Here is a 142,325-nt window from a genome sequence, read left to right on the forward strand (position 1 = left end):
TAGTTTCACTATTATCATATACAAAAATTTTTCTTTAATATTTTTTCATTTTAAATATATTCCTTTTAAATATAATGGAAATTAATTGGTAAATCATTCTTTTGATTCGTCAATCCAAAATCTTGCTTCAGCAAACTAAACAGACTGCTTCAGAATTTTAGAATCAACATCTTTAAAGTTTGTTTTTAGGCATCATTTTTCTATACTATACTATTTAATATACTATACTATACATATACTATACTATACTATTTAATAAATTTTAACAAAAGTAAAAATAGTGATTAAAAGTGTCCTTTTAAGATATTGAAACCAAATCAAAAAACGCCCATATTTATTCTCAGAAGCAGTCACAATACAAAATATGTTGTTTTGTATATAAATCACAGTAATAATAATAATTTATTTATAACCCACTTTTATACAAAACAAGCGGAGTAAAGTACACTAAAAAGGAAAAAAAAATCAAATACACAGAAACAAAGATAACTTAAACCTTAATCACTGACAAAAACACACGGATAATATTATGGTCGGGGCCAAGGGACACAAAGGCATTTCTTGTCAAATTATTACTAAGCAATATAAATGATATAAATCACAATATAAAATATGTTGTTTTGCAGGGTGAGGCTGAAGCCATTGTAGTTCCTTTAGAATGTAGAAGTATTTTTTTTTTTTTTTTATTAAAGTTATTTCGTCATTTTCTGTTTCGTTTAACTTTTAATATGTCAAAGTATGATTGCTAGCTCATTTATAAAAGGAGTTTGGATTTATTGTCTTTTGAGATTTATTTTCCGTTTTGTGAAATAACTTATTTTTTTAGAGTAAATTCTATGAATAAAACCTTCAAGGTATCTTATCTGCAAAGTTTATTTTTACTGAAAATATAATTTGTGTTTATTTAATTATAAGATGGGGATAAAATTTGGCCCGTCTTTTCTCAAAACGAATTTTGATGTTGAAAGAAAATCGCAGTGATTCCAGTAATATATATAAAAAAACGCCTTTGTCGTATCCGGGGGTAGGGAGAATTGAGTGGCTGTAAACCCCCTTTATGACCCTAATTATTTACTACAATTATAAGGACATATGAAATATTGTGAGGCACAATATTTCGCCATCTATGTTATATACAGAGTTATTGTAGCTGAGTTTGCATCTTTGCCCTTAATGGGATAAAGCTTCTGCATTGCTTTGATGTTATTTCCATACTGATTTCTACACTCTAATTATAGATTTTTAGTTGAGTAGTATTTGAGGGACCTTCTAAAATTCTTAGTATAGGTCTTTGTCTCTGAGTATTCTCACCAACACCATCTTCTTTTTTCATATAGATTGGCACACTATCTATTGTGCTATTTTTATATAGCACCATCTTTGTTGCCACCGGTGTATCTGTTTCTTCTGAATAAGCGAAGTCACGTAGTTGCCAAATCCAGCATAGTTGCCAGATTTAGACAGTATATTTTGGTACAACAACAGATCACATTGATTCAGCCGTTTTTCGCGCATTCTCGGCGATATAATTCGGGCTACATTTTTCGGAGATAGCCTGTGCAGAAGTGAGCAACAACGAACATTCAAGAGGCCGTACAGTACTAACGGTATTATTTATCCTTAAACTGCTGGGATAAGGTGATTCGTGTGTTGCACTTCCCATGGGTCTTATCTACCTCTAAATCTTCAAAGCTTGTAACGCCGGTGTTGCCAAATTGAACTGAAGGTTAGCTGACAAAATATTTGCCAAAATAAATAACATAAATATGGTAGAACTCTGCCCACGTTGCAAGAAAAATGTAACAAGAGCTCAAGGAGGAATTCAGTGCCGAGACTGCCAAAAATGGCTCCACTTTGGTTGCGCAGGTCTTGCGTATAATAAGGAAGCTGCTGACAAACTCCGAGGACAATGGCAATGCTATAGGAGCAAATCTTCTAGCAATGACCAATATAAAGCTACTCCTCCACCAAAAGCACAAAATACTAGAGGGGCTCCGAGAGAAGAATCCACCAAAAGCCAAGGTCCATCGGTAAGCCAGCCTACGAAGCCCAAAAAGATTCCTTTGAGCACTAATTTCCCAGATAACAACACAGAATGAGGCTACTGTCACAAAGATGTCGATATTGCCACCTCTTTCCTCTGCTTTTTCTGCAACGAGTGGGAGCATGCCTCTTGCCGAGGTATAAATGCCGATCTCGTGCTGGTCATGAAGAGAGAAGACAACGAGTGTCTCCTGTTTAAATACGAATGCATCTCCTGCTCCAAGCCAAAAGTAGCATTTCTACAGCTTCAAGTGCGACAGCTAACAGAAGCTCAACCTCACAGACCTCATGAGGCAACGCCTTCGAATCATAGTGAAAAACCCTCACCTCACGACATCCAGCCGACAATAAATGCAATTATTCAGGTAGAAGCAGAAAAGGAATTAAGAGAACGGAATAAGATGAATTTTGTAGTTTTGGGGCTACCTGAGTCTACTGCTGTCAATGACACTAAACAGGTTGTCAAATTGACTCAAGAAAACGAGCTCGGGGCAAATACCACTGAAGGGGAGATACTAGAAACTGCCCGGATTGGAAGACCAAAAGAAGATGGTATTCCACGCACTTGGTTAGTTAAGCTAAAAAAAATCAGAAGAGCTTGAGATGAAAAGGCAAACAATCCTGAGGACAGCTCCAAATCTAAGAAAATCATCAAATGAAGAAACTCGTACAAAAGTATATTTAAACCCAGATCTCACGCCTATGCAGAGACAAATGCTATCCGCGAAGAGACAACAGAAGAGAAATGCCCGCACCCAGTGTGATCGTCAAATGGAAATGCAGAGCCATTGGAGGCGAGGTAAAGACTCCAACGAAGAGCAACGGCAAATATGAAGTAGAATAACCAAAGCCAAACAAATGCAACCATCCTTCAAGCCTAACAAAAAAGCTACTAAAGTAAAATTACTAAAGATACTATATTTCAATGCTGATTCACTACCAAACAAATTATCAGAATTAAAAATAGAAATTGCAGCAAAGAACCCAGACATAGTAGCAGTGGTCGAAGCAAAGCCTAAACACTGTCGATATCTCCCAACTTTACCAGAGTTGGCCATCAACGGCTACAAAAGCCACACCTTGAACATAGATCAAGAAGAAGGTCGGGGAATTATTTGCTACGTCTTAGACAATTTATCAGTCCAGTAAGTATCATCAAGAATCCAACAACAATCCGAGGAAGCGACAAGCCAATACTACTGGACCTAGTCCTATGCTATAATATGGAACTAATAAAAGAACTTACTATAGGTCCTCCCGTTGGAAAATCGGACAACGCTGCAATTTACTGAGAGGTGATAATAAGTTGCGAAACTATGAGAAAAAAAAAGAGGTGGATGTATTCAAAAGGTGATTACAATACCATGCGAACGGAGCTAGAAGTTTTCAACTAGATTGAAATGCTAAATAACACAGATCTAGTAAGTAGCATGTACAGAAAGTTTGCATCCGTAGTCATAGACCTCACAAAGAAGTATGTACCAATAGTCAAAATATTTAAACGACCACCTCTAAAACGAGAGATCCTTGACCTAATAAATACAAGCGGCAAGCCTGGGAGACGCTCAAGCAGACTGATACCGCAAGTTTTCGTAGAAATTATCGCAGAATCGCCAGCAAAGTCAGGAAAGCCACTAGACAAGAAGCAAGTGAAAAGGAGAGGAAAGTAGCCGAAAACTCAAAGATCAACCCCAAGGCGTTTTGGAACTTCGTAAACTCAAAAAGAAAAGAACAGCCGGTTATTTCCCGATCTTAGAAACTCAGCAACAAATTTAACAATCAGTGACCCAATAGCTAAGGCCAACCTACTAAATCAGCAGTTTTTTATAGTTTTCACAACAGAGAGGGACAAAGATGAAAGTCAAGAGGAACATCAGCCACTAATCACAGGCAAATTTGAAGAAATAGAACTGACAATACAAATGGTCTACAAAAAACTAAAAAATCTAGACCTTTACAAATCAGAAGGTCCAGATGGCCTACATCCTAGAGTACTCAAAGAGCTGGCACAAAGTCGCTACAAACAGAAAACCTGCCTGATGCATGGAAGCAAGCAACGGTGATACCTCTCTTCAAAAAAAAGCAAATCATATCCAAGTAACTACAGACCTATCAGTTTAACCTGTATCACATGCAAAATGCTAGAATCTTTACTCCAGGATAATATATTACAGTACCGACTCGAAAGAAGCCTCATTTCACCCACACAGTTTGGATTTCTCGAGAAAAGATCAGCAGAAAGCCAGCTACTTGTCGCTACAAACGCCTGGAGAAAATATATAGATAGTGGGATGCAGGTAGATATTTTATACTTAGATCTCAGGAAATCTTCTTCTTTCTCTTCTATTTAACAGCAGGCGGGCTTTTCAGTAAAACTATTTAGCCCTTTTCGTTTTGCTTCACTCTGTGGGCTACAGAGCTACTGGCTTGATTGCCTCATATTTATTATATATATTCAGATATCTTTCAGCAGATCTTTCGACTCTAGGAGTTCAAATATAATATGATAGATGTCAATTCCTATGCTCTGTGTTCAGGTAGAGTTGGCTAGTCTCTTGGCTGATAGTGGGATTTTGTGGTGTTTGAAGTATTTTAACAGTTTACAAAGCAAGGTATGTTGTGCAGACGTCAGCATATTACATTCAAATAGGCAATGGTCAATTGTTTCATTATTCATATTACAATGTCTGCAAAGAGGGGACAGGGGAATTGAACCACTTGAATTAGAAAGCTTATATGAGAATGCAAGGAAATTTAGTCCATTTGTTCCAGAACGAATTCTATAATAAATTTTAGAAAGATACTTATTGGGGAAGGGGGAAAGGATAGGATTAGTCTTATTAAAATTAATATCTGATAGCCTCCATCGGTAAATATATCTAATTGGGATTGGTCTCCCACTTGGCTGGTCAATATTTATAGCATTTTTTGCTATTTCATCAACCTGATGATTACTACTTATGCCAGAGTGGCTAGGAAAGTGCTGAAAGTAAGTTTTTATGCCACTTGAAGCAAGATTATCAATAATACTGTGACAATGATAAGTGTCAATGTCCAACTTATATTGAGGAGCTGAGGCCAGCAACTCAAGGCTTGATAAAAAGTCAGAATAGATGATAATATTATTCGAATTTTCAATCAAAGGTTGGTTTTGCTTAAGGTGTTCTAATGCCATGATTATGGCATTTAACTCAGCAGACATTATAGATAAATTATTAAATAATCTCTCGCCCATTGCAATTTTCAGGTGAGGAAGGAAAACACCACTTGCAACCTTCTCATTCATTTTTGACCCATCAACAAATATTTGGAAGTGATTTTTTATAGGTAATTGTATAAAATTCTGCAAATTTTTTTCTGGACAAAAGCAATGGGGGTTAAATCTTTATTCCATTTTGAAAATTCAGTATTTATTATGGGAAATGACCAATTCCATGGGGGGGATTGGGGGAAAGTAGGTGCAATAGACTTTGCTGGTACAGGGAACTTCTTTTGAATATTGGCATACTCATCTGCAATACCTCTATACATGGCTGGATTTCTTAACCAATTATGTAATGTGTGTGAGCTATTTGATTCAATTTTTGTAAGATGTTTTATCAAGAGAAAGCTACGTCTCTCCCTTATTGTTGTTAATCCACGCTCCATAAGCAGAAACTTGGTGCTTGTGGGTTTCCTAAGACCAAATATGAGACGTATTATATCATTTTGTGTTGTTTCAATTTTTTGCATCTGGGTCTTTGCACATGCACCATAGACAAAGAGCCCATAGTCAATATGGGGTCTTATATGTGATTTATAAGACTGGAGTAAGGTTTTCTCCTTACAACCCCAGCGTGTGGAAAGAAGTCTTTTTAGTATATTTGCTTTTCTATAACATTTTTTTATTGTGTTTGAAATGTGGAGGTGGAAATTAAGTTTTTGGTCAAGCATGAGACCTAGGTAATTAATATTATTATCTTCTGGAATAGTTGTTTTATTTAGATTTAGTTTTGCATTAACTTGGTTTTGCTTCCGGTGAAATTGGATTATTTTTGACTTGGTGGGTGCAATGGGTAAATCTGAATGTTGAGAGAATTTTTCAAACTGGAAAAGTGACTTTTGCAGATTCGACTGTGCTATCTGAAAGGTGTTGCCAGATGACAATAGCACCAGATCATCAGCATATTGTAGATTCGTGTGGGGGTAGGTTCATGTCCCAGAGATATAGGGCAAAAAGGAGGCAACTGAGGACTGCTCCCTGAGGTATGCCTTTGGATATTGTCTTTTGGGGTGAAGAGGCTGAACCAACACAAACAATGAAACTTCGCACTTCTATGAAGGATTTAATAAAGGATACTAGCTTAGGAGGTACTCCAAGGTTTGCAAGTTTATTTAAAAGGATTTGGTGGTTCACATTGTCATAAGCTCCTTCAAAATCTAGGAAAGCTGCTACTAGGATATTATTATTTGAGAAAGATTCATTTATTGCATTTGTTAGCAAAATGAAAGCATATGTTGAGGAGTGGTATTTCCTGAATCCAGTTTGAGTGTGTAGGATCATGTTATTTTTCTCAACAAACCAGAGGAGTCTGTGATAAATCATTTTCTCCATTATTTTCCCCCTCACAGGTGTAATCATTATGGGCCTATAAGACTCAGGGTTATCTTTTGGTTTATTTTTCTTTAGGATTGGTAGGGACGAACATTTCCAAATATTGGGGAACCTAGAAGATGCCCAAGCGTGATTATAACAATTTAGCAGTTCTTGTTTGTATGAAGGTGTGAGATTCTTTATCCATGTAGGGTGTATATTGTCATAGCTACTGCTAGTTTTGGACCTAATATGATGTATTGCATTATTAAATTCCTGGATTGAAAATGGATTAGTTATGTACTTGGATCCTGGGCGTTGTTGGTAACAAGGGTTCATAGGAATTGTGGACAGTTTGCTTTGATTATTTGATGTTAGCTTATTAACAAAAAGAGTTGCAAATAGGTTAGCCTTTTCATTATTATTGTGATAATGGGTATTATTATGTATAAGTTCATACAGGAGTGGGTTGGGAGAAGTATTTTTCCCACATATGTGGCTTATGATTATATGTATAATTGGCTCCTTTGTTTCTCTGGAGGGATTATTTGCAAAATTATTCCAGTATTTATATTTAGCATCTATTATAGTCCTTTTTAGATTAGATTCTGCTTGTAATTTTTTTAAATATGTAGTAGGTGTTGGTTTTTGTATGAAGTCTGTCATAGCTGCCTTTTTTATCCTCCATTTATTTAGGCACTCATTTGTCCACCATGCTTTAGGAATTTGTTTAGGGAATGTTTTCTTAGGTGTTGTCCTGGGGATAGCATGATTAGCTGTATTTATTAGTAAAGATGTCAACGCTTCAGCATGTGTGTCAACTGTTGTGTTAGAAATGCATGAATATTGGGTGAAACTTGTAATTTCATCATTTAGCTTATTTTGGAAAATAGACCAATTTGCTTTAGGGATGTATGAGATAAAGTTTCAACAGGTTCATTTAGGGAGCAAACTATAGCAAAGTGGTCTGTACATAGACTATCAATTTTATTTATGTAAATTTTGTTCAAAAAATTTAAAGCACAATTTGTAGGTCAATTGTGGAGAAATTGCCACTTTTGGGGTTGAAATAAGTAATCAGGTTTGGAGGAGTAGCAGCAGGTAATTCATTATTATTTGAAGTCATATGCTCAATAAATTTACCAGCTTTATTTGCTGGTTTATTCCCCCACAAAAGGCTGTGGGCATTGAAATCACCACAAATAATGATATTTTTTAACATATTAGAATTCTTTATATAATTAAAGAAATCCTTGGCATCTGTAGTTTGGCCATTAGGGTTATAAAAGCTTAATATATAGGTTTTTAAATTATTCAGCCAAACACTTATACCAATTACATCAATATCATTTTCAGAATCTGGAAAATTGATGCCACAAAATTTTATATTATTATTAACTAATAAAGCTACACCACCTCCTTTTCTCTCTGAAGATCTATCCTTTCTCAGGATAGTATATCCCAGAGATTTAATTTGTTGATTTTGGGTTAAATGAGTTTCCTGGAGGCAAGCAATATTAATGGAATTATTATTCATAAATGATATTAGTTCATTTAGCTTATTTTCTATGAGTGATCTTACATTCCATTGGAGTATTGATAAATGTTGTGTTGTTGATTTATTTTTCATATGACTGTGTATCAATGTTCAGCTTTGTTAAAAGTAAAGCAAGATCTTTTTTTGCTTGAATGAGCATATCATCTGGGATGTAGATTTTTGCCAATTCTGCAATAATTTTTGTTTTCTGTAGTTGATGTATGTTCATGGCCTGAACTGCATTACAGTTTAGAATGAATAAGCATATATTTGGGGATTGCATTTTTGGTAGTGCATCCTGTTTGTTTGTTAAGGGATTGATTCCTGGTAGTGAGTCTGGTTTGTTTCTTCTTGGGAGGGAGGGCCAGGCTGGCCTCATCTCACCGGACAAGGAGGCTTGTTAGCTTGGTGATTCCTTCTGATAGGGATTTGAGCTAGGGGGCTTAGAAGATGGTGTTTTATATGGGGTGCTTGATGCATAGGGGGCATTTGACTTGGGGGTTTTGGTTGGTTTCATTACAGGCTTTATTTGGTATTGTTGGGCAGCATTTGCTTCCATTGCTGCAAAGGGGTATGGGATAGCCTTCTCTGTTGATATTTGAAGTGTCAGAGCTCTTTTCTTGTATGCAGGGCATAATGATTTATTTGTAGATTCATGTGGGCCTTTGCAATTGATGCATGTAGGCTGAGTGTTGTTGCAAGTTGTCAGCTCTTTAGGATGGAAGGATTTACAATTACTACACTCTTGGAGAATTTCATTGCATTTGTTTGTCTTGTGTCTCAGTTTGAAACACTTCTGACACTGAATAGGCTTAGGTTTGTATTCCTTGTGTGGTTTGATTTGCCCAAATAGGAATAATTTTTCTGGGATATCAATTTTATCCTTCAGTGTTAATAAGAAGAGTCTACTAGTTTTTAGGCCATTAGAGTTAGGTTTTTCAAGTTGGGTAACATCCTCAACTGGGATTGTGTTTCCAGCCCTATCTGAAAGGCCTTCTTTTAACTTCTGAGTAGATATCTCTGGGGGAACATTATAGACTACTATTTTTGTTGGTGATTGTTTTGGGTTCCAATTAGATGCAATAATTGGGGTATTCAGAAGGGATTTAAGTTTAATTATTGTATCTTCTGATTTCTGATCTTCTACAGCTATTAGAAGAGATCCATCACGGTTTATGTTAAGAGAGAACATGGATTTTAGCAATTTAAAAATTGCAACTCTTATTGCAGTGATCATTTTTATTTCAAAGGGGGTAGTGGAAGTAATTTTAAGGTAAATTCCTAAGTTTTTGGAGGGAGGATCTTGGGCAGGGAGAGGGGAAATGCTTTTAATTGGGGAGATTTTTTTCTTTTTTTAGAACTTCTAGAGAGGACCTCTTGAAACCCATTATCATCATTTATGGTTACATTAGCCCCTACACTTATCATTGTCCTATTCTCCGAATTGGAGCTATCACTATAACTTTGAGATAGGGTGCTTGACCAGCCAGGATGGGTATCTTTCACTATGACACTTTCACTGGAATTTGATTTGGGATCTGGGGGGACTTTTTTTTGGAGGACTTCTAATCATTGCCTATTGGAAAAAGCTTTAAACACAAAAATAAAACTAAAACAAGAAGTGAAAAATAGATGATATCAAACCGTCTGCACTATACTACGGGGAGTATAAACACCACAGTATAGCCCTGAGGATGACTTGAGCAGAATTGGTTTAGTACAACTGCAGATTAGAAGAGATAATAATCACAAGAAAATATATTTCGATTTTCTTATAAGGTTGCTGTTGTGTTGTGAAAAGGAAAAGAAAAACCTTTGATAAAGTCTTACAAAGTCAACTTCTTTGAAAAATGCAGTCTATTAGAGTTCTTGATTATAATCTAAAGTGGGTTCTTAACATCCTGAGGGGATGATCTCCGCAAGCGAGACTGAAGTGATACCTTAGCAGCAACGAGACAAAAGTCACAAGTGAAGAAGTTTAAAGTAGTTTTCTGAGGCTTTCACTCTTTAATAATTACATAAATTACTTCCTAAAAAACATAGATTCAGAGATACTGCTTTATGTAGATGACACAAAAATCTTTTTCGCAATAACAAGCTTTTAAGATACAGAAATACTTCAGCAAGACTTAAACAAAATAGCAGAATGGATGACAAAATGGAGCATGGAAGTGAATACAGCAAAAAGTTGTCACGTTCGGCTAGGCCCAAAACACATTTCTCGGCACTACTGCTTTGAAGGACAAAAGATACCTATACAAGAAGAAGCGCGAGACTTGGGAGTGACAATAGGCAGTGACATGACTTTCACCAAGCACTACGAATCAATCATATCTAAGTCATCATAAGTCTTGGGAATTATTCGAAGAAATTTCTCTCTTACTGACTCAACACTGTTTTCTATACTCTTTAAATCGTTGGTGAGACCAATGATCGAATACGGTCACACAACAACCAGACCATTTTTTCAAAAAGACAATAATGCAATAGAAAAAAATCCAAATGAGGGCTACTATATTTGTTCCATCACTTAGAGACTTATCATACCAAGACCGTTTGAAAAAAAACTGTCGCTCCCAAGCCTCTCATACCGATTTTTGAGAGGAGATCTTATTGAAGTATACAAAATATGCAACAGATACTATGACAACATCCCTCCAGAAGAGATAATAACATTCAAGAATAATAACCTAAGAGGTCACGAGTTTAAACTAAGCGAAGAACTTTTGATAAGAGATGTTTGTAGATGGGCATTCAGCAATCTCATTGTCTCCGAGTGGGACTCACTACCGTCAGACTCTGGCAACTCAGATTCAGTCAATGCATTTAAGAACAAGATTGACAATCATTATAGTGATAAAGCATTTGTTTTTTTAAATTTTTGTATATAGAGGCGCAAGCCTGTTTTCGCAAAATATTATTATATGTTCACAAGATTAGACATAGGCTACCGGGGGTGCGAGAAAGAGAATCCGACCAGCCATTGGGGGTAGGATATAGCGTGATGGAAAAAATGTTGGGATTTTGAAACTCTTTTGATTGATCCGCCTCAGGTTGTGAGATTGTTAGGTTTTGTGGTAGCTTCCTCGGGAAGTGACTGAACAATAAAAAGCGATGAGATTCACTTGAAATTTGATGGACAGGTAGCTATAGCCCAGAAAATTTTGTCATAGAAATATTAGAATTTGATCTTTACGGTCTAGGCACTAGCATGCCTCAAAGTTCCGTAATCTATGGAATGCCTGGCGAGTGAATAATTTGAAGCCTGCTAGTGCCTCGACCGAAAAAAAACATTGGTCCATAATTTCTTAGAAGAGGTATCCTTGACCATCAAGTGGATTCTTTTACTTTTCCACCGAATGTAAGTGGGACTTGAAAGGGACTTCAGCCTCTGAAAGTCTGTCCTCCTTTACCAAAGGTTAGTTTTCTGCCAGGTTCAAGTGAATATGAACACTTTCATCTAAGGTCGACAAAGGATGCACGCCTCCAAAGAATATGTTTATTTCTCATAGACCCAATGACTTCGCTAGATAATTTTCAGTCCGATCATGCAGAAAGTAAACATACCTGCCTTTCTACTGAAATATTGGGGGGTGAAGATAGTGTTAAAAGGGCTCCCAGTACAGGCATCCAATCCTAACAATTATAAGTTCTTGTATGATTCTGGTTCAAACCAGGTACGACATTCTTTCTTTTCACTTAAAAGTTGAAAGGTCAAGGGTCACTTTCTTCCTCAAATTATACAGATTGAAGATCTCTGTAAGGTTTTGGTTCAAATAAGGAGAAACCTGCCCTCCTTTCTGATAAAAAAAAAAGAACTAGCAATGTAGGAAGGGGGCTGAGATTAGCTAAATTTTGTTCTCCATTCGTACAGATTGAAAATAAATACTGGATCCCAGTTCAAACAAAATTCAACATGTCTGCCTTTTTAAAAAGGTGATAGTGAATGGGAGAATAATGCAGATTGAAATATATTTTGTTTTCCGGTTCAAACATGGGGCTACTGTATTTTTTTCTAAAAAATACAGGCATTGAGGGAGAACTGAGTTTAGCTTGGACTTTTTTTTAACCGACCCAGGACTTAGCTCTCTTACATAAAATCAGGACGTACTTAGTTATGGGACTGAATCAGGATTCAGCTCGTGTTTGAGCCACATCAGGATTCAGGCGCCAGTCTGCAGTTTTGGCTTATTATGCTTTTGCATCTAGTCGGGAATGAGCTTCTTTTTATGCTGAGGTAGAACTTAGCCATTGTTTGTATAGACAACATTTGTTTTTGCTTGATTTAGGTTTAAACAATATGTAACGCGGCCGTTTTTCTGCTAAAGTTCTGGCAGAGGGGGAGGCCCTAGATGGATGGCCTAAAAAAACGATCTTTGACAATCTGTCATCCCTCATCAGCAAAATGTTTCCTAGCCATTTTAATCCTTCTCTCATTATATTCTTACAAAGTGGGATAGAACCACGTTTTTTGGACAGCTTACTGTTTGAAACACGGCCAGTCAAACGGGTACCTAAAACAATTCATAGATGATTCCTCTAGAAGAAATCTAACAAATCATCCTCTGTCTTCCAAAGCACACGCGTTTCAGGACTATTTTTATCACTATAGCTTCCAATATTCTAAGTTTGGTTCGCAGACTTACCTTCCTATTCTTCCAAACTTTTTTTCTACTATAAAAAAACACCTTAGCCCTAGCTATTCTGCTTTTAACATTGTCACTGCACTCACCATTTTTGCTAATAATACTACTCCAGTAAGAGAAGCTTAATACTTGATCGATCTCCTTGTTATTCAATACTACCTCTTATCCTTGATTTATTCTTATTCAAATCGACATAGTCCTCTTAAAATTTATTTTCAAACCTATTGTATTATTCCGAACCCTCAAACCCCAAAATGTCATTAATCTTGCTGATATTTTCATATAGGGCTTTAAAACTACACGCATAATCTAAGTTAGGGCACTTTTACCTTCCCATCTGATTCCATGCTTTTCCATAGCCTTTGTCGTTCTCCTCAGGACAAAGTCCGTCAAAATATAAAAATGGGGATAGAACTCAAACCTGCTGAAATCGTGATTCAATACGAAACCAGCTATTAGCCTCATTTCCCACCTTAACCACAACATTGTTGTTTTCGCACATAGCACTAATCACTGTAATGTACTTATGTGGTATACTATACAAGGCTAGAACCTTCACTAAAGCCCTTCGACCCACTGAATAAAACGCTAGTTCTTAGTCTTTAAAGCTTAGTCTAAAGGGATATGATGACTTTTAATTATTTTTCAGAAAGTGAAAATTTGGTCTATGCATCATCCCCCCTTCTTATTACCACACTGTTCTTTTTAAAACTTTATCGATAGCATCTCTAAATCTAGAAAGTATCATCATAATAAGTACTTTGTTTCCTACAGAAACCAAGTTAATGCCTCTATAGTTACCCCTCTCACTCATATCATCTTTTTTCATAAAGGAGCTTCATTAAAGTTTTTCTAATAAATCATAGTCATAATAGTTATTTTTCTTATTATTTACAGTCACTTATATTATGAGATATCTTTTATCAAGTATTATCAAAAGAATTCGCAAAGTTGGTAGGAGTAGGATTTGTTTTGTTTTCTAAACTAATGTCAATTTCGACTTTATAAGTCCTGTTTTCATTTGGGCGTTTGCTGACACAACAGAGAACCAATAGACGAATGAAAATGCAATAAAATGGATTTTACAGCACAGTATTGGAGAAAAAACATTCCTCTTGATGTTTTTCGAATAAACTGGCAGACAAAAACATGACATTTCAAGCTTTTCGTACTTTTCGTCTGTGCCTGTGTAATAATTTTCTTTTCATCTAGTTTTGTAGAGACTGAATTAAACGCTCTCTATTATGCTCTTTGAAATTCTAAGAAAAGAATGCGTGTCAAACCCATGCATCTGTGGCACAAGTTTTAAAGAAAAGAACAAACTTTGCCGTGGGTATCTCTAGGCTAGTTTGTGATTGACAAACTCTTATAAAGATAAAATTCTGCTTAATGAACTGACAATATTGAAGTTAATATAACAAAAAGTAAATATTTTTTTAATTCTAGTTGATAGATATTCTATTAGGCCATGGAAAGTAGGCTAATTGAGTTAGGCCCCTATTGCACTTTCAGGAATGGATATAGGCCTAGGTTAGCATAGGCCTTGGCAAATTTTTCGATAGAATATTAGGTAAAATTCTGGTCAATATATACCAAATCATATTATTGAGTTAGGACTAAAGTGAATACACAATTTGATGCCTTTTTTTATGCTGATTACAAATATAATAAGCATTTCTATTGGAAATGAATTTCAGCCCCCCCCCTATATATGTCAATTCCGGGTTAGGTTGGGTTGGGTTAGGTATAGCCTATATAGGGGGGGGGGCTGAAATTCATTTCCAATAGAAATGCTTATTATATTTGTAATCAGCATAAAAAAAGGCATCAAATGGTGTATTCACTTTATTCCTAACTCAATAATATGATTTGGTAGATATTGACCAAAATTCTAGTTCAGCTACTTTTTGCTAACTTGGAAAGGGGTTAGGTGAGGAAAATATAACTTTCAGAGTGATAAGTCTACAGACTAGGCTAAGTAGCTGGTAAATCTTTGTTGTTCATATTATTGGCTTATATTTAAAGTAAACATACCACTTAATGCCTTTTTTATGCTCTTTCCAAATATAATAATCATTTTTGTTGGAAATGAATTTTACATACCCTGAATTGTATATAGGGGTGGGGGTAAAATTCATTTCTGAAAAAAAAAAATATTATATTTGGAAAGAGCATAAAAAAGTTTGTTTATGACTCTCCTTTGGAATGTGTTAAGGAAGTAACCACCAGCTCCAGTGAAGTGAACAAACAGGGGCCTCCTTGAAACGGGTTAGCAGAAACAAGAGAAGTTGAACTAGCTAAAGAAATGGGTAGCAAAAAAACGGAAATTTCCGTTGCTGGCAGAGTGGTGTCTGAAAGTTCTGAGAGTGATAGTCAAGCCAAGAGTGATATCAAGACAATGATTGAATTTAATATACATGATCCAAAACCAAATTTCTTGAAAGGGGCTCTGCGTCCTGTCCAGAATTCTCCAATAGCTGTGAAAAATACTGAAAAGCAAAAAGCCTGGGAGGCCATAAGCCCAGATGACCAAAATTGTATTGATGCCCATAATGTTGCAAGAAAGGACTCTAGATCTGGCGGCAGAAGAGCTAACTACAGAGGTCAGTTGAGGAGAACCAGAGCTGCATCATCAAAAGATTATTATAGACTTTCATACTTACCTGATGAGTCAGAAATGCCCTTTGTCCTGCTGACACATGACCAGCTTGTTCTAAGTGAATAGGGACAGTGTGGCAATGTTCACCCTATGTGAGCAATCATATGGAATGTCCAGGGTGTGAGAAATAAGGTTGAACAAGTACTGAGGGACCTAGGTGGTGTTGATATTATTGCTCTTGAGGAGTTGTGGCATAGTGATGATACAGTGCCTTATTTTGAAGGATACTGGGTAGAAAATGTGGTGCATAAACCAGCAAAGAATATGAGATATTATGGAGGTATTTTGTTGTTAATTAAGCAAGGTTGTTTCCGTAAACATTCTTGAATTTCTAGTGTATTGGAGAATATTATTTGGGTTTGGATTCATCTTGTTAGTGGTAAAAGTTTGATTTTAGGTGCCGTGTATATTGCCCCCCAGAATAGTTTGTGTGTAGTAGAAGTGACATGGGATTTATTAGAGGAGGAGCTTAGGCAATTGCAATCACGTTTTGATAAGGATTATTTTTTGATGATGGGGGACTTAAATGCTTATATGGGAATATGTAAGGAGATTAATCAAGTTTCATTTGTTGATATGCCAGACCTGATACCTGATATTTATAAGACATCTAGAAGCAGCAAAGATATTGAAAGAACGGTTAATTGTTGGGGTAAAAGGCTTCTGGAACTGTGTTCAGATAATGCATTAGTGATTAGAAATGGAAGACTTGGGAAGGATGGGGAGGAGGGTGAGTTTACCTGTCTGTCGGGGACAAACCCTAGTGTAATTGATTATGTTTTGGTTGGTATTGAACTTGTGGCCCTGACAGTTGATGTTGAGGTTCTTAGGGTCATAGGCTCTAACCACTTACCTGTTGAGATTAAGCTTTGCCTTGGAAGAGGAGTTCTAAGGAATAAAAAAGGTGATAGTCCTACTAGGAGGGTTACAAAGATCTTTGTTTTTCAGGGAAGTTCTTAAAGAGTGGATGGAGTAAAGAGGAGCTGGAGTTGATGAAAGAGGAGTTTTTGAGGCCTGAAATAATTGAGAAAGTTGAGAGTCTGCATGATGAAACAAGAGATATAGATGAAAGTTTGGAAGATTTGGGTTTTGTGATTTATGAGTGTGCTCGTGTGTCAGAGAAACCAAATATGAAAAGGAAAAATAGTTTTTTTGATGATGAATGTAGTTCTTTAAAAAAGAGTTGGAGGAGTTATTAGATTTGGTAAATGCTTGCTTTGTAGAGGAAGAAAGGCAGAGCTTGTTTTTACGGTTTAAGGAAAGAAGAAGGGAATATAATAGGCTTAAACGGAGGAAAAAACGGGAGAAAATTAAAGAGGAACAGAAAGAGATAGAGAAGGCTTATATGGTAGGGGATACCAAGCAATTTTGGTCAGGAATAACGCAGGAGAATAGACAACGAAAAGGCCAATTACAAATCCCTGAAGCTGATATTTCGCCTAGTTTTCTTGAGAGTATAGATGAAGATTCTAGTGGCCTTGATAGTGAAGAATCAAGGGCTGCTCTGCAGTTTCTGATGAAAGAAAAAGATTATGAGTTGGTGAAGGAGGTAACCTCAGATGAAGTTAGGAAAGTAGTTAAGAAGATGAAGGGAGGATCAGGGCCTGGAATAGATGGTATACCAGCAGTTTTGTTAAAAAGGTTTCTTGATGTTTTTTTGCTAGTTTTAGTGAATATTTTTAATAGAATTGTATGTAGTGGTGTATGGCCTACCCTATGGAAAGTATCAATTATTACATTACCTTAAATCACACTTGCTAGCAATAGGACAAATCCTGTGTCCACCAGCTTCAGTGATGATAGTTAATCATCATCTGTGGCGTCCTAAATGGTGCACCACGGTTTGTTGAGTCACTCCCTATCCACTGATGACTTGAATACATTCACGCTGGCAGATGTTACTGTTTTTTCGCTAAGGGAGTTTCACAAGCTGACAACTCTATTTGAGAATAACTTGCTCCTTAGTCTGGTGTTGGCTTGTTTTCGGAAAAGCTTTTGAGAATGACCACAAGTTCTGTTTGAATGAACAGTTCTGTTTGGTGAACCTCTATTTAAGAAAGGTAGTCCTAGTGATCATGATAGCTATAGGTTGATAGCATTAGCGCCTGCACTTAGTAAAACTTTAGAAAAGATTTTGGACAATCGGTTGAATGAATGGTTAGAGGGTTATGGGGTAATTAAAGAGGATCAGGGGGGTTTCAGGAAAGGGTATAGCACGCCGGATAGAGCATTTGTGTTAAGTGCACTGATAGAGAAGTATGGATCAGGTAGAAAAAGGCTGTATGTTGCGTTTCTAGACTTAAGAAAGCCATTTGACAATGTAGATAGAGCTCTCCTTGAATAGTGTTTAAGAAAGGAGTGAAGCAGGGCAGCGCCATGTCCCCGAGACTGTTTGGTTTGTTTTTGAATGATATGGTGGAGTTTCTGGAAGAAAAATGGGCTCCAAAGCTGTGTCTTGGAAAAATTAATTTTTTGATGTTATTATTTGCAGATGACACTGCATTGGTGGTGAAGTTGGCAAGGGAGCTTCAGATGTTACTGGATTTAATTGAGGAGTACTTACAAATGAAAAAGTTACCGCTGAATGTTATGAAAACTAAAGTGGTTGTTTTCAGTAAAAGGAATGAAAAAATAGATAATATATTTGTATTTGGAGGACAACAAATAGATGTATTTGAAAATATTAAGTATTTGGGTTATATTTTCCAAAGTAATGGGGGATTGAACTTTTTTACTGAAAAAGTGTTGAACAGAGGAAAAACTGCTAGATTTTCGCTTTTCAGGAATAAAATTAGTGGAATAAAGAATTTGTCTTTGCATAAGAGGTTTTTTTTTATCTAAGATTATGCTGATTCTCCATTACGGGGCCGAGATCTGGGGACATGAGAATGCTGCCCAGTTAGAAAGCGTTCAGCTAGGTTATTTTAAGAGATTGTACGGGTTGCATAGAATGACCCATTCCCAGTTTCTTAAAGGAGACCTTGGACTTTGGTCTCTTAAAAGTTATAGGACAGTCCAAATGATAAAATTTTGGCTAAGGGTTGTACAGTTACCCAGTGATTGGTTACTGAAGGCTGCATATGATGAGTTAATTCAGCTACATAAGAAAAGATCTTGGCCTTTTAAAGTTAAAGAGGTATTGGATAAGACAGGTTTTTCTTTCACATGGAATGATGGCCTTGGACCAACTAGTCAACAATTACAGTTGGACAAAGAAATTAAGCAGGTGCTGAAGGACCAGACAATACCGAAATGGGGTGAGGAGATTAAGAATTTGGAAACTTTAAGATATTATAATGAGGTTAAGATAATTTATGGTCAGGAATTTTACTTTAAGTTAAATTTACTGTCTAGATACCTTACATATTGGATGCAAATACGATCTAATTGCCTTCCGATTTGTTTGAGATTGAAAGTTTTTGAGAGGAGTAAAAGTGTCCCGAACAGCAGGTTTGCTTGCCCTCTTTGCCAAGAAGAGGAGGAGAATTTGGAGCATTGTCTGAGTTGTTGTCAAGGTCTTTTGGGGTAAGGGAAAATTTATTTGGGAATGATGGAGTGCTGCTTCCTGATGCCTTGAAAAGTATGTCGTCATAATTTATTTGTCTAGTGGGAAGATATCTTGATGAGTATTTTGCAAAAAGAAGAGAGTAGTTTTTATTTTATTTTTATTTTTTCTTTATTATTGTGTCAAGTGCTGTAATTTGTTAATCTTGTATGTTATTTGTGTACATGGCCACATTTTGGCTTGAAATAAACGTTATCTTATCTAAAAAAGGGCATTGAGGGGTATATTCACTATTTGTAAGTCAATAATATGATTTGGTAAAAATTTACCCCTACCTCCACTCTTTCTCCCTTGAGAGAGCAGTGATCATTGACTAACTTTAAAAATCTTTGGGTAAAATTCTACTTTAGCTACTTTTGGCTATCTTCATAAAGGATTAGGTTAGGAAAATGAGACTTTCACAGGTGGGTCTACAGGCCAAAATATGGGTAGGCCTACTTATCAGCTATATGATAAACACTCAAAATTTTAATTGTGAATTATACAAACATGACACAAGAAACTAGCCAAGCAACTATTTTATACCAGAGAATTAACTTTGGCTAGGTTGGAAAATAAATTGTAGCTATATTTTGTTGAAGTATTTAGTTGGTATTTTGATTAGGTTAGCTTACAATAGGTTTGTTTAGGTTATGTATTTAACATATCCTATGCCTTACTCCCATTCCCCTATCATGTAAATATATAGCCCAAATTTGTTTCTAAACTATTATATTTTCATTGTAATTTTGTTTGATTTCATTAGCATTAACCAAACTTCACTTTTGAGTGTTTATTACTGTATATAACTGATAAGTACCAAAGTATGCCCAGGAAGGTATTTTGAAGTACTACCTCCACTTCTTTTCCCTCTAGAGGGTCCTGGCCTTTGATACCTTGAAACATTGCAAAATAAATCTTCAGCTTAAATGAAGTACAACAAAATTGTTTTCAGCTTCACAACTTTGCTCAATCCCAATTTATAAAGGTGTAAAGATATGTAAATACATTTTCTAAAATTTGAAAAAAAACATAGATATGGCTTAAAATTCTACTCAAATAACAGGAATTGCATTTTCAGAACTAAAGTCAGAGAAAAAGAAACTGATAACTGAAAATTATGGTAAAATGTTTTTTTGTCAAAATCTCAATAGGTAATGTAAGCAAATTTCAGGACCCTCTTGAGAGAGAAGGAGCAGATGTAGGTACTTCAAAATACCTTCCCAGGTCATACTTAAGCCTGTAGACCCATCCCTGAAAGTTTCATTTTCCTAACCTAACCACTTTCCAAGATAGCCAAAAGTAGCTAAAGTAGAATTTTACTGAACATGCTTTATAAGGTATACAAACTAAAAATTAGGAAAATTCACAATTTCCTCCTGGTCTACAGGGCTAGGTTAACTGGCAAATTAGCCTATTTTATTTTTCAGAAGCTCACATTTTCACTTGAGTTCAGACATGTGTTGAAGTGTAATAATGAGGATTAAATAGCCAATATAATACTTATTAATAGATAACTTTAGCTTCCTTACTTTGTTAAAATCTGTGAGTTATGAAAGTTAAACCATACAAAACAGATCTTATGCTTAAATAAAGTAAAAGAAAACTGTTCTCAGCTTCACTACTTTGCTTAATCCTAATTCATGAGGTTTCAAAGGTCTACAAATTCATTTCCTAAATTTAGAAAAAAAACAAAACAAAAAAAAACAGTGATATGGCTTAAAATTCTACTCAAATAACAGGAATTGTATTTTCAGAGCTAAAGCCAGTGGAAAAGGAACTGATAACTGAAAATTAAGGTAAAGTGTTGTCTTTTCAAAATTTCCATTGGTATAGACCTGTTAAGTAGGCAAATTTCTAAGACTTAGAAATCAGAAGAGGGTTAACATGGAAGCTTGGCAGTATCTTCCCAGAGTACGTTTTTGACCCTGGAAACAATACTAAATTTGTCATTTTCCTAACCTAACCCCCTCCAAGATAGCAAAAAGTAGCTGAACTAGGATTCTACTTTTGATTTCTTTGAGTCTTGACTGGAGCTACCCATTATGCAATGCATCAAGCAATGAAAATAACAACATAGAAATATATTATTAAGGCAATATAGCCTATAGGACCATTAAGAACAGGGGATTGTATTGTCAGGATAACAACTAGGCCTACTATATTGAAAAGGAGCATAGTAAGTTCATCAAACCTTTGAATAATTTATCACCTGAAAATATTTTTCCATTTCCAATAGCTCATGCTAATTAAGGCTATTAATGCCACTAAATTTAATCTTTGTCATGTAATTTAGCTAGTAAGATCATTTAAAAACTAATATTTATGTCTAATTGGTTATCACTTTATATCATAGTCTAAAACTACAGACAAGGCAATAAATTACCCTTTGGGGTCCCATTGATGGGTCAAGAGAACCTGTCCCATAAGCTATTAATATATTTGGAAAGTGCATAAAAATGCTTTGATTGATTTATTCACTTTTTCCATTGCAATATTTGGTAAAATTCTACTTTAGCTACTTTTGGCTATCTTAAAAAGGGGTTAGGTTGAGAAAATAAAACTATCAGGGATGGGTCTACAGGCTAAAACATGCCCTGGGAAGGTATTTTGAGTACCTACATCCACTCCTCTCTCTAGAGGGTCCTGAAATTTGCTTACATTACCTATTGAGATTTTGACAAAAAAACATTTTACTATAATTTTCAGTTATCAGTTTCTCTTTCTCTGATTTTAGTTCTGAAAATGCAATTCCTGTTATTTGAGTAAAACTTTAAGCTATATCAATATTTATTTTCCGAAATTTAGGAAATATATTTGCATATCTTTAAAACCTTATAAATTGGGATTGACCAAAGTTGTGAAGCTGAAAACAATTTTGTTGTACTTCATTTAACTTACTTACTTTGACTTATGTCTCCTGCCTGTGCTGCTTGGCGTAGAGAGTGACGTCTGCCTCCTCCACCACTTCGGTCCATGGCAAGCGTTTGTATATCGCTCAACCCGATATTTGCCATCGTCAGGAACTCGGACAGGCTGTCAGACCATCGTTTTTTTGGTCAGCCGCGAGGTCGCTTCCAACCGGCTTTCACAGGGTCGAAGTCATGGATCGTTTTCGCAGGTATGTGTGGAGGCATTCGAAGTAGGTGTCCGAACCATCGTAATGTTTGCTCGGCTGCTTGGGTCAAAAACCGAGACTGCTTGGTGAGCTGCAGCAGCTTCTCATTGCTGACAAAGTCAAGCCATCGTAGACCTTTGATCCTCCTCAGGCTCTTCAACTGAAAGACATCAATTGCCTTGAGGGTTGCAGCTGAAGCTTGCCACGTTTCAGCTCCATAGAGTATCACAGAGCCGACGAGGGCGTTGAAAATCCGCAGCTTTGTTGTACAACTGATGTTTGGTTTTCGCCAGAGGTGACGGTTCAGTCTGCCCATGGCAGAAGACGCTTTGGATATTCTTGCTTGTAGTTCAGAAAGAAGCAAGCCATCTGAAGAAATTATGGAGCACAGGTAGGTGAACCTTTGGACAACTTTGATACTAGTGGTGCTATCCAGGCTAACTGAAGGATTGGCAGCAGGGGAGAATGGGTCTATGGCTGTAATTTTCGTTTTAGTCCAGTTTATCTGCAGTCCTACTTTTGCAGCCTCTTCTTGTAGGATTCAAAGCGCTTCCAGCAACTGCTCCATGGAGTCTGCCAGAATGGCCAAGTCATCGGCAAAATTGGCAGGAAATTTATTTGCAAGGTTTCACTTTTATAACACACAGATTTTTAAATGTCATCAGTAGTGTATTGAACAGCAGGATCTGAAAGACTGTTCCATAGTGACATGGAGCAAACAGCATATAAGTTCTGATGCTCATGCTGCTGACTTCTGGGAACCCATTGTTTCTGGCCAGGTCCCCTAGTGGCACTGGAGAGGGGCGGATATGAAATTGAACTTAAACTTGGTGCTTAAGCAACCTGCAAGTCATTATGACATCTCCCATTTTTCTTTTTGTATACCAATGTTGTGAGTTTTAGGGATTGAAGATGCTCTTCATAAGGCTTTTCATCCAGGTAATGTACCAGCTTGGTGGTTTTGTCCTGAAAATTCTCTATTGCCTTTGCATATGTCTTATACTTACAAGACACACCAATATCATACCAAACTCTAAGTGTGGACTGACTAGGCCTTATAGAGTTTCCTTATCACACACAGCTTCCTGGTAGTAAAAGTTCTCTTGATGAGTCCAAGGGCCCAGTTTGCTCTTGCAGCTAAAGCTGGTGTGTGGCTATGGAACTTAAGTCTTTTCCTTCAGTTACCACCTTGAATTGGTCATTCCCAATTGTGTATGATTGGTTGGGGTTATTTTGGCTAGGATCAAGAACCTCATATTCAGATGTATTGAACTGCAGGACCCAGTCTTCAGACCTTGAAAAGCTCATTGAGGTCTTCCTGAACTGTTGAGGGTTCTTTGTTGCATCTGGCCTTCCCTAGCATCTTATAGTTGTCTGCATTGGATATCTATGAGTTCTTCAGGTTTATTGATAAGTTCTTGACACACATACTTAACAGTACAGGCCCCAAGATAGTTTCCTGCATGGCACCACTGAGAAGTATGGCTGGCTTGGAGAAGATGGTTATCATTTTTGGTATTTGTGGGGACCCTGTGTGTTCTATTTGATAAGGAAGTCTCTTATCAACTTTATAACCTTGATGTGGACTTATCCTGCTGCACAGGTGTAACTTGCCTAAGATTACTGCTGAGATCACCCAGGTGACACTTTCCAGAGGGTGGCATGGAGAGAAGTGAAAAGAGACCAAAAAGACGTGAGGGTCACTTCTAGACAATATTGTAACCACAGAAAATGAAGCTTAGATTTCTGAAGACATCAAAACAACCATTAGAAATCTTGCTGTAGAGTGCAGTCTGGAAGCTGAAATTATTGGTATCAAAGCTGAATGTGCTACCCTGGAATCCTCAAGCGTTCCTGACCAAGCTTTTTTGCTAAAAATTTTCGTTGAAGAATTAAAACCACTTACTACTCCCAATACAACTCCAGAGCTGAAAGTTGAAGGAAGCAAAGGACCTGAAGAATGTTAGGGAATGGCCCATAAATATCTCAACAGTGATCAGGGGCGTCCCAAGACTCATCTCATTGGGGGGGGGGCGATTTTCGTAAATTTTACTATATTGCTACCTGATTTATACCAAATTTTCTGCAGAAATAAAGAATTTGGCTAAATTTCGTGCAATTTTGTAAAGTTTTTCCCAAAATTTTTGTCTTCAGCAAAAATTTTACCAAATGCCAAAAACGTTGGAGGGGCGGCGGCCCCGTCCCCCCCTCGGGACGCCCCTGGCAGTGATAGAGCAAGCTCAGGTTAACAAACTTTGCCACATACTTAATGACCACCTACACTTCAAATCCCACACTATTTGATACACCAATTCATAAACCCCCAACCCAACTAAAAATACCCACATCCCAAACACTGCTCAAGCATCAATCCTTTTTACTCTGTGCTATATTGATCCCTCAAATTCCAAATATCAAGAGAGAAGAAGACACCAGTAGCAGCCAAGGCTGACAATAGAGAATGCACCTCCAAAACTGCAGTCCCCCACACTAGTGACTCACAAACCTGGATTTCACAGTATTAATTTATTTTTGTCTGAGAGCACCATCGACATAATCCTATCATTTATTATGCTTTATTATTCTTGAAAGTCATTTTTCCACTCTGTTGTAGCATATTCACAAAAAAATCTCTATGGTCGAATAGTGTTAACGTTATGACCATCCTTTCTCTAAAATGGTCTGTTTTGAGGCATGCAAGGGGGTGGTTGTTCTTTAGACTCAGAAAGGGGCAGCACTCTTAGAGTCTGCCCTGGGCAGCATCCATACTAGTTACTGCACTGTTCCCTGCTGTACCTCCTTAAATTCATAATTTTCCCTTCTTATTACCTACCCCCCTTACAAAATTCAGCTCTTTGCCCCACCCCTTTCAACAAACCAATTTTCCCATAGAGCTGAATCATTATTCCCATCATGGCAGTCAAAAGATAACTGTTGTTGAAAATATTACTGCTATTCCTTGTCAAGTTAACTTTATCACAGAGAACAGGTTACTCCCAGTTCCCATCCCTCTACTTCAAGATATGCCCTGCCTGTAACCTTCCTTAACACTCCAAATCAAAGCCCCTTTCAAGAATTACTTAAGCCCAGTGACTGCTAGGTTTCTCATCAGTTTGGATTTTTTGAATTATGTTACTAATACTGAAACTCCACATTCTTGACAGCCTAGCCAAATCTGGAAAATAAGCCAAATATATGTTGTAGCTGTTACAGAAGGACTCTAATGACCAAGACTCCCTCATTTTTTCAAGTTGCTCACATTTTATTAAGCTCCACTACACAGATCACACATTTGGGAAAAGAACATGTTCTGCTTTTCACAAAAAGTAGTCTTTATTATTTCCATCCCTAGTCTATCTTGCTATGATGAAATCCTTTAGCTAAGCATTAAGCTGAAAGCACTCCCTTGACCTTATGATATTATTGCTCCGGCTGTCTTTTATTAATTGCCAAATGAAGGACTATAGAAAACAGTTTTATTCAGCAATTGAAGATCAGTCCTGATTTGTTACTTCTAAGTGTCTTAATGCTAGACTTTTTTCGTGAATGATGGTTAAGACTTTCAGATGGATTCAATCTACTCTCCTCTCAATGTTTAGCAAATCTTTGACATACCAGGAGTAAGGGGAACACCTCTCAATTTTATATTAATCAATAAGAAGGATTTTTACATTCTGACCTTGTTCATTATTTTTGTCTTGTTCACCAATGATTTCTACTTTCCACCTTGTTCACAATTCTAGCCTTCTTTAAATTGGTACTTGTCTGAATACTGAAGGTTGGCCAGATATCTACAGTTTTTCAAATCTTGAAAAAAAAATTGCTGTTTTCTTTTAGAAGCTAAATGATAGATGTTTAGTTTCTGTTTCAATTTACTGGGAATAATATTACTATAGGCCTATTTATAGTGTTTTAGATAAAATACTAAAGTTTATTTCAACTGCAATGATTAAAATTTGATATTCATCATAGCCTATTAAAATCATTCATTTTATTGTGTTAAACATTATTTAATTTTAATTATCACTGCTTATAATCATTTTTATTATTAATAATTAATTATTATTGATTTCCAGTGCATGGTTATCAATGTGCTATTCACTGTAGCTTATCAATTTGTTCATTTGATTGTGTTAATTATTTTTAAAATTTACTTTATTGTGGTTATGTTATTGTACAGTATTTATTTTATCTGTTTATTCAATTATTTATTTGTTGCGTTTATTTATTAAGTTCGTTTAATTAACTTTTAAATTCTTTCAGTTTAGACATTTGTCTGAAGCATCTGGAAAATAGAAAAATATGGGAGTTCCAGCATTTTTTAGGTAATGTGGTCTGCTATTTATTTATGGTGATATATGACTGGTTATTAGTATTTCAAAAACCCTCTGAATATTGTGCTCATTGGCGCGGATATAAAATAAGATCTGTAAGGTCCAGGCTGCCATCAAGAGACTAACAATAACCAAGGAACCATTTGCAAAAGTCAAAAAATTTTGACAAAAATAAATATTAAATAATGATAGCATATGTGCTTTTGGGGGGTTATGTTTAATATATGTGCTTTATATGTTTTATATGTGCTGGTTCTAAGCATAGAAATAAAATTTCAAGATCTTGGCAAAAATCAGAAGGAAACTATCCCCTTTCCTAATAAATGAATTTTACATTCTAATTACATTTTTATTCTGATTTAAAGCTTCCCTATATGGGATTATCCTATTCTAGAAGGGGCTGAGTAACCCCTTCTAGAATTGGCTCTATCTAAGTCTCCTAGTACCACAAGTGATTGTGTTTTTGATCAAACTTAGTCTTCTCATTATATTTCAACTTGATATCTCAACATTGTATACATATAAATGTCTCAACTCAGACGCTTTGAACTGGACTTATTATTGGTTTCAGAAATTCACATCCTAGATGTAGGAAACATGAAATTACGTGATGCAGAATTAATTTACTCAAGCATTAAGGAGGGGGTGCAAAGTTAAATTATTTGGATACAAGATGTCTCATATGTGGGGGTAATTATTTTAGGGCTGTAAAGGTCTCAAATTTGTCTTAGTTTATATCCTTACATATATCTTCAAGTTCTGAATTGCTAGGTAGTAGACAAGTGTGCAAGATTTTTTTTCAGAGGTGGGATAATAATTACTTTATTTCGTAATTTGAATAAGAAGTTCTCAAAAACTTGGATACAATTTTGGGGCAAACTGAGCTCTGAGCCCTCTCCCATTCCTGCTCCTGCGTTTGTCCCTGCTAGGGAGCTATTTTGGGCTGAAATTCTAGAATATAACAACATGGGTTGTGAAAAAACGTGACTGCTCTAAGGACAAGCCTTTACTAAGAATGGTAAAGATCCCTGCTGGAAAATGTACAAGATTGATGTCAGAAACTTATTTCTTGGGTATTTGAGATGCCTCCCTCTGGGAAATCCTCAAATATGTCTTCCTCCTAAAATTTTTGGTTGTTTGCACTTAGAAAAAAACGAAAAAAAGATCGTCACTTTAAATATTTTCTTTTTGGAAATCGAAATGTTTGTTTTATTAAATCTAGAACTACCAATTAACCAAAAAAGGAAAAAAAATCAGTGTAAGAAAGTTTAATTTAAATGGGTATTTAGTGTTTATTATAAATATGTTTTCATGGATGCTTTGTATTATGAGGTCCTTCCTGATGTTGATGTTCCCTGAGATTGATTTTGGTACTTTTATGATAAACCCCCTAGTGCTCAAGTTGTTCATTCATTGACACATTATAGAACCGTGTTTTTTTTTCTTTAGTTTTTTTCAGGTTAGCGTGAGACAAGACAAAGAGAAGTTACAGAATAGATGAAAAATATGATTCTGGGTGTTTATCCCCCCCCCCCCCGGTGGTTATCCCCCTCGGTGATTACCCCCTCCCGGGAAATACGTCCCCATGGAAAATAAGGCTTTCCAAATTGGAGAATTTTATTAGTTTTATTTCTTTAATTTCCATAGGTGGAAGGAATTTTGGTACTTGTATAGTATGCACCACTCACTCAAGTTTACACTGTGTAAAATTCGAGAACACACCGGTTTTTTGTTAGTTTGTTCGTTACTTTAGAAATAAATTTGGGCTATAGATTTGCACATTGGGGGTGGGGGTAAAGTGTAGCGGGTCTGTATGCAAAATGTGTTTGGTACAAATTATTCTGCATATTAGATAGATAGATAAACAAGTGTGTTTTAAGGCCGTAAATATATGGCCATGAACACAATAACAATAACATAAATGAATATAGTGAACGGGGGGGGGGTGTTTTACCCCCCGGAAAATACCCCAACGCAGAAAATGTCCCCCCCCCCCACGGAAAGTAACTCCCACTGAAAATACCCCCTGCTTGGAAAATACCCTCCCCTCCTGTGGAAAATAAGGTTTCTAAATTTGAAACTTATTTGAGTTTTTTTTAGTTTCATTGAAAAGTGCTAAGATAACCGGGAAAAAAGGAATTTACACACCAGAAGTATCTTAAAAACTCCTGTAATTTTTGGCAGCAGCAGGTGTCAAATTAAAAAAAAATGGAGAAGAAAAAAAAATATAGGTGAACAATCATCAAAATTAAACTAAAACATATGGCACCACGCCGGCCACCCGGAAAATATATAATTTGGGCTATATACTTGCACATTAGGGGGTGGGATGGGAGTGAAGTATTTGGACAGTGTTAAGTTAGAAAATAATTCGAAGTATTTGGACAGTGTTAAGTTAGAAAACAGTTCAAAGTATTTGGACAGTGTTAAGCTAGAAAAAAATTCTTACTACATAATATGCAGAATGATTATATCTAACATATTAGGCATGCAGACCCACTATACTTTAACCTGCACTATACTTTAACCTATTACTTTAACATGCAGACCACAGTTATTTGTTATCCAATGAAATTAACAAAATTGTATTTTTTATTTTATGTATGTTTTGCTCAAAATCCATGAGTAATTTTCTCCAAATTTGTTTTGGATTGTCATAGAACAACAATTATTAGTAGGATTGTCATAGAACAACAATTATTAGTAGGATTGTCACTAATTTTTGTTTTAGTCTGCTGAAGCAGTAAAGGAACCAAATTGGCCACTAACGGTCCTTAGAAACGTGTATTTTTGGTGGAAAACTGTACAATTCCATCTTCAAATGTAAAAACATTTAAAAGAGCAATTGTATGTATTCAAATTCAATAGAAAACTGCGAAACATAAATCATCCACAGTTATTTGTTATTCCATGAAATTAACAAAAATATATTTTTTTATATATGTATGTTTTGCTCAAAATCCATGAGTAATTTTTTCCAAATTCATTTTGGATTGTCAGAGAACAACAATTACTAGTAGAATCGTTAATTTTTTTTAGCCTGCTGAAGCAGTAAAGGAACAAAATTATCCAGTAACAATCCTTAGAAACGTGTATTTTTGGCGGAAAACTATACAATTCAATCTTCAAATGTAAAAAGATTTAAAACAGCATTTCAAACATCAAAACAAGTATATAACTCCAATAGACTACAAAGCTGTCAAACATGAGTTGTCCTAATTTTTTTTTTAATTCATTAAAAAAAACTTTCCGAAAAAGAAGTTTTTCAAAGAAAAGTAAATGCCATATTAAACCTAAGATCAGCAGATACAAATACCTTTTAAAATTCAAACTCAAAACGGCCAGAAATTACTATTAAAGAACAAATGAAATCCAAAACGAACAGAAGTTAAATAAACGATCATTGCAAAAAAAAAACACAACAAGTACTAATATAAATGAATAAATAAATCTTCAAACGAATAATGCTTAAATTGAATATGCTAATAAAGCTTAAAACAAAAGGAAAAAAAAATATTTGGCTATTGAAGTACAAATGAAACCCAAAACCAACAGAATTTAAATATACAGTCAATGCAAACAAACTCAATAGATACTAATATAAATAAATAAATAAATCTTAAAATGAGTGAAACTTAAATTAAATTTGCAAATCAAGTTTGAAACGAACAAAAAACACTACAAACAAGAGTTTGGGTATAACCTCCTTCTCTCACTGTAAAAAATCTAAAGGCTACTACATAATTGGCGCTTTACTGAAAACTATATGTGTCTTGAATAGCCTTTGAAAGTACAAATCAAATCAGACTGAATATTTGATATACAATGATATTAATTGTTGAAAGGTCATCAGTTAAAGATTTTTTTTCACTGTAATTTTTATTTTCATTTTCAATGCTATAAAAACTGAAAAAGAAAATATTTCTAATATAATTCGTTTTCAGTGAAGCGCCAATGACGCAGTAGGCTTTAGGTTTTTACAGATAAGGAAGGGGGCAGTATCCACACTCTTGTTTGTAGTGAAACTATATTTGTCTTGAACAGTCTTGAAAACTAACCAGTAAAATTAAAGTGAATATTTGATGTATAATGATATTAATTTGAACTCATCAGTTCAAAGTTTTACTGTAATTTTAATGTTTATTTTCAGTATTAAGTACAAATGAAAATGTTTGTAATATAATTCGTTTTCAGTAAAGTGCCAATGAGGAGTAGGTTTTAGACTTTTACAATGAGAGAAGGAGGCGATACCCAAACTCTTGTTTGTACTGATTATTGGGAGGTCGGGTTTGATGCTAGCGGTTGGACGGGGATGGCTGTGCACAACCTTCCATCGGTGGTCCTGTTTTCCCTAATCTTGGTGCACAGCTAGCAGCGCATCCAGGAGATCGAGAATCAACCATGCCCTCTTTTCTTAATAAATAACCTGAAAAAAGGAAACTAGAACTTTCAATTTCCAATCATTTGAGTTCCTTCTGAAGTGTACGCAACCACCTAATCGATAAAACCTTTTCCCCCCATGGGCATAACTTAAAACCCTTCTCCCCGGGCTTGGGTGGGGGTATATTGAACCCGAGTAGTTTGTCATTTGATCGTTGGACTTTTTCAAACATAATGGCTATCTAAAAGTTTTGATCGGATTCATTTGGGGAAAAGGGCTTGGGGGGGATAGTTGCCCTCTGATCACTTTTGACTCTTACTAAGGGTACTAGAGCTTCCGTTTTACAATCGAATGAGCCCCCTCCGAAGTTTGTACGACCATCCCTTCCTTTGAAACCTTATATGCCCCTGGGCCATAATTTACAACACTTGCCCCCAGGGTCTGGGGGGATGTGTTATCCCTGACGTTTTTTGTTGTATGATCTTTGGTCTATTTTGGAGAAAATTACTGTATAAAAAATTTGATCGGACGTATTTGGGGAAAAGAGGGTTGGGTGGGGGGATGGGGGCTAGTTGCCATTGGATCACTTTTGACTGTTAAAACAAAATTATAACTTTCAATTTCTAATCATTTCATAATCACTTCAATTTCTTATCAAATCATTGTCTAAACCGAAGTGTTTGTTATCTGATTTTTGGACTATTTCAAACAAACTGGCTATCTCAAAATTTTGATCAGATGCATTTGGGGAAAAGAGGGTGTGTGGGGGGGGGGATAGATGCCCTCCGATCACTTTGACTCATAAAAAGATAAATATAACTTTCAATTTTCAATCAAATGAACCCGGTTTTAAGTTTATACGGCCACCCCTTCAAGCACGGATCCAGAGCCTTAATTTGGGGGGGGGGGTGCCAAGACGAGAAAGTGTAACATCATTCCTCCCCTACTATTTTGTTTAAAATAATTGAATCAAAGCCGGGTTTGCTATCCACGTAACGCAACGGAAGATTAACAGGCTCACTTTGTCACTTGCGGAAGGCATTGGGAAACTCAGTCGAGGACGTGATTGCCACTGAACATCGATATCCGTTGGCCAATCAGAGGCCACCCCAGTCAAAGGGAAGGTTACGCGCTCGTTGCAACGCATTGCTCTTTGATACCATCACGGTGCTGTAAATTTGCAATATAAGATGAATGGATAATCTAAGCGTCTGGACACCAACGTGAAAGGCTCCTATAGAAATAGGACAAACAATTTATAGAAAAATCCTCTCTCAAAATCCAATGTTCGAGAACGCACCCATTGTTAAATGACAATGTTTGAGGATAAAGGGGGTTATTTCTAAGGTTGTTACCGCTACTTTTGGCTAAGGTGCTCAAAAGCAAAGAAAAGGAGCAAGGAATAAGAAAAGGCCTAGTCAGTTGCCTGGGGAAAAAGACAAGATTTGCTGATGCTGCAAAACTTATCCTAATCAAGGCGAAAAGCAGACGCGTCAAAAGATAAACAGTGCGTTTTCATGCAGTGGACAACAAACTATTGAGCCAGTTTTTTTCCCCAAAATTTTCCTCTATGAGACTAGAAGAGAACTTAATCAAGTTCAGAATATGATACCGAGAAAAAAACAGACACATGAGTAAAGGGGGTGATAAATGTTGGTAGTATACCTAGCCCTAGCAGCAGGAAATGCATCTTCCAAAGAATATTACTGCTCAAAGGACCTTGTTGATGTACTCCAGAAAGGATAGTTACCCTTATGGTGCCCTGCAATGGGTTCCACATATGAGAAAAAATAAGTATAACCAGGTCTCATGTCAAGGGAGATATGACATATATTCATTTAACTATTGATATAGACTTGGTGGAAGAAATTGAGGAGCGAAATTTCCAACTCCTGATTGGTATGAGGCGACACATGATTCTTAAATCTCTTTACAGTAGGATGCAAAGCCGTTCGAAATACAACCTTGAAAAAGGAAGGTACAACCTCGACCCTTATAATAGATGGAAAGCCGGTATCTCCATCACAACTGAGGCAGACATAAGATTGCTGGCAGACGAATTGGCACCATTGTCAGGGTACTTCATATAATGTTGTGTGGCTGCTAGCAATGAGGCAAACATTTATAGCGTTGGTGAAGAACTCTTGACTTCTGTTAAGTTCAGTGATGAAAATGAAATTATTCCATTTGGACGTATATGTTACGTACATTTGATTTGTGTCTCCGTCTCCGGGGAACAGTGATATAAGTGATGCCAACCTTTGCATGCTTATACAAGCCACAGCACTGTCACTGTCCAACCTTCTTGTCTTGGGTCTGCGCTTCCTTGGGCTCTCTCTAACAGCACAGAAACATTTCAGTCTTGCGTTTATAACACATTCCGTCTTTGAACAATTTTAGTGCATTGATATGTTTCGTTGTTTTTATTTCAGAAAACGTTTTATTTTCAGTCCTTATTTGGTGTATATAGTACTAAATAGTATGATTTAGGAAGGGTTCTTAAAAGATTCGTTGGGGGGGGGGGCCGCTCCCATCGCCTCCCCCTTGTATACGTGCTTACACCCCTTACATAAAAACGTATATGCCCCCAGGGCGTAACTTAAAACACTTGCCGAAGGGCTATGGGGGGTTGTGTTGACCCCAGAGTTTTTGTTATCTGACATTTGAAATATTTTTAACAAAAAGGCTATCTCAAAATTTTCATTGGATGGGTTTGGGGAAAGGGGGAGCGGTTTCCCTTTCATCTCTTTATCCTTAAAATAGTGAACTAGAATTTTTAATTTCTAATTAAATGAGCCCCCTCTGAAGTTTATACAAGCATCCTCTCCATAAGAACCATATATGCTCCCAGGGCATAACCTACAATGCCTGGCCCCAGGCCCTGGGTGGTTGTGTCGACACCAGAGTTTTTTTTTTTACCTGACCTTGGAACTATTTTTAACAAAAGGGCTATCCCAAAATTTTATCTAATGCATTTCGGGGAAAAAGGGCATGGGTGGGGGCTAGTTGCCCTCCAATCACTTTTGACTCTTAAAAGGGGCATTAGAACCTCCTATTTCCAATTGAACGGCCCTATCCGAAGTTTATACGACCATACAAAGGAAGACATCTCCCAACAGACATACGAAGAAAGTGCCTTCGTATGGAAGGCACTTCCACACAAAGTGCCTCTGGAAAAAAAAAAAAAAAAAAAAAAAAAACATCAGAGCTGTATGGTCTTTACTATAGGCAACACTATAGCGTTGTCCCTGACAAAGAAATTCGCAAATGTTATTTTAATTTTATGAGTTTTTTTTGCTCACAATCCATCGATAATATCTGTCCAACTTCATTTTAAACTATTGTTACTAAAATTGTTGCATTGAGTTTTTCGTTAGGATAGTGGAAATATGACTATTATATTTCAAATTCCCGGGCTGTCAACCTTGATCTGTTTTCTCGGATTTTAGGTTCGTTTGAAGCCCCATCTTTCTCTGGTTGGTTCAACCCCCCCCCCCTGGAATATGGGCGCCTGTGGGGCCAATTCCCATTAATGGAAGATTTTTGATAAGGATTTTTCAGGGTATTATTAACGATGATTAAGTTATATTTTCTGATCTATGGCTGTCCTATCGCTGCCAAAATATTATAGACGCCTGTCTAGTATCTACGAGAGATGTTGGGTTTGAGAACAGCTTATTTTTTAACGTTGATTGGATTCTTTGTAAACCCTCCCCCTCCCCCTCTTCTACCCCAGCTAGCCCAGTTTTCGGAGTTCCAGTAAATTTTATGGTTAAGTTGATTATTTAAGTTCTTAGAACTAAGAACATCAAAATAATTTCTTTTTTGGCGCCCTTTACCCACTTGGGTCTATTCATACCGGAAAACCGCAGTTTCCTGAGATTTTGTTTGGTTGTTTCAAAATTATGAAGTTATTAGGCCACTACCACATTTTTGTCAGTGTTTGCCCCGTCAAATCTTAGGCAAAATTAGTTAGTTAAATTTGGCCACACTTTTTGTCCGTACAATTTCAAAAACTAACAATCTTTTAATTCCCGAAGACGATTATATTTTCAAAGGAAACCTACAACTTATTAAGCTATTTGGTGCTATTTATTTGTAGCTTATTTTTTCTGATCTTTCATCCATGTTTCTTTTTTTAATTTGGCTCCTCCTACTACCCAAACTGCATAACTGGAAATGGATTTGTACCCACTGCATAGTGTTTGTAATTAAAACATGAACTCTTGATTTTTTCTAAGATGTATGCATGACTGCATAAGTTTTCTGTTAACCGAGTCAAACAATAAGGTTTACATTTTATCGTTTTTTTTTGTATTTTGATTTATTTTTGCATTTTCAAAAGAAAATGTATGTAAGTGTATATAGTAAACTTGAATTATATTTTTCCATTATTTGTGACTGATTGTTCTTTTGTTTATAGATGGCTGTGTCGGAAGTATCCCTTAGTTGTTACGGATTGTGTAGAGCAGTCTGTGAGTAGACCCCATTCTTTTTCTTTCTAAGTCAAAAACAAACAAACTTGTGAATATGTAGTCCATAGAATATGGGTAACTTATAAAAATGGAAACTGACGCTAGTGTCAGAAAGGTCACCGACGCCATCTAACATAATTTAGATGTAAGAAAAATCACAACGCCATCTAACAGTTGGACCTTCTTGACATTTTTTAGTTTAATAATAAGACAAAATTATTCTAGTAACAAGTGTCTGATCTCAGTTTCTGACATTGTCATTTATCTATTGACTCCTTGCAAGAGGGGGGGGGGGGGGATTGAACCACAGTCCCGAAAGTTTCCAGGTGGGGCTTTATCCAATACACTCTTACAAGGTCTTAGTTTCTGAAAGAAACACAATTACGGAGTTTGAAAAGAATTAACAAGAAACGCCAAGTGCTAGATTGCGTTAGTAATTGTTTTTGGACATTAGCGCCAGTTTCCATCCTTATAAGCTGCGCCTACTCTTTGGGGTCTTCCTTGTTAAAAAAAGCGACACCAAATAAAAGAAATCTAGAGAAATCAAGTTCCTTGTGTTTTCTTAATCTCAAGGAACCTCCCTTGACATTCAATGTTATAATATAGTGCTGTTGAGCAATTAGTGAGTAGAAAACTTTTTTTTGTAGTTTTCTCTGTTTGCTAACGATTCTCTGTTTGACCATTTTGTGTAAGTGTAATCCCAGTTTTAAGCAACACGACGTTTATATGGCTTTCTAATCTCATTGACCAATTCAATGACCTTTCTTAATATTTTTTATTTTTTAAAATATAATACTTTGCTGAGATTTAGTGAGCAGGAACCCATTTCTTTTGGCTTTTCTTTGTAAGTTACTGGAAGACCAGTTTGTGAATATGCAATTCCTGTTGTAAGAAAACAATACTAATAAAGTAATCCAGACAATTTGAACTCCTTTTAATTCGATTGTTTTGTAAATCTACAATATTACGGTACCTAAGACTCAATATTAATAATTTTCTGGGAGGGGGGGGGGATTTTCAGTGAAGATGGAATAATCTGGGGGAATTTCCTTGGGGTTGTATTTTACGCGGGAGGAGATATTCATGGTATAATTCTACGAGGGGGGGGGGGGGTCCGTGGAAGGGGAGAAGAATTTCCCGGCATTATTTTAAAAAATATTAGAATTAAATAAATAAAAAAAAGTTCAATCACCTGAAAGAAAGGAGCATCATTAAAACTTAAAACAAACATAAATTATTCCGTATATGAGGGGGGGGGGCTTCTTCAATACCCCGCCGTTTGCACTAAAGTTTCATTTTGTCTCAATTCTTTAAAAACAACCCCTGGGCCATTAAATTAGAATCAGAAACATTTTTAGAAGAGCCAAAAACCTTTAGCGTGAAGAACGAGGTATGAAGGAGGGGACAACCCCCTCATATACGGAATAATTTCTGTTCGTTTTAAGTTTCAATGTCGCTCCTTACGTTCAGTTGAAAAAGTTCTTTGTTTTTGTTTAATTTCACAAGAAGCTACCCTGATAAGATGACCTTTTCGTTGTTAAAGGAAATATCCTTTATAAGTATGAAATTTTACATTTTTCATCAATGATACCTGAAGTTAAATTTCAGGAAAACGCCTCAATGTAGTATAATTTCTTCTTGAGTCACTGATAGATCAGCTTGTGAGTATGCATTCCCATTTGTAAATAAAAGCAAAACAATAAAAGTAATCTGGAAAATTGGATTGCATCTAATTTTGAATGTTTTGTATACGTCCTTGGACAATTTCTTAACACCCATTGCTAATAATACCCTTCTGCAACCTGAACTTATCACAATAAGCCACCCTGATACGATAACCGCTACATGATTAAAATAAAATAAAATTTTTATAGATTAAAAGTAAATAATAAAATTTAATAAAAACATAAATTAATATTTTAAATTTTACATTTGATTACCTTTGATGTCTGAATTTGATCCATTGTGATTAACGTCTCAACGTGTATAATTTCCAAAACTCTTATGTGAGGAGGAGATACAGATAGAATTGAAAGAATTGAAAAACAACATTTTCTCTTTTTCATGGGAGGCTCTTTTTCAAAGAGCCTCCCATGCCTGATTAATACTGGAATCCCTATTTCTAATCACCATTTTTAATTTTGAAATCCTAAGACGATCCATGATATTCTAATATGATGATTATGATAGTTTATGGATTTTTACATGGTGTATGGATATGTTCTATGGGTGGTTTTATGGATTTATGGCCTAGTGTGGAAGTACTTGCTAAAATGTGAAACTTGATACTTAACTTGACTTAACCTAACCAATTTGCATATAAAATTGTATATCTGGCGGGATAGCCACTTTGCTGTATGGTAAGTCGTTTTTATAAGGTGTAAGGTTGTTTTACTCAGCTTGATCCAAGTTAAGAAACACTGGAAAGGTATCATTGTGTGCCACCATGTAAATAAAATAATGTTAGTTTGGAAATTATCGCAGCAGTAACTTAGTATTACAGTTACAATTGCTTTACAAATAGGTATGGTAAGTCGTTTTTATAAGGTGCAATGTGGTTTTACTCCGCTCGATCCAAGTTAAGAAACACTGGAAAGGCATCATTGTGTGCCACCATGTAAATAAAATAATGTTAGTTTGGAAATTATCGTAACAGTAACTTAGTATTACAGTTACAATTGCTTTACAAATAGGGCAGTTTTTCCAGTAAAAATGTAAGTAGGCCTAACACTGTTTATAAATATACCGACTCCAACCCCGACTCCATTTAGCAAAGATTTACTAAAACTCCGACTCCACAGCCATGTATAACACTGACAGCTTCATTACATTTATGATACTACAGCTTTATAACAATGTTAACAGTTCTTATAATAGAATTTCTGATAGAATTCCTAAGGTTTTTGTTCTTCCAAGTGCTTCGACATTCGCGGAGTTTATTTCGTTTTGCAGAATATCTATTGCTTTGGCGAAATTTTTCTCTGAAGGGATGAAAAATTTTTCATTGACAATTGAGAGACCTAGGGGTTTTATGAGTTTAAGGAGCTTTTCAAGATTTTTGAAAATCAGAAAATCCAGTTAGAGCAACAGCAATGACAATTACCAGTGGCAATGATTTAAATACTCCCTCAAAAGGTGCAGCTTTACTAGAATCCCATCGTTTTTTTTTTCAAGTTTCTTTTTCCTAAGGAGACGTTTGTTAACCATCCTAGTGATTTCTGATTTATGATAAATGTTTAATCTAAAAAGAAGGAAGTAATAATAATAAATTTCACTAAACAGTATTTTGTTTAGTGACTGAAGCTTTTCTTATTTACTAGGATAATTTTGGGTTTGACGTACTTGAAGTTAGAGATGATGGAGCAGGAATTCGCCCTATTGATCTTCAAATAGAACAGGAAAGGCGTATGGCGCTTTTTCGCGGTAGTTAAAAGTTTAGAGGAATAGGAAGATAAGTCTTAGAACTAAATTTAAGATACTAAAAGCTATAGAAATGACGGTATTCAAGCATGGCTTTGCAACGTGGGTACTTCGAAAGGTACGGGAAGACTTACCTGACGTTTTTGAGAGGAATTGCCTACGGATGGTTTCAGGTAGCCTACTTGTTTGGACCCAAACGGTAAAACGGTAAATGCCAAAAAGTAAATTCAGCAAAAGTGAGGTTTTACTCAAGTTTAAATGGCTGTTCTAGAAGAAATGTTGCCTTTTATAAATCAAGGATATTACGTTGACAGATATTTTTTTCTTTTGGCTATCCTCCTGGGTTGAAACGACAATCAATTTTAGGGTTATAATTCTATGTTATTAAAGGGAATTTCTTCGAAATTTTTTCTATAGGAGACCCCCCCCCCCCCCATTGACCATATACTAAACAATAAATTTAGCAAAAGTATTGTTGGCACTAAGGCTAAGCAATAATCAGCAAAAGTTTGGCTTAATTGGGAAGAGGTAATCAGTAAAGAATTCAAGCTTGTAGGAACTTCATGGGAGGGAGTAAATTCCTCTGATTTGAATTTAGCCAAGGGGGATCGTGCATGGGTATGATGGCATTAGGTGTCTTGGTGCTGCAGTGACTTGGCAGTAGATGTAGTAATAGCTATTAGTAGTAATTGTTGTGTTTTAGCTAAATTAAACTTAGTATCTACTTGCCAGGATGAATACCTTATAATATTCCTGGATTACTATGTAGCTGTGGTGACGGCCTAGACAGGGCCAAAGCTGGTTGATTGATCTGGTTTTTATCATTTCACTTTGATAAAGACGAAACAGTTTTGTTTTGCTTATGGAAGAACTAGGGCCTGAAAAATCTGACGTTTAAGGAACGTAACTTTCATGTTATTATTTATATAAGACATTGTCAAAAATTGGTCACATACAATTAATATGAAATATCGAAAATAAACAAAAATGTCACATTGTTTCTGTAAGCTTTGTGTAGTTTTCTTATAAATCGGTCGTGGAGAAGTTGGCACTGCTGGCAGTTGACGCTCTTCCTTGTTGCAATCGCTGAAAGAGTTCTGTCTGTGGTACCACGGCATATGGAATTTTTTTCTCTATAGATTCTTGTCGTTTTACTGAAGGGAACCGACCAGATGTATAAGTAACTGACTTGGGCTAAAAATGTAGAAAGAAAATGGATTATATTTAATGCCAAAGTGGGACTTGTACGTAATTTATTTCCCCTAAACGGAACTAGAGGAGATCAAAGCCGCTTTCAGATTGGCTCTACTTACATGACTCTACTCTACTTACAGATGTCCGTGCTAAATTGGACTTGTTTCCATAGTTTTCTAGTGAAATTCTGATTTGGCAGCCGAAATCCCCGTAATTTGCCCTACGGCCAAAGTGAACAAGTTTGAAACAATGTTTTGACCAGGTCAATTTCTTGAAAATTCAGCAACCGACTTGAATAGCATAGATTATTTTTGTTCGTGACACACGAAGACGATAAACATGTTTTTATGTTTTTTTTTTTTAAAGCAAAATGTTCATAAAAAATGTGGCTATTTTTAGACGGAATTACGTTTCATAGTTCGCGTTCGGGTACGTTTTTATATTTAAACAAAAATAGTCAGACACTATTTGTATATAGAAACTTGATAAATATTAGTAGTAATTACACAAAAAAGCCAACTAACAAGACTTCATAATTAGTCTGGTACTTACCTCGCCATCAGTTGCATAAGTACTTTGGCCCGAAACTGAGCTGTAGCGTGAATAGACAGAGCCATCTTTTGTTGGGTCGAATATTACGTCGTCATCATCTTCTACCTGAAATTGTATAAAAGCCAATAGACTCATTCCTGAAATCATCAGTTCAATGCTGTCATTTTCGAAACTCAGATCATTAAGAGTGTGGTGTACAATTAACAGAAAACTAAAAGGTTTCTTAAACTCTGCCTATCAAATTGTTTGCTGAGCATTTTTTTTTATAGTTATTTCTGGCGTTTACTAAGGAATAAAAATTATTGGATTGGACGCCATCTATTTTTGGATTTCTCGTGAGTTTTGCAATTGTTTTGAGTTTGGAAACAAGTTCCCCTGGTATAATTTTGGGTCTAGATCCATTCCTCAAGTTTCATATTTAGTCGCCCTCTCTCTTAGAAGTCAATCTTAGAAGCTTACAGGCTTTTATCACATCCACTCCTATGTTTAGTATCTTTTATATTTTTTTTCTGGTCTGAAACTAATCGTGTTTATGCAAGTAGTTGATTAATTGCTTTCCCCAAAATCTCTCCTTTTTTTAAGTCATAGAAAATATGTTTCAGACATCAATTTAAAATTCCCGATAAAAAAAAAAAAACGCTTACTTTGGAAGATAAAAGAAAAGTAATATTGAAGCATTTGGGGGAGTTTTTGTTTTTTAAAGGCTGAGTAAATTTCGCTATTTATGCTGAATTCATACTAGATCCTCTGTTGATGTGTAGCAGTGGTAATCTGTTAATCGAAATACATTGACACTCGAAATAATCCTGCTACTCAGGATTGTACGCAGGAGAGGGAAGAGTGAGGTCTCTTGACATATACTCCACCTCCTCGAAATCTTTGGTTTTACGCAGGTTTGAACACTGCTCATATTTTGCCATTGAAATACAAATTTTTAGTACTTTTAGAAGGTTTACCCCCCTCCCCGAAACAGAATCCTGAATGCGTGCTTGACTCGCTTTACGGGATACTTTGAGGTGTCTGGTGCATTACGCCACTCGATTGTAGAACAGCTTGTGTTTACAGACATAGCCAATTGTTACATAAGAATTAACGTGACCAAAGACAAGCCTTACATTTAAAACATAAACAATAGATGGCTCTTTAAAGAACTATTTATTATCTTTTCATGATGTGTTGTAAACTTTCAAGTATTTACAAATTCTGATGACGGTAAAGAAATGTGGGGACTTCCCAAACTAATCAGGGCTGCCCCCTTGGGAGCAACCTATTGAAGAACGAATCATAGCCCATAGCAACCGAAAATTTAAAAATGTGTTTGGGGGAAAAACTATCAAGTGAGGAAAAATTGTCATTTGAAGCGATTCGAGAAAAAGCCGCATCTTCATATACAAGACGATGTAACGGACGTATCTTTTGATATGATAATATAACACATGTATCTTTTGAACAGTTGCTTCTCTGGGTTATGATGTCATATTTGAGTGATGCCTGAGTCCCTGTGATTGGTTCTTTGCTATTCCAACTAGGAAAAAACGGAAGGCTTTTTCTGTGACCACTAGTAGGGGCGAACCCATCTAGGAAGTCTTGGTCAACGGTTGAAAAAAGAACAAAACAAACTAACCTGAAATAAACAAAACCCATAAAGAATAGGGAAATGAAAAACACGGACGCTATACAAAAGAAAAAACTTACATCTTAAAAACGTCCAGTATTATACTTTTTGCATATCACAAATTTCAGCTTGTTCTTGTTATAGCAGCTTTCTTTTCATTTTCTCCTTTTCTTTACATGTTTTGTCTAGTTAAGGTTGGTTTGTATTGTTCTCTTCGTTTTCCTTTTTTTTTCCTTTTTTCCCGTTGATAAAGGCTTTCGGATGTGAAGCGGGAATATTCGGACCCTTATTATTTTTGAAGGTCTTTTTCGTCCCAGCAAAAAAACGTTTTTCCTATATTTCTTCTATCCTATTGAAAATTTATACCCGTTTTTCTATAGTTTGGTTCCGTTTTAATTGTTATAAACCAAATGAAATAATTGGTCTGCCTTTCTGCTTCAAGTATCAAAGAAGCACTTCAGAATATGAGACTTCACAGAAGTAACGCTTACGTAATTACTTTTACGTTTTTAATTCTTCTATGATTGGTATTTTTTCTGACATTAGACATTTAAAAAATGAAAGATCAGTAAAGAATGAACCTAAATCAAACAGAAATTAAAGAAGAAGCTCTTTCTCGCAGCTTTTTAGGCCATGTTTAGTAAAAAAAACTTAAAAATTGAAATCATTATTTTAAGTTAACTGGTCGTCCTAAGAAACTTGAAAAATTATATCACTATTTTAGTTAACTGATAGTCTTAACTAATTTTCCGAGTATAAAATTTTTTTAAAGTTGAATTTAATTTAACTAGATACAAAAGTTTACTTAATTGTAATATTTAAATAAAAATAAACTTTCCGGAAGATAGCACGAGCTTACCAGCGCAAACTGAGGGGTCACCCACTCACTACCGCCTGGTGTTTACGTCTTGGGGAGCCATATGTGCCATACAATCCCTGCAAAGCTCGGCGCATTTTTACCACGCTTAATTCGCCCCACTTGGTGTATTGTGATTCCCCTTAATTTAAACTTCTGCTTGTGTATGACATTGGCCTGAATTGGCTATTGCTTAAGTTTGAAGTTTATTTTGCAGAGAAGCTTACTTACCGCTTCAAAAGCTTCGTTCAGCTCCCCAGCTTTCTTAGCAGTCCAATTGCTTTCTTTTCGATCATCTGACGACGCTTCTTGGTATTGACGCGTTGAACTTTTGATTTGTTTTCTATAATAATAAGCAGCCGTTCCTCTCCAAATGGCCAGTATTGCCACAACAATTGCAGCTAAACTTATCACGGCTATTGGAACAGCTATAATATTGTAAAAATCAAACATTTCTTCGGGGAAGTAAATGCTGTACTTTGACTTCTTCCGACATTCATAATCACCCAAGGCTAGTTTTAATTCATTCATTTTTAAAGTGTTTGATGCCACCTGTGCTTGGGTACAGTTTTCAAAGTCCACTGTCCAAGAATGTAAACAAGTTGCTATATTCCTTAGAAATATATTATACTGATCAACTTTTGACTTTTCTAAACATGTATTACTGGAACAATAGCATTGCACAATGGTTTCTATGTTTTCCTTGACTTCCTCTGCAACTGTATCGTTTAATTGATGTGATAGTTCCCATCCGAGTATTACGATGTTTATATATTCAAGTTCTGGTGGTGGTCTCAGTGTTGTTGTGGTTGGTAATGGAGGTACGGTGGTTACTGGGTCATCATACATGAATGTTGCTTTAAAGCTGATGTTTAAGGGCTTTATATGCCTCCCTGTTTCTAGGGTTACTTGTGTGGTTTGTTGTCGGAATTGAATAGTAACATTATCAGCTTTATATGGCATAACAATCGTTTCAGAAGCAAAAGGTATGTCCTCACTTACGAGTAAAATATCTCCAGCAGTGGTGGACAGATTAATACTTTCGAAATTGGCCGTTAGGTGTTTTTCACTGCTGTTAAAATTGTTGTCCAGTTTCCATGTGTATTCTGCATTTCTTTGAAGAGACTGCGTCTCAATTCCAGTTGCATCTGCTACATTCTGAAATAGTTGTTTTGGAACTGATGTTGCTTGTATAATTATGGTTGGGGAAAACTCTTTAGATACAACAAAGTCTATTGCAATCCAGAAGTTTTCTTCATTGGTAAAGACTAAGGCATCTTCTGAAGAAATAGAGCTATAAATAGCGTTTTGATTGCTTACTTTACCGTCTCCCATCTTTAAGTTACTTTCAGAACTAGGCATCGTTATGTTCTTGACTGTTATTTCGTGGAATGTTTTTTCTCTTGAACATGATACTAATAATTCCACAGAAAATCTATCATTGGGGAAGAAACCCTCGCTCAATAGCTCTTTATTTGTAAAAGTTATTTCATTCTCTTCTTCTTGTCCTGGGCATTTTAAACTTTCTGTGATTGAGCAAAATGAATTTCCTTGTTGTATATCTGTGGCACAGAGGTTTGCAATGTCAATAGTTTTACCATGTACACAAACATTGATCAGAATACAAATTTGCCATAGAAATAATTTGACTCTTACCAAATCCATGTTGTACCTGTAAGATAAATTTTGAAAGGTTGAAAGACTAGAATTTGTAAAAAAGGGAGAAAGAATAAAAAAGCAAGGGTGAATCGTGGGGGACGAGGGAGGATCTACCACTGTTGCCTTCTTTGAAAATGTATTACAAAATCAATAAAAACCTCTTAATTCGATTAATTTTTATAAAAATGAGTTCTCGAATAGTGGCTTTCTGTTAACTCAGGAAGCTGTTATGCTACTTTAACGTATCTACTCAAACTGCTTAAGAAGATTTTATTTTCGAACCACTAAGTTAACCACTACTATATTTCCAAGACCTGGGCGATTTTATGAATACAGATTGTATATTGACCTCATTTTGGTTCTTTTGGACTGTAGTTGTCTAACCATAGTTGTTGAGTCTAAGCCAATAATAACTATTGTTCAGATTCAATAGCATAATAATTTTGAGTTTGAAACCAAATTTTTGAGAATTTTGGAAAAAAGCCTGAAACTCCGCCCAGATTACATCAAATGGAATAAAAAGTCCAAATGAAGATACTCGTCGTTGAATACCCTAAACTTAATGTTTGCAGCCTCTATCTTAAAAAACTAAGTAAGGAAAATCACTTTTGGCATAAGAGCAGCAAATATCTGTGAAACTAGACTTGAGAATCCGAACTTCCAAAGAAAGGCTAAATAGTCTAGAAATGGTTGTTCACGAAAAAATCAGCCACTGAGGATTAAATATTTGATAAAATCTCTAAAAAGTCGCGAATCCTCAACATTTTTTCGCTGACTTTTACCAATTTATGAGATTTTCATGAAAAAGGCTCCTCTGTCAGCATTTTTGTGGCTAAAACTAAAACTGAATTATGAATTATGTGGTTGAAACATTTCTGTGTGGCAAAAACTGAAGTATCCTGTGTAACTATTCGCGTCTTACTCTTCTGCTCTCAGCGCTGTTAGTATATCAACGGAAGACGACAGTTTTGCTGTTATTCCAAAGCTGAGGTTCAGTTCAGTCAGACAAGAAGAGCGCAGGAGGTGGAGAGGTGGTAGCACCCCTCATTTACAGGTTAATTGTTGCACATTCTTTGTTGTTTTTTTTTTATCACAGTTTACTTCTATTTAAAAGAATATTCCTCGTTTGCTTCTTGTGGACTATAGTTGTCAAATCATACTATTTGAGTCAGAACCAATTGTTTTTTCTTCTAAGTCATGGTCTATTTCATAAAATCTTTATAACCTTGCCGATAATGGAGAGGGGTTTATCTTGCCGGTCGTTCAGTGTATTTGGTGGAATTTTATTCTCCCACTTGAAACATTCTAGACTAAGATGACACTTAAATCTAATGGTAAAAGGGATGAGATAAGAAGCTGCAAACACCTTCAGAGACCCTAATTTTGCTACTATATCAATTCTTGAGAGTTCTGTTCACGTAGTACAGCAGCTGAGGTAGATGGATTATATAGAACAAACTTATATATCAGAATCAAATTACCTAAGTTCTCGAGAAAAAAATTTTCTTGCAAAAAGCTTACTTTGGCTCTCTTTCAACATAATGTAAACGTAACATAGTGTAAGGTTTTGTGCACGGCAGTATGGTATAAGTTTGTCCAAAGAGGATGGGAGGAGATTGACTTCATCCCGCTCGAAGAATGATAGTTATTTTAACAAAGTGCAACATATTATAATCAGGTATGGAACAAGTTCCAAAGCTACCAGTAACAGAATTCGACAGACTTCTAAAATCTGCCAAACCTGCCAACAAATTTCAGAGGGCCATGAAATCTGCCAAGTAGCATTGCTACTATGCTTAACCCACTTTTTCCACTGCGGATTCTAATATTCGGAAAGTTTACAACGTTCTTTCTTAAGCTTTTAAACCTTATGAATGCAATATTCATTTTGTTATTTATTGAGGGTATACTTTCCCAGTTTTTTGTTAAGTTTTTGAGAATAGTATAGTAAAATAGGTTACTAAATTGTTTAGTTCCAAACCTATTTTATGACTAAAATTGTTGAAAATCTACCATAAAAAATTATGAATTATGCTGCTCCTGCATGGCTTATGATGAAAGTCGCAAAACAATACAAATGGTCTTTTACCTTAATTTCGTCTTAGCTATGTTCTGTCACTGAAATATGTCATTTAACTGATAACAAATTGTATGCTTTTGTCTTATCATTCTTTTATCTATAATGATTACATTTTTAAAAATTTTATTACATTCAACTGCGTGGATTCTTAATGTTCGCATTTCTAGTTTTTTTTTTGCCAATTTGTCATTTTAGTTTTGTTTTTACATTTTCCTCTGTTAGTCATTTCGTTTTGCTTCTATCATTTTTTTTTTCTACTGATTTTTATTCTGATTGATGCTCAAAACACCTACCTACTCACATCAAAATGTGCTGAGGACCAAATTATAGCAAAAGAAAAAAAAAGTTACATGGGGGGGGGGGCAAAATAGACAGGGAAAATATTGAATCTACATTTTCTTTCAAGATTGCCTCGTTTGAAATTTTAATATTTGCCCCTTCAACTGATTAATTTCATCAGCTAAAATATGTATTTCTTCCTCAAGGCTTGTATAAAAAAGAGAAAATATTGTGATGGTCAGTCAGTGATGCATCCAGGATTTTTGTTTGGGGGGGGGGGTACATAAAAAAAACGACATTCCCTAAAAGTAGTCCAAAATAGATGTAGTAGCAGTTGCAAGAGGTCGCATTCATAGTTGCAAATTGTCGTAGTTGAAAATAGTCACAATTGCAGTCACAGCCAGTCTCATTTGCAGCCGCAATAGTAGCAATAGTAGTAGGAGCCCTGAAAGTGATTTCTTCCTAAGAACTTTGATACATATAGTTTCTTTTTACTTAGTTCAACATACCCCTCAGCATTTCTAAAATTTGTGCCTCAATACCCTTAGCTTTTTTGGACACATTAAGGATCAAAAATTCGCTTTCCAAACATTCCTTTCCTAATAATAAATTTAGCATGTGAAAAATCAACAGACTGCATAATTTATATTCCTTGCCCGGGAGCTTCGGGGGCATGTATTCCCAGAGGCATTAGACATTGTAATTGGTTTGAATAAAATAGCTTTTCAAGATCCTAATCAGTGTTAAGGAGATAATCCAAAACGGCAAGAGGGGGGAGGGGCGGCTGCTCTTCGTTCCTTTTTCAGCATCCCTCCGAACTTGCCTTTAAAGTTTCAACTTAACACCCTTAACCGTTCCTTGGATATTGCTGTTCTGTCCTTTTGAAAACTCTCCTCCTTACAGTGTACTTCGATTTTGTTCGACATCCCCCTCAACGTTTTCTAAAACTTTTACCTCAATATTCTTAGCCTTTTTGTAGACTCAGGATCAAATATGCCACCTTTCCCCAATAGCCAGCGTTCTATATAACCTACTACTACCACTAGTAACTCACCGCAGCACCAAGCCGTCTGAGGCCAACTCAGCTGCGCACGCTCCTCCTCCATCCCAATCTATTCAAAGCCCCCCTTTTTACACCCTCCCAGAAAGTTCCCATTTCGTTTAAATCTTTCTTTATGACGTCTTCCAACCCCAGACGAGGACGACCTTTTTTCCGTTTAGCCCTAGACGGGTGGCTGAAAAGGACAGTCTTCGGCAATGTGTCATCCTTCATCCGCACAACGTGTCCTGGTCACCTCAACCTTTCTTTCATTACAGCCCTAGAAAGCGGTATTGAACCATATTTTTCGTACAGCCTACTGTTTGAAATACGGTCAGTCAGCCGCGTACCCAGTATAATCCGTAAGCAATTTCTCTGGAAAACATCTACCAAATCTTAATTCGCTTTTCGGAGCGCCCATGCTTCAGAGCTATATTTGACTACTGTCATCACTGTAGCTTCTAATATTCCAATCTTGGTTTGCAGAGTTATCTTCATATTCTTCCATACTTTTTTTTAACTGTGAAAGAATACCCTGTCCCTTGGCTATTCTACTTTTAGCATCTTCACTGTTCCCACTGTCTTTACTAATAATACTACCAAGGTAAGTGAAGCTGCCCTCTTGATCAATCTTTTCATTGCCCAACGTTCATTTCATTTTGCTCACACTCATCTAGGATGTGTCATATCATCAGCATAATCTAAGTCCTGGAGACTTTTTCCTCCCCATTTTATTTCGTGGTCTCCCATTGCCTTTCCTGTGCTCCTTAAGACAAATCCATCAAAATAATCCATATAAAGGGGGTTAGAACACGACCCTGCTTAACTCCCGATTTAATACAAGACCAGCTGCTAACCTCATTTCCTACCTTAATCGCAGCAGTGTTATTCTCGTACTTAGCACTAATCACTTGAATGTATTTGTCTGGTATACCATACAAGGATAAGACCTTTGCTAAACGTCTTTTATCAACAGAATCGAACGCTTGCTCATAATCTATAAAACTGAGGACCAAAGGTGCTAGACAACTCAGGCACTTCTCAATTATTAATCTAACAGTGAAAATTTTGTCGACACATCCTCTATCTATTCTAAAACCGCACTGTTCTTCTCTTGAAACTTTGTCTACAGCATCTCTCAGTGTAAAAAGTATCAAATTACTGAGTAATCTCCTACCTCTAGAGACCAGATTAATGCATTGATAATTACCACACTCACTCTTATCACCTTTCTTATACAGTGGTTTAATTAAGGTTTTCTTAAAATCGTTAGGTACTTCTCCTTTTTCAAAAATCATATTCACAATCTTCAGTAACTTATTTCTAACCTCAGAGCCGCCATATTTAAGAAACTAATTTACCACACTATCAGCACCTGGAGCCTAATTTTTTTTTTAATTATTTTAGTACTGTCGCTAATTCTTCCTCACTCTTTACAAATCTTCCTTCACATCCAAGGTATCACCAACTTTTTCATTTTCCTCTGTGTCTTTTCCTGTAACTCTATCTCGGTTTAACAAAGTCTCAAAATGTTTTGCCCATCCTTCTTTAACTCTTTCCTTATCACTAATTGTGGCCCTTTTCCTATCTTTAACTGGGACAAGTCCTGATTGACTACTCCCTCTCAATTTTGGGCATCTTTTATAACTTACAGCAATTCTCCCAGAGGCTGTTGGGCTTAATCATCCCCGGAGATGCAATTGTTTGGCTTCATCGAATAGTTTGAACTAGATGCCCGTTCCAAAATTTTGATCATGTATCTTTGGAGGGAGGGTAGCTAAAAAGAAAATTAGAGTGGAACTGGTTGCCAACCGACCACTTTTTAACATCTTCTTCAGCATCCTTTGAAAGTTCTTAATACCGTCTGCTGCTCTTGGGATTTTGCAGATACACCTTTTTGAATAAACAGGATGCACATAATCTTTAGATTTAGTTTAACTATATTAGTTTAATTTAGTTTAGAGGTTGGTTAACCTCCGATTGCTCTTCAACATCCCCTGAAATTTTCAACTTAATATATATCCTCAGCCGATCCTTAGATATTGATAATACGTTCTTCTGACAATCAGCACACACAGTGTGTTTTTCTATGTTCAGCATCCCTCTCCAAAGCTGTTGGGGGTTATGTCATCCCCATTGGCATAGTTATTTGAGCTTTCGACGATTTTTAACAAGATATCTTTTTCAAAATTTTGATCCAATATTTTTGGAGGGATTGTAATTAAAAAGGCATGGGAGGTAGCTAGTACCCTCAATCAATTTTCAACATCCCCCCAACATATCCTGAAATTTTCACCTCAATACCCTCAGCTGTTCTTAAAATATTGCGGACCCTCCTTTTTAATAAACTTTTCCCTCATCATTCTCCAAGGTTTCGCCCTCATGCCCTAAGTTTTTTCAGATACACCCAGTATGTAAGCAATGGGGAAATTGCATAATTTACAATCCTTGCCCTGGGGCTATGGGGGTATGACATTTCTGGAACTATAGCTATTTGACCTTGACTAGTTTGAACAAAATGACAACTCCAAAAGTTTGATCAGTTGAGGAAAGGGGGCACCTAAAAAGAGCAAGGAGGGGTAGGGGCTGGTTGCCCAAAAATTTCTTAAAGATCTCCTCAACATAACTTGAAATTGTGAACTTAATACTCTCAGTCGTTCTTTAGATATTGCTGATACTCCCTTTTCACAACCAGGAACCTCACATATTGTTTTGATTGTGTTTGGCATCCCTATTAGTATTTCCTAAAAGTTTCACCTTAATACCGTTGGCCTTTTTGAAGACCCAGGATCAAACATGTCCTACTTTCCAGTAAAAGTCCTTATATTTTAACAATGGGCAAATTGCATAATATGTAGTCCTTGTCCAGAAGCTAGAGGAGGTGTCAACCCCGAAGGCATAATTACTTGATCTTTGAACTATTCTGATTAAAGTGGCTGTCACTAAATTTTGATCTGAAGCATTCGGAGAAAAAAGGGTGTGGGAAGGCATCTTGCGCTTTGATGTCTTTTGACTCTTAACAAGGGCACTAAACCTCTGAATTTTCCGATCAGAGTTTATGCGATCACACTTTCCATAAAAACCATATGTTGGCATATGTTTTCATATGTTAACAATAAACAACTTGCATAATATATAGCCCTTGCCCTGGAGGCTGAGGGGGTTCAACCTCAGAAGCATAGATATTCGACCTTTAGACTATTTACAAAAATTTCATTGTGGAGGGGGGCTATAGGGTTTTACTAACTTTGGAGGGGGTGTTTCAATTTCCCTACGAATGAACCCCCTTCAAAATTTGTACAACCACCCCTTCCATAAAAACCTTATATGTTAAACAACGGGCAACTGCCATAAATTTTAGCCCTTGCCCTGGGTGTGGGAAGGCTGTCAGCCCTGGGGACACAGTTATTTTGCCTTTAAATATTTTGAACAAAATGGTTATCTCAAAATCATGATTGGATCCATTTGGGGAACAGGGTGCAAGGAGAGTGGGACAGGTTGCCGTCTGATCACTTTTGGTTCTAAATTAGGGACCTAAAACTGTCAACTTCGAGTCAAAGTAGCCTCCTCCAAAGTTCGTACAACCACCCATTCCCTAAAAAACGTTGTATGTTAACAATGGGCAACTAGTATAACCTATAGCCTATTTTACAGAATTTAAGAGAGAAAAATCGGGTATAATTTAAATAAAGCAGTAAAAAAAAAACTTTAAATAATAAAAATCCGAATATTTTGACTGCACGTCCCGGTGCCTTTATAAGCGGGAAAAAACTAACGTTAAATTAAATTAAGCACTACATATTAAGAAAAAGACAAAAAAAAACAATCAAATAAATAAAACTCACAACTTAATAACCTCCAAAATACTGCAATCACTGTAAAGGTCTGATTAAGCACACAAAACTGACAAATGATTGTCTCTGGTACACCAAATGGTCTGGTACACGAGACACAAATCTTCTCAAGATTTTGATCGGGTCCATTTGGGGGAAAAAAAGTAAGGGGGAAGAACTGGTTACCCTCCGGTCACCTTTGACTCTTAAAAATGGAACTAGAACTTCCAATTTCCAATCAAATGAGCTGCCTCCAAAGTTTATACGACCACCCCTTCCATAAAAACCTTGTATGCCCCCGGGTATACCTTACAACCCTTGTCCTCGGACTCTGGGGGTTGTGTCAACCCCGTAGGCATTGTTATATGATGTTTGGACTATTTGGACAAAATGACTATCTCAAAATTTTGATCGGATGCATTTGTAGAAAAGAGAGCTTGGGGGGGGGGGTGGACTAGTTGCCTTTCGACTACTTTTGACTCTTAAAAAAGGCAATAGAACTTCTGATTTCCGATCGAACGAGAACCTCCGAAGTTTATATGACCCCTCTTCCATATTAAATGCCTCTGGGAAAAATAATAATAAAAGTAATTAAACATTGAAGCCTTATGGCCTTTACTATAGGCGATCCTATAATGTTGCCTCTGACCTACTCAGAAAAATCAAACTGAACACATTTATTCGCCAAAACTGTGCACAAATGCCAATTTTCACTTTTGCTCGGAAAAAGTGGAAATACAAAACGACTCTGAAGTAAGTAAATGCCAAAAAAGAATGCCTAAATTAATAAAGTTCTAAATCAGTGCGGCGAACGTGGTGCAGAAGTACATGTTCATTTAAAAAACGGAACACTAAAGTATTGCGTTTTTGAGACAATGTTCTTGCTCAATCCACATGCACATGTATGATGATTATTAGAAATTATACCAGAAGTGCCATGTTCGAACCAGCAGGATCGTGAAATGGTCTTTGACTGGATGAAAGGGATCGCATGACATCACTTTTAACTAATGAGAGGCCTTTCCGCTTGCAAACCTACAGAAGTAACGCGGGCAAAGCTATTGAAAATGAGAGTGGTATTTAAGCCTTTGGTCAAAGCGCCACTGACAGCCAATGAAAACCACTCTTTGTCGAGTAAATTCAGAATTTACTATATTTCTGGTTCAAATTTGGTACTTCCGGTACAGTTTCTAATACCTGCCATTTGTGCGCATGCGCATTGACAGCACGCAAACACACTTGTTCAAAGTATGGATACTTACGTGTTACGCAAACTGGACTTGTTGACCACGTTCGCCAACCTGGAAAAAAAAATTATTTCAATTGCTGTATGACTTCGTAAAAAAAGGAAACACAAATTACTATTTAAATGCGTTATTCAAGTAAATTGTTTAGATTTTCAAATATCATGTGGTACCATTTCTTCTGATTCAGCGCAAGAGTTTATATTGTTTAAACTCTTTGACGAAATCTCTGAGTAGCCTACTCAAAAAATCTAACGGAAGACATTTATTGGCCAAAAGTCTCCACAAGTGATAATTTTTGCTTTTTCTGAGAAAAATTGGGAGTTCGGCTGGTTTCTCTGAGTGAAAGTGAAATTTTCTGAAGGAATTTCCTCGAAAAAAAAAAAGGCTCGAATACCTATCAAAAAGAATGTTCATATCATGTTTTTATTTCTTTATTTAAATACAACTAAAATAGACTCTTACGAAATTTAAACACAAATGTCATTTATTTTAAACACAGTCGGGGGTCTGAGATAAGACGTCTTTTCTTCGGGTAACGTGAAGTCAGGGTGCATCCCCGATTTGTGATGACTATCAAGCCTAGCTGAAATATAATGATTCAAAAATTGCAGGGATCTCTATATTGTAATGATAGAATAAAAAGTATATCAACCTCATTTTTTTCCTTGTTTTTTTGTGCTTCTTTTCAAAATAAATTTGTTTAACATGCAATGTTTTTTATCCAAGACATTTATTGAAAATGAATTTACTGAACACAAAATAGTTTTAATTAAAAAAAAAAAAAAAAAAAAAAAAAAAAAAAAAAAAGAAAAAATATGCTCAAACCCTCTTTCTTTTACGAAAAATTGGGTAAAACGATTTGACCATGAAAAGATACAGAAGGCCCAAATAAAACTGCCATGTAAAGTGATCGAAAGGTATCTTCAAATGAATGGCCGATGAAGCTTGCTTTTAGAACTAATTTTTTTTCTTAAGGGGGGGGGGGGGTCCTTGGGAGCAATCTTCTGGGGCATTTCTCCAGCCTATGTGTTGGTATAAATGTCTGACTTTACACTCAAGACGTACATTCTTTGCCCTTGGCTTTTTGTATGAATTTTTAATTGTACTATTTGAGCATTATTTTTTTTTAGCCCCGTAATGGCGAAAAGGTTGATTCAAGTGCATCAAATCCAAATGGCATCGAATTTGATAATTTATATCTAGACATGAATGGTATCATTCACCCTTGTACTCATCCTGAAGATAGGTAAGATTTTTAATTTTATGCTGGATTCAAGAAGCCTTCCTAGAAAATTTGCCTTAATTTCGAAAAAAGGGGGAAACACTCTCTAGAAGTCATAAAATCTTAATGAAAATCACAGCATCAGATTCAGCGTATCAGAGAACTCTACTGTAGAGGTTTGAAGCTCCTATCTGCAAAAATGAGGGATTTTGTATTTTTTGCGATTAAGAAAGATCATGGATGTGTGTTTATGTTTTTTTTTCTTCTCAGGGGTGATCGTATCGACCCAGTGGTCCTAGAATATCGCGAAACGACTCATTCAAACCGAAATTGAAAATTCTAGTGTCCTTTTTAAGTGACCAAACGAATTGGAGGGCAACTAGGCCCTCTCCCGCGCTCATTTTTTTCCAAAAGTCGCCCGATTGAAATTTTTGGTTCAGCATAGTCGAAAATTTAATAACTATGTCTTTAAGGATAACTTAATCCCCCACAGTCCCCGGGGTACAGGCTACAAGCTATGAACTTTGCCCATTGTTTACGTATAGTATTGGTTATTATACATACGTTTTCAGGTTTTTTTTCTGGTGGGGGGGGGGGGGGGTTGAGCGAGGGGGTTATGTGCGAGGATCTTTCCACGGAGGAATTTTTCACGGGGGAAGGGAATTTTCTATGAAAAGGGAGCCGGATTTTCCGGCAATATTTAAAAACAATCAGAAATTAAAAACAAACAAAAAACAAGTTGTTTCAACTGAAAGTAAGGAGCAACATTAAAACCTAAAACAAACAGAAATTATTACATATATGAGGGGGTTTGCCTCCTAGTCAATACCTCACTCTGTACGCTAAAGTCTTTTTAGTACTTTCAAAAAAGTTATTTATTGTAATTAAACGGCCTTTGTGATTAAGGGGTCATTCTTAAAGAATTGGAACAAAAATCGACTTTAGCGTAAAGAGCGAGGTATTGACTAGGGCGCGAACCCTCTCATATACATAATAATTTTTGCTCGTTTTAAGTTTCAATGTTACTTCTTACTTTCAGTTGAAAAACTTGTTTTTATATTGTAAAGGAAAGAATGTTCGTAAGGCTAGGTGTCAAAAAAGAACGTAGTTAAAAACCTCTACAATTCTTTTTTGTTTGCTTATGTGTTTTAGTACTGGCAATCTTTTTAATTATACTATCATGGATTTTATTAAATTGACTGGATTTTTTTTGCTTTCTGTCTGTGTGTTTTTTATTTTTTTTTATTTATTAAATATATATTTATATTTTAAAGAATAGATTTATGATTATGCACCGTTAACACCCAATAAAGCACTTCGGGCCGAAAAAAAAAAAAAAAAAAAATGAAAAGCGAAGTTAACTGACTTTGTGTTTCAGACCTCCATATTCCTGTTTGTTATGCCTGGAGTTTGAAATATATGCCAATTCCCAAAGGGGGAAATACCATCGATGGACATTGAGTTCTTTTATGGTTTTGAATGCTATCGCTTTTCGATTTGTTTCCTTAATAAAATTGTTTTGCTTTTTCAATGGAACTGGTCAATGGCATGGTGTAAAAGTTTGAAACTTTTCCCAAAGGAAAAATTGTGTATTTTATGTTGACATACTAATGGATTACGGTTCCTGGTAAATTAATGAAATTTAATCAATTAATAGAATATCAAGGTATTAATTAATTAATAAATAAAGAATTACTTAATAAACGAATTAAAAAAATTAATGCACCAAAAATTAGATTAATCAATTAACATCAAGCGCAAGATAAATTTGAGTTTCTCATTTAATAAATTTTGTGAGGGATGGCCCGAGTGAACAAAACTCAGTCTCCTAGCCCCTCTTGTCAAGACGAGATTTTTGCAATATGTAATGTATATATTTTTCTAGACCAGCCCCCAAAAATGAAGATGAAATGATGGTTGCCATATTTGAAGCTATTGACAGGCTATTCAATATAGTTCGTCCAAGGAAGGTTTTATATATGGCTATAGATGGTGTTGTGAGTATTATAGAATTCCTAATTTTTTTCCATTTGGTACCCACTGAGTCACCTAATAAGTGTCACTCATTCGATGCCTTCAGAAAAGCTGTAAAAACATTTATTTCTGGATATTTTTTGTTTTTTATTTATGTTTACTTTGTATTATTGATCTTGTGCGGTTGATGTATCTGAGCCAAGTTAGAAATACATGTTTTTATTCTTTGTTGCACATGGCACTTAGCTTTGGCTCGGTATTCCGAGAGCCAGTGGTGGCTGATTGCGTTTCATTTTCTTTTTTGTGGTTCGTCTTTCTTTTGTGTTTTATTTTATTTATTTTTTCTCCTTGCATTCCTGGTCGGGAAGGCTTACGGGGAGGGGGGTATATCTTTCAAGTTCTTTATTAATCAATAAAAAAAAAAAAAATTTTTTTGACAAAACTATCAAATTAATTACCCACAGTGAGAATAACTCGTGTGTGGGTTTATATACACTCAACAAAAAATAACTAATACTATCTCCAGATACCGTAATAAAAAGATTGCTCTTCAACTCTCCGTACGGTAACAACAAACAAAGTCCGCAAAAAATCAAAGAAACCAAATAAATAAAATGAAATGAGGAGCATCCACCCCAAAAAATAAATCAAATTAATAATTACTAATTAAATGATTCATTAATCTAATTTTATCATTAACCAATGAATTATTCAAATCTATAAAACTATGAAATTTATTCCAAATATATATGATATTATGCCTTGGTGAAAAACGGGACCTTTCAGATTTTATTAAAGCCTGACGGACAACAGAACTGCCATGGGTCCAATATGTATGCAAAACCTGATTATCATCCTGAGAAAAATTATTATGCAAATAAAAACACTCAGGCAAAAGACCTTGAACGTATTTAATCATATAAAGAACAGAATAGAAAGAAGAGAAAAGATCCAGTGGAAGAATATTTAAAATTTGATACATACTTTGTGTTGACGATTTACCAGAGTAAGAAAACGGGCTAGGCAGGAAATTTTTCAATAGACGCAGAGCTTTATTTTTTTGCCTCTGAAGATGAAGAATATGAGTTTTAGAAGTATTCAAAAAAAATAATGGGACAGTAATTTATATATGAATGCACTAGAGAATGATGAAGAGATTTCAGGGCAAAAAAAGGCAGAATAAATTTCAGATGATTCATCATTCCAATATTTCTTGCCAGTTTCCTTCGAAGATAAATTGCATGTCTTTTAAATGATAAACTTGAATCCAGTATTATCCCGAGATATTTAATATCATCAACTCTTTCAATTTCAATGGGTAGGCCCTGAATATTAATCATCATAATTTCCGGTGCCGTTTTCCCAGTACGAGAAAAGATGATGAATTTTGTCTTAGAACAATTAATAGTCAATTTATTTCTCGAAAACCATAAGATAAGCCTCGACAGTGCCGATTCCAACCTAAGTTTCAAAGATCTAGTGCTGGGGCTGCTGACATTGCATGTCGTGTCATCGGCGAATAATATGTTAATGCCAATATCATTGATGCTATTACTGATATCATTAACATAGATAAGAAATAGGAATGGACCCAAAATAGAGCCTTTTGGGACTCCGACTGACTGAGATTGAGATACTGATGAGGAAGAAGTATCACTTCCGTCTACATACTGATTTGGGTTTTTTAGGTGTGACATTACTAAGTCATTAACTGGGCCTCTTATGCCGCAGTTATTAAGTTTAGTATGCAGTATTTTATGGGAAATCGCATCAAATGCCTTTTTAATGTCAATAAAAATTGTAGCAGGAATATCACCTTTGTCAATGGTGTCATGAACAAACTGAGACATTGCCATAATAGCTTACTCAGTAGCGTGAGACTTCCGGAACCCAAATTGGATCGGACTAAAAAATTTAGATCTTATTAGAAAGCTGACTATACGGTTATATAGGCACTTTTCAAGCAACTTCCCAAAAGTAGACAGGATCGAAATCGGCCGATAGTTTGTTGGGTTCTTCGGGTCTCCTCCTTTATACAAAGAGATAATTCTTGCAGACTTGAAACAAGAAGGAAATCTTCCGGTTTTAAAACAGAGGTTGAACACATGGGAAAGCGGGTTTACAATATTTGGTGCTATGCACTTAATCAGATTAGTCAATTACCCATCGGTCCCTTGCGAAGATCCATTCTTAAAAAGGTTTGTTGTAAGTAAAAGTTCATCTGGGGTTTCAGGAGTAAGAAAAATGGAGCAATTGAGAGATGGGGGTAGATATGATTGAAAGTCCTCTCCAGTTTCATTATCCAGATGATGGGCCAGGTTGTTCCCAGCAGTTGACGCGGTTTCCTCGCCAATTTTTTCAAAGTGTATATTTAATGCATTGATAACTTCCACTTTCCCTGTAGCCAGTTTAGCTCCATCTTCGGCTATTAATTCCTCATGAAGATCATGGGTCTTATGTTTTCCTAAGCACTTATTAATTATTTCTCATGTCTTCTTGGGGGACCCTTCTGCTTCAACAAATGCTTCGGCGAAGTAATGACTTTTTGCTGATCTTAAACTTGTTGTTAAATAGTTTTTGTGTCTGCGAAATTTAGCTAATTTACCTTCAGATGGATGCATTAAGTATGCCTTCTATAACAGATTCTTATTTTTTATTGATACCAGAAATCCAGGAGACATCCAAGGCTTAATCGGCTTTATACTATTTCTTCTTGATATTTGATAGAGAGGGAAAGCATTATTAAAACAACCTTTAAACTGATTCACAAAACATTCAGCAGCAAAATCAGGGTCTGATGACTCTAAACAAGAAGAAAAGTCACTTGAAGAAAGCAATACTTTAAGTTTACTTAAGGAGTTTCTATTAGGCATTCTCATTTTTCTTTTAGTAGGCCTATTAAACTCTGTAATCAAGTGAAAGTCGGTCACAAGCATCAAATGGTCTGAGAAATCTTCAATAACCACATCACTAGACTTTAGTTCCAGATTCGTAAACAAATTATCAATAAGGGAAGCAGAATCTTTCGTTATTCTTGTTGGGACTCCATAAGCTGGTAAGAGATCACCGGATAAGCAAACTGATAACAAGTCAGCCCCGTCAGAAGATATTCCGTGGAAATTACCACTTGAATTATTAGATTTATATAAATCAATATTAAAGTCACCCATAAAAACTATTTTTTGATAATTTTTCGAGGCAATAAGCACAAAATCATCAAGAAGTTCCATGAATCTTGACGCAGGAGAATTTGGAGGCCGGTCAAAAACACAACACACAATTTTCATACCATTGACATTTATTTTAACTGCCAAAAACTCAAAACACCATTTCAAGATATAAGTGATCACATTCACTCACCAGATCTGACTGAAATGTTGATTTAATGAAAAAACCTAACCCTCCCTGTTTTTTATTAATCCGATTCTTATGAAAAAAATTATAATCCTGTTTATTAATAAATGTCTTTGGCGAATCATTTAAAAATGTTTCACAAGAGGCGAACACATCTATATTACGATGAGAAATAAACAGGGATATTTGATCAAAAATATTTAGTAACCCCCGACAGTTCAAAAATGCCATTCTAAAATTAGAGCCTTTATTTAAAACATGGGTGGGGAGTAGATATTTATTTTTTGGGATAGAATGAACCATCACATCAAAAACATCATCATCATTGCATAAATTCTCAAATATTTTACCTAAATCAAGGGGGTGCTCCTCAAAATTACGAATTCTATTATCCATTATCTCGATGCTGGTTATACTTATTGACAAAAAGTGACTTACCAACCATACGGAGAGTTAAAAGAGATACAATTGTAACCAGAACTTCATCTGAAAGAGACAAACATAAACAAAAAACTATAACTTTATAACATTAAAACCTTATATAAGAAAAATCAGTAATCGTGTGGCAAAAATTAAAGAAATTAAATATAACAGTTTTGATAACAAAAAAAAACAAAGTAAGAAAAAAACACATCATACTCATTATGATACTTTTGCGAACGGGCCTCCGAAAATAAGATAATCATGATCCTCAAACGATCATAAATTATCAAATAACTTTACAACCAGACCACTAAACACAAAATAACAAAATACTCCACAAAATCATATAAATCAACACTCAGATTACTACTATCCAATTCAGTTATTAATCAGCTCTCTCCCATATCACCGAACCTTTTTTTTTTATCTCAAGCCATACGTGGGTTCCTTTATTTTTAACCCGAGAAGCAACAATCATTCCAGACTCCTTCATCTCTTTTGCTTTAGTGAGGAATCCTGTGCGTAAAGTGTTAAGTGCTGGAGGAAGGTCCGTGCAAATTCTTATTCCAGAGCCCTTAAGCTTGGATACGTTTTGCATAACTAAATACGCTTCAGCTTCATTCTTGAGCCTAATTAGCACTGGATTAACTGCCGGTTTACGTGTCTGACTTTGATTACGGCGTCTATTCGTTATATTAACAGTTTTTCCACCTAAGCGGTAACATTTGTTAATTGACAAAGATGACTCAATTTTTAAGGTATTTTTAAGTAGATCTTTCACGTGAGCTTCAAGGGATTGATTCGGATTAATATCTGTAGGTAAGCCGTGTATGATCAAGTTCGAACTTCTTTTTTTTACTTCAATTAGTAGCATTTGACGCTCGAGCAACAAGTTCTTCTGCTTTTGCTCTTCAAGTGACCTTTCTAATTCGGCTATTTTTCTATCTCTTTCTAAAGCCTCATTCTTTAACTCCTGTATTTCAGAAGACAAATTGTTAACTGCAGTTATTAAATCACCCTGCTTACTAAGTACTCGGTCTAATTTTTCGTTTTGGAGCTCATTAGCTTGGTCGAACTTGACTTGAGATACTGGAATATTCATTATATAATTTGGCGATATGCCCGAACACAATTTTTTTTTTTTTTTTAAAACATCATTAAACGAGACTTCCTCGCAAGGGGGGTGATTGACTACCCCCCGAAAAATCCAAAGAACGTGTTGTTGAAAGAAAAATTCTGTTGAATCAACTACAGTTCAGGTATCCAGTAATTGCGCAATTTTAATCCTTTCAGTCACTCAAATGTTTTTCATTTAGGATAGCTATCTATTTCATATTTTGGTCTTCACAGTACAGGAGCTAGATTCATACTAGATTATCATAATGTATTTGTCTTTTTTGTTTAAATTTATTGTTGAATTGTTTGATAAATCTACTTATGGACAGGATTTACAGTGCTTGTAAGTTTATAATATTATAATTAAATTTGCTTGTTGATTTAAAATATATATCAGCATTAGGAGGCAAATAAATGTTTTTCTCGATAAAAATGAAATAAGTACTTTTTAAGCTAACAAGTTTTGTTTTTAAGTGTTTGAATATTTCAATAGCCACTAGACAAGAAGTTATCATTTGTAAGCAGCCACATATGCAGGGATTCATTTCAATGAGAGAGGGGAGAGGGGTATTTTTTCTAATATAGCTAAGAATGGGCAGACCATCCGCAAGATATGGAAGAACATTATGCAAATCACAAATATCTAGAAGTTTGTTTTGGGGGGTCATGGAACTAAACTGATACACTCGTTTGTGCAACCAAAATTATATCCCTTCTTCCCCCTCTTCTGGTTAAATAGTTGGTTTTCAGTATACAATGTATGGACCGTAGTTTGTGCTTCGATTTCCCATAATAAGATTTTAATTGATTGTTTAGGGTAGAGATTCTCGATCTTTTTCAGGCGTCAACTCGTCCAATCCCAAATTTAGAAATGAGATAAATAAATAAGAAATGAAATTAATAAATTAAAAATGAAATAAAGACCTAAAAATGATGCAATGGATACCTCTCACAGTGACTATTTGTCTTGGCTTTACCACTTTGACCAAAGCTGGCTTAGTTTTTTTTTATAAATTGTATAAAATGAAAATTGTCACTTCTTCGTGATATTCCATCATCCTAGGGCCCAACTAAGGCAGTTTAGACAACAAGTACGTCTTCTACGGCAACTCTTTGACTTAGGAAATATTGCAGAGTAATGCAGAAGCTTAGCGTTGTTGCTGCCAACTTATTAAGTTTAGGATTTTAAGAATTCATCAAAACTGAATTGTTCTATTGCTAGGGCTATACAACTACAAATTGAATTTAAGTCCAGTGAAGTTAAGAAGTGATTTTACGGATTGTTTATTTTCATCCCACTAGACAAAATTGTAAAAAAAAGGAGAATTAACTAAAGAAGACAATCAAGCAATACTGCAAGAATTGCCGCAAAAGAGAAAGACTTATGAAAGTAGAAAGTAAAACAACTCTAATAACAGCTGTGTAATAGACCTGATAAGACTATTTGCAAGGCCCTAAAGTTAAAAAAAGTGCTTAGACAGAGTTAGACATAGTTACTGAAGCGACATAGAAATGTCAATAGCTCCAAATGTTGTATTATATTTCCTGTATTGATCACATTGGAGTAAGTAAATGAGGGCCCGCAAATATTTTTATTATGTTCAAATTATTCATTAAAAAAGAGAGCTGGAAATGCTGACAAGTCTCTCTTTTTTTGGTTTGGTTTTCCAGCATTAATAGGGCACTAAATTATCGTATAGAGCAGTTTGAGGTCATTTGAAAGCTAATATTTACATTTATGTGTTCTTTATAATTTCCTCATGACAACACTGTCATAAATCGCCATTTTCGTAAAGTTAAAAAATGCTTAGAAAGCTGATAGCCACTGAAACGACATAGAAATCTCAGTAGTTCCAAAATTGGCATTAAATGTCCTGTTTTGATAACGTCGAAGTAAGTAGATGAGGCAACAAAAATATTTCCATTATGTTCAAAATATTCATTATTTTCAATATCATCGATTTGTTTTATCTTTATGATTTCTTTTATTAGCTTCTCTGAATCAATTTTCCTTCCTTATTTAAAAAATTGCTTTCTAGGCGTGCACTAAGGGCTTTTCATACGCAGTGTTTTACTAGCTAAAATGGCCGTATTTTCGACATGAGTAATTTTTGACACGTGTAATCACGTAGCACGTAATAACAAGTAATTTTTGACACATATTTTCGACACAATATATGTTTTTTTACGCCAGCTTTTGACTTAGGAATTTGTTCTAATATTTAGTGTTGTTATGCTGACTCTTAAATTTTGGAATTTGGGACATGACTTAATTTTAATAGATCTAGTATTGGATTTTTGGAAATACTTTCTGTAAAGGTTTTAGCTTTCCCAATCTTACTTGATATTCTTATTGAGAAAGCCTAATAATTTTTTCTTTGAGCGTCCATGTTTGACAAGTTTAAAATATTTGCCATGAAAATGCTGTTTTTTTTTCCTGCAAAAGTAAGGCTATTGTTAGTACATGCATGGTCTTAAAACACTGGAAGAAAACACCACGTCAGTCTAGCTATGTAGTTTCACTTCACTCGTTATTTTAGGCACCTAGGGCGAAGATGAATCAGCAAAGGTCTCGTCGTTTTCGTGCCTCTAAAGAAACTGCAGAAAAGCAAAAAGAGATAGCGCGAATTCGCGAAGAGCTGTTGTCACAAGGTTGTGAGCTTCCGCCATTGAAGGAAGGACATGAGCATTTTGATTCAAATTGTATTACGCCTGGAACACCTTTCATGGCACGGCTGAGTGACTGCCTTCATTATTATATACATGAGCGACTTTCAAACAATCCCGGATGGTTTGGGATTAAAGTTATTTTGTCCGATGCCAGTGTACCCGGCGAAGGAGAGCATAAGATTCAAGATTATATTAGGAAACAAAGAGGTAAATATTGGTATTTTTGGAATATGTGCGTATGTTGCTGAAATCTTTTAAGTCAAACATACAACGAGATCTGACAGGCTGAAGGCTCCTGTCATCTGAGCACTTTGTGTCACTAACTCGTAAAAAATGCTACACATATATAAAAGTTTGCTCTTTTACAACTTTTTGGCTGTCTTGACTAAAGTAATTTTGAAAAACTTGTAATGTTTCTTGCCCTTATATTTTTTCAATGTCTTGGACAACAATGGATGGTGAGACTTTTCCGTGTAACATGACGGGCCTCTGCACAGTAAAGGGACCTGTACAACACTACCCCCGCCCCCCTCACACACACATACACACACAATCGAGTTTGAATTTTAAGGGTTTTTTCCTATGTGTCTAGATTTTCTTGTGTAATTAGTTAGAATAGTGATACACAACATGAGTTTTATAATAATGAAGAATTTAGACCAACACGTTTCTCTGTATGGGCGGGGGAGGGGGATAAAACTAAGCCCTGGTGGAATTTCTTGGCACGTCCAAAATTCTTCATATTGATAAGATGAGTAGACATCGCTGCCATATCATATTTTAAACTGTTTATCGCAGTCGTAAAAGTCCTAGGCCTATATAAAATTAATTTTCCTTATGGGTATTATACAAATAGGAAACTCTAGGCTGTATAATCTAGGATAATTGTTATGTAATAATGTTGAATTACAGGTTTGTTTTATACATCCATCATTTGGAATAAAAATTCTTCAGATCTACGGAACTTCATTATTAGGATACGAGAAAAAGTTAAAAGATTCGTGGAGAGATAAGGTTTAATGGTAAAGAGACATAGAGACCCCTCTTGGTTAAGAGGTGAAACATATAAATGTAATTTCTTCTATACATTATATAATATCGCGCTTGAGAGGGCCTAAGAACTCTGAAGGAAAACTCATGTTACTCATTCTAAATATGGACTCTGCAGAAGCTCGAGCAATATCTAAGTATAGATGGTGTCTAGATAACGTTTTTTAAAAGTCAGAAAAATAAAAAATGTACTGCCATCTATGTTTGTTAAATTTGTGTTTATACACATACAGATGGCATTGAAAAATATATATCATGGCAATAGCGTCAAATATATTATGCATCTCCCATAAGTAAAAGATTGATTGTTAACTTTATATGTAGTTCTGTCTGAAACAACTATCTGAGCTCGTCTTAGTCTAGGAAAATTGTGAAAAAGAAGGGGTAAATTTCAAACAAAACACTATACAAATAATTCTTTCACTGTTAGACTAAAAAACATGTGATGATTCCAAATCAAAAAAGTTTACCGCTCTAGCTCTTTCACAAATTTGAGTTTCTTTAGGTTGAAGTTGAGGATGAATTTTTTACTGTAAAGAATGTCGTCCTGAAAAGACAATTCCGGATTTAGGAAGTGGCATAGGGGTTTTATTTAACATCCCCAGTACATTAGAATATTACAGGAACTTCAAGTGAGGATTGAAAGGGCGAGGTAGTCTCTGGAGCCCATCTGAGCTACATGAAAGTCTGACTTTTTTGGAAATCGTCCAGGAGTTTCGAAGGATCTTCACGTCTCCGATTCTTGCTCTGACTATTCTACTTTCTAACTGATGCTGATAAATGTTTGCGGTAGATACAGAGGTAGATTTGAAGTACAAGAATGAAATCTGATTTGCCAATTGAAACTAGAATAATTCCTGAAAATTTTTGCAGAATCGCTAAAGTTATTATGTAAACTGCAAAAATATTTATGCTGTCTGAGAGATAATTTTAATTTTTAATTCAAAATAAAAAAAATACCTGAAAATTTTAAAATTAATTTGGTTTTCCTTTCGCTTAAAGTGACTCGTTACGTCATTTTATGGAATGTAATTCTAGTCTAGAGTGATGATTTGTTTAATCTGTAAGAAAGAAATGCTCGAAACGGGCGAGAAAGTTGTTGCGACTGAAGTAGGAGCGAGGAGCATAAACGAATCAAGTAAAAAGCGAAAACGAAATGATGTAACGGCTGTTGTGCGGGATTGTTTTCACAAGTCATGCCGAAGTTCTTCGCAAATGCACGGGCCATTGACCAGCACTTGCGATTCTTAGTCAAGCAAAATGAGTCTCACAGGAGGAGTTCAAATTGCCTGATAGAACAATTCGATTTCAAAACCAATTGTTTATTTCAAGGAGCTAGAGCAGCAGCCGTCCATTCACGCGTTTGCAAGCAAGCTCAAGTCCCTCAAAGCGTTACTGTCGTGGGCATCACTGACTTCGAAGCTCTGGATTAATGTTTATATGAATGCTGTTGATTTACCGAAGTCTTCAATTGTGGCTGAAAGAACAACCTCCTACTCCAAACTGGTGAACATATGCTTCGGTTCTTTGCATCTTCCAACCATCACTTGTACGCTAAGTCCTACATAATTTATTTCCAGAAAATGGCCAACCTTAAGGAAACAAATCATCATGTATTCAACGAACTTGAAGACGGCAATTTTGTGATACAGCGCTCCGACAGATTTTGGGCTGTTCTTTCCCCTGACCTGGTCAAGGAACAAGTATTAATGCGCTCTCCAAAAACTAGTGGAGGTATAACACGTAGACACGTTATGATTGAGCTGCAGCGGCTAACATGGCTTTTATCCGCTCCTGTGCGGGATGCTGTTAATTTGTTTTAATTAGAGGAATTAGCAAATGGATTCAGAGACAAATTTCTTTCTAGTGGATGTACCTATTATTTGTGCCTAATATGCATTTTAACAGTTTTTGAAGGCAACATGCAGTATTTTTATGTTGAGGGGCTCAATTCTCTTGCTAGTAGTTGTTTTTGTTATTTGCTTTCTGACTCTTTTAAGGGTACGAAAAATCTGTTTTCGTTCTCAGGACGGACAGGGAGGTACAAGTTAAAATAGGTATTTTAGCGCACTGTCATGTTCTTGGTTTAGGAGTTAGGAGTTAAGGAGTAGGAAAAAGTTGTCTTTTGTAAAGTTGTCTGTCCAAAACACTTAACTGCCACTTAAGAATAGTTTACTCAAAGTGAATATCAAGTCTTCAAATGAGATTCTCACACTGTGGAAATCTGTATCAACTGTGTTAGTTGCCTTCTTTTAATTTGTAAGCTTAGCAAAAAAATAAGTTCCAAGTATTCTGACTAAGTATACAAGGCTATGTAACTGAGCAGCACTTTGATAACCTGGTTTTTTAATTGCTAGTTGGCAAAAAATTCTTTGGAACCGGTATTAGTGTCGTATCCTACAAGTCTTCTGAGAAACCTTAAGTATAATGATTAGAAAAGGAGTGCACAAAGGATCCATCCTTGCGCAGCTTCCGTTTCTAACACGCTGTTTGAGGTAAAATATTTGTTAGAAGTTAGCTGTAATTTTTTTTTCTTTTTAGCTCAACCAGGTCACGATCCGAACACGCAACATGTCCTTTGTGGTGCAGACGCAGATCTTATCATGTTAGGATTGGCTACCCATGAACCAAACTTTACCATAATCAGAGAAGATATTAGAGGAGACAATCCACCAAGACCATGCGATATGTGTGGTCAAATAGGTAAGTTACAATGAAACTGGGGCTTAATGATCTTTAATAAACTGATTTATGGTAACCTTGAACTATAATATAGGCTGTAATAACTTGGTATCAAAATAAGTAATCTATATAGATCCAATAATTAAATTAGTTTTTCATTTGGAGATCAAAGGTACTCTGCTCGTTTGGCTGATGATTATTAATTAAAGAGGGGGGCCTTAATTAATTATTAAACATAAATTTGTGCAAAAGGTGATTTCCTTGAACAAAAAAAGTATAAGCTCTATTAATTGGTGTCGAAATAATTTTTTTTAATCAAGTTTGATCGAATAAATGATTTTTTGATGTCCAAGATCAAGAGTGCGTTCTTCGTCACCTAATAATCTTCAGTTTAGAATGGAGAGGCGGGAAGGCTTAATGACCAATCAAGATTAATTTGTGTCTATTCTGGCTGTTTTGAAAACTAATATAATCTTCATCAGTATGTCAAAATGAAGCTTAGTTTTAAATTTGCTTTAACACAGCATTGCTTTAACATAACTTGCTTTAGCAGAACATTGTTAACTTTCTTTTAACATAAAACTTGCTTTAACACAGCATTATAACTTGCTTTAATACAGCATTGTTAACTTGCTTTAACATTTAAACTTGGTTTAATACAGCTTTAAGGCAGCATTATAACTTGCTTTAGCACAACACAGCTATAATGCAGTATTATAACTTGCTGTAACACAACATTGTTAACTTGCTTTATCACTTAAAACTTGCTTCATCACAGCATTATACTTCTGACAAAATCCAGTTATTAGTTTTACAAGAATCAATAACCGAATAACCGATAACCGAATTTTGCTCAAGAAGTTGACCTTTAAAACCCAACAGGAACAAAACAGTAGAGGAAATAAAATAGGAAAAAATAAAACGAGTCTTTATGACAAAACAGAAAAAATAAGAATAATCTATCGTGTTTAAGAACAATTTAGTGTAGTGTAAAAAATAATAGTAATGATGACAACAATATTAATATGTAGTAAACTCGAGAGTGGGATGTTTAATTTTGACGGACTCTTGATTCGTTTTCCAATCATCTTATATTTTTTTTATTTATTTTTAAATTATTTTTAAATATTCATAATTTAATTATAAGTATTTAAATATTAAATAAAATATATAAATATTTAATTATTTTTAAGTATTTATATATTTGAATATTTTAAATATTTTATATTTTTTAATAATAATTTTTTTTATTTTTTTTAAATATTTTTTTTAATAGGAAAAAATGTACTGAATCCCATACCCCCCTTCCCCCCTATAAAAGTATCGTCATAAAAATAATCGTTATAAACATGCAAATAAATAGCATTAAGAAACTTATAAACATATGAAAACAAATCTTAGAAACAAAAATAGAAAAGTCTTGAAGAGAAAAAACTGAAGAACAGGTAAAGATGGAAAACATGACTGTAAATAAAATTTACAAAGGAAAAAGAAATTAAGTTCTGACGAGATACTTGAATTTCAATCTTGTTTCATTGTCGCCAGGAAATTTATTCTAAGCTCATTAAATAAAAATCAAAGACTATTAAAATAAGTAGCCCTACAATTAAAAAGATTAGAAGAACGTTTAAAGATCACATTCCTTTAACAACTACGAAACAATAGGACAAAAGTTCAAAACGACGGCAAGGAAATAATCTGACCTGACAAGTGTTTGTAGAAAAAAAAAAACAGGATTAAGGGACTGAAATAATTAGCAGTTCTTAAAGAAGAAAATAACAATGGAATCGAAAAAGAATTCAAATTTGATATTTTTGTAAACAAAATAAAAAGGTCAAAACAAGAACTTTGACGACAATAATCCACCCTTATGTAAAAGATGACGGGTGTAAAAAGAAATAAATATAGAATTACTTTCCGAGACACGTATCTTCTGATCAATTGAAGACGCCTCGTCATCTAATGAAGGTTTATACGGGATTTAAAACATACGATAGGCATTAATGGAGGTTAGAAATGTCTAGCGAGAGACAAACGCCTAACTAAAACGGATGAGCTTTATGATAACATGTGGAATGGTACCACGTTTTTTTTTCTTTTTCGAAGTCTTAATATTTTTATTTGTAATAGTTTTGAATGATTTGAAATGAATAACAAAGCCCGTTGCGACGGGGTCTAGATTATTTTGTGTGACTGAAAACTTCTTGACGATTATTAAAGCTGGGAAGTTAGTAGCAAAATATTAACAAATTGAATTGACGGAAATGCAAATGATAAATAGGTGCGTTTGTTTTACTCAAGTTACATATAGCTGTACACTGTACATATACGCTGTAAAGTCACAAGGTCATATGGCTACAAAAAAGAAACTAAAAAGAATCATTGTCAGTCACGTTGAACTTCCATAAATTATGATTCTAAATTTTAAATAAGCAAGATTTTGTTGTTATTTTTTGTCCAATCCTATTTCTTGCCCAGAAAGGTTTTATAGTATACAAGTCAAAGCGAAGATCCTGTGAAGATGGATTCGTTGGTTCAATGTCTTGGTTATCTTTTAAGCTTATTTATTTAAAGATTTTCTCGAGTCCGTGCTTAACTAATAGTATCATTTCACTTTAATTTCGGCTAAATTTATAATTTAGCTAAATTTAAAATTTAAAAAAAAAAAAAAAAATAGTATGCAAATTTCGTTTTAATTATTTGTTTTAATCATTCAAAATCAAAACCTGCCTTAATTTAAAAACGATCAGAAATCAAATAAAAAAAAAAGTTTTTTCAACTGAAAGTAAGGAGCAACATTAAAACGAACAGAAATTATTACGTATATGAAGGGGGTTGTCTCCTCCTCAACATCTCGCTCGTTATGCTAAATTTCGAATTTTGTCCTGGTTTCTTAAGGATGACTTCTGAGACGCTATGTTCATCTAATTAGAACAACAAGAAGCTTTTTCAAAAGTACTTAAAACCTTTAGGGTAAAGAGTGAGGTGTTGAGGAGGAGACAACCCCTTTCATATACGGAATGATTTCTGTTCGTTTTAATGTCGCTCCTTACTTTCAGTTAAAAAAACTTGTTTTTTTTATTTAATTGGAGAAAAAGCCAAGACAGATAGTATGAGTGAGAGGCTAAGCTGGCATAAGCCTTTTTCAGATCTGTATAAAAAATATGTCGTTTCACTTGTAGTAGTCCAGCATCCATCCATCCTAGGGCAGAACTAAGGTAGATAGTCATGGAATGAAGGTAATTCAAATAGTCCATGGTTTCTATGAGCCATTTGAAGGCAATTAAAAGCTTTTCAAAGATTTATGACTGACCAAGTCTTTCTGATGAATTTTCCTTAAAGAAAATAGCAGATGGGTTTTCAGGGATAAAGGAAAAAAAAAAGAGGTAAAGTATACGGCACTAGACCCTCAAAGTCCAATCTGGCGGTGCTGATCCCCATCTCAAGAACCATTTAGCCAGGAAGTGCAATGGGGGGATGGGGCCAGCGATTCTGTGCTTTCGTACACCCTTTCTGCTTACCTTCCCCAGATTTCTCCAGGTACCCATTTAGAGCTGGGTTGACTCTGGCTGAGCTTACAGTCACACCACTGACCTCCGTCCCAAATCAAATTATTGGATACACTAGGATTATATTTATAGGTCATTCTAAACGTAAGCGGTCCTTCAAGTATTCAGTGCGGGATGTCTCCTCTTATAGGTAATCTAACTTTGCCATGTTTCTACGGGTTTGCCGTATTGACTTGACAAACAGTAGCGAAGGAAGGTTCTGGGTATACCTGTAGAAAACAACCATTAACGCTGCATCAAATCCCTCACTGAGATGCTTTAAAGTTGCCTGATCGGTGCTAGAAATCGCACATTGGGGCTGTACTCTGGTCCCTCTTGGTTGGGGTGGTTTCATTTCTTTCGTAACTTGATAAAAAAAATCTTTAAGACTTCTAACTGATGTATTATTTATGATTCTTATAGGGTAACTACTCGGACAGTGCTTAATCTCGGACAGGTGTTCTGGCCTAGACAAAGCCAACAAGCTCCTAATCTTGGATATTATGCATATAGGTTCGATAGTTGGAACTGGCTGATTAGTTGGGACTGGACTAGTTTGAATTTGCTGCCCACAATACTGGGGAAGTTCCGGTTTTTCATAATTCAATGTTAGACGAAAGTTACTCCTACAGCCTAGTCTTTTTATTGAATTACAGCCTAGTAATTCAATGTTAGACGAAAGTTACTCCTACAGCCTAGTCTATTTAAATTCAATATATTTTCTTCACAGAGCTTGTCTTAGATTACATCTGTCCGAGATTGAGCCCGTCTGGGATTTGGATGCTTTGGTCTAACCTTAAGACTCTTCGTCCAGGACTGGACAAAATTTTCTAAGATTGGGCTCAGGTATTAAACGTGTTCCTAAGATTGGGCGCCATTATCTATCAGTATGCTTGAAATTGTTAGTACGTGGTATCACTTTGCACGTGGTATCAGAGCCATTCCTAGGATTAATGGTGCCCGGGGAAAATTTAACTACAGCGCCCCCTCCTGACAAAAAAAAACACAAAAAAACGAGTCAAAGTAAAAAAATTGATCAAAATAGGCAATCCCCCAGCTGTGGTACTGGGGCAGCTGACCTGGTTGCCCCCCCCCCTTAGGAACTGCTCTGCGTGGTATGATGGAGTCTATAATAATTTAAGTGTTTGAAGTGTTGATTAGCTTTTTGACTACTTGGTGTTATACTCTATTCAACTAACTTTTATCAATCCTTTGTCTTATTTCATTAATAATGCCACCATTACTAGTTAATATTATAGTCAAATATATTTCATGGCTTAAACCCTGATTGATTTTCAACGGTTCTTGTTAGTTAAGAAGAAATGACATAATGTTTTTTTGTTAGATTGGAATTTGTATGCATCGCGAGTATGGGATAGTACTGTTTTTTAGCGATGTATGAAATATTCCCTTGTTTTGCAATCTATGGATGTTTGTGAAACTTTGCTACAAAATGAGGTGTTGACGAAGCCGAACATGAAATGCTATTTCGGAAAGGAAAAAAAATCTTTTGAACAAAAACTGTGTATCTTTTTGTTTTAAAGCCATTTCTGGTTAGTATGTAACTAGACCACAATTTAAGGCAACTTCTATTTTATTTGTTACTAGGCTATGAAATAGTAGAATGCACCGGAAATGTATTATACACAAATGATCAGTGATCGAAACATGTGGATTGCTTATTCAACTCCAGTGTAAAAAGTTAGATTATAGGAGGACAAAGAAAATGTCTTGATGTTTTCCCTTGTGATATTTTATTACTTTTTTTGTTATTGGTGGTTTTTTAATTAGGCCATGAAATGGCAGAATGCAGAGGACTTCCAAAAGAGAAATCTGGGGAGAATGATGAACTGCCAGATAAAGAAATCCCACCAAAGCCGTTTATTTTTGTACGACTGTCTGTACTCAGAGAGTACTTAGCCAAGGAGCTGGAAATGCCAAACCTTCCTTTTCCATATGACTTTGAAAGGGCTGTGGACGATTGGGTAAGCGGTTTCAGTTGTCTTTGTTCGTTTAGCCTAAATTATTTAATGTTATTTGGATATACATATTGAGAGATATGATTTTTCCTTAGAGAGCTCCCCCCTCCTATTTACAAATAAACTTGTAAGGCAGTGTTACATACTAATCTTACTTAGATCCTCCTACAACTGGCGGCGCATAGGGCAGCGACGGTTGACCTCCAACTTGGCTGATCTTGTGCCAAAAACAAGTTCATTCAGTGTGGCTTGGAAACTCGTCGCCTCTTTCTCCAGGGATCGACCAAGTATGCTATGCTGTCTTCCACTCCTTCGGATGCCGGGTGGGGTCCAGTAAAATATATCGTGTGGGAGGTGTCCTTCGCTCATGCGGGTCATATGCCCCCAGTACTTCCATCTTCTCATTCTGATCTTGTCGGTCAGCAGTGGTTGATCGGTATCTGCCCTTATCTGGGCATTCGTTTCTCTGTCGGTCCAATGTCTCACAAGGATTTTACATTGGTAATTGTTCTCGAAGCAGAGTAGTCTTTTCTCAGCATTCTTTGAAAGGCTCCAAGACTCGCATCCCTTCAGAAGTACAGAGAGTATATTACTCCTAAACAATCGCAATTTCAACTTCCAGGAGTACTTTCTTCATCTCCAAATGTTCTTCAGCTTAGAAAATGCTCCACCTGCATACGTCAAGCGTAGCATGACTTCTCTATCACAATTCCCGTCTTGGGTCACTGTACTACTGAGGTACTTAAATTCTCTGACATCTTCTATATCAGTGCCTTCGTATCGAATGCCAGCTGCAAAGGTCGTCACAATTCCGTTTGAAATACTTTTCGTTTTATCAAAATTAATCTTCAGGCCAATAGGGGCAGTTTTGCTGCTAGTTCATTCAGATTATGTTGATCTCGGCAGTAGCTGCGAGAGCGATATCGTCACTGAAATCACAGTCGTGTATTTGAAGCTCGGGGCTTAGTTGTATGCCTTCTCTAAAGCGGCAAGCTCGAAGCACAGAGTCTATAGGTATTGCGAATAATATTGCAGGTAATAAACATCCCTGACGTACACCGGACTTGACAGGGAACCACTCTGACTGCCCATTCTCCGTCTGGACTGCACAAACCGTTGGAGCTTGGTTTCAGTGTGTCTATAGATAACTATATACTGAAACAGTAGAGGGGGGGGGGTGGTCGCCCAAGATTTGAACAGAAAAATTGAAGATTCACGTTATAAACCCAGGAGAATATGCAAATTATATTGTAGTTTATTCAGTGTAGACAGAATCCCTGTACTTTATGGGAGAATGCATATCTATTTTGTGTCAGTGAGAAATAGGGGGAGTATATGAATTAAGTATATTTAAACCATTTAAGCAGAGGCTTAGCTAGGATTTTCAGCGCCCGAGAAAATGTTAGCCCCCCCCCCTTCCAGAAGACATCGGAAGATCATAGTTTTGACGAGTAAAAAATCTCAGTTTGGGCGCTCTCTCAGAGGCTGCGCCCGAGGATTGAGGCCCCCTCCCTCCTAGGGACGCCACTGTGTTTTAGCTGTGCAAATTGGAATCTAGCTCCTAGCATGTACACGGCAAACACATTGTAGGTAACGTATTTTGATTTTGGGATGCAAATTTTTCTTGAAAATATATTGTTCTCACCTACTAAGAATTTATTGATTATGGAATGAATTGATAGTTTTACAAATATTATATATCAGTGGAAATACGAAGGAGGAACAAAAACGAGGAAATTTCACAACTAGTAAAGATTTTGTTAGTAAAAGTACAATTATTTTGGCAAATACCTCTGTGAAGCCGTTTTTGTGTAGGAAAAACATATAAAAAAAGAAAAAAAAAGACTGTTCACCACTGAAGTATTCTTATAGAAGTATAATAATTATTTTTAGGCTAGTTTCATATAATTGCAGTGTTTCTTGGACTAATTTGTGCTAGAGCAACGCCATATTATTAGTAGCCATTTTTGTTATATATATATATATATATATATATAATTAACTCGATTAATTTTGATTAAAAGGCCAAAAAGGAAGTTAAATCGACTCGCATTGATTCTCACTCAAGAGGCATTAGAGACAAAAAAAATACAAATGGTCTGAAGGTTGACTGTTTCCTTATTTGCAAATCCGTTGATGAGGGTGAGATAGTGCTAAGTTTTTCTTGGGTGCAATAAGGTTCTTTCTATTTATAGAAAGCAAATTATTTTTATTGATTTCTTTCCACAAATAGAAAAAAAACTTTTTGCACCTAAGAAAAACTATATTTCAGTATAAGCTGTTTAGTGCCATATGTTTTTCGTTTTTTCCTATGATTTTTCACCCATGTGCCACATACAGGGGCCATATTTAGAAGTTGATTTCAACTGAACTTTATTAGCAAGTTTATGTGAAAAAAATCAGTTCAGTTCAAAATTAGATCAATGTATGCTAGAGCGCCAATATATTATTATAGCCATTTCTTTGTAAAATGAACTTGATTAATTTTGATTAAAAAGCCAAAATGAAGTTCTAAAAGATCAATCTTTAAAGTTTAGCTTAGGAGTTGATTCAGACTGAACTTTATTCAAACTAACCCGTTTCAAGCTAAGTCTGCTCAGTTTAAAGTTGGAATGGTTTTCACACAACTAGGATCCCTGAAGCATTCTTATAAAAGGTTGTAGGATTGTACTTATTTTCTCTGATCTTTTCTTTCAGGTTTTCATGTGTTTTTTTGTTGGTAATGATTTTTTACCCCATCTACCAAGTTTGGAAATCAGAGAGGGGGCCATTGACCGACTTGTCACTCTTTACAAAGATTGTGTCTACAAGACTGGTGTAAGTAATTCATTTATTGGGGTTTAAATGTAAGTCTTGTATTTTATTAAAGCATATATTTATGTGATCTTTAGGCTAGGGAGCCTAAACCTGGCTTTGTATCGCCTTCATACGACAATTTGCCCCCCCCCCTTTCCACACTCTCCATATTTACACCTGAGATGGACAGTGTCTGAATACAGCATGTGTATTCTCCGAAGAACAGAAAACAAATACTTTCTTAAATTTTGCTTGTAAACCATATTTAACTATTTCCTGTTGTTTCTATCTTTTTCTTATTTTCTATCTATCTCTTTCATATTTTATTATCTATCTCTTATATCTTATTTACTATCTTTTTTAATATCTTACTTCACTATCTTACTTTATTATCTTAGTTTATTATCTTACTATCTTATTCATTATCTTATTTATTATCTTATTCACTATCTTATATCTTATTTACTATATTATATATTTAATGTCTTATATCGTACTATCCTGTTTACTACGTATCTCTTATTCATTTTCAACTTTTTATGCAGGTAATCTTTTTTTCCTCATCCGTCTTTTGCAAAATTAGGGAGGATTTTTTTCTTGACCCGAGGGGGAGGGGGGGGGTATTTTCAAACTAAACCCACTATTTTCAAAAAATACCAAAAAGGGTATTTTAAGGTCTAGAGGGTAGGGGGCAACTGCCCTAATTCCCTTAATTTACATCACTAGCTCCAACTGTAATTGTTTATGTTCAATGTTATTATTTCTTTTAGATTTAAGTTTGAATTACAAAATGACTCCATTTCTGCTCGTTCTTTGTTTTAATGAATTTCATTACTTTTCTCTTAATTTTTTTTGAAACTTTTTTTTTTTATTCTGTGAAAACACAAGCTTATCGTCTGCCCTCCTACGCTCTCAAAACGCTGCGCCTGCCTAGCCGTTTAGTTTTAGAATTGGGAGATTGTAAGAATCTATAGCATGCTGAGTTTCGTTACTGATTGTATTCCGAAAGGCAATGCAATTTTACTAAAAGATGATTTTACTCTCTTCCTAGGGCTGGTTGACTGAATCAGGATTTTTCACTGCAAGTCGAGTTCAGATTATTATGAATGAGCTGGGCAAGGTGGAGGACCAAATTTTTCGTGACAGACAAGAAAAAGAGAAGAGATGGAAAGAGCAAGACAAATTTCGAAAAAGAGCAAAGATGGACTCGAACTCCAAACCGAAGTGGATACCGGGTGGTCAATTTGAGCCGAAGGTTAGTTAAGTTACACATCTTTCGCAAATCTCTTATTTTACCCTTCTCTTTTTTTCTCTTTTTTTAGAGATCATATCTTTTTTTTACCCTTCTTCTTTTTTTCTCTTTTTTTAGAGATATCTTTTTTTTACCCTTCTTCTTTTTTCTCTTTTTTTTTTAGCGATTACATCTTTTTTACCCTTCTTCGTTTATTTTTAGAAGTTATATCTTTTTTTACATAAAAAAAACCCATAAAATCTTCAAAAAACGCATACAAAATTTGTTTATGTCCATTTCCGTTACGTTTTTACGAGTCAAAAAAACATTTCGGGGGGGGGGGGTTCAAACCGGGTAACACCCCCCCCCCTCTGGATACGGCCTTGATAAATAGGGCTGTGATCCCTATAAATCCTGTATAGAGCTCGCTTGCCCTCAGTCATTAAAAAGAAGTAAAAATATATTCTCTCTGATCATTGGAAACCAACTGACTCTGTAAATTGTAAAGCATCTTTGGAGATTATAATTGCCTTTAGGATTCTCCTCCCTGTTGCATTACACAGACATCAGCTATTTACAGACACTTAACAATTATATAGGTAAATAGACAAAGAAAACTTTTATTAAGCTTGGCAGTAATTTGCGCTGTTAGCCCGCTGGGCAATAATTAGCCCATCGCTTATGCAGAAGTAGTATTAAAAGCTCCCCTGGGTCCTTTCTTCTAAGCTTAACCCCCGTTTAAGTTTCGATCAAGTTTCGATACAATTTCATGAATCAGTCTAGTTCAGTGTTTTTTTTTTTTTTTTTTTTTTTTTTTTTTTTTTTTTTTTTTAAGATGCGTCATGAATTGTTTGTTTTATTTCATAATTATTTAATTAATTTTATTGAATATTGTAGGTATTTTTTGTAAATTCTCGTAATTCTATTAAGCGGCGTTCACATGCGTGTCTAACTAGAATCCCGTGTCTAGACACGCGTCTAGCCAGACTTCAATGTCTAGGCAACGACCGTTCACAAGTAAAATTCGGTGCTTAGCTAAAACTACAAATTTAGTTTCAAATAGATTACAACTGTCACTTCTAGACTATCAAGAGAGATTATGCAAGCAAAACTTTCAAAATAGTAATCTCTGTTTTAACAGTCAGAAGGCTATGGATGACATTAGCATAACAATTGCTTTGGTATGCTTAACTACTATGTCTAGTGTCGTTTATTTGCTTTAAATGAAAAAAAAAACAAACAATTATGAGACAACAAAAATTAAATTTCAGTTTCAAAATGTAAACATAGATGATGAAAGTAGTGGAACTTGACACATTCTGATTGACTGTAATCGAAAATCCTAGACATTGAGTTCTAGAGTCAGGAACTCGAAGTCTAGCCAAGCACCTTGCCTAGCGTCTAGCTAAGCACCGAATTTTACTTGTGAACGGTCATTGCTTAGATATTGAAGTCTGGCTAGACACGTGTCAAGACATGGGATTCTAGCTAGACACGCATATGAACGCCGCTTAAAGACGATTCTTAGAAACCAACTGACGATCGGTGACAGAAAAATACAAAAAAGAAATAAATCTATAAAAAGAAGTAAAGGTGAAAGAATTATGAACTTTTTCTTTATTGAAAGCGTGCTGTTTTTTCGATGCTTAGGCTGTATGCAGTTAGATAATTTGCAGATTCAAAGGATTCAATTGTAAAATAAATGGTAGTTTACAGTAAACATTATATAAAAACAAAAAGAATGTTATAAATAATATAAAATGAAATATAAATAGATTATATAAATAATCTAAACGTTTCCTCCACATTTTCTAAAGCTTCGATTGAACATATTCTGTTCCAGTAGTGCCCGAATAGAGGTTTCAGTTTCTTCTTTTTAATTGTTAGTTAATTTTGGCGCTATAGTCATCTGTAGTGGTAGAACGAGTCACGGTACTGACTCAGGGTACTCTGGCACTGACTGTGTGGCGTGGCACTATATGGAACTGTGCGGTTGTGCTCTGCCAGAACCTAGTATCGCCATTTTTAATTTTTTTGAGAAAATCGTAAAATACAGATTTTTTTCTCCGTTTGAACAGAACACAGAGGTTGTCCAATTTTCTTTTCTTCCATTCTTTGCCACTCCATTTTTTTGCTGGACGTAGATACTGGATTTTGTAATTCCAGTATATCCGTGCTAGGTTTTGACTGTGGTAAAACGATAAATTCCCTTTTACCCCTGTAGACACTCGTGCCTAGGAAAGTTTAAGACGTAGATACATTCTGACTACACCAGTGGATTCGCCGCTGCAAGGTTAGAGGAAATCCATTCTAAGCTCGAAAGTAAACGTTTATGTAGACGTTAGGTTTTGGCAAAGGATTGTCATATGTCCCGTGGGATATGAGAATGTAGTGCTGGGGTATATTGGCTTCAGGGTTTCCACTTTTAGAATCAGAAAACATCATGGAATGTTTTCGAATTTCACGCAACTGATGTCTGGAATAATAAGCAACTAATGAAATCCGGTAGTGTAGATCTATGGCAGAATTTTTTTCCACCTGTTGTCAAAACAGGAAACAGAAAAAAATATCTGCTCTTGACATTGCAAAAAAAAAAAAAAAAAAAAAAAAAAAAAAAAAAAATGTAAAAGTAGAAAAAAAAACATGATTGAAAAACGCAATTATAAATTTTTCAACTTAAGCCATTATATAATGTACGAGCTGTATTTATCAGCCAACTTAAATCCTTATATAAAGTAGGAGCTGTATGTTTCAACCAATTTAAACCATTATGTAATGTACGAGCTGTATGTATTAGCCAATTTAAACCAGTATATAATGTACGAGCTGTATTTATCAGCCAACTTAAATCATTATATAATATACGAGCTGCATTTATCAGCCAACTTAAATCATTATATAATGTACGAGCTGCATTTATCAGTCGACTTAAATCATTATATAATGTACGAGCTGTATGTATCAGCCAACTTAAACCATTATATAATGCACAAGCTGTATGTATCAGTCAACTTAAATCATTATATAATGTACAAGCTGTATGTATCAACCAACTTAAACCATTATATAATTTACGAGCTGTATTTATCAGCCAACTTAAATCATTATATAATGTACGAGCTGTATGTATCAGCCAACTTAAACCATTATATAATGCACAAGCTGTATGTATCAGCCAACTTAAATCATTATATAATGTACGAGCTGCATTTATCAGCCAACTTAAATCATTATATAATGTACGAGCTGTATGTATCAGCCAACTTAAACCATTATATAATGCACAAGCTGTATGTATCAACCAACTTAAATCATTATATAATGTACAAGCTGTATGTGTCAGCCAACTTAAACCATTATATAATGTACGAGCTGTATTTATCAGCCAACTTAAATCATTATATAATTTACGAGCTGTATGTATCAGCCAAATTAAACCATTATATAATGTACGAGCTGTATTTACCAGCCAACTTAAATCATTATATAATTTACGAGCTGTATGTATCAGCCAACTTAAACCATTATATAATGTAAGAGCTGTATCTATCAGCCATCTTAAATCATGATATAATGAACGAGCTGTATGTATCAGCCAAATTAAACCATTATATAATGTACGAGCTGTATTTATCAGCCAACTTAAATCATTATATAATATACGAGCTGTATGTATCAGCCAACTTAAACCATTGTATAATGTAAGAGCTGTATCTATCAGCCAACTTAAATCATTATATAATGTACAAGCTGTATGTATCAGCCAACTTAAATCATTATATCATGTACGAGCTGTATGTGTCAGCCAACTTAAACCATTATATAATGTACGAGCTGTATTTACCAGCCAACTTAAATCATTATATAATTTACGAACTGTATGTATCAGCCAACTTAAACCATTATATAATGTAAGAGCTGTATCTATCAGCCAACTTAAATCATTATATAATATACGAGCTGTATTTATCAGCCAACTTAAATCATTATATAATGTACGAGCTGTATGTATCAGCCAACTTAAACCATTATATAATGCACAAGCTGTATGTATCAGCCAACTTAAATCATTATATAATGTACCAGCTGTATGTAACAGCCAACTTAAAACATTATATAATGTACGAGCTGTATTTATCAGCCAACTTAAATCACTATATAATATACGAGCTGTATGTATCAGCCAACTTAATCCATTATATAATGTAAGAGCTGTATCTATCAGCCAACTTAAATCATTATATAATGTACGAGCTGTATGTATCAGCCAAATTAAACCATTATATAATGTACGAGCTGTATTTATCAGCCAACTTAAATCATTATATAATTTACGAGCTGTATGTATCAGCCAACTATAATGTAAGAGCTGTATCTATCAGCCAACTTAAATCATTATATAATGTACAAGCTGTATGTATCAGCCAACTTAAATCATTATATAATGTACGAGCTGTATGTGTCAGCCAACTTAAACCATTATATAATGTACGAGCTGTATTTACCAGCCAACTTAAATCATTATATAATTTACGAACTGTATGTATCAGCCAACTTAAACCATTATATAATGTACGAGCTGTATTTACCAGCCAACTTAAATCATTATATAATTTACGAACTGTATGTATCAGCCAACTTAAACCATTATATAATGTAAGAGCTGTATCTATCAGCCAACTTAAATCATTATATAATGTACGAGCTGTATGTATCAGCCAACTTAAACCATTATATAATGTAAGAGCTGTATTTATCAGCCAACTTAAAGCATTATATAATGTACAAGCTGTATGTATCAGCCAACTTAAATCATTATATAATGTACGAGCTGTATGTATCAGCCAACTTAAACCATTATATAATGTACGAGCTGTATTTACCAGCCAACTTAAATCATTATATAATGTAAGATCTGTATGTATCAGCCAACTTAAACCATTATATAATGTAAGAGCTGTATGTATCAGCCAACTTAAATCATTATATAATGTACGAGCTGTATGTATCAGCCAACTTAAACCATTATATAATGTAAGAGCTGTATCTATCAGCCAACTTAAATCATTATATAATGTACAAGCTGTATGTATCAGCCAACTTAAACCATTATATAATGTAAGAGCTGTATTTATCAGCCAACTTAAAGCATTATATAATATACGAGCTGTATGTATCAGCCAACTTAAACCATTATATAATGTAAGAGCTGTATCTATCAGCCAACTTAAATCACTATATAATGTACAAGCTGTATGTATCAGCCAACTTAAACCATTATATAATGTAAGAGCTGTATTTATCAGCCAACTTAAAGCATTATATAATATACGAGCTGTATGTGTCAGCCAACTTAAACCATTATATAATGTACGAGCAGTATTTACCAGCCAACTTAAATCATTATATAATTTACGAACTGTATGTATCAGCCAACTTAAACCATTATATAATGTACGACCTGTATTTACCAGCCAACTTAAATCATTATATGATTTACGAACTGTATGTATGAGCCAACTTAAATCATTATATAATGTACGACTTGTATTTATCTGCAAAGCCAACTGGCTAGGACTTTAGCGGAACAATAAAAGTGAAAATTAAACCTGAATTTTTTTTTTCATAGTTTTTTTTCGCAGTTTCACAGATCACAGTTTTCAGGCATGAAAAGTTTTTTTTTTTTTTTTTTTTTTTTTTTTTTTTTTTTTTTTTTTTTTTGTACTTTAGAGAATTTTGGAAGTAACATGATTGCATATTTGCCTTTAGGTTGCACTTTACAGAATTTTGGAAATAACATCATTACATATTTGCCTTTAAGTTATATTGTTTAACTGTTGAAAATGTCAAATCTCACCCTTTGTTCCGTAATTATGAAGGAAAAGATAATAATTTTTTTCAATTCTTTGGGTCTAAATGCTGAGATATTTCACGTATATCATCTAGTTAAGTTTTTTGCCAATTATACTTTTTTAGCCCATATATTTTTTTTTAGCCCAATTATATTTTTTAGCCCATCGGCAGAACAGCAGAACCCTTGGTCGATGCCCACCGGTCAATACAAGAGGTGCGGACTGAAGCTTTTCGCAGAGAGCAATCAGCAAACTATTCAGTTGCAGCTAGTATCAAAACTCAACTGAAAAATGTGAGCATTTCGATTTTATTTATGTGGTAATGTAGCTGTCTTTGTTGAAATATATTGAGGCTGGTGAGCCAGAGGGGGTGGGCCAAAGCTTCTCTTGGCTGTAATGCAGTTTTCACATATGAATCTATTGAGTAAAAAATCGTCATCGAAATTTTTGCCAGTAACAAATTCTAAGTAGAAAGTATACACATTTATTAAACTATCTGCTTATATTAATAAATTGAAAATTAATTTAGTTTCAAGAGTTGGTCGGTTTGCCGTGGTAGCTTAGTGGTATAAGCAGCCTCAAACCACATACCTACTTAGTGGGGGGCTGTATGCTCGCATTCCACCCATGCAAAGTTTTTTATTGCAATTTCTATGATTTGTTATTCAGTTGCCAAGACTAGCTGCCTACTAATAAGTAAATAACGAACCTTTGAATTAGTGCATCCATGACCTTGCTATTAAATAGGAAAAAAGTAAACACGGTCAGTGTTTGTTCTTCTCATTTAGGCTATGTACATGTAGGTGATAACAGTTCGACTTGTACAATAAAGAGTTTATCTAGCATATGAGCAAGGTTCTTGATATTTATACCATAGCTTTTATTGAAAATTAGGAGTCCCCGTCTGGGGTGGGAGGACGTCATAAAGAAATATTTAAAGGAAATGGGAAGTTCGTGGGCGGGTGTAAAAAGGGAGGCTTTGAATAGATTGGGGTGGAGGAGGAGCGTGCGTAGCTGTGTTGGCCTTAGGCGGCTTGGTGCTGCGGTGAGTTGTTAGTAGTAGTGGTATTGAAGTAGACATTTGCAAAAGGATAAAAAAAGGATGAAGGTCCTCCAAAGCTATTGCTGGTGCATAGGATCGATTGATAGGGTAGAATATTAATGAGAATTATTTTTTTTTGTAATCTAGTTTTAATACTATTTATTTTTTGTTCACTATTTTTTAGTACAACTTTTTTTTTCCAAACTTGTTTATACTCGCTAAGTTTTGATACAATTTGTTCTTTGCTAACTAAACTTTTAATGCAACTTGTATTTCCGAGTTCACTAAGTTTAAATACAACTTGTTTTTTTTGGTAGCTAAATTTGAATGCCTGTCCCTGTTTTTATTTACTAATTCTTAGTACAACTTATCTTTGTTTTTTTTTGGTGAGAAAAGTGTTAAATTGTCCCAGTGACGATATAAAGACTAAGCAAATGTTAATTAACTAGAACATATTCTATAAATTGATCAAAATAGGTTAAAGTATCCCTTGATAATATCTGTCCGCTCGAATTGATAAAGCATAAAGATCCTCTAGAGCCATTGCTGGCGCCTAGGGCGTCGAATCGATATTTCAGCTGCTCATTTCAGCTTCAGCATAAGAACAAGTTTCCTTATATTTGTACCTTAGCTTTTATTGAAAATCAGGAGTGCAATTTGCAAAAGGATAAAAAAAACATAAAGATTCCTCAGAGCCATTTTTGGCGCCTAGGGCGTCGAATCGATATTTCAGTTGCTCATTCAGCACAAGAGTAAGTTTCTTGACATTTGTACCTTATTTTTTATTGAAAATCAGGAGTACAATTTGCAAAAGGATAAAAAAGGCATAAAGATTCCTCAGAGCCATTTTTGGCGCATAGGCCGTCGAATCGACATTTCAGCTTCAGCACAAGAGTAAGTTTCTTGATATTTGTACCTTAGTTTTTATTGAAAATTAGGAGTGTAACTTACAAAAGGATTAAAAAAGGGTAAAGATCCTCCAGAGCTAGCTGGGGCATAGGGCCTTGAATTGACGTGTCAGTTGATAATTTATCTTAAGGAAAGGGGCTATTTTGAATTACGATTATAATTAGTCCTGCTCTTAACATATATGCACTCTAAAGCATCTAGTACTATAAATTTGTCGTATTGTTAAGCCACCTAAGATAGACTCACTGTTGGACACTCTTCTTCAAAACTACTTTGCGTAAAGCTTATGTTGCGGCCGATTCAGCGAAATCCTACGAACTTTGGATTTAAAAAGTTTAATCTTAGTCATTTATAGTTTACGCTGTAATTCACTATGGCGCATATAAATAACGTAAAGCCTGCCTCCGCCTCATCTTAGGGCGTAAAGGACCATCTTAACGGGGCGTAAAGCCCCCTCAATTGGAGTTTTCAGGTGAGAATAGAACTTAGATGGGTCCAGGGTGTAATTTTTTTTATTTTGATGACCTTCGCATTTTAAGGGTAAGAGGTCTCAGGGGTGGATCTAGAGCAATATCTGGGGTGGGGGGTAATGTAACGAAGGAGTCCATAATGGACCAAATCAACAAATTTATTTTAAAAAAGGAGTGAAACACAGAAAAAAACAAGGAATAAAGGCGCCAGAAAAATCTTGGGGGGCCTGGAATCTTCCCGGCCCCCTGGGTTCACCACTGAGAAGTTTATCCATGTTTTTTGGGTGAAGGTCTCACTCAATGCAAGGTCTTATAGGGACAATAAAGGTTTTGATTTGCATTATGTATCTTATAAAATGCGTGTAGATGTTTAATTGCATCATATTTAGTATCTAGTCTAGTCTGTATCACCGGGATTTGATTTTAATCGTGTTTTACTTATTTGGGAGTAATTTTCTCCTTTTTTAAAGGGTAGTTGTTTATCGGACCTTTAGCAGTAAATTGACCCTATACTTTGGGTTCCGTAGCCCTATTAATTAGTGAATTCATTGCCATAATGAAATCAAGATGTCATGTGTGTTAAAATACAGCAATTACTGTCATGTTAAAATGAGCAAGAAAAGGAACAAGACTAAACTGTATCAAGGTAATGAGAAATTACAGTCACTTATTCAAGATTTGACTTAAAAATAGCTAGCGTGTCTTTTAAAAAAAAAAAAAAAAAAAAAAAAGGCTAATCTTTTATATTTTTATTCTGATAAAGAATTTTTTGGAAATTCTACTTCCGAATTTTTAGACCTTCAGAAAGTTTGACGCATTTCCTGGGTGGTATTCTTTAAAATTATCCTGTATTAGTTTACTAATATAAAGAAATGCTTTAAAATCTGTTGTCTTCTTTATAGCCCTCAGAGGAAGTTCTTGGAGGTGACAAACGTGGCATTAAGCGACCTTTGGAAGAAGAAGAAGAGGTAGAGAACCCGGACGAAGTAAGGCTTTGGGAAGACGGATTCAAGGATAGATATTATGAGAGCAAATTTCATGTCCTTCCAGATAATTTAGATTTTCGAGAACATGTTGGTCATGAATATTTGCTGGGACTTGCATGGGTTTTACAATATTACTATCAGGTAAGATTCTTTTTTTACAAATTAATTTAGAACATTACCTGTATCAGTTTGAGGGATTTCGGCTCTTCATGGAATTGTATTATAGAGGCTTCACTAACCGAGATATTTGTGGGGAAGGGTTGAAGCCTAAAATTTTTGCTGTGTGGCTGATAGAATTCACTGGCCCTTTTACCGACCTAGATCGACTTTTTTTTGTAAAATTGGGTCGTTTCATTTCACACTGTTAAAATGTCCGGTCATGGTATGTATATTAGTTAGAAAGCCTCCTTTTCTTGAAATTTTCTAAATATTTTTCTTGGAAGTGAACTTTCTCTCTGAAAAAAAAACTTTTTTTCTCGAAAAATCAGAAATTAAAATTTTTAAAAATCAGTTTTTCAACTGGAAGTGCAAAACAACATTGAAAAAGGCAAAAATTAGTCCATATCCAAAAGGCAATATGCTCCCGGATTTCGCGCATCTGTCGGGCGTTTGCAGATTTGCGAAAAATTCCAACACCAGATGGGCATTCTCTGCTAATAGTTGCAAAATTTCCTGTTAAAAAAGGGAATTTTTCAATTTATATATCAATAAGATATACATAATTTAAAAGTATGATTATATATATGTAATAATAATATATATATAATTGTTATAATTGTCCTTATTTTCAAAAGTGGTCGGCATATCATCCCTTTTTTTATTCTTGATCTCGATTCACTGCATATAATTTTTTAGGGATTGAGGTTGCTTTTAGTGAAAGAAGGTTTCTGATATTTCCGAAGTCTCTCCCTAGTAAAACATAGACCTACTTTTAATTTCTATTTTACAGTATTTTTACTCTTCAAATAATTCACCTCTTTGCATGTTTTAAAATTTGAACGCCCTACCTCCACGCAAACAACACGCGCACACTTCTCCTGCCTCTGCTTCTCTTGAAATATATTTAAGGCACGGTCCCTGTTCTAACTGAGCCAAAACTTATCTTGTCAGTAAAATTATATTTTATATATAATTATATTTTAGATAGCATTATATTTAAATTTTTTTTTTTTTTTTTTTTTTTTTTTTTTTTATATATATATATATATATATATATATATATATATATATAAGCAAAATGAATGGATTTTCGAAGGTTTTGATAGTTCAGGGTGTAAGATTAGGGTTGAAATTTAATGTTAAGAGGAAAATGTTGCCTTGACATGTAATAAATGAAGTTGAAAAGGTGATGATGGGTAATGATAAAATCTATGAAGTAGATAGCCCCGCCGTAGAATACCTGAAGCCCATGGCGTTTTTCAACGTTAAAAAACGTCCAAAAGAATAGAAAGATAAGTCTGCGAACCAATATAATAAGTATTGGAAGATACGGTAATGAAAGTGGTCAGGTATGGTTCTTGAACGCGGGTGCTTCGAATGGCAGAGGAAAATTTACTAAATTTTTCCCCAGGAATTGTTTACGTACCAGTTTCGCTTTGACTGACCGTATGTCAAACAAAAAACTGTACAAAAATGTGATTCTATCCAGTTTTTTAGGACAGTAATGAAAGAAATGTTGATATGGCCGGGACACGTTTTACGAATACAGGATGATAGATTGCCAAAGATTGTTCTTATTGTTAATTCATCTGGGACCATAAAAAGTATGTCGTCCCTGAGTGGGGTGGAAAGAGGTCATAAATAAGGATTAAGTTATTTCGAAATTATGAATTTTTTTCTATAATTTTTGGGTAAATTATATATAAAACTTAAATTAACTTGACGGTTATCAGAACGATTTGTATCCAAAACCACCTTAGTCTACGGACCGGTTCTTTAGACATGACTCATGTCGATGATTTTTTAGTGTTAAGCCCAAGTTATGAGTGTTAATCTTAAGCAATGCGTATTTTCAACCGATTTCTGGAGAGAAACCTTTGTAGTTCTTCAGAATAACGGACTTATTAGAAATTCTCTAAGCAAAAATTTTTTTTAGCGAAATTTCAAATTTTTAAATTCTTACAGACTAACTTCTAACCTTTAGAAGAGTTTATGTGTAAATAAGCCCGTGCATATATACACAAAGTACTACTACTACTACTAACACTAAAAAGTTGCGGCAGGACCAAGCCGCCTGTGGTCACCAAAGCTGCGCACGCTCCTCCTCCCGCCCAACCTATTCAAAGGTTTACTTTTTGCCCTCCAATGAAGTTCAAATTTACTTTAGTTCCTTTCTTATGACCTCTTCCTACTCAATTCAGGGACTACATGCAGTTTTAAGTTCCAGATGGAGGAGAATAAGAGCAGTCTTTGGCAATCTGTCATCCTTCATTCGTAAAATGCGTCCTAGCCATCTCAATTTTTTTTTTTTTTAATTACAGCCCTGGAAAGTGGGATAGAACCATATTTTTCGCAGATCTTGTTGTTTGACATGCGCTCAGTCATACGGGTACCTAAACTATCTCTCAGCAATTTCTCTGGAAAACATTTAAGACATTTTCCTCTACTTTTCGAAACGCTTGGATTTTTCTACCATAGTTAACCATTGTCCTTACCACAACTTTTATTAATTCTTATCTTGGTTCGCAGACTTATCTTCCTATTCTTCCAAACTTATTTAAATTCTGAAATGGCCTTTGTTATTCTACTTTTTACATATTCATTGCTTCTACCATCTTTATAATAATGCCACTCAGTTAAGTGAAGTTATCTACTTGATCGATCTTCTCGTTACTCATCTTCATTTATTATGCAGTTTAAGCAACGTGGTCTTCTTGATATTAATTTTTGACCATCAGAACCTCCAAAGGTTCATTCATTTGGCTCGAATTTTTATCTTGAACGCTCAAATCATCTGAATAATCTAATTCTAAGAGAGTTTTACATCCCTATTTGATTCCATGCTCTCCCATATTCACAAAACCACAAGAAAGCACGGTAGAGATACTTCAGGCATTCAAATAAAAATCGAAAGGGTCCTTAGTTCGAGAAGAGTTTAAAAAGCTTTGGAAGAAATCTCATGGGCTAGCTAGGGGGGACAAGAACATATACTGGGCTATAATTATAACAGAGGTAAAAGAAGGGGCCAGAAGAAATGGTACCAATCGCGACCATTCGCAAATGAACCGTCTCAATCGGAAAATCAATACCCCGCTGACATTTCTCCACTTACGCTTGAAGAAGTAATGAAAGCAGTAAAATCGCTTGAAATACATAAAGCGCCAGGAGAAGATGAGTTACAACTCATCTGTATATCTGTATACCAGAGCTGTATAAAGTAAACTCATCCTTGATCAGCACGCTCAAGGACTTCCTCGGGAAGGTCCGGAGGAACGAGTACGTCCCCAAGATTGTAGGGATGCAGCAATGATTCCAGTGTTGAAGAAGGGCGACAAAGTGACTACAAAACTATCGAGGCATCTCGCTCTTGGATACAGCCGGAAAGATTTTCGCCATCTTTGTCGCAAGCGCAATTCAGAGGCGAAAGGGGGTGCAGAACTTAGAAAAGTCAAGCTGGCTTCCGCCCAGGAACAGGTTATACAGACCAAATTTTCTGGTTTCGAATCCTCCTACACCAGATCGGATCTATCTGTAACTGAGAAACCATGGCTATTTTTTTGGATCTTATATAGCAATCGACTCGGTACTTTGCTCGCTACTTTAGGAAATCATGCTAGAAGACGGAGTCCCCTTAAACCGGTAAGCCCTATGAAAGCCTACTATGGAAACAAGCTTACCAACATCCTCGGGTGTGATAAACTCTACATAGCTTTTCAAAATCGTCTGTGGCTTGCGGCAAGGCTGCCCAGCTTCTCCGATCCTTCTCAACTACATAATTGATTGGATCTGCATAAAATTCATAAGCTTGGAAGTCGAAATCGAGCGGACATGTTGCAAAAAATGGCAAAGAGCGCTAGCCTGACAAGCCTGACCATCCCCAAAAACAAGCACCTGTCTAAAGATAGAAACTCGTCAGTCGTCATAAACGGACAATAGCTTGAACAGGTAGAAGAATTCAGGTACCTTGGGCCACTAAGAAATATCAAGGGCGGGAGCCTCGAACAAAATCAAGGCTAGCATAAGCAAAACCTGACGCACTTTCCGCCAAATACAAAAGCCCTTATGGTACAGAAGAGAAATCAGCCCAAGGACCAAACTCCGAGTCTATGTGGTGTGTATTCGCTTCATTTTGTTATATGGATATTGAACCTCGCAGCTAAAGGCAGAAGAAGAATGCTAACTCGACATCTTTGATAGGAAGTGCCTATGAGCCACTTGCCGCCTCAAACTGAGGCAAAGGATAAACAACGGCCATCTAATCCAAATTTACAATCAGAAGTATTTATTATCCATTCTCGTCATCAGCAGAAGGCTCAAATGGTTTGGGCACGTTATGTGACGCCCAAGTGGAGTACCGGACCCGCCAGTGTCTTCAATTTAAGCCCTCTTATCAGTGGAAGAAGCAGTAAGAAAATCCGACTATCGTGGCATGCCCCACTGAAGAAAGACTTCCAGCCTTTGGAAGGATTCCGAAAGTATGGACGTAAATGGGAAAAAGCATGGTTGGAAATGTCCGCCCACAAATAGAGAGCTCTAAGACAATGGCAGAATGGGGTCCAACATATCCGTTGTGCCGACCTGGGCTAAAAAGCACGTGTCTCGAACTAAGTACAAGTAGTAAGCACATTAAAAATAGAATATTATCCTAAAAATAGCTATAGGATAATAATTAAAAATCAAACGAGTTAACATCCTAGAAAGTAGCTTTTGAGGGGCGAAGCAAAGTAGAAATATCGTACTTAGAAAGAAACAGAAAGAGGGAGGAAAATGAATGAGGCTGTGAGACGGTTGGAAAATTAGAGACACTTGAGAATCAAGAGGAGACAAAACATAACAGATTAAATGAAGAATAAATGACCGTGATGGCAGAAGAAGATTGAAATGAGTGTCAGAAGATTGAAAAAGCAATTTAAATGATTCTGGCAGGACTATATTTGCATAGTGGAATATAACGTGCCGTGGCCGGGTTTTCAGCCGCATTTACAGTTTTCCCTATTAGATTTTCAATTTCCAAAGTGATTTCCAATTAGAGAGACAATAAAATTAAGCTCTATCAGCCGTGAACTTCTGTAAATCTAAAGCAAACTATCAGACTGGAGAATCATATACTTTTTTTGTATTAAGATGCAGCTATGTTACGTAAACAACATAATATAGAATACAAAAATATTATATACTACATAATATAAGAATGCTAAAAAATATCACAATTTCAGTTTTTATTTATCCGTAGTTCTATGTAACTTCAGCTGTAAGCTGTTATATTTGTAAGCTGTCATATCGCTTAAATTTGAACGGCATTCTTTTTTTTAGGGTTGTCCTAGCTGGGAATGGTTCTTTCCCTATCACTATGCTTGTTTCGCTAGTGATTTTATAAATTTGTCTGATGTGAATCTGGAGTTTCCAAAGGATACAAAACCTGTAAGTATTGTTATGTATTTTTTCTATTTAAAGTTTTAATACGTAGCATACATATCTGCACAGAGCAGGGAATTAATAAAAAATATATATTGTTCCTATGAAACCCAAGAAAATGTTTCAAAATGGGGCTGGATTATAGTTGTCAGATCCCTTTCTGTCTAGGGAGTGACCCCATCACTCCGCCTTCAAAATCCCATCTGTTTGCATGACGGTGGTGTTTATATTTGTAACTTGAATTTAGCTTTTAATATATAATAATAATTTATTTGGACCCTCTATACATACAAAAAAATGCACTTAGAGGAGTATGGAAAAAGAAATGTATGAACACTTATAACCACTATATAAACAAAATATAAACACTTATCATCACAAACACTAGAAAAAAGAATCCACTAACAATGATTCACAAAACGATTAATACATCCCAACGAAATATCTACGACTGATTCATAAAACTGTTTGAATCTCCCCCCTAAAACACCCATCTTACCATAGATCTTAGAAACACCGTATCCTTTGGAGATATAACTTGTTACGATACCGAATAGGAACACGAAGAAAACATTAACGATATTTGAAAAAAAAACAGACCGAATTTATTGACGTTCAGACGTGGTAAAAAATTTCCATAATGACACCAGAAAAAATACATGGAGAGCAAAAAGCGGGTTATAAAGCTGACCAAGCATTTTTTTTTTGTAAAATTGACTTTTAACTCTAGAAAAACGTCCATTGGACTTTCTCAACTTCTCTCTCAACACATTTATTGTTAATGACCTTGTTGTTCGAATTGAGGTCCCGAATGCAACTCCAAGGTAATTGAGTGAAGCAGTGGCGGAAATTGAATCAGGGCCAACCTGAATTTTTGAATCGGGAGGGTGATGACAACCAAAAACGGGAAATTCAGTTTTAGCCGAAGCGACTAACAACCCGATGTCAGACAACCCGGCATAAAGGCTGTTGACAGCAGCCTGCAGTGATTGCAAATTATCAGATAGCAGAAGAATGTCAACTGCGTATGAAAGGTGACTTGCGTCATTGGATGGCTCGATAAGAAAATGCGGTATTATGCGGTTGCGCAGCGGATGGCATTGTTAAATATTGCAGGACTTAACACTGAGCTCTGTTTTGCTCCACGACGCACAGAAATTCGGTTGCTATAAATATTTTGTACACGGACACGTATGGAAGAGTTTTGGTACCATTGCCAAAGGCAGGAACAAATGAATACGAATACAGCTTGCATACGCCAAGCCGTACCCAATGCTATAAAGGGGAGGCTTGGAATTGTTTGGGATGGAGGAGGAGCGAGCGTAGCTGTGTTGGCCTCAGACAACTTGGTGTTGCAGTGATTTGTTAGTAGTAGTAGTAGTAGTAGTAGTAATTTGATCTTTAATGTAAAGTAGAAATTTAAATAAAAATTGACAATCCATTTATTGAACAATCTATTTAATGTAAAAATTAATTTTGTTTCAATCAGCTATGGCTTTGATATTTTTGGATGAGGCAACACTAAGTAAGCCCCCGATTTCTAGTCATGTTTGATGTCAATGGTGTAATTAATAACTATCCTAACGCTAGCTGTGGTTTTAGTTTCTTTTTAACATTTCAGAAACAAGTAGATAACAATTTTATCATAAACGAGTGCTATCTTTCAGTATGAATTAAAGTAAGGAGTGTGTTGTCAGAAAGCTCCCTTTTTTAATGAATTCATAAATGGAGTATTTACTGAGGCGATGCTCAACTATTGTTGAGTGGATCGTCGTCCTCGCAATCCTAGGTCGTATGTAATAAAATTTCAACTTTCCAGGCGAAGGATACAACGAATTTGAAGACCTTTCCATTGGAAATGGTTTCGAATGAGTGCATTAAACCCAAGAATTTGGTCGGGTGAGATTTTAGTTGAAAGTACTAAGGAAAGGTGGCCGGAAAATATTACTCTTTTCTGTGTTTTGGTCCGAAGAGGTCATATATGGGTCAGAGCGGAGCCTCAGTTGATAAACATAAAAAAACCACTTTGTAGCCAATCGGAGGTGGATACAGAATTAATGTTGGGGGGGGGGGGAGATAGAAAATTAACTCACCCACCAGTATTTTTTAGTCCTCCAACCCTGCAGTTAGTGCGAATTTTGACTTTCTGGGGAGTATATGCCCTTAAAACTACCTCCTGGATCGCCTTTGTTGCCATTTGTCTTTATTATTTATTTAATCATTTCTGTTGCCCTTTTATTTGCTCATTGTTAGCAGCTGATTTTTTCTTTTTTTTCAGTTCTTCCCCCTTGAGCAGCTTATGGCGGTCTTTCCAGCAGCATCTCGTAGTCATGTTCCAAAGCCTTGGGGTGAACTTATGATTGACCCGGTAAGTGAAACAAAATTCATACAGTTTTAACTGTGTTTTAAATCATATTTAACTGTGTTTTAAACTATGTTTTAAAACAAAATTCATAACATTTTAGATCATGTTATATTATTATTTGATTTGACCATCTAAGTATTCTTAGGAGAAGGTGAGGGTGATCCATCCCAATAGGCCTTTTCTCATGACGTTGTTGATTATTGTTATTAATCAGCAATTTGTCAGACTTGGTACTGTTAAACAAAAAAAGTGTTCTCGCGATCAAGAATGGCTTGTGCCACTGTTTTGAAGATAATGACTTACAGTTCAAAACCATCTATGTCGGATTAGTTGGTCTAATGATGCAGACAGTTTTGAAATTCTATAACACACAGGCATGATTCGAAAAATTTTTACATGACATAACTCATCTACTTTGAAGTTATGTTTACAATTTTTTTATTTTATTAATATTATTGATTAACCAAAAAGCCTGTCAGCTGACATTTATCCTATTTTTGTTTTCATGTACGATTTTCTATTATCTCTTAGTTATTTTATTAATGTTATTAATTATTAGCTATTATACTGTTATTCTTTTAGTTCCTACCTATCTATATATTCTATAAATTAAGACGTACATTGTCTTGCGATCATCCTAAAGCAATTGACTCTGATTGTACGATGGACAAATTCTCGCTCCAGCCACACTACCCACTGTATAATGTCACATGGTGGTTTTCATATTAGGGATTGGTTGGTAGTTTCGGATACTTTACTAATCATTTAATGTTGTTTTTTTTAAATTTAGTAGTTATATTTGTTAATAGTATGGAATTTGACCTAGTGAATAGATTAAGGCTTTAGGTAATAATGACCACTTTCTAGAGCTATAATGAGAAAAGGGTTGAGATGGCTGGGGAACGTTCTGCGGATTAAGGATGACAGATTGCCAAAGATTGTCATTTTGGCCAACCGTCTAGGGTTGGCCGCAGGTCGTCCGCGGCTGGGATGGGAGGATGTCGTAAAGAAAAATTTAAGGGAAATGGGAACTTCCTGGCAGGGTGTAAAGAAAGAGGCTTTGAATAGATTGGGACGGAGGAGGATCGTGCGTAGCTGTGTTGGCCTCAGGCGGCTTGGTGTTGCGGTGAGTTGTTAGTAGTAGTAATAATAATGAACTGACTGGTATTAGATTTTGATTTTTTGTCAGCTTCTTGCCGCATAGAAAATAGAAAATCTTGTTTGTGCAAAATTCTTTCTGTTCCATAAATTATGGATCACCAGGCTTATCATGCCCTCGACAGAAGCATCAACAACTCGAAATGTTGGAGTTAGAAGGAAATTAATCAGTTTGGTGCTGGGTTGGGACGATTACAGTGGGAAAGCAAATATTATTTCGTCTAAATGGGGAATAATGATCCTAACAATGTGATAATAAGCTAAATAAAATGAAAGAGATCTGATATAAATAAAGAATATTTCCGACTGATCGAAACAATTCTAATTGAATAGAAAAAAATATATATATATATTTTGGCATTACTACTTATGTTCACTTTTAATAATGTTGACGTTTAGAATGTTAAATGCCAGCTTACACACTCTGGATCTTTATTGTTTAATATACAATTACATTCTCCGGCACTCGCTGCCCCCCCCCCCTCCTTATAAGTATATTTGGCTATAATAGCTATTGCTTTAATGTATAGAAGCCATTTCAAGTAAAAGATAAACGTATTTTGGATTCTTCGTTTGACAATCCGTAAGATATATGTAATGAAGAAGAAAATTCTTTAAAATGTCTGTTTTTTTCTTTTTTTTTTTTTTTTTTTTTTTTTTTTTTTTTTTTGGTTCCCTAGGACATATCACCTACATCATTTGGTGAATTTCTTTTCTCTTTTTCATGTACTATGACTGCTATCAGGAATATATTAGTGCTGATATCGGCGTTCCGAACTTATGTTTTTTCATTTCAGTTTCCTTTTTTGAATGACAAAATTAATTGCGCCAGGGCACGTTTAAACTCAGCGCCACAAGTCAACTATTTACCTAGGCCTTCTTCCTAGAGCCACGTCTGTTGAATTTCTATTTAAAGGAATCAATAGATGGGTCTTCAGGGATAAAATTCTTATGGAGACTATTCTGAATGGCGGTGTTGTTGTTCAAGTACTGACTGCTGTGTGTCTCTTCCTGTAGGTGATCCGAGCGTACCGCGTTTTTTACTTGTTTGGAGTATAAGCTTGGGAAATGGCGGTAAAAGTGAAGATACTTATTAATCGTCTAAGCGAGGGTATTACCTGTAAAAAAAAGCCATTGACGCCCCATCAAATCCCTCACCGAGGGGTAGCAAGGCTGACCCATAGGAGCCACAAATCGCCCTTGAAGTCCTATTTTGTATTTTTTGGAGTGGGGCCATTAGGGTTTAAGGAGCTCCTGAAAAAAGTGGGTATCGACCTTCGTTAGTTTCTCAATACCTGACTTATACGAAGGGATAATCGAGCTGGATGGTCACATGTTCTTTGAACGAAGAATCCGATCGTGTTGTGCTCCCCAACGTGTGGGGAAAAATCAATCGCCTAGAGTCAAAGTTTTTCAACTCTCTTAATGACCTCACCTTTGAAGATGAAGCTGAAACGTTCTCGCGATAACTTCGATCAGGTGATTAGTAGCTCCTTAGTCTTGGATTTATTGAAGTGGACCATCCAGCCATCAGACCATTCTTCTATTTCCTGGAGATCCGACTGCAGGGATAACGAAGCTTATATACGGGTATTCCTGTTAATGGACAGCTGCATGGGCCGAGGTATCGCCAGTAAAAGGATGAAGGAGGTGGATCTGGCTGTTTTCTATTTCGTTGATATACACTAAGAAACTGTTGATCCAAGGACGCTGCCCTGAGAAGACTGTACCATTATAAGACGTTCATTGAAAGTAAGCCCGTCGATAACTAAGCGTGGAATACGATTGCTTAGAAAACTTCCAGAAACCTTAGATAGACGACCACAAATCCCTTGCGCTTGGAATTTTTTTTTCCAAATAGCTCTTATGGAAAACTCTATCGGAAGCTTTTGTAATGTCAAAATGAAGCAGCATAATATCGTAGCATTGCACCCTTGAGTCAGAAGTTCAACCCACTCCTGATAGTGGGCATTCAGGCAATCAAATGTAGAGAGCTTCCGGCGGAACCATACTACTTGTCACTAATGGGATTATTTGGCTCGAAATCCTTTCTACTTATCTGTACTGCTTTTGAAACATAATTGCGACATTGAAATAATAAAAGAAACCATTTAATTTATAAATCTTGTCTTATTTATTGACTGGACTGACCATGGTGGGTCGGGCATTACCAATTTCTGTTTTGCTCAGAAGGTAAAAGCTCAAATTACTATCTACAGTCATTTCCGTATTAGTGGACACACTATATTTCAATCTTTAATATGTATTTGCATTTCTAGGAATCAGACATAGCGGATTTTTACCCAAGTGACTTTATGATTGACTTGAATGGAAAAAAGTTTGCTTGGCAAGGGGTGGCCTTACTCCCCTTTGTTGACGAAAAGAGACTCAAAGAAACGCTGCAAAAACATGATCATTTATTGACAAGCCAAGAAAGTAAGTCAAACTTTTCTCACCTTGTGTCTATATATTTATTGTTAAATAACTTCATTTCATCTTTATTTTATTAATTTGACATGAAATTTATTGACAACCGAATAAAGTAAATCAAAGTTTAGTCACCTCCTGTCTGTAAATCTACCTTCAAATAATTGTTAAATTTTTTGTTGCATAATATAATAAGTTTAATGTTCAATAAATGTAATTCACGTTTCTTCAGTTTTTTTTTTCTAACACAAATTCTATTCTATCAAATTTTAACACGAAATGCATCGTGACAAGAAAAAAAGTATGTGTGTATAGTAAAATCTAGTTTCTTTAGAATAAAGTAAATCAACTTTTTTTTCCTTTTTTCTAACAATCTTTTTTTTTACATACATTCTATTATTATTCATTCTATTTCAAATTTTATTCATTTCTATTTCATTCTATTTCATATTTTATTCATTTATTCTATTATGTCATGTTTTAACATATAGTGTACTGCTGCTGAAAAATAAAGTCTCTTTTTAAATCTCAGTTTTCTCAATGTGCTTAAACACAAAGAAATGGAAACGAGTATTTATTTAATAAAGCTTATTTTCAAAGATATGGTCTCATGAATTTGCACCAAAGAAAAAAACGTAATCAAACAAAGAAATTAAGAAGGATCAAAGACTGAGAATCAACCACTAGAATTTCTCAGGAAAGACCTAATTGTGATAGATGTAAAAAACGGCATTTTGCCATCATCCATTTAACAAGAATACCATTTAGCCAGATTTATTGATTCAGCCAGTTCTGGGAGATGCAACTTCGATAAATGCCAATACGAAATGTAAAAATTCAATAGAGAAATTTTGTTACTTTGGGGTGAGGACAACCGTAGCCTTAAATTTTAGGAATTTATCTAAGAATAATATTAAATAAAAACTTCACTTGTAAACAAGCAAACTTATGTACCTGAAAGAATTTGAAAGGGTGATCCCTTCTCCTCTTGAAGTTAAGCGGGAGTCTATCCCTCCTCCTCCACTTCAAGGTCGTGACCTTTAAGGTTACTTCAGGTTTCAGGTTACAAATTTTACAATAAAAGTGTAGCTTAGCTCTTATAGAAGAGATGAGAGTAATTTGATTATTAGTAATATTATGTGATGTAACATCTATTCTATCAAACAGGGCTCTTAAGCTGGGGGGGGGGGGGCTGAGTGACACAAAAAAATCATCGTAGGGGGAGGGGTAATGCTACGAGTTTCGTTTTGACCCTGATTTAAGTGGGAGCATTTCTCATCTTTTTTTCTTTTTGTACATTTTTTAAATGTTCTTATTTCCCGGTATGGGGGCATCCCTCCTTAGCCCCTTCTTGGCGATGACTATGAGGGGAGGGGAAATGAAGGAAACTATTAAAATAAATGGTTCTTTGGTCTTTTTTAGCTATCAACGAATGAAAAAGCGTGTACTTTTATGAAGTTTTTCACATTTTGACGAGGCCAAGCCTCGATTCCTCCTCATTTCTGTTTAAACTCCTCCTTGTGTGGATTGTGAATTACCTGTACAATTACGTAATCAAAAAGTAATCACCTGTACACCTGTACAATCACCTGTTACAATTTTCTTTGGGATGTACCAAGCATTCAAGCGTAGTTATATTTAATCATTCTAATATTCTATTTAATTACAAGTATGTACTTAATTTTACATAAATTCGCTGTCATATTTTAAGGTCGTATGTGAAATTCTCAAACTGCTGAAATAATTGCCCAAAACCGTTTGCTAAACTGTTCTCAAAAGGAGGATCAGCAAGATAAAATATGTTCACTCATACTCGAATCGTTCTGATCTACATTGCTCGTTTGACCTTCGTTTGAGAACATTTTGGGAAACAGTTTTTAGCAGTCATCACATAAGTTTGAATATGTCATATAAGACTTTTAGCAAAGAGTATGGGTAACATACGAGACTGGAACTGGTGTTAGTGTCAACGCCATCTAACGTTTGGTGACATTTATTTCTTTTTTTAGTGTAATAATACGAGTAATTTATTTAATTTGTGTAATCAATAAAATTAGCATAGTGAAAAGTATCTGATTTCAATTTATCACAGAAAAATTATTACAGAGCTTGAAAAAATTCTAAGTGTCACCACATGCTAGATGGAATTGATAGTAATTTTCTGCCGACTCTGTTTTCTGCTCTGCCAGTTTCCATCCTTGTAAGTTACCCATACTATTTGACCTTAAGCCATATCAGCGATGGTAAATGCATTTTACACCTGAGTGTTTTTGTAATTTGTCGTAAATTGTAAAATATGCAATATTGTCGTAAACTGTTTAAAAATTAAATAAAAAAATAATTTTGGTGATATTTCCTTGTTCATTATTTTTTTTTTATTCTCAGAGAAAAGGAATACACGTGGTGAGGCTATTTTGTACACTGGTAACCGCCACAAATCATACAAGTTTATGAGAGCTTTGTATTCAGAAGGTTTAACAGAAGTAACAGTTATTGAGGCAACAGAGTTCGAGGTAATTTACTTTTTTCCCTTTTTTGAAATCTAGTTCTGAATATATACAACATTACATTTGTGATGAGAGTGACCCGTTTTCTGGAATAAAGTTGAGTATTTTGTATCCTGTGCGTAAGTTAGAGCCTAAAATCTAACTTAAAGTGGCACAAAGTCAGGTCTATTATTACTTTTACTTTAAAACTACGGATTCAATTTTTGCGGTCTTGTGATATTTTTTTTTAAAGATATAGTTCATTTATCCGTTAGTCAAGAGGGGGAGAGGCTCTAGGGTCATTTTAACAACAAGGGACTTGAACTCTACTTATTTTCACCTATTCCATTCCAGTTTCAACATTTTTTATAGTGTAATGTCCTAGGCTAATAGCGTAAACTTGTTCTCAAAGGATAGTGTATTATTTTCTCTTTAAAATTCTTTTTTTTTACCAATTTTTTCTTGGCCAATGCAAGGGTCAGGATTGCCAGTGACTAAAAGGCATTTTCAATTTGGATAAGCAAACAATGTTTACTTAATTTCAAAATAATTGTTTTATGTCGGACTAACTATTTATTATGTTCCCTACTGTTTGTTTGCATAATCACAAACCTTTAGTCCTTCTTTAGTTCTGAGAATAAACAGCTTCATATCCAGATAGAAAAAAAACCTGTATTTTTCGAAAATGTAAAATTAACAAAAATAAAAGAATCAACAACACGGAGAAGACCTTTCATATTCATATTGCTGTCAATCATGTCATTTAGTTTGATGCACCTAGAGATGGAGGCTTCTCTGTCTTTCTTCCCTTTCTTTATTCCTACGTAGCATATTTTTCGTCACATGCTCTTGCAGAATTAATTCAAAAGAGTTGGTACAGCCCCTCCTCCACTCAGTTACTTCCTTTAATCACCCTAATTACCCTTTCTTACACTAATTTTATGTTGCTCTAATGCTAGTTTTAGTGTTATTCTTAGGTCTATGGCTGTTCTTAGTCCCCTCCCCTTTCCGTTCCTATCACTGTTGTTTCTCTGTCAATTCTATTATGCAATCATTAACAGTTGCCCCACAACTTTCCAGGGGATGGGAGGACGAATCACTACCTCTGAGATTTGTGTGGCAGCTGGCGGCACCTTGGACACGCCTGTGGACGGCCTTCCAGATTTGTATTCGGTTGATGTTGTAAGTGTCAGTTACATGGATCCACAGTACAGTTCTAGTTTTGTTTTTGAAAGTAAACCACTCCCTGAAGCCAAAACTCCTCCAGCACAGCTCAAGTCCTATGATTTAGCTAAGATTGGGAGATCGTTTCGAGGGAGAGGAGGAGGTTCTGGACGAGGATTCCATAATATGGGTCCTCGAACACATCAAGCATCTATTCACGAATCAGGCCACAGACACCTCAAGTAAGAATCTTTTCTCTATGAATATCGTTATTTTATTTGATCGGCCAGAGAATTTGACACCTAACATATTTTACTTCTAGATTTTATTATTCATATTTGTTGCACGTTATTATATATATATATATATATATATATATATATATATATTTATATCTATATATATATATATATATATATATATATATATATATATATATATATATATATATATATGTATATATATATATATATATGAAAATATAATTTTTACATCAAGCTCTCAAATTGACATTTATCTTTGTCCAGACACTGCTGATAACTCGAAGTAATGGGATTGCACATGTGGTACAATAATTCCTTTTATATACAGGCGCATTCATATTAGATAGCTTCCATTAGTTCAGAGTTGTTACAGGTTTCTTCTCGTAGACTTTGTCCTTTAGGTACACCCATGAAAAAGATCCAGTGGTATGAGGTCGAGTGAACAGGGAGAATATTCGACAGGACGTCTTTGTCTACCTATTTGGTAAGATCTAATGAAGGAAGGATCTGAGATCGCAATGGTAATGTAGGGATAAATGGTAATACCATTTTGCATAACGAACTGTTGCAGCAGGTTAAAGTAAATGGGACCAGTTACAGTAGCGTCAAGAAAGAACGGTATAACTGATCATTTTGATGATAAAGCGCACCACATTGTAAATCCCAGTAAATTGGCACGAGGGTCGACGGTTTATCCGTCGAGGTTTAAATTGTTTAGACGGTTTAAATTGTCGAGAACTAAAATTGGCATAGTGGTGGTGGTTAACCGAACTTTTTTTTTATCATTATTTGACCTCGGCAAACCCTACAATTTTTTGTTGAAAGATCTTGATTTTCAAAGCGTTGTTCTAATTATCACTCGAAATATTGCACTCCTTGGTAGGGATCGTCGCCACTGAGAACATTGAATGATCTTGAAAAATAACTTTCCAGTGATATCGTTGCATAATCCGATTAAATAAAAAAGTTTTCTACAGAAAGTAAGGAGCTACATTAAAACTTAAAATGAACAGAGATTATTCCATATATGAGGGGGGCTGCCCCTCTCTTCGTGCTAAAGTTTTTTAAGAATTTAAAAAAAAGTTCTGATTCTAACTACACGGCCCTTGTGTTTCAGGAATCGTTTTTAAAGAATTGAAACAAAAAGCTCGAACTTAAGCGTAAATTAAGATTATTTTGATCTGAGAAAATTGATTCCAGTTCCATAGCAATTTAATTGAAAAACGTACTAATGCTTGCCATTATTCGATTAATTTAGCCTATCAGAGTCAGAATATTTGACTATGCCATCCAAGTAATTGGCCACTCAATATGATTTTTAGTTTTGTAACTGTGTGCCTATGACTAAATCTAAAGAATGTGTGATTTACATTGTTTTGCATGTTTTGTAGCGTTACATTCTTCTTCTTTGTTATCTATAATATCTGTTAAACTGCAGCAGTTGAATTAGCTAATATTCTAACGCAGAATCATTGATCCACTTTCATTTGTCCACTTTCTTTCCATTCTATGTTATATATATTCTATATTTACACTTCACCTCACTTCCTTTTTCTCATCTTATTGTTCTCTTTTTGCTCTTGGTTAATTCATTAGATTGTTGTGTTGTTTTCGCGACTTGTTATCAGGATCACTTTTTTTTTCTTTTGATTTTTCTTTGCTCTACTTCATTATTGAATGTAGATTAATGTGTAGTTTCATTGACAGTTTGGCATAGTTGATATGTAGAGTGGCAAATATGGAAGGGGGGTGGGAACCCCTCTTTGGTCTTGGCGCCGTTTAATTTTGTCCACTTCATTTAAAAAAATTAGTTGAGCAAAAAACAATTAATCAAAATTCAGTTCTAGCTGCAAGGTCATTTAAACTCTTGCGTACGAATCTGTTCTGCAAGATAAAAAAAAATGCGATCATCAAAATGTGGAGTCATCTATTTCATCTGATAATTGAAGTTCTCAAAATACGTGTTGTGGGGCAGAGTAAAAAAAATGACGATGCCATGGAGAAGGGAGTGCCCAAGGAATTCTTATAAAATTAATTAATCAATTTATCAATATGATTTTATTTCTTGCAACTTGTTTATTCTACATTAGAAATGTTTCTTTGGTCATGTCTCTGATCCGGTTGAATGTCTTCACGCACAATTGTAGAATTTTACATGGTATTGGGTAGATGTTTGTTTCTTCCTGCTTCTCTCTGAGTATATTTTTTTGACAATTGGTTAGAAAAGTTTTAAGTTTTTGATAGAGATAAATAACCTTCAAGTTTATAAAATTAATTCTAATATTCTAAAAAGTTCTTATAATTAATTCTAATAATTCTAATAAAAATTAATTCTAATTAAGTATAATGAATCATTAGAATAGCCGCACTAAAGGCTAAGAAAAGTCAGCATGATTTTAGACCTATTTCTCCTAATAACTTGGCTTTTTTAACAAATGTTTCCTAAAACCATTTTTGGCACTGAATAATGAAACTGTTGTTTTGTTTTCCAATGTTTAATTGCAACTATGAACGAGCATAATTTTTTAAGTTTATTTGCTAATCAGAACAAACTTACCTAAACACAGATGTTTAGGGGGAGTCATCACTCCCTGAAATTGGTTCAAAAAACCCCATCATTTTAAAAAAAAGAAAAGTAAAGGTCTATAAATAAAGCTATGATTCTGAATTATTTTTAACACTTGATACTAAAAACAAAAGCAGCACGAAAAAAATGTTTATATATTTTATAAGCAGCTAATACAGCCATAAGGGAAAAGATCAGAGATTTTGTAGCACCCATTTTCACAAACTGTTACATTGTTATATATGATAAGGTGGCGGATTAAGGAATATTTAAAATAGAATTGGTCAAAAACAAGGTAATAAAAATTTGCGACTGTTTCTTATAATAAAGTACGCAATAAATGTAATTTTTAAATTAATACTGTAGATAAAGAGATTAATACAGTCTCTTTTTTTAGTTTATTAGGACTCGTGACTAAAAACCAAAATCCCCCTCTCCCTCCCACCCTCGTTAGAGAAAGCTATGATTCCGACTTCTTTTTAACACTTGGTATTAAAAACGAAATTGACACTAAAAAAAAAAAAAAAAAAAAAAAAAAAAAAAAAAAAAAAAAGATGGTATTAAATATTGTTTAACATAAAATAGATAGTAAAAACAGTAAAAAGTATGTGAATTTTTTTTAACTAATTCTGTACTTCAAGAAATTAATAGTCTCCTTTGTTTTCTAGGGGATTAGTCGTAACTAAGACCAAAATATCAACTGGATATTAATTGCGTTTATTTTTTAGTATCTTCATATGAAGCAATCTTGATTGAATTGAAGTTATCAAGTATTTTGCAGGCTGCATAGGTTGCATCAAGACATGGCTAATTGTAGAGAGAGAAAATCCAAGACAGATAGTCCAAGTAATTGAGGGGCAAATTTTGAAATGGCTGGGGCACGGGTAAATGGCGGGAGTATGCATGACTCTCTTATTGGACACATACTTGTTTGTTAGTTTTTGGAAAGGCATGCCTGCCTAGAGTCTCAGACATATTGGCCAAAAATTAGAATTGACATAAGACAATTTGTATGTCGATAAAATTCTAGTTAACAGATCTGGGCAAGGAATGGCTCATTTGTTCTATATTTCGCTTTTGCTTATTTAATATCTATTTCAGCTACGCGCTACAAGGTCAGGACCGAAATTATGGAGGTTTCAACAATAGAGGATCAAATGAACAACGTTCGTATAACAATGTACCCCCCTATCAAAAACCTTCGTATAACAATGCACACCCCTATCAGCGTCCGTCCTACGCGCTACAAAGTCAGGAGCGAAATTATGGAGCTTCTAATAGGAGCGGAGCCAATGGACAACCTTCATATAACAATGCACCCCCTTATCAAAGTCATGCGTACAGAGGTGCCCCTTATGCTCCTGGATCGACTCGTTCTGTTAATCAACCAAATCAACACAGGGGTTAGTATCTCTTTGAGATTTTATATAAAATTTAAGACCTAATTCTGTATTGCTTCATCCCTCTGTGGAAAATCTGGGATTGAAACGGTAGCGCCCTTGAGAATGTCTAAAACATTTCACCCCTCCGGGAAGATGGTAAAATTGTTGCCAAATGAAATTTTCCAATGCTTTCTGATACTACCCCTCTGCCCTCCCACCGTAATAGTCGGTCTCGTGTGTACCTGTAATTGTAATTCCTACATTTTACTGTTCATAAGATATGATCGAATTTTGTTGTCGAGATGGCTTTCACCAGCAAAAAGTGCCGAGCTCGTATTCTTTATCACAAAATTTTTTTTTATATCTTATTAAAGAAACAGCTACTACTAACAACTCACTGCTGCACCAAGCCGCCTGAGGCCAACACAGCTACGCAAGCTCCATCTCCATCTCAATATATTCAAAGCCTCCCTCTTCCCACCCTCTAAGGAAGTTGTTATTTCCCTTAAATATTTTCTCACAACATTCTCCCATCCCGTTCCGGGACGAAGTGCTTTTCGTTTGGCCCTAAGTGGTTGGCCGACAAGGACGATTTTTGGCAATCTGGCATCCTTCATTCGTAGAACATGTTCCAGTCATCTCATCCTTTCTCACGTTATTGCCCTAGAAAGCGAGATTGAACTATTATTTTTCGTACAGCTTATTGTTTGAGATACGATCAGTCAGTCGGTTGCCCAATACGATCCGTAGGCAATTTCTCTGGAAAATATTTAGTAAATCCTCATCTGTTTTTCGGAGCGCCCAAACTACAGAACCATACTTGACCATTGTCATCACTGTAGCTTCCAATATTATAATCTTAGTTTGTAGACTTACCTTCCTATTCTTCCAAACTTTTTTCAACAGTGATAATTACCCTGGGCCTTCGTTATTCTATTTTTAAAATCTTCTCTGCACCCACCGTCTTTACTAATAATACTACCTAGGTAAGTGAATTTGATCACTTGATCGATCTTTTTGCTACCCAACATCAACTCTTCAGCTTCACTTATTCTTAGTCTTAACGACTTCGTCTTCTTAACATTAATCTTCAAACGTATTCTAGGACCCTGAAGTGGCAAAACCTCTAAAAGTTCATTCATTTTGCTAACATCTTTATCTAAGATGCTTAAATCATCAGCATAATCTAAGTCTAGAAGAGTTAATCTTGTTCTCGTACGTAGCACTAATCCCTGTCTGGTATACCGCACAAAGATAGGACCTTCGCTAAAGCTCTTCTATCAGTTGATTCAAACGCTTGCTAATAACCTATAAAATAGAAGACTAAAGGAGTTTGATGACTCAGGCGCTTCTCAATTATTAATTTAAGAAACTAAATTTGGTCGACAAATTCTCTACCCTTTCTAAAACCACACTGTTCCCCTCTGTAAACTTTGTCTACAACATCTCTAAGTCTAAAAAGTATTGTCATACTAAGTAATTTGCTTCATACAGAAACGAGGCCCCTATAGTTACCGCACTCACTTTTATCATCTTTCTTATGGAGGGGTTTAATTACAGTTTTCCTAAAATCGCTAGGTACTTCCAATTTTCAAAAATCATATTCATAATCTTCAGTAACTTGTCTCTAACCTCACAACCACCATATTTAAAAACTCATTTACTACACTATCAGCACATGGGGCCTTGATATTTTTAATCCTTTTAGTACTTCGCTAATTCTTCATCAGAAAATAAATCTTCCTTCACATCCAAGGTGTCGCAAACCTTTTCATTTTCCTCTATATCTTTTTCTGTAACTCTATCCCAGTTTAGCACATTCTCAAAATGTTCTGCCCATCTCTCTTTAACTCTTTCCTCATCATTAATTATGGCCCCGTTCCTATTTTTAACTGGGACAAGTCCAGATAGACTATTCTTTCTCAATTTATTGACATACCAGTACAATATTATACTATTATGCCGTCTGGCTGCATCTTAGAGATCTTCGGCAATTTTTTACATGGCCTTTGCTTCGCACCTCTTTAATTCACATTTTAATACTTTCTCTAGTCTTAACGTTTATCTTATTTTCACATGATCTGTCACTCAAATAATGCTTGTTAAAGTCCCTTCTCCTCTCTATTAAACATAATGCATTTTCGCTAGTACTCTTAGCTGCGAACTCTCTAGTTTAGTATTCAACTGTTCCTGGAATATTTCTCTCAAATTCTCATCCTGGAGTGTACCAATGTCATAGCTTCCCGGGAGGTAATTACCCTTCCTAAAATTCAGCTTTAAATTAACCCTACACACTACTAGATGCTGATTTTTACTTTAACATCAGTAACAGCACTCCTACATACCCTAGTATCTTGTATCGACCCTGCCAGTCTTCGGTTTACAATAACATAATCAAGAAGGTTAGCTGTCTTACCATCATGTTAATACCATGTTAACTTATGGGCCATTTTTTTTTACGAAATACTGTATTGGTTGTAACTGGATTGTTATACTTGCACAATTGCAGCAGTTTGTAACCATTACTGTTTTCTATTTCTACACCAAGTTTACCCAGGCTAAGATACCATCTATCCCTATTTTTACCCGCCCATGTATTAAAATCTCCTAATAAAAATACTATGTTTCTACTTGGGACCCTGTCTATTCGTTCCTGTACCTTAAGTGAAATTTATCTGAGTCACTACTATCTTTATCACTCGGTTCTACACGGTATATACTGCTATGACTGATACCTTGTACTTTTTAGTCATAAAATGAGTGACTAGCATTCTATTATTAATACCTTGCCAACCTAAACAAGACTTTTCGACTTCCTTATTCATCATAATCCCTACAACCTGGCTATGCAACCCATTCTTGCTGCTTGAGGAAATAAATTCTATATCACCTAATTTCATGTTTCCCACCCCTGGGATATGAGTTCCTGAAACTCCTAGTAAGTCCAGTTCAAAGCGTCTGAATTCGTCAGCCAAAATATTGATACAATATTCGTTTTTTAACGTCGTAACATTCCAATTTGGAATTTTCGTAATCGTTAAATCATTGAAATTACTATGGCTTCTGAAAAAGAAATGGTTCCAGAACCAGTGCTGGACGGGGACTAACTTATCTTCTAACCTTTGTTTTTTATTGGCGTTAAAAAGATCTAGATAGGTCACGACTTTGGGAAAATTCGTTTAGGACCTTAATTTTGAAAAAAAAAAATTTTATATGATCATACCAGTACATTCAAGTAACCCCAGTAATTCGAGATTAGCAGATTTAATTTTTCTTTAAACTGATATCCTTATGCTACATGGTATTCTTCTTGGGCTAATATTTAAAGATTATAGATTGATTGCCAGAGGTACTCGCCCCTCAAGTTACTTAAATTACTTAACATTACTTCAATAATCTTCAGTTATAGTGGTTGTTGATAGTATAGAATAATTTGTCGGTATAAGCATACAAAAAGGTTTGCCGAATAAAATAAAAGCAAAATAAAGTTGTTTTACGAAAGAAATAAAAAAAAAACTATTGTTTCTTTTCACCGAGCGAAGCTCGGTCTTTTGGTACTAATGGAATAAAAACAGAAATTGTAAAATATAAGAATTCACAAAGGGACAATATTGAATATCGATAAAGTAAAATCTATACGAAAAAACTACGAACGACAAAGAAAACTCAATAAGCTGATAAGTCCAGTCAAAGATGAATATCAACTATGTTATAAGATATCACGTAGGATTAAAGGCGGTGAAACAGGTTAACGTCGGCTTAAGCATTAAAACAAGAAACAAAAGGGTGGTGTAAAAATATGAAATATGAGTGGCCATAGGGACCTTTTTGGTCTTCTTCCCCTGGGAGACGACTCCTGATAGGGATAAGGGAGGGAATATTACCTTTGTCTAGGAATTAATTACGTTTTTTGGACCAAGGTTAATACCAATGCCCTGTTCTGCCATTTAGGTTGACCAAACATGCCTTCTTTGAAAGGTGGGCATTGGGATTTTGGGGCTCTAAAATAATCTCTAGAATTTTCTTCTGAATTGCTTCGATTCTACGTTAATTTTTCTTCGTTTCCTCTCGTCTTTCCTCTATGTCTATGATTAAATTTGTCTACCATCATCAACTGTTTACATATTCCACTTGCTTATTCCCTTTTATGTTTCTAATACTTCTATAATCGGTTCGGTTCTCACCCTATACAATTATTTTAACCTCGTACACATAAATTAATTCCCAATTGGAACAAATTTAAACTGAAATTCCGTTTCTTTTATACATATTAATTTAATAAGATGTAGAAGCTTCAAATCTTAGCGCAGTGGTGCCAACTGGGAGGGGGATAGAGGGTATTTGTCTTAGCCCCCCTAGATTTTTTTTATCTTTCCCAAGATTTCGAAAAATGCCTTTTTTGAGATTTTCTATTAAAAAATACCGTTTTTGGTATTTTCATTGAAATAAATGGAAAAGGCTAAACTGAGTACATTTGTACATTTGACCCTCCCCCAACATTTTGTGAATTGCGCCACAGTCCGAATGTTCAAAAGTGTAAATGAGCTAATCTTCCACGACGAGAGGAAAATTCGTGGGGAAAACCCGACCTATTATTTTTACAAATAATAGCTTTTTTGTATGTTTTATGTTTTTCTGAATAGAATAATCACTAACGTTTCCATTACTTTGCCCCCCCCCCCCCAGCCAAGAAAAGAAGATTTGAGTCATTATAAAAGGTTATTTTTCTTCTAAAGTATGTGAACACAAATATAATACCTTGTGACAGCGCAGGGGAAGAGACTGGTTTCTCAATTGTTGGTTTCTGGGCTCAATCCTGCCTGTCGCAAGTAAATCGTGCTTGAAAACAATTTGGTAAATAATTGTTCTTCTTTTAGAATCAGTTTCTTATATCTGTTTTTATTTAGCTTGAGACGATTTTTGTACACTACCATTTAAAATTTCGTATTTGTTTTCTTTGCATTTTCGTTTTTCTTCATTATACCAAACGTGAGGTGTATATTTTCATAAAAGCTATGTGAATGCGGGCCATCGAAATTTTTGAAGAAACTTAAACAGAGCATGGGTGGGTTAGCCTGTTCCATAATGACTTCAACGGAGATGCCCAATTATGATTGGATTACAAGAATGACAAGAAGCCTTGTATAAGAAGCACTCAAAGCCGTGGTATTAGGCCAAAGGTGTTAATTAAGGGAAGGGGAGCTGGTATCTGTCCCCCTGTAATTTTTTGTCACAGCTAGATTTTGAAAAATACCCTTTTGTGGGTATTTTCATTGAAAAATATTTTTTTGTGGGTATTTTCATTGAAAAATGTATTTTTTTTTGTAATTTCAATACAAATTTGCCCCCCCCCCTAGCCTTTGAAAAATGCATTTTATACCCCTAGCCTTTGAAAAGTCTAGGGGGATTTTCCCCTCCCTTCTCTCAACATTTTCGTAAATTGACACCACTGTATTGGGGAGTAAAAAAAAAAGATATGAATTATTCAGGAAACTAAATTGAGAACTGAGGATTTGCTCTTGTTACCTTTTATAGTTTCACTGGAAATGTCAAAAAAGGTCTCATATGTAGAGCTTTTTATTGTTTTCGTCTTAGTCATATAGGCATATGTTGTCAAAGTATTCCCATTTATAGAGTGCACCTAGTTACAAAAAATAGGGAAGACCCCCCCTTCTCTCTCTCTCTCTCTTTCTTTGTCTCTTCTCAGTCGCTTTGCTCTAACTCTCTCTCTTGATCAGTCCAGCGAAGTTTTTACAAAAGTAGGGGTTTTAGTATTACTTCAATTAAAAGCGAAGCGAAGGTATACGCCTTCGCCTTCAGCCGTTAGCAATAAGCCTTCTAAATAGAATTCTATTTGACAATTGACGGGTATAAAATATGTAAAAAGATGTGTCAAAGCATAAGCAAAATCTTTAAAGTCAAACGCTTTATATAAATCACTGCAAATAAGGCAGGTTGCTGGTTCAGCTAATATCTGAAGACGCTTTCAAAAAGGTGCCTTATTTATTCTCTATGATTATATTTTAAATGAAACTAGTTATCTTGTAATTACTTTTTCTCTCGGCTAGGCTCCGGTGGATATATTCAGGCGAGAAGTGACACGTATGGATACCAAAGTGGGGGATCATATAATTCTTTATCTGGAGAAAGACAAACTGGGCCACCTTCCCGTGGAGGCTATGGAGGATCGAATCGAGGACGTCAATCACAGTCTAGTGTAAGTGTTTTTTGTTTTTTAGATGAAACCTTAGCAAAAAGAATTGTAGATGCCACTTGAGAGGGAAGGCAAACTTGAGTCTCGAAGGGGCCAGGCACGCACCCATGTAGGGTGCTAAAGGGGTTATAGCCCCCCTCCCCACCTCAAGAAAAAAATCAGCTGAAAAGCTTAAAAGTTTTCCTTAAAACGCCAGTTTTTCTAGGAATTTTATATAGTTTTCCGTTGGTTGGCCCAGGGACCCCCGTCACCCCCCCCCCCCCATCCCAAAATCATTTTCTTAGTGCACCACTGGAAAGGGAAGTTGCCCCCTCCATTTCTGGCCCATAGTAAATTACACCCCTGCTCTTATTATAAAACACTGTTGATATTTTTCTTTTACATGAGCCCTATTTTTTCTAAGTTGTCTATATGACTCAATTTTTATTCTTCTTTTAATTATTTTTATCTCTATGAAAGTGATATCTGTCGATTTTTAACCTATTGTGCTTCTGATTCGCAAAAAAAAAAAACACTGTCCTATTCCTTCGTTTATGCCCAAGAAAAGAGGCCAAGGGATATTTTTGCGGAGTGGGGTAAGCCCAGTGAACGACTAAACCAGACAGTTGCGAGGGTTCAGCCCTAAATGGGGCTGAAAATCGAGTTTGCAATGTGAGTCTTTCATAAGCTATTTTGTCCAAATTCATTTGACCGGTAACAAAAAGAAGTGAAGAGACACAAGCAGATGTTTTGGCACGCCTCCAAGTCTTTGGACCTCCGCCAAGCCGTCATTAATGCTAAAAAAAAAAGCTAGCCTTTTGAAGTGAATTACTTTTTTTTTTTAGGTTTAATGTTAAAGAACCAGAAAATAAAATCACTGAGTCTGTGGGCAATAGTCGAAAATAAATTACAGTAAGAGAAATACATAACTTGAGATGGGTGAACTGGCTTATTTTTTAAGAGGCAATCCGTTGCAGCAATTGCAGCGGTCCGTTGAAAATTTTTAGCCTTATTAATAAATTTTAACTGAATCCATAATCTGTTATGATTTGGCTTGTCTACTTTGGCTTTTTTAGGAGGATAGGAGAAAAGTTTTCTTTATCCAATTCTAAGACAAAATTTGAAGTCCTCTTGCCAAAAAGGTTCCCGGGAGTTCTAAATCGATTCTCTAACCGTGAAACGGGACATGATGACCTGTCAAAATTGTAAGTTCAGACAACAATCCCCTTTGACCGAACTCTTAAACTAGTTGCAGTATTAAGATGCTTGAGGCTGACACACTGGCGAACAGTTCTTGGTCCCAACCCATTTGAAGTGTCTATTTTCGCCACCTACATAAAAGCCCGAATATGTTCTAAATCATTTGCTATAGTTTTGTTCCGGTCTAATCTGGATCGTTCGGTCTTTCTCTTGCCCTGCTGTGGACTATCTCTGTAAAACAGTTCTTATTGACTCAAACCATTTTGTCCCTGGCTATTGACATTTGTCATCTAAGCTTGAAGATTGCCCTTAAAGTTTATGGACATCAAAATAAACACATTTCCTGTCCTTTTGACACGTCTTAGGTCTGGCCTAAAAAACAAAGATTTAGACAAATTTTCTTTCAAAGGTTCTTTCAAACATATAAGGTTTTTGGGGCATTACCATATTTTCTCTCTGGTACTGGCCCTCCGGGGGGGGGGATAATTTATTAGAAAAAATAAAGGACAAACTATGTAAAAATAGTTAGCCATTAATCTATTGGGAGCTTGCGTGGCTAGCAAAAGCTATGTTCCAAGCCTGGGGGGGGGGGGGGGGGGTCAAGGGCTTGAACACCCCCCCCCCCCCCGTGTCAATTTTTATCTGACTCGTAAAAAAAGTACTAAAAATGCATATAAACATTAATCTTCCTAGAGAAGATTCTTTCGCACACCCCTTTCGTAAAACTCATTAAATAGCTCTTTATGGTTTGTAATTAATTTGAAAAGAGCGTTTGATATTTTTTTTTCTTTCCTTTACAGGAATCGGGCAATGGAGCCCCGTATATTCCGAGAGGGTATCAAAGAAGGTAAACAGCTGAAAACATGGGTGCACGATCATCGTTGTTGATCCTCGCGACAGATGGGTGTGCAGTTTATAGCAATTTAGATTTTTTGAATGGAAAAATAGTTTCGATCTTTTTTTCTATTTCTTTGAATACGATTGTATTTTTGAATTTATGTTGGATATATTGAAAATACATGTGTATTTTTAGTGCCTATATTTCTCTTCTAAAAACTTTTTTGAGTTAGGGACAGCCCAATGAATGAATGAATTTATTGTAAACCCGTCAAGTTTAGACAAGAAACACAGACGGAGCAAAAATAAGAAAATAAAAAACGAAAAGACGCTTCAACAGAAACAATAATTAAAAGAAAGAAAAACGAAACAAGACACTTATGCTTAACCTAACAAGGAGAAAAGAAGATTCGCATTACTGATGAAAACTACTGGGTTAGTATGGGGCACCACTGATGAGTTTGACGATTATTTTTTAATTTGACAATCTGTTTTCTTGCCGCTTTCAGTGGATCCGTGATATTGTAAATTCTGATTATTTTTGTATTCCTGGTCTTAGTAAATATTTTGCAAACCGGAAAAAAGTGCTGCGGATTTTATTTTATCTGTTTGAGTAAATATTTTCCAAAAAGGTGTACAGTGTAGAACGTGAGGGGTTGCAATCGCATTGTACAATGTGGCAAGGATGGATCTATTGAAACGAAGTTTGGCCTTGATAAATGTCGCATAAGCAGTGCAAATGCGGCGTTGTGTATGTGAAAGTAGAAACTGACGTGTGTGTTTAAAAGAATTGCCAATCGGGAGTCCAAGGTAGGTTATGTGGTTAGACGGTTTGATTGGCGTGCTGTCAAGAAAGATGCTAAGATTTTGGGTTTCATCTTTCCAATTAAAGGATATAACCTCCGATTTTTCAGGATTAAATTCAAGTCCAATCCTAGCATACCCCTCGGCCAGCACTCCAAAAATCTCTGGAATCCGTTGCAGCGTGCGACTCACATTCAGGATGTCGTCTGCGTAGCAGACCAACGACAAGTTTATACCCTGCAAAATACATGATGATGGGCATTGTGCTTGAGCATCTAGGACGTATTTGTTGCATAATGTGGGGGACGTTACAGCTCCTTGTCTGTCTCCTTTTCTTACCGGGATCAGTCATTCACGTGGTGTAGGGGGTGAAAATTTATCTGGAGACATTTTCAGCCGAACTTTAAGTCCCGAATACATATCACGCAATGCCATGATAGTAGCGCAGTTTACCCATCTTTTTGCTGCAAAAGAAACATTGTAGCGTGTATTAAAGAATCGAAAACCCTGTGCTTGTCATGTCCAGCTAGTTTTAGGCTGTATCCACTTCTATCTACATCAATAAGGGCATTAGCCACAGCCGCAAGAGCATCCGTAAATCCCACACCAGGCTAGAAGCCAAACTAATTAGGAGTCGGATAACATTTTTGCGTTAATTCATCAATTAAAATCAACTCGAACAGCTTGCCGAGAGTAGCAGAGACAGTAATAGGGCGAAAGGATGAGCACTGTATTGTCTTTCTTCGGTATTGGTGTTAGATCCCCAACTCGGAAAGTAGACGGTACGACTCCCTGAGTAAAAATCATCTGCGTTAGCAGTTGTATATGATTTCGGAGCTGAGTTCCCCAACGCTTGAGATACATTGCACTTATACAATCAATCCCGAAAGACGGTTTTCGCTTCAGGGGTTTAATAGCACGTTCAAAAGCCAAAAAAAGATGACAAAATCGTTAGGAGGCATCCCAGAAAGACATGTATCTAATTCCTGCTCAAACTTCCACTCCAAACCCACATCCGGAGGCGAAAACTCCGACTCGATGTGGGCAAACCCCTCCGAAGCCGGGATATCATCTGTGAACGCCGGTGAAGAGGCTGCCGGTCGGGGTACCAACTTCCACAGCTCATTTGGGTTCTGACTTATCTTTGTAGAAGTCTCCTTAACTAACTTTTACGATGTTTAGCTAAGGTATCAGCGAACCCTTTACAGACGGAGCACAAAATAAAAGAAAATAAGAAAGTAAAAAACGAAAAGACGCTTCAACAGAAACAATAATGAAAAAGAAAGAAAAACGAAACAAGACACTTATGCTTAACCTAACAAGGAGAAAAGAAGATTCACATTACTGATGAAAACTACTGGGTTAGTATGGGGCACCACTGATGAGTTTGACGATTATTTTTGAATTTGACAATCTGTTTTTCTGCCGCTTTCAGTGGATCCGTGATATTGTAAATTCTGATTATTTTTGTATTCCTGGTCCAAGGTGGGAGTCCGAGTAAATATTTTGTAAGCCGGAAAAAAGTGCTGCGGATTTTATTTTATCTGTTTGAGTAAATATTTTCCAAAAAGGTGTACACTGTAGAATGTGAGGGGTTGCAATCGTATTGTAGAATTTGGCAAGGATGGATCTATTGAAACGAAGTTTGGCCTTGATAAATGTCGCATAAGCAGTGCAAATGCGGCGTTGTGTATGTGAAAGTAGAAGCTGACGTGTATGTTTAATAGAAGTGCCGATCGGGAGTCCAAGGTAGGTTATGTGGTTATACGGTTTGATTAGCGTGCTGTCAAGAAAGATACTAAGATTTTGGGTTTCATCTTTCCAATTAAAGAATACAACCTCCAATTTTTCAGGATTAAATTCAAGTCCAATCCTGGCATACCCCTTGGACAGCACTACAAAAATCTCTGGAATCCTTTGCAGCGTGCGACTCTAATTCAGGAGTTCGTCTGCGTAGCTGACCAACGACAAGTTTATAGCCTGCATAATACATGATGATGGGCATTATGCTTGAGCATCCAGGACGTAATTATTGGATAATGTGGGGGATGTTACAGCTCCTTGTCTGGCTCCTTTAATTACCGGGATCAGTCGTTTACGTGGTGTAGGGGGTGAAAATTTAGGCAATTTGGCTCCAAAACTGGAGGCAATTTCAGCCGAACTTTAAGACCCGAATACATATCACGCAGTGCCATGATAGTAGCGCGGTTCACCCATCTTTTTGCTGCAAAAGAAGCATTGTAGCGTGTATTAAAGAATCGAAAGCCCTGAGCATGTCATGTCCAGCTAGTTTTAGGCTGTCTCCACTTCTATCTACATCAATAAGGGCATTAGCCGCAAGAGCATCCGTACATCCCACACCAGGCTGGAAGCCAAACTGATTAGGAGTCGGATAACATTTTTGCGTTAATTCATCAATTAAAATCAACTCGAACAGCTTGCAGAGAGTAGTGGAGACAGTAATAGGGCGAAAGGATGAGCACTGTATTGCCTTTCTTCGGTATTGGTGTTAGATCCCCAACTCGGAAAGTAGACGCTACAACTCCCTGAGTAAAGATCATATGCATTAGCAGTTGTATGTGATTTCGGAGCTGAGTTCCCCCATGCTTGAGATGCATTGCACTAATACGATCAATCCCGAAAGACGGTTTTTGCTTCAAGTGTGTAATAGCACGTTCAACAGCCTTAAGAAGGACGACAAAATCATTAGGAGGCATCCCAGCAAGAAATATATCCAATTCCTGCTCAAACCTCCGCTCCAAACCCGCATCCGGAGGCGAAAACTCCGACACGAAGTGGGCATACCAGTTCGACGCCGGGATATCATCCGTGAACGCCGGTGAAGTGGCGGAGGCTGCCGGTCGGGGTACCAACTTCCACAGCTCATTTGGGTTCTGACTTACCTTTGTAGAAGTCTCCTCAACTAACTTTTACGATGTTTAGCTAAGGTATCAGCGAACCCTTTCTTTGTTGATTTGCGAATCTGGTTTAAGACACCCTACCTTGGCTGGCCACAATCCTTCCAAATATGAAACCAGAATTTAGCTTGCAAGCATGACTTGACCAGAGCTGCATTTTCAGACCATTTTCGGACGATGCTGGTTCTAATAAGAGTAAGAGGTACTGCAGTGTTCTCAGCATTTAGAACTGCGTGGCAAATTTCAGCGCAGTAAACGTTCAGTGACGTTTTCACTTCCTCGCGTTGTAGTGAATTACGGCATAGTAGGTGAAATGGGGGATGAATTTTATGAAGAATAGCATCGGATGTGTCAATAAATTTAATTCTGTCTATTTTACTCCACTCCTTGCGTGAAGTTTCTTTGTGTGATTGTGTTGGGATACAATACAATCTAAATAATTAATAAAGAGTTAAATTAACATTATTGTTAATAATTTATAATCACTAAACAAATTTATTTATTATAATCACTTTATAATAATCACTAATAAAATAATAAGTAGCTAGTGGCTTCAAAATAAGTTATTGCAAAGAAAATACACTTGCCATTCAGGGTTTGATATCTGGTATAATTAGATGGCATTCAAGAATGCAGTTATCTGAAATATTTTAAATAGTCCAAATGTTTTTACATTCTAATATTATTGAATATTCTGAAATTATTGAAATTATAAATCTATTTCTCTTCTTCCCGTCATTTCTAAGGCTGTTGAAAAAGTAGTGTATAGTAGACTCTCTTCATTTGTATTGAACACTAATACGACTGCAGGGAATTCCCTTTTTGCTAACCATCAGTAAGGTTTTCGTCCCACTTTCTCTACTTTGCATCCAGTCTCATATGCAACAGGCTTGTGTCTTTTGGGTCTATTTCTTGATTTTTCAAAGACATTTGATATGGTTGACCATTCTGTTCTTCTGTCTAAACTATTTTTATTTGGATTGCATGGAGTCCCACTAGAATGGTTAAGGTCGTACCTCTCATGGAGAACTCAGTATGTTTCGGTTAATAGTACTTCTTCCTCTATTTTGCCTATATTGTAACCCTGCCAAATGTGTCCTGAAAGTTTCACCACAATATGCATAAACTCAGCAGAAGTAGTAGTCTTAGTAGTTGTAGTGGTGAGACGCAAATATTGTCTAATGATAATTTTAAAATTCCCCTCATCATGCCCTTGGTCAATTGATCATCCCTGGGATCATTTGTAGTAATAGTAGCAGTAGCAGTAGTAGTAAAAGTAGCGTGGAAATCTTGTCTTTTTGGTCAAATGATTATCCCTTTGATTATTTTCTGAAAGTTCCAAATTAATACACTCAGTCACTCCTCAGTTACGCTCTTTTGACAGCCCATATGCACATAAAGTCTTTTGATTTAAATATAGTTACTGGACCTTTCAACTATACTGAACAAAATCGACTGACTTTGACTTAGTTTTCATGCTGACTTGGCGCCAGCGTCGAGAGAGAAGGCACTAACGTTCTACAGTAAACCCTGTCTTGAGCCGCCACGGGTGCATCTTCAGGTCTTATGATTGCCTTGCATTGGAAATGATTTAGACAATCGGACCATCTTGATCTTTGGCGACCGAGTGGTCGTTTCCATCCAGTGACCTTAGGGTTAAAATCATATACATTGCGACAAGGCGTTCCTTCTGGCATTCAGATAAGGTGGCCGTACCATCTCACTGTAAATCACGCAACTTGCAGGGAGAATGGAACCTGCATCGTACGAGAAAGGAAGTTGGTGTTGCTGATTAAGTCATACCAACGAAGTCCCTCTTTCTCCCGGAGCCCTTTGCTTTGGATTAAATCCAGCGTCCTCAAAGTCTTGATGGCTTCTGGCCAAGTTTCTGGGCCATATAATAGGACTGAGCCGACAGATGCATTTAATATCCGAACAAATAAACTTTCAAATGGGGATAAATCCATTTATTTAGACAGTGAAAAAATAGGTACAAAAGTCCATATAATTCTATCACATATTCAGCAACCGTCTTCAGTAGAAATACTAAAATAATAAAATTCAAAATAGCATATTTATATACAAAAAAAAAACTTTTCAGGTAATTCACAAAATAATGAACTTCCGAATTATTCACTGGATTATTTTCAGAAGGAGTTCATTGACGAAGTTCATTCAAAGTTCTTGATGTAAATTTTCTTCTTTAATCTTGCCCAAATGTAAAACAAATTTCCAATGAAAGTGGTAAAGCCTTCTGTGTCTTCTAATTACAAACCAAATGTTAAGTTTATAGATGTTTACTGGGTTGGTCTCATTTCCCCATATATACGACGTATTTTCGACATAACAACTTTAAATTAGGTGTTGTTATCTTAGACCACACTGCCGTTCTAAGACGAACAAAAAAACTTTCAAATGGGGATAAATCCATTTATTTAGACAGTGAAAAAATAGGCACAAAAGTCCAGATATTTCGGTCACATATACAGCGACCGTCTTCAGTAGAAATACTAAAATAATAAAATTAAAACTAGCATATTTATATACAACAAAATAAAATACTTTTCGGGTCATTCACAAAATAATGAACTTCCGGATTATTCACCAGATTATTTTCAGAAGGAGTTCATTAACACGATTTATTCAGAGTTTTTTATTTAGGTTTTCTTCTTTATTATTGCCCAAACGTAAACTAAATCTCCAGTAAAAGTGGCAAAGCCTGACTTGTCTTCTAATTGCAAACCAATTGTTGAGTTTTTAGATGTTTACTGGGTTGGTCCCCTTTCCCCATATATACGACATATTTTCGACATAACACCTTTAAATTAGTTGTTATTATCTTAGACCACACTGCTGTTCTAAGACGAACAAATAAACTTTCAAATGGGGATAAACCCATTTATTTAGACAGTGAAAAAATAGGTACAAAAGTCCAGATATTTCGGTCACATACATAGCGACCGTCTTCAGTAGAAATACTAAAATAATAAAATTCAAGCTAGCATATTTATATACAAAAAATTAAATAACTTTTCGGGTCATTCACAAAATAATGAACTTCCGGATTATTCACTAGATTATTTTCAGAGAGAGTTCATTGACAAAGGTTATTCAAAGTTCTTGACGTAGATTTTCTTCTTTAATCTTGCTCAAATGTAAAACAAATTTCCAATGAAAGTGTAAAGCCTTCCGTGTCTTCTAATTGCAAACCAAATGTTGAGTTTATAGATGTTTACTGGGTTGGTCTCATTTCCCCATATATACGACGTACTTTTGACGTAACACCTTTAAATTAGTTGTTGTTTTCTTAGACCACACTGCCTTTATAAGACGAACAAAAAAGCTTTCAAATGGAGAAAAATCCATTTATTTAGACGGTGAAAAAATAGGTACAAAAGTCCAGGTATTTCGATCACATATACAGCGACCGTCTTTAGTAGAAATACTAAAATAATAAATTTAAAGCTAGCATATTTATATGCAACAAATTAAATAACTTTTCGGGTAAAATACAAATACGTCGTATATATGGGGAAATGAGACCAACCCAGTAAACATCTATAAACTCAACATTTGGTTTGCAATTAGAAGATACGAAAGGCTTTACCACTTTCATTGGAAATTTGTTTTACATTTGGGCAAGATTAAAGAAGAAAATTTACTTCAGGAACTTTGTCAATGAACTCTCTCTGAAAATAATCCAGTGAATAATCCGGAAGTTCATTATTTTTTGAATGACCCGAAAAGTTATTTATTTTGTTGTATATAAATATGCTAGTTTGAATTTTATTATTTTAGTATTTCTACTGAAGACGGTCGCTGTATATGTGACCGAAATATCTGGACTTTTGTACCTATAAATGGATTTATCCCCATTTGAAAGTTTATTTGTTCGTCTTAGAACGGCAGTGTCGGTCTAAGAAAACAACAACTAATTTAAAGGTGTTATGTCGAAAATACGTTTAATATCCTCAACTTGGTAGGACGGTTGACAAGAGGGATGCACCAAATGTTATTAAGTCTTCCTAGGACGAAAGTTACCTTGGCAATTCTTGCGTTGACTTCGCTCTCGACATCACCTGACAGAATTTAGCCAAGATACTCGAAATCCTTTACGACTGCTACTTGATTTTGGCATACTTCCACTGTAAGAGGGGGTTGTTGAGACAATTATGAATTGATTAATGCAATTTTAGTTTTGCTCCAGCTAATTTTTAGCCCAACCTTGCTAGCTTCTTTTTTCATTACTGCAGAGCTGCTCGAAGTTCTTCGAGGGTGTTTGTCATGAGTGTCAAATCGTCAGCGAAGCCAACATCGCTTAAAAATGTCACAGAACTTCAAACCGAAGTTCAGTTGGGTAGTGGTCGTCATCATCACGTAGTCAATGACGTAATTAAATTGTTTTGGAGCCACGGCACATCCTTGACAAATTCCAGTACGAATGCAGAAAAGCTGGCTACGTTTCCACGATACAGCTTGAAGTTTTCTGATACAGCCTCTCAAAGAGAGAGAGCAGTACTTCTGGGGCAAACCTGTTGCTTTTAGTATGAGCCACATCAACACCAACACCAGTCATCATCACCTTAGACCAATTGTAGCTGCTCTTGAAAGAGGAAGCAAATTGTGATTGGTAGATGATGCTTATGCTTACACTATACACATTGATGTCTATGTAAGCATAAATGTGAACTGGACTTAAGTAGTTTATTTTAAGCCCTGTTTTCATTTAACGTCTTATAGAGGTAACAGAAAGTTGATCAACCAATGAAAATGAGACAAAAGGCTTTTTTCAATCCAGCATAGGAAGATGGAGTTCAATTGGCTGATTAATTTAACCTCGTGTCCATAAAATGACAAATTAAAATGGAGCTTTAAAAATTAGTAATTCAATTAATGCTGATTCATTTAACCTCGTGTCCATAAAATGACAATGAAAATGGAGCTTTAGAAATTAGTAAAAAATTCTTTCCCTTGACACTATCGCTCCATCAAAGTATTTAGTTCTGAAAGGTTTTTGATAAATGTATACTTTCAATCCATTCTTTATTCTGTGATTGGCTAATATATTGTAATATCCGTTTATGTTCGTTTAATTTTTGACGTCACTCTACATTCATTTGAAAACGTTATTTTCCCTTCAGTTTCTTTTAGAAACTAATTTTTTCATTAATCAATCAATCAGTCAATTTATTCAATTAATAAACACAACAAAATACACTTGAATATAAACTCCGTCGTAAGGCTCTATGACCAAGAAACAAACAGAGGAGAAACCAACATGAAACAAATACCAGTATTTTGAATCTAATGCAGTGCATTTCTACCTTACAAAGACTCAACACACACACACATACACACACAAAACAAAACAAAGAAGAGAGAAAAAAAATAAAATAATTAAAAGACCCAAACAAAAAGCGATTTTATGAGACCTCCCCCTCCCCCCAAACAGAAAAAAGATATAGGACAATCCAATAAATTAAACCAAATTCCAAATATATATTTGAAACCAAACCACAAAAAAAAAAATATTATACAAACTCAAAACCCCTCACAATAAATGTTTCTAACCCAGGCTAGTGTCACCCCTCCCCAAATAATAATAATACAAATTAACAAAAATATATTTAAACATGAAAAATCAAGACATTAAAAAATTTCTTAAGATTCTTTTGAAAGTACCAAACGAGTAACATTCTTGAGCTGACTCAGGTAGACTATTCCGAACGATATGACAAACAGTTAATGGATTAAATTCAGACCTCACAGATGGAGTAAATAGAATATTAATATTCCTTGAATTGCGAAGATGATGCGAAGACCTATCAATGACAAAAGAAGGAGTAGCTTGAAGGGCTGTGGGAACATCACCGTGAATTTGATGAAAAGTGAAAGACGCGCACGAAAGAATGTAGAGAGACTGCAAATCAAGTAATGGGCTAGATGGGTGATGTAGAGCAATTTGTTTCCTGTATAGGCCTTCTTGCCTTATCATGTAACTTAAAAAGTAGTTTCAAAAAAGAAGAGAAAGTTGACATCCATGTTGTAGGGCAATAAGAAACGTAGGACTAAACTAAGCAATAGAAAAGAATTTTTAAAACGGATGCAGGAAAATGTGTTTTAGCTTCCTTAGAGTTCCAAGACCCGTTGAGGTCATACTTTTAGATAGTCCGATATGATACATAAAGGAATGGTTTTCAGCGAGAACAAAAACGAGAAGTAGTATTTATTGATACTAAGGTGTAGTGAGAGAGCACCTTGAAAGCTGGATATTAGATAACTCAGGGCACGCCATATAAATACGGTAAAAAATTAAAAACTTGATTAAAACATTTTGGGAATGGCAATTTGAATCAAACAAAAGAACGACTCTCTTAAAAGGGTCAACTAATTTGGAAAGTATCTCAGATTCAGTTCCCACTACAGTACCAATGGTACTGTCATCAGCGAAAGCAACGAGAGTCTCCACATCCTGCGAAAACAGTGGATTTTTTTTAGCATTGAAAGATTCAGGATGACATAGGCGACAGCAAACTGTAGGTTTTTGATTCATAACCACAACAATAAGGTTATTAACATAAATCAAAAACAAAAACAGTCCAAGAACAAAACCTTGAGGAACACCAAACTCAACTTCAGGCGAAAAGTGGGAAAGTGAATCTACGGAGGTAGTTCTACCTGACAAATAGAAATCAAACCAAGCATGAGCCTGTTCTCTTACACCATTGTGTGATAGCTTATACAGTAGAATCTCATGAGTTAAAGAGTCAAAAGCCTTACGGACATCTAGGAATATAGCTGCAGGAATCAAACCAGAGTCAAGCGCGGTGTGGAGAAAATTTAAAAGAGCTACACACGCATGCTCCGTAGAATGTGTAGCTCGGAATCCAAACTGAAAATTATTAAAAAAATCTTTTAGCCTCTAGAAAAGCAAGTAGACGGGAAAGCATGGTCTTTTCAAAAATTTTGCTAAAAACAGACAGCAAAGATATAGAACGAGAATTGGCTGGGTCACTTTTTGGTTCACCTTTATATAAAACAATTACTCTAGCTCACTTAAGAGAACTGGGGAAAATCCCATTTTCAAAAGAAAGATTTATAAGCTTTGTCAATGAAGAAATAATTGAAGGAAGAATGAACTTAACTACCATAGTTGGAATACAGTCAGGGCCAGACGACGAAGAACCCTTCAAGCTATTTACAATCCTGGCTACTTCAGCAACAGAAGCAGGATATAACACCATCAATTTGAGACGAGGCGGACCAAGATAGGATTTCTAATCTGGTTGTGACTGTGAAGACCTGACTGATGAAGCAGTGGTTTTCCCAATATTGGAAAAATATGATGTAAATACTTCTTGAACAGATGGAATACCCTCAACAACCACATCACCAACTACAAGACTTGGAGGGATAGAAGGAGCCGGAAAAGAATGTTTGAGGATGGAATTGATCACTTGCCAAGTTTTTCGAATATCTTTCCCACAATCCGAGAACTTTTTGGAATAATAAAGGAATTTAGCCTTCCGGCATAAAGAATTGAAAACATTCCTGTAGAGTTTGAATTGCTGAAGACGTGCAGCATTCAAAGATGGCTTTGCTGACTTAAAAGCTTTCCAGAGATTATTTTTTCTTCTCCAAATCTTTAGAAGACCAGGGGTCATCCATGGGTTAAGAGGAATAGATGTTTTTGACCTTGAAGTAGAGGAGGACAGAGCACATACGTCAAAAATAGACTCCTTTACTGACTCATAAAAGGAATCAAACTTAGAACAAAAATCATTATCGTCACCAAAAATATTCCATGTCTTCTCAGCTAAATGTCATCTAAGGCGAATCAATTCATTCAAACCAAACTTAAAAGAAGGTGAAGCAGATGCTGGAGTGTCCCTATTCAATGTTTTTTCAAAGATAAAACTGGAAAATACAGGAAAATGGTCTGAAATATCACTCACTACAACAGAATTCCGAACCAAATTAAGAGACGAAAAAATGTTATCAATTAAAGAGGCTGACGTATCAGTTACATGTGCTACAATACAGGTTGTTGGTAAAACCCTGGGAGCGATTATCCGATAGGAAGATCACCGTAGTAGAGAAAGTTACGTTAAGTTGATCTAAGTTAAAGTATCTCATTATTATAAGTTGACATATATGTCTGCCTATTAAATTAAAAACCTCATCAAAGACCTGAAGAAAAGAAGGGACGGATCCACTGGGAGATCTATAAACATTAACAATTATCAAAACCTTATTTTTTAATTTGATTTCAATAAACTAGGATTCAAAAACCCCTTCGTCATTCCTTGACAGATCGCTTCAAACAGTATACGGAAAAATACAAGAAATATACATTACTAGTCCACCCTTTGCCATCCTTCTGCGATTTAGTAGCTCTATTTTGTAACCGGGTATATCTAAAAGCATTTCATTGCTATAATTAAGAAAAGTCTCACACAATCCGATAACATCGGGTCGCCCATCAAAAACTATCTGCCTCAACTGATCAATCGATGAGCATATACCCTGAGTATTGAGTTGAAGGACCGAAAAATGATCATCTCGTCTAGTAGCCCACTTTAAATCAGAAACATACTTACTATTAATTGATTGGGAAGTATTTAGGGAATTTCTTTCAATTTGACCAATGGAATTATTAATGATACTCAAAACATCTAATGGGTTACTTTGCAATTGAAGTAAACGCTCATCAAGGGAGTAAAAATCCCCAGAGCCTGAGATAGAAAAATTCATAAAACTTAAGGAGACTGTGTATCAAACCTGCTCCGCAACACACACAAAATAAAATAAATAAAAAAATTAACTAAGAGGCTATACATAACAACAAAAATAAATATAAATAAATAAATAAAATCACAATAATCATACCAATAAGTAAGATACATATACATTTTATATTATTGAACAAATTAATAATGATAATTTCACATAAATTTAGTGACTTCCTTAAATCATTAATCATACTACCCAGTTCCTGAAATAAAAAAAAAAATAAATATATATATAACACTAAAGCTTCACTGCATTAATGTATCCATGAGACCAATACAAGTTAGATCATTTTCAAGATAACAAAGGATTGAAATCCCAAACTGACGCAATGACTTGTGAGAACAGGCATGTAACAACGAAGAATAATTATTGAAATCCATAAATTTGATTGAAGTTAATTGGAACGAAAGTAAATCATTAGACAGCTACGCACAAAGAAAAAAAATAAGCAAAAGATAAATAAAATACGCTGAATATATAAATGGCAAGATACTAAACATATCTAATAATAAAAGAAAAAAAAAAAAAAAAAAAAAAAAAAAAAAAAAACTTATTCTTAAACACAGTCGACTGGAGTATGAATTGTTCTAGTGACACTTTCACCGTTAGGCCTTGCCAAAATTTGCCCACGATCAGTCCAAACATTTCAATGGCCAATTTTTTCCTTTGCGGAATATAGGATCTCACGTCGCCTCTTAGTCAATGCTTCCGATAGGAAAATTCCACTTGAAGCTAACCTGGCTTTTGCTTTGAAGACTTTCTTCGCTATATCACTATTCACGAATTTAACTAAAACAGGAGGGACTTTGTTGTTGAAAGAAGCATGGGTTAAAGGAGCAGATATTTTGAATTTGTAGGCATTCCATATATGGACAACATTTATTTTAGTCCGGTTCATTTAGGTTACGAAAACTTGCAGAATTGTTGATTGGAGGTAAGATCCGGAATGCTGCCTAACACCATGCAAAATTAGCGAATCAAGCAGCACTTTTTTTTCAAATGAATCTAGTTTCATCTCAGTTTTCATGATTTTCTCTTCTTGATTTATAATTTGGTTGCGAAGAGTTTTCAGCGATTGTTCAATTTTTTCAAATTTTGGTTGATAATCGAGAGTAATCGCGTCATATATTTGACAAATAATGTCGTGGGATGACTGGCAGAAAGAATCAGCACCCGAAAACCTTTCATTAATCTTCTTAGTTATATTTTGCATTAACTCTCGCTTAGTTTTTTCCAGGTCAAGTTCCGTAGAAGTGATTTTATCCATCAACAAAGCACATTCTCCTGTATTAGATTCCTTAATTGTTAATTCATTATATGTCTTGTAAAGGTATTTATAATTATCGGGCGAATTTTTCAATTCCTCAAATGCAGCCTTTACACTTGCAGTCTGTTATGTTGAAGTTCGGCTAACACTTGGATTATATTCTGCCAAGTTGACTTCAACAAGTTTATATTCATCATATGTCCCATAGCAAAATACCAAATATGATGGCTTTCCTTTGCTATCCTTGGACACTTTTAGTATCTTTACTGGCCAATGAGGATAATTTTTGAAGTTAGCTAACGCGATATCAAACTCTTTAAATGCAGGCATTTCCTATTAAGGAGAGGACAAAAGTAAAAGCAACTTATCTTTATGTAAAATTCTGTTAAGTTTTTCACTTAGCCAAAGTGAAACAAAGCAATGGTCTACGGGTGGCTTTAAAGAGTAATAATACTTTGGGTAGTTTTCTAAATTCAGGGAAGGATCTAACTTCATTGGGGCAACAAAGTTGGGTTTATCAGATCCCATGTACTTGCGGAAGCTCATATGTGGGACGTACTAACAAGAGTTATTACAAGATAAAGATTCTATTTCTTCGGCTTTAAAGCAAGATTCTATGTCGGAAGAATTCACTTCAGCCCTTTCAGAACATATTTTAAATTTTCCAGACCATTTTATTTTGTTCGAGAATGTATCTTTGATTTCTAGGAATCGGGGTTTAAAGCAAAATTTTCGTGAAACTCTTGAAATAAAGAAAATCTTATTCAAGAATATTGCTTTGAATCGGGATACAGGTGAATATAGGCTGAACCCTATCTATGAAAATTTATTAAAATCTGACAGAGCAAAGTTCAATTCACCCAATGTAGTTGACCTTTGTCCAAATGTTATATCATTGAACGCTAATGAACCGAATCCAAGAAGGTAAAAGAGGCTAGCTTCCGCCTTTGCTTTGAAAAGAATCAGAGATTTAAACAATATGTAGTTTTATTTAATTTAGTATATAAACTTTTGTTTTATATTGTTTTAGTTTTGTTTTCCTACTGATGACGGTCACTGTATATGTGACCGAAATTTCTGGTATTTTTTTGTGAAATTTATTATACACTGTCTATTAAAAAGGATTTTATCCCTATCTTGAACTTTTATTTTAAAGCTTTAAATTTTTTTTTATTTGAATGTTTAATATGTAAGGTTTACAAAAGTAAACAATTACAAAGTTTTTACTTTTATAACTTTAATAAATCAAATAATATTAACATTTTGATTACTAAATATCAGTATATGTATATTAAACTGACAATGCACATTCATTTGTATTTTTCAATAAAATGAATATTTTGTTCTGGCCTGGGAAAGTATTGGGGTTTTGCGCCTAACTTATGTTAATTTTTGGTTGTTTTGAGTTTGACTCGGTTATTTATTGTAATTTCTGTTCTTTTTGGGTTTCATTTATTTATTGATGCTGATTTGTGATAGTTTCACGGTTGGTAGATTGTTTGATTTTATTTTTGTTCATTTTTTGTTTAATGGATTTCTTTACTTTTCTTTGAAAAACTTATTTTGCGGAAAAAGTTTTTTTAATTAATTTCTGTTTGTTTTATATTGACATAGTCTTTTCAGGGAAAAAGAAAATAATACTTTAAATCTTTTCGTTTTTTAAGACGTCATAGTTTGGCCTGCTATTTGTATGCTGGAGAAAAATTTTCAGCCATTTTTAACAACATACACCCTTTCAAAAATCTGGGCACAAATAGTACTGTTTAATTTAGATTCACACCTCCTCTAGTTAACCTGAAATGCAAAACTTTATACCATTCGCAAAAAAATCTGTTTACTTTCCTTGATAGCTTGGATACACTTACGCTTTTCTGATTTGGTTAAATTTTAAGAGCAGAAGTAGCCCCAAAAGTTTAAACATAATACCCTCAGTCGTTCTTGGGATACTGCTGAGATGCCTTATTGGGAATTAGCATTATCACAGTGCACTTTGATTTAATCTTAAGGCAACATTTAGTTTTTAAACATAATGGGCAAATGGGAGGGTGAGTGTGGGAGGGTGGGAGTGGAAGGGGGATTAGTTGCCCTCCAATCACTTTCGACTATTAAAAAGGGCATCAGCCCTTTCTATTTTCAATCGAATGAGCCCTTTTCGAAGTTCCCACGACAACTCCTTCGATACAGAGTGCCCTGGTCTAAACAACAACAACAACAACAAAAAATCACTAGTCACTTTCGATTATTAAAAAGGGTACTAGCCCTCTGAATTTCAAATCGAATGAGCCCTTTTTCAAGTTTCTACGACAAAGATTTCAATAAAAACCTTATATACCCCTAGGGCATAACTTATAACCCTCGCCCTGAGGGTTGTGGGGGAGTGTCCTAATCAAAAACATATTTTCTATCTGGAAATCAACTACCCTGAACAAAATGGCTATCTCCAAATTTTTATTGGATGAGTTTGGGGGACTAATGGGTTTGGGGGGGGGGCTAGTTGCCCTCCAATCACTTTCGACTATTAAAAAGGGCACTAGCCCTTTGAATTTCCAATCGAATGAGCTTTTTTTGAAGACAACGCCTTCTATAAAAAACTTATATGCTCCTTCACTTTAGATTCCGATATTCTAAACTTGGTTCGCAGATTTATCTTCCTATTCCTCCAAACTTTTTTAAACCGTGGAAAAACACCCTGAGCCTTGGCTTAGGTTGTTTTTTTTTAAACATTAAAGGATATAATTTTAGGTACTGAATCCATGATATTTCATCTTGAAAGGTATTTTTCAAGACTTCTCTTTCTAATATACTTAACTTTCTAAATAGTATTCTTTATTATTTGTTTCATTTCGGTGAAGAAAAAAGAGATCAGATTAAAATCAGTCTTATGTAAAAGCCTGCTCTGATTGGGAAGAAAGGAGCGTATACGTCCCCCCCCCCCCTCCTGCCTAAATGTACCATAAATGATAAAAGACGTCTATTTATAGTTTTTAGATCGTTTTGGATTTACCTAAGGAATAACTTTTCAAGGTTGGAAGTGCAAGCCTCTACTTTTTACATCAGGTTATTTGATAACAAAATAAAAACGCCTCTCATAAAAATAAAACTAAGACAAAATGTAATACAAGATATTTTTCTCATAATTCCAAAGCATAAAAATTCAAATCGAATTTAAATCAGCTATATTATTAATTAACTCGAACAAGTCCTATTCTTTTGTATTCACAAAAAAGCATGAACAGCCAGTACACAATACTTAATTATTTGGAAAAACCAGACTGGTGACAAGGAAAATCATAATAAAGTAATATATATATATATATATATATATATATATATATATATATATATATATATATATATATATATATATATATATATATATATATATATATACATGTTTTCTATATGGAATCAACTACGTTGAACAAAATGGCTATCTCAAATTTTTTTTTGGATGTGTTTGGGGGATTGATGGGCCGGGGGGGGGGCTAGTTGCCCTTCAATCAATTTTGACTATTAAAAAGGGCACTAGACCTTTTAATTTCTAATCGAATGAGCCCCTTTTGAAGTTTCTACGACAACGCCTTCTGTAAAAACCTTATATTCCCCCAGGGCATAACTTAAAACCCTTGCCCTTACGGTTGTGGGTGAATGTCCTCCTCAAAAATATATTTTCCATCTAGAAATCAACTACGCTGAACAAAATAGCTATCTCAAAATTTTGATTGGATGTGTTTTGAGGAATTATGGACGTGGGGGGGCAACGTTGCCCTCCAATCCCTTTTGACTATTAAGAACGACACTAGCCCTTTGAATTTCAAATCGAATGGGCCCTTTTTCAAGTTTCTACGACAAAGATTTCAATAAAAACCTTATATGCCCCTAGGGCATAACTTATAACCCTTGTCCTGCGGGTTGTGTGGGAGTGTCTTCCTCTAAAACATCTTTCCTATCTGGAAATCAACTACGCTGGACAAAATAGCTGTCTCAAAATTTTAATTGGATGTGTTTTGGGAAATGATAGACGTGGGGGGGGGGGGCTATGTTGCCCTCCAATCACTTTTGACTATTAAGATCGACACTAGCCCTTTGAATTTCCAATCGAATGAGCCTGTTTTGAAGTTTCTACGACAACGCCTTCTATAGAAACCTTATATGCCCCTAGGGCATAACTTAAAACCCTGGCCCTGAGGGTTGTGGGGGAGTGTCCTCCCCAAAAACGTATTTTCTATCTGGATATCAACTAGCCTACGCTGAACAAAATGGTTATCTCAAAATTTTGATTGGATGTATTTGGGGGAATAATGGGTATGGGGGGGGGGTTTGTTGCCCTCCAATCACTTTCGACTATTAAAAAGGGCACTAGTCCTTTAAGTTTCCAATCAAATGAGCCTTTTTTGAAGTTTTACAACACCTTCTATAAAAACTTTATATGCCCCCAGGGCATAACTTAAAACCCTTGTCCTGAGGGTTGTGGGGGGGGGGGTGTCCTCCTTATATTCATATTTTCTATTTGAAAATCAACTACGCTGAACAAAAAGGCTATCTCAAAATTTTGATTGGATGTGTTAGGGGGAATCATGGGCTTGGGGGGCTAGTTGTCATACATTCACTTTCGGCTATTAAAAATATCACTAGTCCTTTGAATTTCGATCCAGATGAGCTACTTTTGAAGTTTCTATGACAACGCCTTCCAGAAAAACCTCATATGCCCTCAGGGTATAACTTACAACCCTTGCCCTGAGTGCTGTGGGAGAGTGTCCTTCTCAAAAACATATTTTCTATGTGGGAAGCAACTACGCTGAACAAAATGGCTATCTCAAAATTTTAATTTGATGTATTTGGGGGAATGATGGGCGCGGGGGGGGGGGGGGCTAGTTGACCACCAATCACTTTCTAATATTAAAAAGGGCACTAGAAAGCTCAATTTCCAATTAAATGAGCCCCGTTTGAAGTTTCTACGGCGAACCCTTCCACATTAAGTGCCCCGCTCTAAAGGAAAAAAAAAAATAATAAATAATACATTTTGTCAACATCGTTCTTATATGCCCTCATGGCATAATTTAAAACCCTTGCCCCGAGAGTTGTGGGGGTGTGTCCTCCTCAAAAACATATTTTCTATCTGGAAATCAACTACGCTGAACAAAATGGTTATCTCAAAATTTTAATTAGATGTATTTGGGGGAATGATGGGCGCGGGGGGGGGGGGCTAGTTTCCCTCCATTCACTTTTGAATATTAAAAAGGGCACTAGAAATCTCGATTTTCAATTGAAAGAGCCCCGTTTGAGTTTTCTACGACGGCCCCTTCTATGTGAAATGCCCTGCTGTAAAGGAAAAAAAAAATCATAAATGACACATTGTGCCCACACAGTTCATACATGCCCTCAGGGAATAATTGAAAACCTTTGCCACGAGAGTTATGGGAGTGTTTCCTCCTCAAAAACATATTTTCTATCTGGAAATCAACTACGCTGAACAAAATTGCTATCTCAAAATTTTGATTGGATTTGTTTGGGGGAATGATGGGCGCGGGGGGGGGGGGAGCTAGTTGCCCTCCAATCACTTGTGACTATTAAAGAGTGCACTAGCCACTCCAATTTCAAATCGAATGAGCCATTTTCGAAGTTTGTACGACAACTCCTTCGGTGCGAAGTGCCCGGGTATGGAGAGAAAAAAAAACACATTGTGACCACATTGTTCTTTACTTAGGCAGCGCTATCGCGCTGCCTATGATTAAAGCTTCTTTCCAAATGGTTAAAGTCTTTTCTGGTGTATTTTGGGAAAGGGCCCAAAGAGCTTAGCCCTGCCCTAGGGTATGGTGGCGTCAATTCACGGAAAGAAAGTTAAAAGAAAGCTAAAAGAAAGTCGAATTTTTCATAAAACCAAGTATAATGTAAAGCCATATAGTAAGTCAAACTTTAGACGAAAAAATCTACTGTGAATGAATAAATGGAAGCTAAAATGAATAAAAATTACAATACATAATCAAGTTAAACTTAAAACGAACAAATTTCAACATGAATAGGAGGCTACCCACCCCTTGAACCGCATCAAAAGCTAGAATGACATTTCTGTTTTTTTAAACTAAAGAGATTACTTTAAGAATTGCCGATTGACGTTTTATTTAGCTTTCAATTTTCTATACATTTGAATGAAATGGAAGCAATTTGACAGAAAAATAAGCGTCCTTTAAAGACTTAAAACTAAATTGATCGTCAGAAATCTACCTGTTTTAAGAACATGTTTTTTTTTTTTTTCTGGGAACTAGATGGTATTTTGTCTTTAGTAATGTTGTGATAAAAAAAACACTATTTAAAATGCACACACACACACACACACACACACACACACACACACACACACACACACACACACACACACACACACACACACACACACACACACACACACACACACACACACACACACACACACACACACACACACACACACACACACACACACACACACACACACACACACACACACACACACACACACACACACACACACACACACACACACACACACACACACACACACACACACACACACACACACACACACACACACACACACACACACACACACACACACACACACACACACACACACACACACACACACACACACACACACACACACACACACACACACACACACACACACACACACACACACACACACACACACACACACACACACACACACACACACACACACACACACACACACACACACACACACACACACACACACACACACACACACACACACACACACACACACACACACACACACACACACACACACACACACACACACACACACACACACACACACACACACACACACACACACACACACACACACACACACACACACACACACACACACACACACACACACACACACACACACACACACACACACACACACACACACACACACACACACACACACACACACACACACACACACACACACACACACACACACACACACACACACACACACACACACACACACACACACACACACACACACACACACACACACACACACACACACACACACACACACACACACACACACACACACACACACACACACACACACACACACACACACACACACACACACACACACACACACACACACACACACACACACACACACACACACACACACACACACACACACACACACACACACACACACACACACACACACACACACACACACACACACACACACACACACACACACACACACACACACACACACACACACACACACACACACACACACACACACACACACACACACACACACACACACACACACACACACACACACACACACACACACACACACACACACACACACACACACACACACACACACACACACACACACACACACACACACACACACACACACACACACACACACACACACACACACACACACACACACACACACACACACACACACACACACACACATATATATATATATATATATATATATATATATATATATATATATATATATATATATATATATATATATATATATATATATATATATATATATATATATATATATATATATATATATATATATATATATATATATATATATATATATATATATATATATATATATATATATATATATATATATATGTATATATGTATATGTATATGTATATTATGTATATACGATTACCGTTCTCAGTAAAACCTATATGACGTTTTAACGCTTGTGGGGATTTAAACGGGGTGAAAGCCCAACTCTTGTTATGATTTTATTTTATTTGTTCATTGCAAGTTTGGCTTTATTATTTATTTAAATGTCTGTTTATCTCAAGGTTTGTAAGGTCTTTCTGAATATCCCCCCAGTGTAATTTGAAAATTTGACTCTAAAAACAAAATTTTGCATTTTAGACCACACACCATCACTGGAACAGTATCTCCTTGTTATGTTCTATGCTGTTAATGAGTGTTTTAAAGTAGGCCTAATTAGTGCTTTAGTTCTAAAAACTTGTTCGCTTTGATCTCATTGAAACTGACTGTTCAGTCAACGATTGCATGATCCTTTATCAACCTCTTATACTAGCTCTTGTTGAGCTGTTCAGTTTCATTTGACAGAGAGTTGAGTTCCTAGAATTTTGCTTTTGCTGAATTTGCTGAATTACTGTAACTCTGATGAACATTAGTTTACCGGAGTTTCATGCTCGGTAAGTATATATATTCAGTAAAGGGGGAACTATGCAAGGGGGCATCGGTTGCCCTCCAATAATTTTTGACTGTCAAAAAAAGCAGTGAAACTTTATATTTCCGATTGACCGAACCCACTCCCAAGTTTCTAAGACCCTTCCCAAACTTCATATGAAATGACCGAAAAATTTGCAGTGCCGAATACAGGGGCTCGCGTCTTGGGTAGTAGAGAAAGGGGTGCCGATAGCGTATTATGATTTATTATTTTTAGACTATAAGCATTAGCTCTTCAATAAAAATAGTATTTTAAGAAACAGGAGTAGCATTTATATTAAATAGATAGAACGTAGAAACATTAAAAGCTGCACTACCAAACACACCACTTAGGCGATTCAAGACAGTAGAAAAATAACCAAGAAGTATAATTGCAGTCTGTTTCTCATGTTCTTTTTCTTCTATATTTTTTGATGATTTTCATATTATTAGAATCATACAAATCAGTATTAGAGGAATAATAAAATAATAAAAAATATACGGAGTCAGAGCTAATAAAAAACAGAAATTTAAAATCCAATCGCAATAAAATTGAATATTTTATTACACGGAGAAAAGATGGAATCAAATTTAAAGTTTTTATTTTTATCTCACAAATTACCACGAACACCTGACCTCACCTACAAATTATTTTGAGGGGAAGGTGTGCTAATCCAATTTTGCCTTGACTACTCCCAATTTCTTTTGAATCTGGCCTAACCTTTGTTTTGCTTAAGAAATGAAAAAAGAAAAGCCGGACCCCTACATAATTGGCTTTGAAAGAAGAAAAAAAGAAACAACAAAAAAAAACACAAATATTGTCAGGGCGGAACAAAAAGATAGAAAACCAAAAAACCAAATGGAAAAAATGTGAAAAGCAAAGATAATGGTGCAAGCAGTAAGAGTTGTGAAAGTATATCACCTGCGATAGAAAAAACTGTTGAGGCCAAAGACAAAAGCAAAGATAAAGGTGCAAGCAGTAAGATTTGTGAAAGTATATTACCTACGATAGAAAATACTGTTGTGGCCGAAGACAAAAGCAAAGATAAGGGTGCAAGCAGTAAGAGTTGTGAAAGTATATCACTTACGATAGAAAAGACTGTTGATGCCGAAGACAAAAGCAAAGATAATGGTGCAAGCAGTAAGAGTTGTGAAAGTATATCACCTACGATAGAAAAGACTATTGAGGCCGAAGACAAAAGCAAAGATAATGGTGCAAGCAGTAAAAATTGTGAAAGTATATCACCTACGATAGAAAAGACTGTTGAGGCAGAAGACAAAAGCAAAGTTAATGGTGCAAGCAGTAAGAGTTGTGAAAGTATATCACCTACGATAGAAAAGACTGTTGAGGCCAAAGACAAAAACAAAGATAATGGTGCAAGCAGTAAGAGTTGTGAAAGTAAATCACCTAAAATAGAAAAGACTGTTGAGGCCGAAGACAAAAGTAAAGATAATGGTGCAAGCAATAAGAGTTGTGAAGTATATCACCTACAATAGAAAAGACTGTTGAGGCAGAAGACAAAAGCAAAGATATCGGTGCAAGTAGTAAGATTTGTGAAAGTATATTACCTACGATAGAAAAGACTCTTGAGGGCGAAGACAAAGGCGAAGATAATGGTGCAAGCAGTACGAGTTGTGAAAGTATATCACCTACGATAGAAGAGACTATTGAGGCCGAAGACAAAAGCAAAGATAATGGTGCAAGCATTAAGAGTTGTGAAAGTATATCACCTACGATAGAAAAGACTGTTGTGGCCGAAGACAAAAGCAAATATAATGGTGCAAGCAGTAAGAGTTGTGAAAGTATATCACCTACGATAGAAAAGACTATTGAGGCCGAAGACAAAAGCAAAGATAATGGTGCAAGCAGTAAAAATTGTGAAAGTATATCACCTACGATAGAATAGACTGTTGTGGGCGAAGACAAAAGCAAAGATAATGGTGCAAGCAGTAAGAGTTGTGAAAGTATGTCACCTACGATATAAAAGACTGTTGTGGCCGAAGACAAAAGCAAAGATAATGGTGCAAGCAATAAGATTTGTGAAAGTATATCACCTACGATAGAAAAGACTGTTGAGGCCGAAGACAAAAGCAAAGATAATGGTGCAAGCAGTAAGAGTTGTGAAAGTAAATCACCTACGATAGAAAAGACTATTGAGGCCGAAGACAAAAGCAAAGATAATGGTGCAAGCAATAAGAGTTGTGAAAGTATATCACCTACGATAGAAAAGACTGTTGTGGCCGAAGACAAAAGCAAAGATAATGGTGCAAGCAGTAAGAGTTGTGAAAGTATATCACCTACGATAGAAAAGACTATTGAGGCCGAAGACAAAAGCAAAGATAATGGTGCAAGCAGTTAAAGTTGTGAAAGTATATCACCTACGATAGAAAAGACTGTTGAGTCTGAAGACAAAAGCAAAGTTAAAGGTGCAAGCAGTAAGAGTTGTGAAAGTATATCACCTACGATAGAAAAGACTGTCGAGGCCAAAGACAAAAACAAAGATAATGGTGCAAGCAGTAAGAGTTGTGAAAGTATATCACCTAAAATAGAAAAGACTGTTGAGGCCGAAGACAAAAGTAAAGATAATGGTGCAAGCAATAACAGTTGTGAAAATATATCACCTACGATAGAAAAGACTGTTGAGGCCGAAGACAAAAGCAAAGATAATGGTGCAAGCAGTAAGAGTTGTGAAAGTATATCACCTACGATAGAAAAGACTATTGAGGCCGAAGACAAAAGCAAAGATAATGGTGCAAGCAGTAAAATTTGTGAAAGTATATCACCTACGATAGAAAAGACTGTTGTGGCCGAAGACAAAAGCAAAGATAATGGTGCAAGCAGTAAGAGTTGTGAATGTATGTCACATAAAATAGAAAAGACTGTTGAGGCCAAAGACAAAAGTAAAGATAATGGTGCAAGCAATAAGAGTTGTGAAAGTATATCACCTACGATAGAAAAGACTGTTGAGGCCAAAGACAAAAGCAAAGATAATGGTGCAAGCAGTAAGAGTTGTGAATGTATGTCACATAAAATAGAAAAGACTGTTGAGGCCAAAGACAAAAGTAAAGATAATGGTGCAAGCAATAAGAGTTGTGAAATTATATCACCTACGATAGAAAAGACTGTTGAGGCCAAAGACAAAAGCAAAGATAACGGTGCAAGCAGTAAGAGTTGTGAAAGTATATTACCTACGATAGAAAAGACTGTTGAGGCCGAAGACAAAAGCAAAGATAATGGTGCAAGCAGTAAGAGTTGTGAAAGTATATCACCTACAATGGAAATGACTGTTGTGGCCGAAGACAAAAGCAAAGATAATGGTGCAAGCAGTAAGAGTTGTGAAAGTATATCACTTACGATAGAAAAGACTATTGAGGCCGAAGACAGAAGCAAAGATAATGGTGCAAGCAGTTAAAGTTGTGAAAGTATATCAACTGCGATAGAAAAGACTGTTGAGGCTGAAGACAAAAGAAAAGTTAATGGTGCAAGCAGTAAGAGTTGTGAAAGTATATCACCTACGATAGAAAAGACTGTCGAGGCCAAAGACAAAAGCAAAGATAATGGTGCAAGCAGTAAGAGTTGTGAAAGTATATCACCTAAAATAGAAAAGACTGTTGAGGCCGAAGACAAAAGTAAAGATAATGGTGCAAGCAGTAAGAGTTGTGAAGTAGATCACTTACGATAGAAAAGACTATTGAGGCCGAAGACAGAAGCAAAGATAATAGTGCAAGCATTAATAGTTGTGAAAGTATATCAACTGCGATAGAAAAGACTTTTGAGGCCGAATACAACATCAAAGATAATGGTGCAATCACTAAGATTTGTGAATGTATGTCAAATAAAATAGTAAAGACTGTTGAGGCCAAAGACAAAAGTAAAGATAATGGTGCAAGCAGTAAGAGTTGTGAAAGTATATCACCTACGATAAAAAAGACTGTTGATGCCAAAGACAAAAGCAAAGATAATGGTGCAAGCAGTAAGAGTTGTGAAAGTATATTACCTACGTTAGAAAAGACTGTTGTGGCCGAAGACAAAAGCAAAGATAATGGTGCAAGCAGTAAGAGTTGTAAAAGTATATTACCTACGATAGAAAAGACTGTTGAGGCCGAAGATAATGGCGCAAGCAGTAAGAGTTGTTAAAGTATATCACCTACGATAGAAAAGAGTGTTGTGGCCGAAGACAAAAGCAAAGATAATGGGGCAAGCAGTAAGATTTGTGAAAGTATATCACCTACGATAGAAAATACTGTTGAGGCCGAAGACCAAAGCAAAGATAATGGTGCAAGCAGTAAGAGTTGTGAAAGTATATCACCTACGATAGAAAAGACTGTTGAGGCCGAAGACAAAAGCGAAGATAATGGTACAAGCAGCAAGAGTTGTGAAATTATATCATCTAAAATAGAAAAGACTGTTGAGGCCGAAGACAAAAGTAAAGATAATGGTGCAAGCAATAAGGGTTGTGAAAGTATATCACCTACGATAGAAAAGACTGTTGTGGCCGAAGACAAAAGCAAAGATAATGGGGCAAGCAGTAAGAGTTGTGAAAGTATATCACCTACAATAGAAAAGACTATTGAGACCGAAGAAAAAAGCAAAGATAATGGTGCAAGTAGTAGGAGTTGTGTAAGAGTGAAGAAAGCCTTCAGCAAGCAAGAAATGGCCGCTTACAGACAAAAGCAAGATTGTTCTATCACTGGTGGTCGTTGTGGCTGGGGTGGCCAAAGGACAAATGACCAGCCAGGATGGAATCAAGGTAGGGCTGAAGGTAGTGGCTATAACCAGGGTTCATCTGGTGGCTGGGTTGGTGGATACGACGGAGTAGCACCTGCCCCACAGGGAGGTTTCGGTGCCACTTTACCACAGCAATGGGGTGGTCAGCAGCAGCAATGGGGAGGATCTGGATGGTACGTGACTGGAAGTGGTGGCTACGACCAGGGTTCTTCTGGCAGCTGGGGTGGTGGATACGGCGGAGTAGCACCTGCCGCACAGGGAGGTTACGGTGCCGCTCCACAACAGCAGTGGGGTGGTCAGCAGCAGCTATGGGGAGGATTATACCCCCCTTCAACCGCCAATCCTACTCAGCCATATGGTGGAAGCGGAAACGAAACACAAGGTGGAGTAACGGGAGGAGGCTATTGTGGTGCACCACAAGCAGCAGCGCCTCAAGTATGGGGTGCTCAACCATCAAAACCCTCCTTTGGAAGTAGCAATGGAGGTGGTGGAACGATTTGGGGTGCTGGCTACCAGGGTGGCTCTCAAGAACTGGCACCATATTTTGCACCAAGTGGCGGCGCTGGAGGGTATAGCTCTCAGCCTGCTGGTGGCAGAAGATATTAAAGTGGTGTTGTTTATCAGTTTTAGTTAAGAATTTTACTGTAGAGTTTAAGTTTAGAGTTTCAAGTTAGAGTTTCTTTTTATATTCTTTTAGTTTAGAGTATTAGCTTAGAGTTTTAGTTTAGAGTCTTAGTTTAGAGTATTAGTTTAGAGTTTTCGTGTAGATTCTTTAGTTTAGAGTTTTAGTTTAGAGTTTTAGTTTAGTGTTTTAAGTTTAGAATTTTAGTTTAGAGATTTAGTTTGGAGTATTAGTTTAGAGTTTTAGTGTAGAGTTTTGGTTTAGAATATTAATTTAAAAGTTCAGTTTAGAATTTCAATATAGAGGTTTAGTTTAGAATTTTAGTTCAGAGTTTTTGTTTAGAGTTTTAGTTTAGAGTTTTAGTTTAGGGTTTTAATTTAGAGTTGTAGTTTAGATTTTTTAGTTTACAGTTTTGGTTTAGACCATTAGTTTAGAGTATTAGTTTAGAGTTTTAGTTTAGACTATTAGTTTAGAGTATTAGTTTAGAGATTTAGTTTCGATGTCGCTAAATGCAGGCAATGGGAGCCTTTTCTCGATATCACGACGTCCAAATGGACCTTAAATTAAAAGTGGTGCCATTGTAAAATTGCACAATTTTTTATTGGACCTTTAACTTTTGTTGAGGCCAAAGACTGTTCAGACTGTTGAGGCCAAAGACAAAAGCAAAGATAATGGAGCAAGCAGTAAGAATTGTGAAAATATATTACCTACGATAGAAAAGACTGTTGAGCCCGAAGACAAAAACACGAAAAGTTGCTTGAACTACGATATTCTTTATCGACGGAATCTCTTTTTTTTCCTTTTTTTCCCTTCGCAGCTAGCAGCGCAGTGTAACATAATAGAGAGCTGTTTAATGGCTCATATTTAATAAAAATTATAAATTTATAAACTTTCTGTGATTGACAAAAATAATTTTTATTGTAGAGTCAGTTT

At 35.7% G+C, this 142,325-nt stretch overlaps 2 protein-coding genes across 3 annotated transcripts; one reads left to right on the plus strand and one right to left on the minus strand.

The window, feature by feature from the left end:
* Positions 1–14,085: 14,085 nt before the first annotated feature.
* Rat1 (5'-3' exoribonuclease 2 Rat1) lies at positions 14,086–114,205 on the plus strand. 2 transcript variants are annotated; one of them, XM_089092110.1, is made up of 21 exons: positions 14,133–14,223; positions 20,760–20,801; positions 26,384–26,445; positions 35,259–35,310; positions 54,215–54,330; positions 56,192–56,303; positions 63,714–64,050; positions 67,435–67,596; positions 72,915–73,108; positions 75,800–75,919; positions 76,950–77,153; positions 83,143–83,274; positions 86,305–86,529; positions 91,861–91,968; positions 94,241–94,330; positions 97,765–97,921; positions 100,298–100,425; positions 101,479–101,804; positions 105,493–105,794; positions 111,842–111,990; positions 113,967–114,205. In XM_089092110.1, exons 3-21 carry the CDS (start codon positions 26,423–26,425, stop codon positions 114,015–114,017), a joined length of 2,988 nt encoding a protein of 995 aa, XP_088948236.1. In that variant the 5' UTR covers positions 14,133–14,223; positions 20,760–20,801; positions 26,384–26,422; the 3' UTR covers positions 114,018–114,205. The 2 variants fall into 2 exon arrangements, with proteins under 2 accessions (XP_088948235.1, XP_088948236.1); XM_089092109.1 differs by lacking the exon at positions 20,760–20,801 and having other exon boundaries at positions 14,086–14,223.
* Positions 39,630–46,744, minus strand: LOC148950072 (uncharacterized). Its single transcript, XM_089091439.1, has 4 exons — positions 46,696–46,744; positions 43,179–44,619; positions 40,477–40,581; positions 39,630–39,924 (listed from the first exon to the last, which is right to left on the minus strand). The coding sequence occupies exons 2-4, from the start codon at positions 44,610–44,612 to the stop codon at positions 39,754–39,756; spliced, it is 1,710 nt and encodes a 569-aa protein (XP_088947565.1). The 5' UTR covers positions 44,613–44,619; positions 46,696–46,744; the 3' UTR covers positions 39,630–39,753.
* Positions 114,206–142,325: the final 28,120 nt, after the last annotated feature.

This window comes from Artemia sp. Qi Xiang Cuo, chromosome 7 (genome assembly GCF_049724085.1).
Source record: "Artemia sp. Qi Xiang Cuo chromosome 7, ASM4972408v1, whole genome shotgun sequence".
Taxonomy (NCBI): Eukaryota; Metazoa; Arthropoda; class Branchiopoda; order Anostraca; family Artemiidae; genus Artemia; species Artemia sp. Qi Xiang Cuo.

Bases quoted from the DNA above. Each gene is read 5' to 3' on its own strand.
- Rat1 (XM_089092109.1), top strand. From the start codon at position 26,423: ATGGGAGTTCCAGCATTTTTTAG. The intron at 75,920-76,949 runs GTAAGTAATTCA...CTCTCTTCCTAG, and splicing joins ATTGTGTCTACAAGACTGGT to GGCTGGTTGACTGAATCAGG. The intron at 91,969-94,240 runs GTAAGTATTGTT...CTTTTTTTTCAG, and splicing joins TTCCAAAGGATACAAAACCT to TTCTTCCCCCTTGAGCAGCT.
- LOC148950072 (XM_089091439.1), bottom strand. From the start codon at position 44,612: ATGGATTTGGTAAGAGTCAAATTATTTCTATGGCAAATTTGTATTCTG. The intron at 40,582-43,178 runs GTAAGTAAGCTT...ATACAATTTCAG, and splicing joins TGAACGAAGCTTTTGAAGCG to GTAGAAGATGATGACGACGT. The intron at 39,925-40,476 runs GTAAGTACCAGA...CTACATTTTTAG, and splicing joins CTTATGCAACTGATGGCGAG to CCCAAGTCAGTTACTTATAC.